We start from the raw sequence: 144,179 nt of genomic DNA, 5'->3' as shown, positions 1-144,179 counted from the left end.
ATGGTATGGGATTCTCGTCTTCCTGGATTATGGGATGCTCATGGGATGCCTGCAACGCCCAATTGTGAGGTCACTTCCTATTTGCTGCGGTTTTGTGGTACAAAATCGCAGCAAATGCACTTCAAATCCGCAAGTATTTTTACATATTTGCGGATTTGAAGCGGTCCAATGCAAGTCAATGGCGGCGAAAACGCCGCACTTCCGCAAAATTAATGGACATGCTGCGGATTTTTCCGCAGTGATAATCCGCAGCGGAAATATCCGCAGCATGTGCACAGCACATGCGGATTATCATTGGGAACCATGGGGCACGTATTACCAAGCGTTTTTTAAGTGTTTTCGCTGCGGAAATTCCGTGGCAAAAACGCTAAAAAAACGTATAGTGGGCACGCAGCCTCAGATGGCGGTTCATACGACTCCTATCTTGCAGGACCCTGGTCTGGCCACTAGACCAGGGTCCTGCGAATTGATTCACTCATCTCTATTGATCAGCTTTTGCAAAGTTCTGAATCTTTGTAACATACTCCATTACATTATTTTGCTTCCTTCTCTTTTAAACACTATGCAGAAAGTGCTGCCTAGCTCGTGCTCGTTTGTAAGCTGCTTTGATCTGCTGCTTTAGTAAAAATTTATATGCCAACAATATTTTCAAAATATTCCCTGTATGAGCTGCTCTTCTCCTCTCACCAATACTCACACTGGCTGAATGTTTGTACATAGTGTTTGAGTTGGATTCCTGATAGAGCAGCGGTTCAAAGCAGTTTCTAAAAGAGCATGAATTAGGCAGTTAAAACAGCACTTTCAGCATGTTGTTTGAGAGAGAAGGAAGCAAAATAATGTATTGGAATATATTGCAAAGATTTTGTCACATGTTTACCGTGACAGCGAGAGGCCAGAAGACCGCAGTGTCTTATTTCACGTACTCCTGCACTGATCAGAAACACTTCTTTATATTAAACAGTGCAGGTTTCTGTTAGCAGTGCATGGGTTAATCTGTTCAGCTTGGAGTCTCTGAGGCTTCCAAGCTTGGATGATCTTGGCTGTTCAGTATTGGCCACTCCCCTCTGCTATATATACTCGTCTCTGGCAATCTGGTTTGCCAGTGTTAAGTCTTGTACTGTCTGGTGAGGAGTGGAGGGGTCAGTTGTTGGTAGAGGTGTTTGGAGTGTTTATCTTTGACTGTTGCTAGGTGTTTTGGCTGTGTGCAAATCCTCATCCTTGCCTATTTAGTTTCCCTTCCCTTTCTCTCTGGTGTTCCTCTCTGCTTCTTTGAGTACATATTTGTATGATTGGTATTTTCAGTTATCCCTGTACGTCCTTCCTTGTTTGTCTGGTTTGTGTATTTACATACACTATTCCTCCCCACTTCCCTGGGTTGGGGAAGGGGAGAGATATAGGGCTGATTCAGGAGTTCAGCAAGGTACGTGGCCCCAGCATCTTCACCATGAGAAGTAATCTGGGGAGCAGAGATAGCTAGGGTGCCCCTAGCATGAGGGACAAGGAAGGAGCCCCTGGCCCTGGGTAATCTGACAACAGAATCGCGACAGTAACACTGGCCCATACCAATTTTTTGATCCATCATGGATCCTATTACTGCTCTGGCTGGGCAACTGCAGCAGCTCACTCTAGAGGTGGCAAATCTTCGCTCTGTTAATTTGCAGCACCCGACACGTCACGTCTGGTTTGGGTACTACGAATCCCAAACAAACCCTGGTGGAGCCCAAGGTCGCTTTGCTGAACAGGTTCTCTGGGGGATGTGACAAGTTTGTTGCTTTCAGGGAGTCCTGTAAACTTTACTTTAAGTTACATCATCACTTCTCTGGAACTGAGGAGCAACAAGTGGGGATCGTAACTTCACTACTTCAGGGTGACCCTCAAGCCTGGGCAATACTGAATTGGGATCTTCCCGAGGAACTGTTGTTCAGTTTTGCCAACTACTACTGAAAGTTCATTAAAAACTTTTCGGTAGCAGCAAACCTCTGACAGATATGACCAGGAAAGACACAGACTTTTCCAAATGGTCCAGTCCGGCCCAGGAGGCTTTTGATATCTTGAAAAGATGTTTTGCAACTGTGCCAATCCTTGTACAGCCTGACGTCACTCAGCCATTTATTGTACAAGTTGATGCGTCTGAAGTAGGGATGTGGGCTGTATTATCGCGGGGTGCATCTCCTATTAAATGGCGTCTGTGCGTATATTTTTCTAAGAAACTATAATATGCTGAGAAAAACTATGACATTGGTAGCAGGGAACTCTTGGCAATTAAATGGACTTGTAAAAAGAGTGGCGTCATTTTCTAGAAGGGGCAGTTCATCCGGTCATGGTATTCACTGATCATAAAAATCTATTGTATTTAGAATCTGCTAAGAATCTGATGCCTATACAGGCAAGGTGGTCTTTATTGTTCTCCAGATTCAACTTTTTCATGACGTATAGGCCTTATCCCGTTGTTTCCCTGTGGGTGGAGATAATTATTAACCGGTTCCTATACTACAGAAACGAGAAGTTATTGCTGGTGTAAGTTCTGACCTTGAGAAAGAGGTTGTAGAGGCTCAGGGGGACTCCCTGGCTGCCTGTTCTTTCTGTAAACTGTTCGTACCTGTGAATCTCCACCTTAAAGTTATAAATGAACATCATGATTCGGTCTTGGCCAGACACCCTTGTAGTAAAGCCACCACAGATCTCCTTACTAGGCATTTTTGGTGGTCTGGGGTGCATCAGGATGTTCGGGAATAAGTCGCTGCCTGTAGAGTGTGTGCACCTTCTAAGTCCATCTGGGTCTCTCCAACCATTGGCGATTCCCAGTAGACCTTAAACTGAATTATCAGTAGATTTTATTACTGATTTACCCGTATTTGCAGGGTATACAGTTATTTTGGTGGGAGTGAACAGATTCAGCAAGATGTCTCATTTCATTGCGCTATCCACCTTACCCAACGGCAAATTTTCATCAAAGAAATGGTGAGATTATATGGGATTCCTACCGATATTGTTTCTGACCGGGGGGTGCAATTTATTTCCAAATTTTGGAAAGCGCTTTGCGCTCAGTTGGGGATCCATCTGTTGTTTTCCTCATCTTTTCATCCACAGTCTAATGGGCAAACTGAACGCGTTAACCAGAATCTTGAGACATATCTTAGGTGTTTTGTGTCGGAAAATCAGGAAGATTAGGTTACTTACTTACCTCTAGCTGAATTTGCGTTGAATAACCATAGTCATGAGTTTACTGGTAAGTCCCCATTCTTCGGGGGCCTACGGGTTTCATCCTCAGTTTAGTTCTTTTAATAGGAATCGTTCCTCAGGAATACCTGAAGAGGAATGGTTTTCATCATCTATTACGTCTGTGTGGCAAAGGGTTCTTAATAATTTGAAGAAGATGGGGTCCAAATATAAGAGTGTGGCTCATCGGAGATGCTTGGTGGGTCCGGACCTGTGTGTGGGTAATTTGGTGTAGTTGTCCTCAAGGAACATTAAGTTAAAGGTCCCTTCTTAGAAACTGGATCCCAGGTTCATCGGTCCTTATAATATTTTGTCTGTCGTCAATCCTGTAGCATTCCGCCTTGCTTTGCCACCTACTTTTAGGATTCATAATGTGCTTCACCGGTCTTTGCTCCAAAAATTTGTTGCGTCCTCGAAACCATCACCACCACCTCCATCTCCGGTCATAGTTGATGGGAATTTAGAGTTTAAGATAGCTAAGATCGTGGATTATCGCTTGCTTCGTCGGTCTCTTCAGTATCTGGTACACTGGAAGGGTTACAGTCCTGAAGAGAGGATGTGGATACAAGCATCTGATGTCTATGCAGTCAGGTTGATCAGGTCATTTCACACGATCCACCCTGATACACCCGGTCCTGAGGTTCCAGAGGTCCCTCTTAGAAGGGGGGGTATTGTCACAGGTTTACTGCGACAGAGATGGGCCAGAAGACCACAGGGTCTGATTTCGCGTACTCCTGCCTTGATCAGAAGCACTTCTCCTTCATATTAAATGGTGCAGGTTTCTGTTAGCAGTGCAGGGGTTAATCTGTTCAGCTTGAAGTCTCTGAGGTTTCCCAGCTTAGGTGATCTCAGCTGTTCAGTATTGGTCACTCCACTCTCCAATATATACTTTCCTCTGGCAATTTGGATTGCCAGTGTTAAGTCTTCTACTGCCTTGTGAGGAGTGGAGGTGTTTGTTTTTTTTAGAGACATTTGGAGTATTGATCTGTGACTGTTGCTAGGTGTTTCAGCTGTGTGCAAATCCTCATCCTCCTCTATTTAGTTGCCTTTCCATTTCTCCCGGGTGTTCCTCTCTGTTGTCTGTGAGTGCATATTTGTATGATTAATATTTTCAATTATCCCTCTACGTTCTTCCATGTTTGTCTGGTTTGTGTATTTACATACACTACTACTCCCCGCTTCCCTGGGTGGGGGAGGGGGACAGATATAGGGCTGTTTCAGGAGTTCAGCAAGGTACGTGGCTCCAGCATCTTCACCATCAGAAGTAATCTGAGGAGCAGGGATAGCTAGAGTGCCCCTAGTGTTAGGGACAGGGAAGGGGCCCCTGACAACAGAATAGCGACAGATTTATAACTTTACAAAGGGTGATCAATAATTACAAAATACATTTAGTTACTCTTTAAGCCTTTGAAGTTATTATAGAAACTGTTCTGGAAGCATTTTCTAGAGCCTAGTTAAAAGAAAATTCCCCCAATGTTTGGCACAAAATTGCTTTTCAATATGACCCTTCCATAACAATGGCTCTATTCTTTAACATAATATCTTTTATCCCCTTGGATTTCATATCATATATACAATTCTAAGTACAATCTTCAGGGTAAAGCAAAGCCAAGTTCGGAGACAACAATGCTCCTTTTGAGATATATTTTTATGAGTGTCATGCCATTGTAAATATGGTATATATCCTGTGAAATTACATTAAAAAAATAGTAAATTAAATCTTGCAAAATCTTAGTTTTCAATTAATCTGCTATGTCACCTGAGTGGAGAATATATCATATATATACAATGTTATGGAATTTTCTTATTTCAGTCGGCTCACTTTTCATCTAATATTTTGCACACAAAAAAAGATGTAATTCGCATCTGATCTGAATGTTATAGTCTGTATTAAAGAGAAACTGTGACATTATTAATGCTGTACAAACCACAATGGTGGAAGGACAAACCCTGGGATCCCCACCAATTGTTAGAAAAGAGGACACTAGACCAGGCAAAGAGGAATTTGAGTATAGAGGTGGGTCTTTGGGAGTGACAGAAATAGCTGCATTGCTGGAGAGGGCTGGGGAGCCCGATCGATACGATAAAGTTAGGGGAGCCAAGTATTTATTGTCAGAGTGCTAAAATCTATGTGGGTGCAAACTTTCATGACCCTACCCTTCTAATCTCACTATGAAATGAGGGAAACTGGCAAGCACCTCTTTTTCATAAAGCGGCACACTGAGTGCTGCCTGATACTGCATATGCAGAGCGCAGCACTCAAGATGAATTTGTCATTGCCTGCTGAGCTCTGTACATGCAGTGACCAAGATGACAAAGATCTCAGTGAAATTAAGTGAGCTTTTTCAGTGCTCTGCCTATGCTGAGTGCAGCAGCAGATAACAAACTCATCTTGACTGCTGCGCTCTGCATAGGCTGCGACCGAGACAATAAAGCTGTACTGCACATAATTCAATACTGTTTTCATTCATTTCTAAGACCTGCTTTATTATTTTCTAATCCTAGCTAACCTTAGCGCTAGGGTTAGGCTTCCTGTTAGAAATAGGGTTACATATAGGGCTAGTGTAATAAACTTCTTAAAGTAAAAAAATTTATTTAAAAAATGTATAACTTTATTTTGAACATTGGATTTCAGCATAAAAACAAACAAAAACAACTTGAGGGTCAAAGGGTAAACTACATTAGTATTTTCTTAAAATACTGTACATGTGCATGTGGGATAAAATATACACTTGTAGACTGTTGAAAGGAACTCAGGGAAGATTAAAGAGGTTGTCCACTACTTTTTTCATTGATGGCCTATCCTTAGGATAGGTCATCAATGTCTGATCGGCCAGGGTTGTTCACTACTTTTATATTGATCAACAATGTCTGATCGGCCAGGGTTGTCCACTACTTTTACATTGATCATCAATGTCTGATCGGCCAGGGTTGTCCACTACTTTTACATTGATCATCAATGTCTGATCGGCCAGGGTTGTCTACTACTTTTACATTGATGGCCTATCCTTAGGATATGTCATCAATGTCTGATCAGCCAGGGTTGTCCTCTACTTTTACATTGATGACCTATCCTTAGGATAGATCATCAATGTCTGATTGGCTGGGGTCCGATACCCAGCACCCCCGCCGATCAACTGTCATCGGTGTCAGCTGCTGCCGGCCGGGAGCACTTACTTGCCGAGCTGCTCCATCTACTTGTAGTGGCCACCGCAGGGTAGTACCCCGCGGCGGCCACTGCAAGTAGACAGCCAGCTCGGCAAGCATATCCGGCCAGCGGCAGCCGCTGTTCAGAGCTGATCAATGGGGGTGCCAGGTGTCGGACCCTGGCCAATCAGACATTGATTACCTAGCCAAAAGATAGGTCATCAATGTAAAAGTAGTGGACAACCCTGGCCGGTCAGACATTGGTGACCTATCCTAAGGATAGGCCATCAATGTAAAAGTAGTGGACAACCCTGGCCGATCAGACATTGATGACTTATCCTAAGGATATGCCATCAATGTAAAAGTAGTGGACAACCTCTTTCATGTGTAAAGGAGTGCGAAACACTTATTTTGCCCAAGGCACTGGCGACCCACGCTTCTTTATTGGACACCATATTGGCATCGATAGTGGTCCAAATGGTTGTTTCAGCACTGATCTAATATCCATGTCATGTGTGGATTTAAAATGTTCCTCCAACTATAGGAACAGGCGTATAGGTAAATCCGGGCCTGACTATGAGCTTTCACGATGGTACAAATGTACAGCACAATCACCCTAATTTATATGACAACCTAAAAGTCCAAAAAAGAATTCCAGTGAAATGTAAGAGTTTTCTCTGATAATCCTTTAGTCTCAGATTTTTATGAAGTCAAATCAGCTTCGTCTATGAAACAAATCCTTCATCCTTTAACAGGAGGACACTGTATGTGAAGAGACGTATTGGTAACACAATAATACCGTCTAATCCCTGGGTGATTGGCATTATGTAGTCTGGTATGTATACAACTAGGTATAAAAAGGATCTGTGGGTGAGGCAGCAGTATTTGGAGACATGAAGTTTTTCTTGGCTCTGGGTGTTTGCTATGGCCTGGTTTTCCATTTTACACATTCAGGTAAGAAGCAAATATACTTATTTGGGGTCTATTTGGGTAGCTTGAGATGTCTTTGAAGTGATGCCGCAGAAGGCAGGACCTCCAGCACATGTCAAACATGCATGCTTTTTTTCTTTTTTTATAAATCAATAACTCCATTTTAAAAAAGTGTTCAAGGAAATGTTCATACATATTTTTAATGCATCTTTAGACCCAAATGTTGCAAAAAAAAAAATACAGAATACTGGGGCACATGATGGGACATTTATTGGGAGATTTCCCCAAGTGTATGTGGCAAACATATAACATCAATATAGAAAAACATGATAGGTTAAGCTATGGATTGACATTTTTTTAATGTTTGAAGGGGTTATTTAATGCTTTTCGTGCAACAAGAGGTGAGAGGGTCTATTGATGTGAAATGCGTTGGCTGTATTTCAGGTCTTGTGCCTGCCAGGCAGGTATCATGCACCTGTCTACGTAAAATACCTGCAAAATAGCCAATGCAGTGGTGAGAAGCTTTAAATAAACCATTTAAATAGTAATTATCAAGCCAATTTATGGATTCATAGTGAGGGTACGAGTTCTAGTTCCAAGCAAGTTTGGGGGGGAAGCAGAGCCACAGTAGGGATTGGAGGTCTACCTTGACTTCATAGTAATAAGGTTAAAAGAAGACACAAGTCCATGGAGTTCAACATATAACCTAACATAATGATCTGGAGGAAGGCAAAAACCCCATGAGGTAGATGCTAATTGCCGCAAATTAGGGGAAAAATTATTTCCTGACTCCACATACAGCAATCAGACCAGTTCACCGGATCAATGTCCCTTCACAGAATCTAGTACACATAACTTGTAATACATTTTTCAAGAAAGGCATCACTTTTTTAGTGAATTAACCACTGCCCCTGCAGTAAAGAATCCATACTTACTGATGGTACAGTAAAGAATCATCATCTTTGATGATGATTAAATCTTCTTTCTTCCAGACCTAAAGGATGCCCACCTTGCCCTCATTGCAGGTCAAGGTGTAAAAAGGTCATTAGAAAGATCTCTGTACTGTCCTCTCATATACATTGTAATAAGATCGTCCCTAAGTTTTCATTTTTCCAAATGGAATAACCCCAAATTTGATAACCTGTCTTCATATTGCTGTTGAAGTCTGATCTGCTCAAGCTAAGTTTCTCCCCGTGTATTTGTCTCCCTTGTTGTCTTTAGTTTATAGTGGGGACTGACCAGTGCTCACCCCCCTTTCCCTATCCAGGGCTTAGCTCTAGGGATATACAGGGCTTAGGTTTCCTGTTCGACAATTTGTGAGGAATTAAGATAGGGACGTAGTGGAGACAGGGTGATATTAGATCAGCCTAGGGTTCTCCACTCCCCCTTTCCCTAGTGTCTGGGCTCCCTTCCCCTCATCCCTTCATGTTGCACTTTGTCTTACCTACACTGTGTGTGACAGGTCTTCTCTACACCTGCTTTAGCTCAGCTATATCTTTCTTATACACCGATGACCAAAATTGCATACAATAGTGTGGCCGCACAAGTGACTTGTGTACAGGCAAAACTTCTGAAACTTCTTGCCCAAGGATCTACTTTTACTTTTCAATAAAAACCATGAATATTATATGTTCTACAGTTGCTCTTCTGTCGATTCTTCTTTTTATACCATTCCGACTCTTTTGGATCCAATTCTTCCAATTGTAACTGATAAATATTTTACTTCTTATCAGTCTTCTTGAAGAAAACTGAAGCATCTGACTTCCTGCCCATAGTTGGAAGGAAACAAGGCGGTAATGGACCTTGCTCAGTCGGGAAGTGTGGTCTTGAGAACAGTGATGCCGTTGATGAGCGCAATTTAAGGGTTGGTAACATTTCAATAGAAATTCCGATATGAATGTTTTATGTTGTTCTACATGTTCTCGACCTTTTGCTGGATACATTACTTAGTTTATAGAGGCGTCATCTGGATTGGGAACCCCCTCTTCTTAGATGAACATCTCCTTAAGAGTAATTTTAATAAGTGATGTCGAAAAACAGTCAACACCTTCACTTTATCCAAAATTAGTTTATTTTTCCTAATAAGTATTTCCACTTAAAGTTGGTAATAAAAACTTCACAATCTTTTTCCATCTTTAGGTGTCATTATCTAATCTCATCAATCTCTTGGCTACAGTCCTCATGTATGTGGCCATCTAAAATGTCTGGCTAGGTCTAGTTTGGCCACACATGTTATGGCCCATTCTACAATCTCATGATGTACAGGCCACAATAGATGGAGTCTTTATTGTATAATTGGGTAGGAAATTAATTGTGATCCCTATTCTCTTCCTTATATTCCCGTTTCAGGTGCGATCAAGTAGAAGAGCGGATTCTTCATCTTCCGAATCTGCTATGGTTCCACAGGTATTTAGAGATATTAGGGAACTTTTATTATTGGGTTTGCAATAAAATTTCACGCAAATTCATTTCATTATTGTAAATCCCAAAACTAAATTGATCAATGTTTTATGCCATTAGTACACCATTTTATTTCCTAAGGCAAAACTTAAAAATGACAAAAAAAATTGTGTCATGGTTAACATTTTGCCGTGAAATATGATATATTTATGATTGCACTTCTACAAACTTGTCATATATTCTAGACAGGTCATAGATATCTTAAAAAAGGTGTAGAACAAATAAATTTATGATGCAACCATTTTAAATATGCGAAAATTGGGCAAAAGTCCACACTGACGTGCATCGTTTGACAGACACATCTCGCGCAAAATTGTCAGGCACGTGCCCCATATGTTTCCCCACTTCCCCGTACACATGAGCATTCGTCTCTGCAGGCTTATCTTCTCTGAAAACAAAAAAAAGCTTTAAAATTCCAACTGCCGGATCCTTCTCTTCTCTGACATCATCTGTAAGTAAAAAGTTGGGAGGCCTCCATACACATCTGATAGCTGTTCAAGCTGAAATAGTGAAGTTCAACTTTCATTTAATGTGTATGATCCCAAGAACAAGGAGGCTCCATCCCTGTTCCTAAATAAGAAGTGTCACTGCACCAAGATGACTTAGGGAGTTGAGTTGGAGTTATGGAAACAGCAAAGAGATCTCCAACCTTCTCCAACATCATCTGTAAGGAAACAGTCGGGAGACCTCCGTACACATCTGATAGCTGTTCCAGACAATATAGAGAAGTTCAGACAACTTTCATTTAAGGTGTATGATCCCAAGAATAAGGAGGTTTCATCCCTGTTCCTGAATAAGAAGTGTCACTGCACCCACGATGACTAAGGGAGTTGAGTTGGAGTTATAGAAACAGCAAAGAGATCTCCAACCTTCTCCGACATCATCTGTAAGGAAACAGTCGGGAGGCCTCCGTACACATCTGAAAGCTGTTCCAGCTGAAATAGAGAGGTTCAGACAACTTTCATTTAAGGTGTATGATCCCAAGAATAAGGAGGTTCCATCCCTGTTCCTGAATAAGAAGTGTCACTGCACCCACGATGACTAAGGGAGTTGAAATTCTAGAAACAGCAAAGAGATCTCCAACCATGTTGCCAATTGATTTTTATAGACAGTTGCCTACACATGCGTGGCTCTTTCTCCATCAGGAACAGGAACCAAATGGGGTGAAAAGTAGTCACCAAGTCAGTGTCACACTAATATGATATTTATGGCTTATCTAGCTTATAATTGGGAATAAATTCTTATGAATTCTGCATGCTAAATCTAATTATTTTCTTCTCTTTATTCATTATAGGATATTTTACTGCCTCCAACCCCTATAGTGGGAGTCACAAAATAACATGATGTCTCTCCTTGGCTGCCAATTTGCTCTGCCTGAAACATTATGACTCCTCTTTTGGTTTTGTTGAATTTTAATCTCATCCGGTTTGAATCAGTTGATGTTATATCTTTTGACAGACTGATGCAAAATAAAGTAATCATACGATTCTTGGTTCATTGGAAATTCATTTAAGAATAGAAAAGATACAGACAGATTTCTTACAATAGCTGAATGGTGATTGAACACATGTGCCTTCATCCCAAGGTATACAACATACTTTACAAGTCTCCCAGTGTTGGGGAGGCTCCCGGAAAAAGGGGAGACTACTAGGACTCCTGGAAAAGTTGGCAAATCAGAAAGCACATCTTTGGGAAGGTTTCTAGCATGTGACGCTTGGATTCTCTGTCTAATTTCGGAACCTTCAGGTCCAAACGCACGTTCAGGGGTCATATGGTGCTATATTCACATGAAGATTTTGGAGGAGTGTTCTGGAGCAGATCTGCTCCAAAATCTTTCTCAAAAACCCCTTCAAAAATCGCTTGGACAACTCTTATTATTTTTTTTATAAGGGTAGAATCTGACCAATTGGAAAACTCTTCCGATTTTTTTCTAAGGGCAGAATCAAAAGAATCGGGCCAATTAGGCAAATCAAAGTTTAATCAGAGAGTCAGTATACTGTGATCCGATTCTCTCTGATGAGGAGAAGATGAAAAAATAAATTCTCCATCTTCTCCATGCTGTGAGGAAATCGGACTGAACTCAGATATTGTCTGTGTGCAGTCCAATGTTTTCCAGACTCATTGGACTTGCATGGTCGAGTGCGACCTGAATATCAGATCAAATTTGGACATGCTGCGATTCCTCTGTCCGAGTAAAAAAATCTGACATGTTCACTGTCCCATAGATTAACATTAGTCCGAGTGCGATCCGATGTTTTATCGGATTACACTCAGAATGCAAATACGCTCGTCTGCACCTGCCCTAATGGATATCCTTTTTCCTGTTCATATGAGGAGTTTTTTCAGTGTTTAATTCCCTAAGGAAGTTTTGAAAAAGACCTGTTTGAAAAAAAAAAAGTGCATGTCACTTCTATGAAGCGGTTCCTGTTGAAACTAGGCAATATCCAATCAAAAAGCTTTGAAAAAATCATTCAAGTAAAAAACTTTTTACAAAACTTTTCAAAATCATTTCAGGAAAAGAAAACCTCCTCCAAAAACTGCTAAACAATGGAGCCTATCCTGAAGTGGGTATCACTGTAAAAATTTGTCATATTTGAACGCTTCAAAAAAAAAACCTCAGCTGCCCACATAGCTATGGTAGGGACTATGAAAGGCTGGGATACGTCAGACTAATCCAACTGTTTTTAAGGCTTTATGAAGTAGCACATATGCTGAAATGATAGCAAAAAGTGACATGATTGCAGTCAGAGGGAAATGTTGTACATTTTTCATCCAGAGAATATGGGGGAATATATCAAACACAGCATGTAAAAGTTGCAGTAAAACTTTTGCATGTAAAAGTGTAAACACTGCATGTAAAAGTTTTGTCACCCCCGGTCAAAATTACTGTTCTTGTAAACTTGTAAATAGTTAAGCAAGTGGAAGACGAAATGATCTCTAAAAGACCTAAAGTTAAAGATGACACATTTCCTTTGTATTTTAGGCAAAAAAATATATATACAGGGTGGTCCAAAAGTAGGTGGACAGAAAGTGTAATAAGGTTATGAAGGGGGAGAGTTACCAAACATGGTGTAAAGTGAAACTGGCTCAGTTGCCCTTAGCAACCAATCAGATTCCACTCTTCATTCCTCACAGACTCTTTGGAAAATGAAAGGTGGAATCTGATTGGTTGCTAAGGGCAACTGAGCCAGTTTCACAGATCTAGTTTTCACAGATAGATCTCCCCCAAATCTGTTTTCTTTTCAGATAATTCAGATAACACATAATGGAAAATAATTTATATACAGATCAAAGAAAATGGATTTTAACAGAGTATTGGAAATCTCAAAATGCTGAAACCGTTAGAGCAAATTGGGTTGAAACATTTGGTACTCAAGCCCCAAAGAGACAATTTAGTGTTGGATAAATCTCCCCCTTCATAACCTTATTACACTTTCTGTCCACCTACTTTTGGACCACCCTGTATTGTCTTTAACATTTTAAAATTACAAAGAGGAAAATGGGCAGATGCAAAAGTTCTGCATGGTTAGTACCTAGTAGTGCCCCTTTTTGAAAGTATCACAGCTTGTAAAAGCTTTTTGTAGCCAGATAAGAGTCTTTCAATTCTTGTTTGAGGGATTTTCATCCATTCTTCCTTGGAAAATTCTTCCAGTTCTGTGAGATTCCTGGATTGTCTTGCATGCACTGTGAGGGCCATTGTAAAACCTTCAGCTTGCGCCTTTTGAGGTCGTCTATTGTGGATCTGAGGTGTGTTTAGGATCATTATCCAGTTGTAGAAGCCATCCTCTTTTCAACTACAGCTTTTTTTACAGATGGTGCTATGTATGCATCAAGGATTTGTTGATATTTCATTGAATCCATTCTTCCCTCTACCTATGAAATGTTCCCCGTGCTATTGACTACAACACAACTCCACAGAATGATTGATCCAGCCCCATGCTTAATGGTCAGCGAGATGTTCTTTTCCTGAAATTCTGTGTCCTTTTTTCTCCACATACAGTACAGACCAAAAGTTTGGACACACCTTCTCATTTAAAGATTTTTCTGTATTTTCATGACTATGAAAGTTGTACATTCACACTGAAGGCATCAAAACTATGAATTAACACATGTGGGATTATATACTTAACAAAAATGTGTGAAACAACTGAAAATATGTCTTATATTCTAGGTTCTTCAAAGTAGCCACCTTTTGCTTTGATGACTGCTTTGCACACTCTTGGCATTCTCTTGATGAGCTTCAAGAGGTAGTCACTAGAAATAGTTTTCACTTCACAGGTGTGCCCTGTCAGGTTTAATAAGTGGGATTTCTTGCCTTATAAATGGGGTTGGGACCATCACTTGTGTTGTGCAGAAGTCTGGTGGATACACAGCTGATAGTCCTACTGAATAGACTGTTAGAATTTGTATTATGGCAAGAAAAAAGCAGCTAAGTAAAGAAAAATGAGTGGCCATCATTACTTTAAGAAATGAAGGTCAGTCAGTCCGAAAAATTGGGAAAACTTTGAAAGTGTCCCCAAGTGCAGTTGCAAAAACCATCAAGCACAACAAAGAAACTGGCTCACATGAGGACCGCCCAAGGAAAGGAAGACCAAGAGTCACCTCTGCTTCTGAGGATGAGTTTATCCGAGACACCAGCCTCAGAAATCGCAGGTTAACAGCAGCTCAGATTAGAGACCAGGTCAATGGCACACAGAGTTCTAGCAGCAGACACATCTGTACAACAACTGTTAAGAGGAGACTTTGTGCATCAGGCCTTCATGGTAAAATAGCTGCTAGGAAACCACTGCTAAGGACAGGCAACAAGCAGAAGAGACTTGTTTGGGCTAAAGAACACAAGGAATGGACATTAGACCAGTGGAAATCTGTGCTTTGGTCTGATGAGTCCAAATTTGAGATCTTTGGTTCCAACCACCGTGTCTTTGTGCGACGCAGAAAAGGTGAACGGATGGACTCTACATGCCTGGTTCCCACCGTGAAGCATGGAGAAGGAGGTGTGATGGTGTGGGGGTGCTTTGCTGGTGACATTGTTGGGGATTTATTCAAAACTGAAGGCATACTGAACCAGCATGGCTACCACAGCATCTTGCAGCAGCATGCTATTCCATCCGGTTTGCGTTTAGTTGGACCATCATTTATTTTTCAACAGGACAATGACCCCAAACACACCTCCAGGTTGTGTAAGGGCTATTTGACCAAGAAGGAGAGTTATGGGGTGCTACGCCAGATGACCTGGCCTCCACAGTCACCAGACCTGAACCCAATCGAGATGGTTTGGGGTGAGCTGGACCGCAGAGTGAAGGCAAAAGGGCCAACAAGTGCTAAGCATCTCTGGGAACTCCTTCAAGATTGTTGGAAGACCATTTCCGGTGACTACCTCTTGAAGCTCATCAAGAGAATGCCAAGAGTGTGCAAAGCAGTCATCAAAGCAAAAGGTGGCTACTTTGAAGAACCTAAAATATAAGACATATTTTCAGTTGTTTCACACTTTTTTGTTAAGTATATAATTCCACATGTGTTAATTCATAGTTTTGAAGCCTTCAGTGTGAATGTACAATTTTCATAGTCATGAAAATACAGAAAAATCTTTAAATGAGAAGGTGTGTCCAAACTTTTAGTCTGTACTGTATACCCTTGATCATTGTGACCAAAGAGTTCTATTTTAACCTCATCGGTCCACAGGACTTGTTTCCAAAATGCATCAGGCTTGTTTATATGTTCTTTTGCATACTTCTGACGCTGAATTTTATAGTGAAGACGCAGGAGAGGTTTTCCTCTGGCTTTTCCATGAAGGCCATATTTGTGCAGGTTTGAACAGTAGAGCAGTGTACCACAATTCCAGAGTCTGCTAAATCTTTCGCAGTCAAGTGGCGGTTCTTATTTGCCTCTCTAGCAATCCCATGAGTAGCTCTCACTGAAATTTTGCTTAGTCTTCCAGACCTTATCTTGACCTACACTGTTCCTGTGCCATTTCTTAATTACATTTCAAACTGAGGAAAGGGCAACTTGAAAATGCTTTGCTATCTTCTTATGACCTTCTCCTGCTTTGTGGGCCTCCACCATTCTTCATTTTCAGATTGCTAGGCAGCGGCTTAGAAGAACCCATGGCTGCTGTTTTTTGGCACTGTTAGAAGAGGCTGAGTTTTTATAATGCTGGGAAATTTGTGTATCACCCGGCCTTTCCTAATGATGATAGTGAACAAGCCATAACCCTAACAAGATAATTAAGGTCCGAAACCTTGGTCAAAGCAGTACTTTTGACCAGAGGTGCCCACACTTTTACATGCCACTGTAAGCACTCCTGTCCTAAGTTCCTGAGTTGTGATGACATGATGCAAAAATAATATGGAGCCCCATTTTGATATTTTGCCCTCTTTCTTCTTCATGTCTCCCCCCCTAATTTGAAAGCATTTGCCCCATTTAGTGCATTAGAGCAATTTCATTATTTAGAGCAAAGTTGAGTTAAGCCTGACATGATTATTAATTTACAGACATAACCTTGTCTGCAGTCAGATATCAGAGGATAAAATACCAGCGAAGAGGTATCTTATCTATGACTCCTCAACTCTATTACATGTGTGTCTAATGAGCAGCATCTGCAACACCACTAAAAGGTCATATAGTAAAGTATCCGCGCTGTCTGTAATTGGAAGCTAGGCTAAAAACCTTTCTTTATTAAATCCATCTGAGAACATTTTTGCAATATTTTTCTGGTTTCGAAAGTCCTATCTAAGTTATTGAGGGGGTTCTTTATGCTTAGGGCTGTAGAAGTGTATATGTCAAAATTCCTTGTGGTCTTTTAAAGAGGTCCTTGGGATGCAACAGCGCAAAAGATGAGGGCACAGCGGGAACTTTACAAAAGATTGTTCATTATTTTAACACAGTACGCCGTACTTTTGCCGGTCACGTTGCGGATCTCACGAATGTCCCTCAACACGATTTACTCGTTTCTCTTGGCTCCAGTCTCGCTCACTCAGTTCTGGCCCCAATCACTTAGCTCTGTGCACTGCACTCTTGAACCTTCACATGGGTCTGGTCACTGGTAATGGTGGCTATAAAATGGCGGCTATAAGCCAACGTTGCTGCACCATACATCCGTTCTGCTACAGGTTCAGGCGCCAACACCTCTCCTTCACGACCCTCCTGGGATTTTCATAGTTATAAACTGCACCACAGCTATCACCTGGCCTGGTGTTTCCTCTAACCTCTTTCCCGAGGGAACATGCACTGCACTCTTCAGTTCCTGCTGATGCAATTCTCTCTGCTTTCCCTTTTCCTATCATCTTTGACCAGCAGATGGCAGTGTTTGCTTGCAGACACTCTGTTAGGCATTAACTATGTGATTTATTCCACTTGTACATCTCCTTACATTTCCCCTCTCTTTAAACTCACCAGTCCTCATGCGACAAAGATTATTTTTTCTCTAGATGGTCCCCGGGGGTGGTCCCAGCATTCCTAGTATTTGTTAGACATTAACTATGTGAGTCTTCTCACTTGTCCATCTCCTTACATTACTCCTCTCTTTAAACTCGCCAGTCCTTGGAAGACAAATATCACTTTATTTCTAGATGTTCCTTGGGGGCGGTCCCAGCATTGCTAGTATGTGTTAAGCATTAACTGTGTGAGTTTTCTCACTTGTCCATCTTCTTACAGTCTATGGCAAACAAGCTAAGCATAAATAAATGAAATGCCAGTAACAAGTAAAGGGCTATACAACTGCAAAATATAAAGAGCCAAACAAGAGAAAACAGCGCACATGGTAAGGGCACAGGTATACACAAAGTACAAAATAAGTCCAAAAGAAATACTTTTCATTCAAAACAGCACATATAAGAACCAAAACAACGTAACTAAAAAGTGCAAAGATGCAAAAAGTGCACACCAGGATAAATTCTAACTAGGGTGATGGAAGGGTGCTCTGTCCCAATCCTAGACAACTGCATCCCTTCCTAACAGAGGGGGTAGGCACCAGGTTTTCGTGGGTCCCGAGCGAAAGAGTCTCAGTGGGCACCTTTAACACATACCACGATTCATGATGCAGAGATATGGCAGAGAAATATAGATATCTATAAAGTGATAGCTATTGTAAATTCTACCAATAGCTCAGAAACCGGCGAATCCTCGTGGTGCAGTGCGTGTCCTAGGGAATTAAAAAGGTTTAATTTTAGACCGGACATTAAAGTCCTCCATACAGTATAATGGGCCCCACATAGTGCTCCATACAGAATAATGGGCCCCACATAGTCCTCCATACAGAATAATGGGCCCCACATAGTCCTCCATATAATGCTCTGTACATAATAATGGGCCCCATATAATGCTCCATATAGAATAATGGGCCTCATATAATGCTTCATATAGAATAATGGACCCCATAAAATGTTCCATACAGAATAATGGGCCTCATATAATGCTCCATACAGAATAATGGGTCCCATATAATGCTCTGTACAGAATAATGGGCCCCATATAATGCTTCATATAGAATAATAAGTCTCATATAATGTTCCATACAGAATAATGGACCCCATATAATGCTCCATATAGAATATTGGGCCCCATATAATGCTCTGAACAGAATAATGGGCCCCATGTAATGCTCCATATAGAATAATGGGCCTCATATAATGCTTCATACAGAATAATGGACCCCATATAATGCTCCATACAGAATAATGGGTCCCATATAATGCTCTGTACAGAATAATGGGCCCCATATAATGCGTCATATAGAATAATAGGTCTCATATAATGCTCCATACAGAATAATGGACCCCATATAATGCTTCATATAGAATAATGGGTCTCATATAATGTTCCATACAGAATACTGAGCCTCATAGAATGCTCCATACAGAATAACAGACCCCATATAATGCTCCATACATAATAATAGACCCCATATAATGCTCCATACAGAATAATGGGCCCCATATAATGCTCCATACAGAATAATGGACCTCATATAATGTTCCATACAGAATAATGGACCCCATATAATGCTCCATACAGAATAATAGACGCCATATAATGCTCCATACAGAATAATGGGTCCCATATAATGCTCCATACAGAATAATGGGCCCCATATAATGTTCCATAAAGAATAATGGACCCCATATAATGCTCTATACAGAATAATGGGCCCCATATAATGCTACATACAGAATAATGAGCCTCATATAATGTTTCATATAGAATAATGGACCCCATGTAATGCTCCATAAAGAATAATGGGCCTCATATAATGCTGCATACAGAATAATGGGCCCCATATAATGCTCCATACAGAATAATGGACCCCATATAATGCTGCATACATAATAATGGACCCCATATAATGCTCCATACAGAATAATGGGTCCCATATAATGCTGCATACAGAATAATGGGCCCCATATAATGCTCCGTTCAAAGCTCATCACTAGCTCTGTACGGACTCTCTGTGTAAAAGACACCCAGCATCAAATGATGCTTCATAGCTGCATAACCATCTGTGGGGCATTAGCCCGCTATCCTTCATATTACAGATCTCCTGATGAACCTGTATCCGGTGGCGAAACGCATCAAGATTTTTTGTGGAGAGGAGCACCTGCACTTAAGATGAGTATTATGGCTGGTTTACTTTTCTTGCAGTTATTTCTTGCTGTATATATCTAAGCACATTGGTCGTTAGATGTTTGGTGTCTTTTTCTTATTACGGCAGATGTTTCATACTATCAGACATTGCAACCTTACTTTGTATCTATGCTCTTTCCCTCCATTGGGGATTAATTATCTATCTATAGTTACAAATCATTGAATGCTCTACATGGCGTCCATAAGTGTCATCCACATTTGTATCGCCTATAACCTAGAAGATGTATGAGAAAAACAAAAAACAAAGGTAGTTTCCGGCACAAGCAACAGGATAAAAAATTTAAATGGTGAAAAAAAAAATCCAAAGTTTTCTAAAAAAAAAATAAAAAAATGGTGCCATTTTCCAAGACCCGTAACGTCTCCATTTTTCGGGATCTGGGGACAGGTGAGGGCTTATTTTTTGTGCGCCGGGCTGACGTTTTTATTAATACCATTTTGGGGTAGATCCAATGTTTTGATCGCCCGTTATTGCATTTTATTGCAATGTGGCGGCGACCAAAAAAACGTAATTCTGGTGTTTGGAATTTTTTTCTTGTTACGCCGTTTACCGATCGTATTAATTCTTTTTTTATATTGATAGATCGGGCGATTCTGAACGCAGCGATACCAAATATGTGTATGTGGGGTTTATTTTTTATTATTTTATTTTGAATGGGGCAAAAGGGGGGTGATTTAAACTTTTATATATTTTTAAAATATTTTTAAAAACATTTTTTTTTACACTTTTTGCTTGCTTCAACAGTCTCCATAGGAGACTAGAAGCAGCAACTGTCTGATTGTCTCTTCTACATAGAGGTGATCAACAGATCACCTCTATGTAGCAGAAATGCTCCTGTGCTATGAACGCCGACCACTAGGTGGCGCTCATAGCAATCTTTTCATGACAACCACTGGGGTCGGCTGCAGATCCAGGGTTGTCATGGCCACCCATCGGTGACCCTCGATCACGTGACGGGGACACCGATGGGCGGGGTAAGTGACGCGCTTCCGGCGCGGAGATGGTAAATGCCGCTGTCAGAGATTGACAGCAGCATTTAACATGCTAACAGCCACGGGTGGATTGCGATTCGACCCACGGCTCTTGCGGGCACATGTCAGCTGTAATAATCAGCTGACATGTGCCCGGTTCAGTGCGGGCTCACCGCCGGAGCCCTCACTGAACCGGAGGTGATGGCCTGGGGTGTACTAAAACGCCCTGGGCCATTAAAGGGTTAACACATACGCCATTCATTATGCACAGATACAGCGGTGAAATTTAGATATACAACACAGGGACCAGCCTGCCCCCTCATCCTTCACATATGCAGATGTGGCGCCCCTGCGGGTTCAGTCGCCACAGGGGTACTGCATCTCACCCAGAGGTGTGGTATCCCACTCTCAGGTAAGGAGGGAGTACTGCCCGGGACCCACCCACCTGCATCCAACACTACACCATTCCAGACCAGCAGGCGGGGCAAGATGCATTGGCTTACGCTGAGCCCTGTCCCTGGTTGGTAGTGGGGGGAACCGAGAGAGGGGGAACCATGTAGTGGGTGTGGGTGGAGGAAGTAGTTCAGGGGAGCACCTTCAGGAGGAGTACAAAAAGGGAACCATCTTGTAAGAGTGAGTCCAGTCTGAGAGGAGAGTGTGTAGCATCGGCGTCTCTGCCTCCTGCCAGGCAGAGACGCCGTCCCTCTCACCTCCCCGCTCCCCGCGCGGCGTCCTCCTGCGCTCATCTTCCTGCAGAGGCCGGCGCGCGTTCTTTCCCGGGCACTGTGCTTAGGGCGCGCGCTCCCTCTTTCTTAAAGGGGCGCCGCGCGCCATCCTAAGGAGTCCCCGTCCTACCTGGAAGCTCTGCCGTTACTGGCTGTGACCACCTGCCTGGTAAACCTAGAGACTACTACTTGCTCTGCTGTCACATACCGTGACCACCTGTCAGCTAACCAGAGACTTCTGCCTGCTTGCTGTGTCCATCCGTCATACCGGTCAGTCCCAGCCATCTGACCCGTGGGAGCCACCTGCTCTCTTACAAGGTCGTCCCCAGAGTAGCACCTGGTCCCTCTGCCCGGATCCTCCCTGGTCACGGAGTCATTAGCCGCAGTCCGACCAGGGTCGGTTCGGGTCGATACTTAGTTACGCCCCTCTGGGTCCCTCCTTGCACCGCGGCACAGAGGTTCCACCAGCCGGACCCGTAACAGAGTGGGAGCAGGAGCTCTGCAGGAGCTCTCCTCAGGAGGAGAGAGAAGAGCGGGCCTAGACTGAGACGCCCAGGAGGACAGGCTGGAAGAGGATGGGAGCAGAGGGAAGGTTCCAGGAACAGAGGGGATCCCAGGGGCACGGCGAGTGCAGAAGCCACCCGAGCGCCCGAATCTACAAGGACGTGGAGGGATCAGGTCACAAAGGGGACCGGCCCCTAACTAGTGGAGAACAACCAGGCTCAGCTAGTAACCGGAGGATACTGTACTTTCAGGGTGCAGCTGCTCACTACCCCAACTATATTGCCAAAAAGGTGGCCGCATAGGATTCAGGGGACTGCACGCTGCCCATCAAAATCCGAGACTACTGGCTTGGGACACTGGTTGTGAGACGCAGGGCAGGAGGGTGAGAGCCAGCACAGGAAGACGACCGAGGAAGGCACACAGAATGGGGTCCCGTTAAGTATTCGTGAGATACCTGGGAGATTGCTGAACCCTTTCCTTGGTGAACACAGAACGAGGTGGGAGGTTACCCTGGCGCTGGTAACTTGGAGTCTGACAACTGTGAGTAAATCTGAAGACTGCACCCCACTGTGTCCTAGAACTATTATCTGCGCCATCACCTGCATTACACTGCACCATTCACAGCTACCTCTTAGTGTTACTACATCCTGCCCTGGAGCTAAGCTCTACCTGTGGAGAGCTGAACCAACTCAGCTGCGTCACCACCAACTCCAGAGGATCTGCACCGCAGCGGTGGCTCCATATAGCCACATACTACAGGTGGCGTCTCCAACATTATGTATATAAGAAATTTTATTCCCCTTTACTTCATTTCCCCTTTAATTGACCGCCCTGGGTCACGGACCGGGTCACTGCCACCGTGACATCCCCAGCATCGACCGACCCGGCTACCGAGTACCCCACGGCCCAGGGGGCACGTGACAGACATAAACACACATATACACTACGCAGACATGCACACACACAGTACGCAGACATGTGCACACATGCAGACACATACACACATGCACATGGTACACAGATACACACACATACAATACGCAGATACACACATACACAGATACGCACACATACAGGCATACGTATATATTTGAACACACTGACATTTACATCTTACACACACACACACACACACATTAGAAATATTTTTAATATGGGTATTGGGGAAGCTGGCAACAAGCCTCACTCACCTATCCCCGGTCTGTGTCCAGTCCAGCTCCTCTGCCATGTGGCTGTGCAGGGCCGTCGGCATGTCACAGACATGGGGCCCTGGACCATCAGGGAGGCCCATTCGCTGTCGGGTCCCTGGCTGCTCCCTCCGCATCTGTGCAGGACCTCTGGTGGTGTTTGATTGCTGGCACTTCAGACATGGTCGCGTGCAGTGCGCTGTGCGGCTGTGTCTGCTAGCAATGACGAGACAGGGCGACACACAAGCAAAATTAAAAGCGCAGTGCCGACCCTGCCGTGTCATTACTAGCAGACACAGCCGCATTGCGCTCGGCCATGTCTGGTGAAGTGCCAGCAATCAAGCAGTGCCAGCAATCAAGCAGGGGGAGCGGCACGAGCCCCAACAGCAAGTGGGCCCCTCTGATGGTCCAGGGCCCAGGCACTTGCCCAGGTACGCCAGGTGCTGACGCCAGCCCTGCTTCTGTCACCCTAGTTAGAATTTATTCCAGATTTATCCCGGAGTGCACCGGTTCACTTTTTGCATCTTTGCCCTTTAGTTACGTTGTTTTGGTTCTGATTGAACCTTTTTAACATTACCACCTACAATCAACCGTTTGGTCATCAGATCGTCGGCGTCCTCACGAATAAATCTACAGAGAAAAGAACATCAGAAAGTTGTCTGAATACAAAAAAACAACTTTCAATTTAGTTACAAATAAAAGCAGAGAATGTGATCTTTCCACATACCTGTACATGCTGTGACAAGTATTGTCTGTTTTCATAGTACAATCTGTATTACGAAAACAGAAAAAAATTAACCCTCAACGTGCAGTCTTTAACTTTTACTCTTCATTTTTATATGATTTTAAAGGATATGGGCATTTTTTTTACTCAAATTCGTGTATTTGGGGCTAAAAATCATTCTTGCAATTAGGTTTTATTAATACAATTTGCATAGCTTGAGGCGATCCGAGAGGTGTTACCTCTTTTAGGAGATTCGTTGACGAGGTGGGTTGGGTTGATCTTTGGAGGGTGAGTCAGCCATGAGATAGGACATTCTTGTGCCTCTCCTCTAATGGCGTATTGAATATGCTCTGGGAACAGCCATGTGCCCATTATGGATATATTTTATGGCCACAGGGGGCATATCAGACCACTCACCATTATGTATAGACAGATCTCTTCCAGAGGCACAAATAAAAGCGAAGAGGGGCATCCTTTTTGGCTAAAGCTGATTGGAGGACAAGACCGTATACCTGATCAGTTATCTTTAGTCCAGGGTCACACCACCATGTTTTCTCCCATATGACAGAATTGGGCCGATTATGCTGATCATAGTTTAATCAAAGTATGAACATAGTGTGATATGATTTTATCGGATGAGGAGAGGATGGAAAAGAAAAATGTCTCCATCTTCTCCATTCCATCAGTCTGTGAAAATCAGACTGCACTCAGATGTCATCAGAGTGCAGTCCGATTTTTTTACACACACTCATTGACTTGCATGGCCACGTGCAATCCAAATATCAGATGAAAATCGAGCATGATGCCATTTTTTCCTCAGAGAGACGAGGAAAAAATCAGACATGTGCACGGCCCCATAGAATGACTTTAGTCCAAGTGTGATCCAGTGATCGAATCACACTCGGACAGAAAATATGGTGGTCAGCACGAGGCCTTATTTTCACAAATGTATGCGATACTCTGAAGTCTTATCTACGTGGGGGCATTAAGTCTATCATTTCCTTTATTAAAAAAAGAGACTGCTAGGTATGAAGATCTCCTGGCCATAGAATATGTTACTAAAGAACAGCAATACATTGTAAACCCTAAAGAAGTGAATAAAGACACATGGATACAAGCAGGAATGGCAAACTTAAATCATCAGCAGGAAAAAGCTGAAAGCAATCACATTTGGACCTGGCAATCAGTCCAGTCAGATTTTAGTACATACAAAACCCAAGATAAAAACATAATATGCAAATACACTATTGCTATTTATTTACTGCAGGGTATGAAAATAACATCGGGTACTTAGTTAAAATAATTTTGATCAAAACAACGTAAAAGCCATCACACCACGTCAAAGTGACCCTATTCGTGACGGTCCTAACCGCTAGTATTAAAACCTTACGATTCGTCAAGTGATGTAAATGTCAATAAAGGCTGAGAAGGACCAAAGGACCGGGTGTCCATTAGCCAGGTCTCAGTTCTTCTAAGCCCTTTTTAACATTTACATCACTTGACAAATGGTAAGTTTTTAATGCTAGAGGTTAGAACCATTCCAAATAGGGTCACCTTGATGTTGTGTGATGGCTTTTACGTTCTTTTGATCAAAACAATGTTAACTAAGTCCGCTATGTTATTTTTATTCACTATCGCTATTTATTTACGTACTGCAGGGTATTTGTTTATTATGTTTTTATCTTGGGTTTTGTCTGTTTAGTGGCCAGTGTGAACATGCGTTTACATGCTACATGCACACAACTTACATTCCAGTTCATCTCTTTAGATCTTAGTGCATGTGCAGTGATGTGAGAAAGTGTTTGCCCCCTTACTGATTTCTTATTCTTTTGCATGTTTATCACACTTAAATGTTTCAGATCACAAAACAAAACAAATTTAAATATTAGACAAAGATAACACAAGTAATCACAAAATGCAGTTTTTAAATGAAGGTCTTTATTATTAAGGGAAAAAAAAATCCAAACCTACAGGGCCCTGTGTGAAAAAGTGATTGCCCCCACCCTTAAAACATAAATTAACTGTGGTTTATCACATCTTTTGGAAGCTGAATTCAATTTCCCTAGCCACACACAGGCCTGATTACTGCCACTCCTGTTCTCAATCAAGACATCACTTAAATAGGACCTGCCTGACAAAGTGAAGTAGACCAAAAGATCCTCAAAAGCTAGACATGCTGCGATCCAAAGAAATTCAGGAACAAATGAGAAACAATGTAATTGAGATCTGTCAGTTTGGAAAATGTTATAAAACCATTTCTAAAGTTTGGGACTCCAGCGAACCACAGTGAGAGACATTATCCACAAATGGAGAAAACATGGAACAGTGGTGAACCTTCCTAGGAGTGGCCGGCCGACCAAAATTACCCCAAGAGCACAGCGATGACTCATCCAAGAGGTCACAAAAGACCCCACGACTTCATCCAAAGAACTACAGGTCTCATTTGCTTGAGTTAAAGTCAGTGTTCAAGACTCCACCATAAAAAAGAGACAGGGCAAAAATGGCATGCATGGCCGAGTTCCAAGACGAAAACCACTGTTGATCAAAAAGAACAAGGGCTCATCTCAGTTTTGCCAGAAAACATCTTGATGATTGCCAAGACTTTTGGGAGAATACTCTGTGGACTGACAAGACAGAAATTGAGCTTTTTGAAAGGTGTATGTCCCATACATCTGGCGTAAAAGTAACACAGCAATTCAGAAAAGGAACATCATACCAACAGTAAAATATGGTGGTGGTAGTGTGATGGTCTGGGGATGTTTTGCTGCTTCAGGACCTGGAAGACTTGCTGTTCGAAAAGGAACCATGAATTCTGCTGTCTACCTCAAAATCCTGAAGGAGAATATCCGGCCAGCTGTTCGTGACCTCAAGCTGAAGTGCAATTGGGTTATGCAGCAGCACAATGATCCAAAACACACCAGCAAGTCAACCTCCGAATGGCTTAAGAAAAACAAAATTAAGACTTTGGAGTGGCCTAGTCAAAGTCCTGACCTTAATCTGATTGAGATGCTGTGGCCTGACGTTAAAAAGGCGGTTCATGCTTGGAAACCCTCCAATGTGGCTGTATTACAACAATTTTCCAAAGATGAGTAGACCAAAATTCCTCCAGAGAGTTATAAAAGACTCATTGCCAGTTATCACAAACGCTTGATTGCAATTGTTGCTCCTAACGGCAGCCCAACCAGTTATTAGGTTTAGGGGGCAATCACTTTTCACACAGGGCCCTGTAGGTTTGGATTTCTTTTTCCCTTAATAATAAAGGCCTTCATTTAAAAACTGCATTTTGTGTTTACTTGTGTTATCTTTGTCTAATATTTAAATTTGTTTTGTGATCTGAAACATTTAAGTGAGAAAAACATGCAAAAGAATAAGAAGTTAGGAAGGGGGCAAACACTTTTTCACACCACTGTAGATCATCAAAATAACTATTCTCCCAGCTGAGGTATAAAAACGGATGCCACATGGATGGAAAATGAGAAAAAAAAACGTCTGCGTTTTCTGGATGAAATTCAGACGATTTTTTTACATTCTCGTATGAACTTAGCCTAATAGTCATATGGGTTTTTTTTATTCTGTTTTGTAAAAACATAAAAAATGTTAAAACTGTTTAATGCTTTTTTATCTTTCCATGTTTTTCTGCATGATTTTTTTATTCATTTTTAATAACATGGAGTGAAGCAATAGGGTGAATTGTTGTTGTGTTTCCTCTGCCAAAACCTCACCCAAAAAAATTCACTCTAAAAAAAAAAAAGAAAAACCAGCGCATTTTACAACAAGTTACACACAAAAAATGCTCAAAAGAATTGACAAGATACTTTTTCTAACACGTATTAAATAACAAGAAGAGAGAAAATAAAGTTTGGAATAAAGTTTGGGTCGGGTGCCAGAACCCAAACTTCCAGGGGTCCGCTCATCCCTAGCCGTAGCTACAGTAGATATTATATTTCTTGAAACTTTGAACTTGAACTTGCACGTCTGGTTAGAAAAGAGTTAAGAACGCCTTCCGTCCTACACTCTGGAGAATGGTGCTGCTTGTATGGGAACGCCTCCTGCCTTCCCACTAACACAGGACGGTTCCTTTTAGCTATTTGTGATCTCTGCCTTTAATTCCCGGCTGATCTGATCCTGCTCCTCCTCACCCCTGCCCTGTTATAAGAGTCCTGCCTGTACAAAGTCACAATCCACAACAGTCACAGCAACCAGTGCAAGGCGCCCCAGCTCCCAGTACACAATGGCCTGGTGGAAAGTGAACTCAGCTGGGAAAGACGTCAACCCTGACCTTGCCAGTGAGAGGGAAAGCCCTTCCTTCAATGTGGAGACCCTCACTAACATTCTGGATGAAGGAGCGGAGGAAACGCGCGTCAGAAGAGCAGTAGGTAAGAGCTTCTTCAGGACACCGGTCCTGGACTTTGCAGTTATCAGCTCGGTTCATATGTTGAATATTCGGTGCAAATTTTGCGCACGTTAAATCCACAGCATTTTACGGTATTGGCAAAGCTTTACTTATTCTTATCCACAAGATGTTTTTTTTGTGCAAAATTTACACGAAAATGCAAATTTTACACCTACATTTCAATGGAGACCCTAAATCTGAAGGTTACGCTGCTTCTCTGGCATTGCCCTTTTTCGTGCATTTCTGAAAAAAAAGCACACACACACAAATTTGGCTGCAATTTGTTAAAAGGGGGATAAAATAACCTAGTGCTTTACTCACCGTGCCCAGGTCTGGCACTGAGTCTCTGCTGCTGCCCCTGGTCTCTGCCACTCGGTGAGCTCCACAGCCATGTTGACAGCACATGCCGCTCAGAGCTGCTGACTGGGACTAAGTGCTGGACCTGGGGAGGGTGACTAATGCCCTTTTTTAATGGCTATATCATCTACAAAGCTGTGTGTTTAGTTAAAGGAGTTGTCCAGGACTTTAACAATGATGACCCATTGATGAAAATCTTAAGTGGCGTCATTTTTATGTGCTTTGTTGTTGTTGTTGTTGTTGTATAGGAATGTTTGAATTCTGCATTTAAAAACACAATATTTTTATTTTTTCTCATGCATTTTTTTTCCAATTTTTTGTAAATATAGTATATCTGATTGTCAGATAAAATGCATGTGCTTGTGCCTTCTAAGGTTTTACATACAGTAGGCTGACGGTTTAACCTGCAGCGTCGCCTCCAGCCGTGTAATAAAGCGAGTCAGTCACCTGAAAGCTAAATGATTATCAGAGGTTTCTGAACTACAGGCTATAAATGTGTTGTAAAGCTGAAGCTCGAAGAGTCAAAGCAAGCGCGACTCCGTGCTGAAGTCCATCAATCTGGAGTAACCTGCACCAAAAATGACCACATGCGTCACTGCTCCGAACACAATGCAACAACACCGCATACAAAGTGTCGGGAGCTCCACAGTTTTTAGCCTAAGATTAGAATATTCCTGAAATTGAGTCAAACCCCTACTAAAATAAATAAAATTATCATTAATAATATTGTTAATAAAACACAGGCCAGAACACATTATGGTAGGTTAAAATAATATTGCGCCCCCTTAGGATGCTGGTGATACAGCTGAAATAGTCGATGGTGCCGGCGGTCCCCTTCCAGCTCCGGCAATATGTCCGCCTCTGCTTTAAAAAGTAACTAAACTTTCACTGTTTTTCAATAATCTTGTCCAGCTTAGAAAGTTATAAAACTTTGTAAATAACTTTAGTAGGGGGCTTTGTCTTCATTCCTGTAAAAAAAAAAAAAACTCAAGTCGCTTCTAACCCCTGCTTCCCCCCATCTCCCTCCTAGGCTACTTCCTTGCCTTTAGCTGCACTGATATCACAATATACTGTACTAATTTGGAGTACAGATTATGTCTCCCCCTGCTTTAAAGAGTAACTAAACGTTCATATTTTTTTTTTAAATAATTTTGCCCAGCTTCAAAAGTTATAAAACGTTGTAAATAACTTTAGTAGGAGGCTCTGTCTTCTTTCCTGTAAAAAAAGACAAACCTCAAGTGGCTTCTAACCCCTGCTTCCCCCCACCTCCCTCCTAGGCGACTTCCTTGCCTTTAGCTGCACTGATATCACAATATGCTAACTTGTAGTACAGATGATGGCAGTGATGGGTCAGCACCTTTCTCCTCCTGTTTTCTGCTGTCAGTGCTGTTCACTGCCATCATCTGTACTCCAAATGAGTACATTTTGATAACTATGCAGTCAATAGGCAAGGAAATACACTGTGGGGGGGAGCAGAGGTTAGAAGCAAAGTTTATGCAATTTTTATTTTAATTCCTTCATTATTTCACATTATAATAGTTACACATATCCATTCTAATTTACTTAGTTAGCATCATTCACAAGGACCCTGTCTTCAGCCGAGAATTCCTGTATTTCAAGACCCGCACAGAGAGATATGAAGGAGCCGTCAAGAACAGTTTCCACATTAAGCGAAAGATGAAGGAAATGGGATGGAACGAAAACGGACGAGAGATTGCCTATATATACAGGTTATTTATCAAGATCCTTATATATGATTGATAAAGGGGCGGCATAATGGGCATCCACCAATGTACTCAAGGGCGGAACTTTCCAGCCAGTGTCTGGAACAAGGTTGGGTCTTTGGCTGCCTACCATGCACCCTAAGGAAAAGACAAAAGCAATTATTAATCGCTTCTGTCCTCTTATTTTGAGGCTATATTGCGCTCAATGTGCTCAGCGATCAAATGATCACTGTGGAAAACATGAACAGGATAAAAAAACACGAACCCAATCGCAAAATTTGCTGCAATCCCTGAGCTCAAACAAAATATTGCATTTCCACTGTTCCTGGGCTAATCTACCAGCCCCAGTTACAGGGGAAATTAGATAAATATATATTTTTAAGTGTTAAAATGCCCCCAAAAGGTATTTTAAGAACATATGGGGGGCAAAATGTATAGAATTAAAACTAATTACATAAAAAGCCAATGTAAATTACTGTTACTAGTCTCACTCCCATTGGGGGGAGGGGGTTAAAAAAATGTTTGATATTATATAAAAATAATTGTCATAGAAAGGGGAACCCATTTTCAAATATATTTTTTGTGGTCATAAAAAAAGGAGAAAAACACTTTTTCCACTGACAAATTAAAAAGACAGTATAATGGTAACATAAAAACGTAGTCCCGTGTATTGCTAAAGGCATTTATTTGAAAATCTGAACGAGAAAAAATAAACCGCATGTACGGGGGAAAAAAGAAATGTGCCTGGTCAGGAACGGGAGATAAAAGGCTTCATTGACCATTCGAGGACTGTGCCAATCTATACAAGAAAGTACAACTTTCCAATAGTGACACCACTATGGATCATTGTTAGTGCGAGTTAACTCTTGATATTCCAGCCTTGTGAGACTTTATTTTTTTTCACGATTACAGAGCGCTGGGAGGAGAAACAGGTCTTAATATTCACAATGTTTTCATAAAAACTATCAATGCCCTGGGCACAGATGAGCAAATTTCCAAGTGGCTGCCTCTTGCAAGTAGTTATAAAATTATTGGAACCTATGCACAGACTGAACTGGGACATGGTAAGTTCATGAATGTCTGTAACTTTTAAATGTATCTGTTCATACATTATTATATTGATAACTTGGACCTGAGGAGGCTGGTGACCTTATTGTGAAAATCCATGTCAAAATGGCTGTATAATCCTCGTATTAAGATTTATTAATTCTGCTGAAGAGTGAGAACGTTCAGGAGTCCAAATGTATTAAGTCTCTTAGCAGCTTCAGCATGTACTGAACAGGGTGATATCTCGGCAGCTGGAGGGAGATTGAGTTTAAGCTTTGGATATGCCATTCTGCCGTGGATTTACAATATAACTACACCAGCCTCATCAGGGCTAACTGATCAATTTATTAATATTTGTAATGTAAAATCTGGTGATATAGCTGCTTTAAAGTGATACATAACGCACACATTAGATATAGAAATCACTGGGCACTAATCCTATTCACTGCTTAGATTTATGTAAATTTAGATTAAAAAGTTTTAAAATGTGTAAAGTGTTCTTCAGGATATAACGAAGTCACGCGCGAGAAAACCAACTCCTACGCAGGTCACTCACCGTAATTATTTTACTTAGTTATGTGAATGACTAAACCAGAAAATAGAAAACATTCAAAACATTATACAGACATTCAGCCAGGAAGCTGCGACTCTTGTGCTGTACAACGCAGCGCCCAAACAATTTGTACCTACTATATTTTCTATAACTCTGTCTACTGGCATGCCTGTTGTCACGGGTGTGTCAGAGGTGACAGACAGTCGCCCTGCAGTTGGTTGCAGGAGATCTCTACGTTTGGCATTACAGACATCTTCTTAGAGGCTGCCTCTAGGACCCAGCGGCTACCTCCCTCTGGCTAATTAGCTCCCTGGTCTGGGTGTATAAATACCTGATGTGTCTGAGAGGGACGTGCCGGCGATATTCATTACTACTTGTGAGGCTTTAGCAAGAGCAGTACTTCATCCTCTCTGGAGCTTGAGGCCGTGTGCGCATTTGTCTGACGTTGTCTAAACCTAAGCAATTCCCCCTGTTTGTCTACCCTTGTTGTCTATAGAGTTTAGTGGAGATCCACTAGTGCTCATCTCTTTCCTTCCCTAACCTTAGCCATACGGCAGGGAAAGTCAGGGCGACGCACTCGTGCCACGATTGGTGAAGAGCCAATATAGGGACGGTAGTTGAGACAGGGTGACACTAGACCAGACTAGTAGGTCTCCACTCCCCCCTTTCCCTAGTGTCTGGGCTCCCTTTCCCTCTTCCCTCTGTGCTACACTAAGTCTTTCCCACACCTTGCGTGACACCTGTCTAAACCGGCCACCTGTTACCTATTAACACCCTGGGAACTGGGACAATTATTTGAGTGTAATGTACACACGCACCTGCGGTACAGCACAGCAGTTTACAATCTTACAATCAATTACCTCTATCCCCCAACCAAATATCTCGCTCCCATCCCAATGTGTCTTCAATGAACTCAGAGGAATAATCCGTCCTCAACTATATTGTAAATACCCTAAAAATTAACCAACTATGTCGGCTATTTAGCCGTGAACAAAGTCTATCGAAGTTGAACAATTGTCCCGTACTATAATGTTCCACAGAAACTCTCTCCTGAAACAAAAAGAAGTTTAAGTGTGGTGTGAAGTCCATTGCGTGCCGCGTCGGCACATACGTGTGGATTAGGATTCCTAATTACAGAACAAACAGGAAACGTGGCAGCAAATCCTGAAGTTCCAGATGCTGATTTTGGAAATAAACGTGGCCTGAAACAGTCAATATGCCTATCTATCTAACTACAGCCTCTATCTCAGCCTTGAGTATTTTGGCACCAGAATGTAATGAGGTGCGTGCAGCGTTCCTGGCAGAAATCTCCTCACATCTGGACAGGTTGTGGTCATGGACACGATCAGCTCCGATCTGCCACTGCTCTGGTCTCGGTGGGATGCTTCCATGAGAGGATGTTGTTAGATTCCCCTCCAGCACATCCTCTCCCTGTTCTCAATAGTTACAGCCCCTTAACATGGCCGCACTTCTTCTTCCTGTATTTCACATCCCTCCGATTGTAGCCCCACCTCTGACATTTTGCATGCATCTCACAGTCTTTCAGCAATGGTTAGGCAACAGCGACATCTTGTGGTCAAATAACATTACTGCGGATGAGCAAGTCTATTTGGAACAGATACAGTATTATACTGATGCGGACACAAGTATACACATTTATACCACCCTGGTGAGACGATACACATCTCAAAAATGCAACAAATTTATCAGTGGCTCATGCTGGACAATGAATTTGGTACATCTTTGGAAACTTTACACTACCTCTTGATGGGTTGTACTGTATTGTGGCCCTTTTTGCACAATAAAAAACCTTATCCCGGTAGAAAAATAATTAACTTTAATAAACATAGAATGTAGAATGTCCTTAGCTCCTCCCACTCTATAGAATCTTCAAAAAGCCAACTGCAATCTCCTTTCTCAGCAATGTGTGACAATTTGTCCTCCCTGAGTACAGACTTTACTGATTAATTCCAGTCCAGGAGGAGAAAGAAGAAGATTTCTCTAATAAGATATATTACAAAGTTTCTTATTCTCATGTGGACTATTGATTTTTTAAATAAAAACAAAGAAGACGGTTTCTCTTTAAAAGTTAATAATTGATCCAGAGAACAACAAAATGTTAATGATAATTGCCAGGGAAGGCAATCACTGGAGGTAAGAAGCCATCAACTCAAAGCAAATTTTAACCATTTATGTTCTGTATTTGCAGGGACATATCTGCGGGGTTTAGAAACCACAGCCACGTATGACCCTAGCACCCAGGAATTCATCATAGACACTCCGCAGATAAGCGCCACAAAATGGTGGCCCGGAGATTGTACGTCATATCTTTAATTAGTAACTTCTCAATTTTTTATTTATTTATTTTTTTTATATTTTCGGGAACAAAAAAAAAAATTCTGTATTTTTCATATGTACAGTAGGAAAAACCAGCACTCATGCCGTGGTCCTCGCCCAACTTTACAGCAATGAGAAGAAGTACGGCATGCATCCGTTCATAGTCCAGGTTAGAAGTCTTAAGGACCATTCTCCACTCCCAGGTAACATCCTGAGTTTAGTAGACCATTTAAAGGGAATCTGTCAGCATGTAATCTGAGAGCAGCATGATGTAGGGGCTGAGTTCTTGATTCCAGCGATGTGTCACTTAGTGGACTGCTTGGTGCAGTTTTGCTAGAATCCTATAATTAGATGTAGCAGTTCTCAGACTGCTGAGCTGTGTATAACTCCGCCCACACTCCTGATTGGCTGCTTCCTGTGTACATTATCAGCAAGCTACCAATCAGTTGTGGGGGCGGGGTTAAACAAGTTAGTTTGACTGTCCTGCACTTGACACATAGTTATGTAGTGATAATCTTCTGCTGATAAAACACTGATTGTATTAAAACTAAAGCACACAGCCTAATAAGTGATACATCCCTGTAATCAGGTTCTCTTGCCCTATATTATGCAGCTCTCAGATTAAACGGGAAAGACATGCTGACGGATTCCATTTACTATGTGGACTCCTAGTGTCGCCTCCTAGGACATTACTGTAATATATGGGGAATGAAACCTAGCAGGAAGCTTTCATTCTCTCTACTACACCCCCACAGGGGAAATAAGGTATTACACAGTGTCTATTCAAATCAATGGGTTGTGTGTGCACAGGACCTCCAAAGTCAGAGATGCTCTTTGTAGACACTCTGGTCAGAAAATGAGGATCCTAGGCAAAAGATCTACACTTTTAACCCAAAATCCACTGGAAGGATATATAAATAAATATATATATTAAAAATGTTTTTATTATTATTTATGACTTAATTCCCACTGCTCCCCTGAGTATTTTATTTTTCTTTAAATTCTCCATACGATTTGGGCCACTTTATTTAGTGTTTAGTTATTTATGATCTATATGAAGGGGGTGTGGCTTGCGGGGTGTTTATAGAGAGCAACCTAAAGATACGCCCCAGATAATCTGGGAGCCACGCCCCCTTGGTAATGACCTTAAAAAGACCCATATCTCTGGAACTGTATGATGTATTTGAAGGGGAAAGGGTGGAATACTCCAAAGGAGCAGTAGAAATAAAGTAAATTGGCCACCTTTGAGCCAACAAACCTTTAAGACCCCTTCAGCGGTAATTACTTTTTTTTTCTTCTTAAATGCATCTGGCTTTCATTTAAAAAAAAATTAACCTTTTATAGTCTCTGGCTGCAGAATGAGTTAACTGAGTCTCAATCAGTGAGTTCATCCTGACCTCCCTTCTTCTGAACACCCTTCAGCTGATTTAATGACCCCAAGGTTCAGCTCAACTTTCATGAGTTTGACAAATCAGCTAAGCGGAGCCAAGACGGAAGAGTTCTATCTTTCCTGTCAGAAATAGCTCTCTAACAAATTCTCAGTTAACTCATTCTGCAGCCAATAATAGACCTAACTGAAATTTTTTTTAAGCTAAATATATATATATTTTTTTTTTTTTACTTAAATGCATGCATCTCTATCCCAATAAGAGTAATAAATCCTTTAAATGTTTTTAAAGTTTTTGTTAGTGGTAATAATAATACTTGCAGAAGAACAATTGATTCAGCACTATCACCAGGACAGGTCTTGTTTCCTTTTTTCCAGGAATAACTGTTGGGGACATTGGGCCTAAGATGTCCTTTGAGCATATTGACAATGGCTACCTGATCATGAGGAATATTCGAGTCCCGAGGGAAAACATGTTGAGCAGATACTCGCAGGTACAGCGGCTAGTCTGTCATGTCTGTAAGTCAAGAAGGCACAATATCATTCACCAGATTCTGTACCACCACAGAGCCCAAATAATATTAAATAGCAGCTACAGTGAAGGCCAGCGTTAGGTGGAAGTGAGAATAAACTGGGAAATTGCCCAGGGCCCACATCACCAAAAGAGCCCCTAGCCATAACAAGTCAGTGCTGCATTATAGGTGCAATTGTGGAGGTTAGAAGGACCTTTGGTGATATCGTAGTCATGTGACCAGAGGTCCTTCACCAGTGGCGTAACTAGAGTCCGATGAGCCCTGGTGAAAAATTTTGACCTGAGGTGCTCCCCTCCATCCCCCTTGCATGTTGGTCAGATATATGAGCCTTTTGTAGCATTCTGAATCCTATAGGAACATACGTGTCGCAACCCAATTATATAGTAATGTTTCCCATCATGGGCCCTTTTTAGGTGTATATGCCCCCATCATGGGTTCTTTCCTGGTCTATATGTCTCCCATCCTGGTCTATATGTCCCCCTTCCATCTTGGGTTCCATCCTGGTATATATTCCCCCCCTTCATCCTGAGTTCTGTCCTGGTATATATGTCCCCCCTCCATCCTGGGTTCCGTCCTGGTATATACAGGTATGTCCTACCAATTACCATCCTGGTATATATGTCCACCCTCCATCCTGGGTACTGTCCTGGTATATATGTCCTCCCTCCATCCTGGGTTCGTCCTGGTATATACAGGTATGTCTTACCAATTACCATCTTGGTATATATTCCCCCCCCCCATCCTGGGTGCCATCCTAGTATATATGTCTTACCAATTACCATCCTGGGTTTTGTCCTGGTATATATGCCTTACTAATTAGCATTGTGGTATATATGTGACTCACCCCTTGGGCCATGGGGTACTCGGTAGCCGGGCCGGTCGTTGGGGCTGGGGATGTCACAGTGGCAGTGACCCGTTCCGTGACCCAGGGCAGTCAATGAAAAGGGGAATGATTTAATAAAGGGGATTTAAACTTCTTTTAATGTTCGTGACGCCACCTGTGGTATGAGACTAAAGGGAGCCGCCGCTGCGGAGCAGGTCCTCTGGAGCTGTTGTTAATGCAGCAGAGTTGGTTCAACTCTCCACAGGTAGAGCTTAGCTCCAGGGCAGTGTGGATGTTGTAAATGTTGAGGTAGCGGTTGTGGTGCAATGTAGTGCAGGGGGTGATGGCGCAGCAGTAATAATTCACAGAGACAGTGGGGTGCAGCCTTCCGGATTTACTCACAGTTCTCACTTTGCTCCTGGTTACAACTGCAGATCATAACTTCCCACGTCGCGCTGCGTTCACCAGGCTGGGGTTCAGTAATCCCTCAGGTATTTCAAGAGTGCCTGACAGGACCCCGTCCTATATGCCCTTCTCAGCCGTCTTCCTGCGCTGGCTCTCACCCTTCTTGCCCTGCGCCTCGCAAACAGTGTCCCAAGCCGGTATCCTCGGATCTTTCTGGGCAACTTGGAGTTCCCTGGATCCTATGTGGTTACCTTTTTGGCGACTTGAGTGCGGATGTGGCAACTGCACCCTGAAAGTACAGAAGCCTCCGGCTTCTAGTTGAACTTTGTAACTCTCACTAGTTAAGGGGCCGGTCCCCTCTGCGGCTCGATCCCTCCACCGCCTGGCAGATTCTGGGCGTACGGGTGGCCTCCAGCACTGCCCGTACCCCTGGGATCCCTTCTTCACTCCTGCAGCCTTCCCTCTGCTCCCATTCCTTCCTCCTCTCCTCCTGGGCCTCCTCACTCAGGCCCGCAGTTCCCTGAGCAGAGCTTCTGCAGAGCTCCTGCTCCCAACTCTTCCTCTGGCTCAATCTCCTCAGACTCAGACTCACCTCCTAGAATGTTCCACCCTCTCTTTTATATCGCTTCTTACTGAGCTCCCCTGAACTACTTCCTCCACCCACACCCACTACATGGTTCCCCTTACTTTGATTCCCCCCCCACTCCAGCCAGGGACAGGGCTCAGCAGAGGAGCAGCGCATCTTGCCCCTCCTGCCGGTCTGGAGTAGTGTAGTGTTGGATGCAGGTGTTAGGGTCCCGGGAAGCACTCTATTCTTACCTGAGAGTGAGATACCACACCTCTGGGTGAGATGCAGTACCTCTGTGGTGACTGAACCCGCAGGGGCGCGACATATGCCTCCCCCCCGTCCTGGGTTCCGTCTTGGTATATAGGTCTTACTAATTACAATCCTGGTATATATGTGTAGCGCCCCGAGGGTTCGGCCGCTACAGGGGTATTGCACCTCTGCCAGAGGTGTGATATTCCCTACGGTAAGGATGGAGTATGGACCAGGGCTCAGGTAGCTGCATGCATCACACACACCCCATTTCCGAGGGACAGCTCAACGGTGCTCCCATTTATACAGTAATGCAAGCACAACAGACCATGTCCCTGGCTGGAGTGGGGAGGGGGGGAGGAAAACCCGGTGATGTAGGAGCAGGAGGGGACGGTTCCTGAGCGTAGGTAGGAGCTCATTGGTTGCTGGTCACCTGGGCACATGTTCTAGAGGGAAGTATAAAAGGTGGGCACCATCTTAGATCTAGGTTCAATCTGTTCGGTGGAGAACGCAAAAGAGAAGACAGGGAGCAGAGGCTCTGTAGGAGCTCTGCTCAGAGGCAGGCCTAGAGAAAAGGCCGGGGCCTGAGAGGAGAAGGAACAGAGGAGAAGAGAAGGAACCGGAAAGGGAAATAAGTGGCCGAGAAACAGAAGGGCTCAGGAACAAGAAGGTAGAAGAGACCCTAAGAGCCCATGAGAATACCGGGTGAAGGGTCAGGCAGATTAAGGGTACCGGATCCCAAGTTGGTGGAGGAGAAACTACCCTCAGCCAAATACAGGAGGTCGTGATCATTTATTGGTGCGACACCTCACCAAACCTGCTAGGAAGGCACCATATAGGACAGAGGGCAAAGGGGCCCACGTTTACCCGCGCAGATCCGCGGTAGCTGGCCAAAAGTTGGTCACTGGTGGGGCAGGCCAGAGAAAGGAATAGAAGGGGGTCCTGTGCCATATTCCTGAACTGCCTGGGGGTTGACCGAGCCCCTCACCTGGTGGACAGAGCACGGCTCGGGCGGTCATTGCTGACAGAAGTGACTGGGAATATACGAACTGTGAGTAAAGACCCTGGACTGCAACACGTTGTCTTTGTGCTCTTTGATTCGCCAGCACTAACGGTACTGGGACACCCTGCACCATCACCCCCACCATCCACTACACTGCCCTGGGGCTGCATGCTTCCCGTGGGGAGTTATACTACCTCAGCTGCATACACCATCAGCCTCAGCGGTCTGCCTTGCAGCGGCGGTTCGTAATAGCCGCAATCCACGGGTGGCGTAGTCGGACATTACCTACAGCACATAGCAGACTACCACTGGTCTGACCACCCTGAGCCACGGGACCGGGTCGCCACTACTACCCCCCAGCGTCTCCCTATTGCCCGGCTCCGAGTGCCCCACGGCCCAGGGGGCGAGTCATATGCCCTCTCCCATCCTGGGTTCCATCCTGGCATATACTGTATGTGTTACTAATTACCATCCTGGTATATATCCCCCCGCCCCCACATCCTAGGTTGTGTCCTGGTATATATGTCTACCATCCTGGTATATATTACCACCCCCTCCATCTTGGGGTCCGTCCTGGTATATATGCCCGCCTCCTTCCTGGTGTATATGTACTCGTTCTACCTCTGTTTTCTAGCGCATAAAAGAAGAAAAAAACGACTTGTCTTTCCCAGCTCCCAGGTCGTGGCCCGGCATCCTCGCCTGTAGCTGACGTCGGCGTGCCAGCTGTGGGAGATCTATGGTGCCATTGCCTTCCAACCGCTTGGGAATCTAGTTTGAATTGACATTGCTGAAGATACAATGTCTGAACATGGTTTAGACTCACAAGACCGTCTACGTGAATCATTATGCTGGCGTTTGCTTCCTAAGATGTCACAAGGAAACTGCCTGTCCGGTTCCCCTCCTTGCTGACAGTTTCTACTAATGTCACACATTTGTTTTAAGCTTCTGCGTGTCACATTATGAGAGCTGGTAAAGATCACAAGTACGTCCTGTGCTTACAGGAGAGATATTGCAACATGTACATGCTCGAGGGGACAGAAAATCCTCCATGTGTGAACAAACTCTAAAAGACCTTAGAGAACAGAAGGTCGGGGTGGCTGCCGGTATATTTGCTATTTACTGTACAGTATTGATATTTCATGTGGATTTCCTCCTTGGTACCAGGTTCTACCCGATGGCTCCTATGTTAAAAGTGGATCTGACAAGATAAACTATTTCACCATGATTGCGGTGCGAGTCAGCATGCTGCAGGACGAGGTGCTGGAGGCGCTGAAGAAGGCCTGTACCATTTCCGTCCGGTACTCGGCTGTCAGACGTCAATCGGAGTTAAAGCCGGGGTATGTCTGCCAACACTGTCCGCCATCTATATGTCTCCAGGACCCTATGTGTTTGGAGTCGTCAACTTTTTTAAAACTTTTATTCAGTCATTAAATGGGTATTCCCATCTCCAATAATATGTAGTAGGTTTAGTAATATTAGCAAATACCTCCAATTAGAAATGTAGTATAGTTCTTCTGATTCACTATGTTGCTTACCACATGTGCAGGGCATTGCAGTAGCTTCGGATACGACCACTAACTGCTAACTGTCACTATATGAGTGATCGTAACCATGGATACTTAAGCTACTACAATGCCCTGCACATGGGGAAAGCTAAATAGCGAATCAGAAGAACTATACTACATTTCTAATTGGAGGTACTTGCTAATATTATTATTGTTACATCTACTACATATTGGGATAGGATAATGGAGATGAGAATACCCCCTTAAATAAGAACTCACATTTTTTAGGGGGGATAACTAATAAAACCGCATAACACCCACCATAACTGTTGTCACCCAAATTTTTTTCCAACATCTGAATTAAAAATGTAATCTACTTAGGAAACAGCATATTATTCCTGGTATATTATTCCCTATGATGTCAAATTCTAGTGACATCATAGGTTCACTTGGTGACATCACTCATCCTTGGTTGTCGTTTATGCTCCATAATGCCAGCATTTGCTTAAAGGGGTTGTCTACTTTCTGATAATGATCTGCTGTAATGTGTGTGTGAAGTGTACAATTTCCCTGCAGCGCCTCCACAGGGGACATAAGTAATAACCTAGTTTTAACTGAAATGAATGGGATGCCTGGGTAATTCATAGGCCATGAGAGGATTTTTAACAATGGGTCATTATCTGATGACACATTTCGTTAAAATTAAAGATGTCAAACTCAAACACACAGAGGGCCAAAATTCAAATGAGAAATAATGGCCCCACATAGTCGTCTGTACAGAATAATTGGCCCCACACAGTCCTCCATACAGAATAATGGGCCCCACACAGTCCTCCATACAGTATAATGGGCCCCACATAGTCCTCCATACAGAATAATGGGCCCCACACAGTCCTCCATACAGAATAATGGCCCCACATAGTCCTCCATACAGAATAATGGCCCCACATAGTCCTCCATACAGAATAATGGGCCCCACATAGTTCTCTATACAGTATAATGGGCCCCACATAGTCCTCCATACAGAATAATGGGCCCCACATAGTCCTCCATACAGAATAATGGGCCCCACATAGTCCTCCATACAGTATAATGGGCCCCACATAGTCCTCCATACAGTATAATGGGACCCACATAGTCCTCCATACAGTATAATGGGCCCCACATAGTCCTCCATACAGAATAATGGGCCCCACATAGTACTCCATACAGAATAATGGCCCCCACATAGGGGTGATGGTTCTGGTATCTCGGGTCAAATAAGACCACCCTGCAGGGCAGATTTAGCCCACGGGCCAGAGTTTGACATGTGTTCTTTAAATGGAGAATAAATAAAGCTTTTCCTGTAATGGAATGGTTTTCTTTTTCGTTTTTTTTTCCTCTAATTTTTCTGATATTTATTTATTTTCCCCTAGGGACAGAGAACCAAAAATCCTTGACTACCAAACTCAGCAACAAAAACTTTTACCCCTGGTGGCAACTTGTTATTCCGTCCATTTTACAGCCAAATATGTGGCTAAATTTTACAACGATGTGTACGGCGAGATCCGGAAGGAGAACTTCAGCTTGCTTCCTGAGGTACTATGATGGTTATTGTCCAAATCTTGTATTTTTGGCAAGAGAATGGGAATAAACATCTGATATATACATGCGCACTGCAAGCCGGAAGTTGCGTGATCATAAATGTCCATGTCTGGAATACTTTGTGGCGGCAGGACCCGGGCGGTCTTCAAACTGTCCTGGTCCAGCTGCCATGAAGGACGCTGTACCAGGGTAGAGCAAATATTTTTGCTCCCCTCTCATTTTGAGTATCGCGACATGCGATGGTGGTCCGTGAACTGGGACATGAATAATAAAATAGGAAGAGCACCTTGGCTTTGGGATCTTTGGGCGTCTGAGCTCCTTTTGCCGGTGCCCCTCTCGGGTCCTGGTCCCCCGGTTCTCCTGACATGACTCTATGAAGATGTCTTCTAGACTGTATAACACACTTATGTTCTTTCCTTACTTTTAGCTCCATGCTCTCGCAGCCGGAATGAAGGCTTTCGCAACCGAGATGTGTTCCAATGGCGTAGAAGTTTGCCGCAAAGCATGTGGCGGCCACGGCTACTCCCTGTACAGCGGTATACCCAGCCTCTACACCAAAGTTACCGCCTCGTGTACTTACGAAGGGGAGAATACCGTCCTGCACTTGCAGGTGGCAAGGTGACTCCATGTAACAAGATCTGATATTAGCAAGTTATTCTTATTTATTTTTTAATTTTTCACTTTGTTTTTCTTCTAGATTTTTGGTTAAATGTTTTGCTGGCGCCCAATCAGGGACACCATTACCAACCAGCACAGCCTATCTCTCCTCTCCACCTGCCGGCGGCTGCCAGGCGAGGACGCCCAATGACTTCCTGAATCCAGAGGTGTACTCGAAGGCGTACGAGTACAGGGCGTACAGGTAAACAAAAGATGTCACAGGAGTTTACTAACTTTTTAAGAAAGTTTTAACTTCCAAGATTCATTTTTTTTTTAGGAAAAAAATCCTTTCCTAGTTTAACTAAAAACAAAATTACAAGAGGGTCTCATTGTGGACTATACAACCACCCTGACATAGGAAGTTTACTTTCCAGCAAGAATTGGAGGTTAAAAGATGGGGAAACCCAAAATATTCAGGATAATCAGGAGGTAATGGTGGTGAGGGGGACCGGCGTACTCTCTCCAAACATAGGGAATTGGAGCAATGCCTACTTAAAGGAGTAATCCGCAAAACATATAGAACGTAAGTGTATGATCACTGGGGGTCTGACTGCTGGTATTTCCACCAGTGGTGTACCACCAATGCTGGAAGGCCATGAGGATGTTATGAAGCCCATGATCTGGGGGGCCCGATGCCATCGCCCAATTAGAATTTCTGCTATGGGGCCTCATGATTTCTATGTACGCCCCTAATTCCCACCAATCACAAAAACGGGGGTCCCAATATTCCCAGCTTCAATGGAGCACATGCTACTATTGCTCCATTTACTGTCTATACAAGGGTCGCACATGCTCAGATTTCATTCTATGCACATAGAGAACTTTGTCCCCCCTGATTCTCGGGGATTCTCCGCAGCCAGACCTGTACACTTATACCGTAAATAGGTGATAATGTTATTTATGAGACAACTGTTCTGAAAGAGAAACAATTGTCCAAAAAGGGAATTTGAAGTCGCCGGGACTGGATAAGGATTTGGCATCACGTCCCGGCGACTTCAAGTTCCGTTTTTGGACGATCGGTTCTCTTTCAAAATAGACAACCATCACTCGCCATTAATATTAGTGCCGCACACTGATGTGGCGGATGTGCTGTTGTGAAATACACTGCTCAAAAAAATAAAGGGAACACTCAAATAACACATCCTAGATCTGAATGAATGAAATATTCTCATTGAATACTTTGTTCTGTATAAAGTTGAATGTGCTGACAACAAAATCACACAAAAATCATCAATGGAAATCAAATTTATTAACCAATGGAGGCCTGGATTTGGAGTCACTCCCAAAATTAAAGTGGAAAAACACACTACAGGCTGATCCAACTTTGATGTAATGTCCTTAAAACAAGTCAAAATGAGGCTCAGTATTGTGTGTGGCCTCCACGTGCCTGTATGACCTCCCTACAACGCCTGGGCATGCTCCTGATGAGGTTGTGGATGGTCTCCTGTGGGATCTCCTCCCAGACCTGAACTAAAGCATCCGCCAACTCCTGGACAGTCTGTGGTGCAGCGTGACGTTGGTGGATGGAGCGAGACATGATGTCCCAGATGTGCTCAATCGGATTCAGGTCTGGGGAACGGGCGGGCCAGTCCATAGCTTCAATGCCTTCATCTAGCAGGAACTGCTGACACACTCCAGCCACATGAGGTCTGGCATTGTCCTGCATTAGGAGGAACCCAGGGCCAATCGCACCAGCATATGGTCTCACAAGGGGTCTGAGGATCTCATCTCGGTACCTAATGGCAGTCAGGCTACCTCTGGCGAGCACATAGAGGGCTGTGCGGCCCTCCAAAGAAATGCCACCCCACACCATTACTGACCCACTGCCAAACCGGTGATGCTGAAGGATGTTGCAGGCAGCAGATCACTCTTCACGGCGTCTCCAGACTCTGTCACGTCTGTCCCATGTGCTCAGTGTGAACCTGCTTTCATCTGTGAAGAGCACAGGGCGCCAGTGGCGACTTTGCCAATCCTGGTGTTCTGCGGCAAATGCAAAGCGTCCTGCACGGTGTTGGGCTGTGAGCACAAACCCCATCTGTGGACATCGGGCCCTCATACCACCCTCATGGAGTCGGTTTCTAACCGTTTGTGCAGACACATGCACATTTGTGGCCTGCTGGAAGTAATTTTGCAGGGCTCTGGCAGTGCTCCTCTTGTTCCTCCTTGCACAAAGGCGGAGGTAGCGGTCCTGCTGCTGGGTTGTTGCCCTCCTACAGCCCCCTCCACGTCTCCTGGTGTACTGGCCTGTCTCCTGGTAGCGCCTCCAGCCTCTGGACACTACGCTGACAGACACAGCAAACCTTCTTGCCACAGCTCGCATTGATGTGCCATCCTGGCTGAGCTGCACTACCTGAGCAACTTCTGTGGGTTGTAGAGTCCGTCTCATGCTACCACAAGTGTGAAAGCACAACCAACATTGAAAAGTGACCAAAACATCAGCCAGAAAGCATTGGTACTGAGATGTGGTCTGTGGTCCACACCTGCAGAACCATTCCTTTATTGAGGGTGTCTTGATAATTGCCAATAATTTCCATCTATTATCTATTCCATTTGCACAACAGCATGTGAAATTGATTGTCAATCAGTGTTGCTTCCTAAGTTTGATTTCACAGAAGTTTGATTTACTTGGAGTTATATTCTGTTGTTTAAGTGTTCCCTTTATTTTTTTGAGTAGTGTATATGTAATTATATTATATTTTATATATATGTTATATTATATTTTTCAGTCTCATCTCATCTGCAGCAAAAAAAATGCAGAGCCTGGTGCAGTTGGGGTCTGAGCAATATGTGGCGTGGAACAACACCTCCGTGGAGCTTGTGAAAACCTCAATAGTAAGTATTTGCTCACATTTATTGCCTGTCTAATCGACGTTGGGAGGCAGGAGAAAAATCCCTACGGGAAAATACATTTCTTGCTTATATCCCTGTTAGGATGGAGCAGCCATGCGCATGGTTGACCACTGCTCCATCTGTTCTCTGACTGCCGAGAGCTTTTTTCCAGGAGTGGTGGTCGAGCTTCTGACCTGCTGCTCCACTTTGGGATAAAATTTCCTCCTCATGTCAACCGATGCAAGTCACAGTCAATAAGTGATCCCCTAAGGAATGCAAAACCTCAGATGCTGTCGTCTGTCTTTTTAGGCGCATTCACATCTGTTGACCGTGAAGATTTTCATCTCGGCTCTGAATTCTGTCTCCGATCATCCTGAGATTAAGGCCGTCCTGACGCGGCTGTGTGACCTGTATGCGTTGCATGGGATAGTCACAAGTGCTGGGGACTTCCTCCAATATGGCTACCTATCGGGGAAACAGCTGGACATGGCCACGACTGCTTACCTGGGGCTGCTGGCTGAGCGGCGGTGAGCAAAGTAGTTGGTGCATAGATTAGTTCTGGGATTTTGAAACTTTGCTTCAATGTAAAACTTTTTTCCTTTTTTTATCTGCAGGAAAGACGCCGTTCTACTTGTCGATGCGTTTGATTTCACAGATGACCAGTTGTTATCGGCTATCGGGACCTATGACGGAAATGTGTACCATAACCTGCTGGAGTGGGTGCAGAAAAACCCAGAGAACAAAAAGGTGATGGCTACTGACATTCCTGGCCTACGTCGGGAAAGGTGACACAGACGCTATCGTCCTCAGCATCGGTAGTCATCCTGTGGCAGCACAGATGACATGTTTATATCATATGCCTTGTGGTAGATCGGCTCACTTGGTTGCACACAGAGGTGCACAGGAGCACTGTCTCTTTAAATCTTCTGTGGTTTATTAAGAGCACTGCATAAACCACAGCAATGTTAGCAAAATAAACACGGCCTTCCTGGCCTAACAGGAGAAACAAAACATAAGGTATGGCACAGTCCTTGTTGCTATGGGTAACCACCTGCTTCAGGAACAAAACAACCCAAGGTTTAGCTTTCCTTAACATGGACACCACAGCTCCAGAGCTTGTGAATCCAGGCCCTTCCCACACCAAATGCTCTGAAAGGCTGTGATTTTATTCTCAGTGTTCTTCCCTTTCTACAGGTGTTTAATGACCCTAGCGCTAAGATGGCTGATTAACTCACTCGTGTGCTGGAACCTTTTTCCGATGTATAACTACTGCAGCTATTAATCTCACTGCTACATATTTCCCCTCCAGTACTTTGCCAGTGACTTTGTCACACCCTTTAAAGAGGACCTGCCAAGTGCCATAAATACGTAATTTTATTATCTGGTGTAAATGCCGCTGTTCTCCTGAATCCGGCGATATCTTTCTTTTGTTCCTGCTCCTCTCTGTTCCTGAGATATAGAGAAAACTCTAGTTGGTTTATTTTTTTTTACCAACTGGGAGTGGTCATAAGGAACACACCCACAGAGGATCAAAAAGCCATGCCCACTTGGATAACTGCCCATATCAAAGGTCTGACTCTGCTTGTGTAGATTTTCAGTTGACTTGGGAAACCTTAGGCTGCGTTCTCATGTTGAGGCTGCGATGTTTTTTTTTTTTCTTCTTGGCACTATTTGCTACAACTTTCAAAACAAAAATTTCAGGAAAAAAGGACAGTGTGTGAATACAGTCTTAGGCCAGACAATGCTTCCTGATGGGAAAAGTATGTGAATCGGTAGGAAAAAAGACGTCTTTGTGCGTCACATGCATCTAGAAGTTAGTGTCTGACCCTTTAATGAGTTTTTCCAACTTACTTATGCCACAAGATATTTATTTAAAAATATATAAAAAGTTACCAGCTGCATTAGAGACACCCTTTAGTGAGCAGAACGGCAGGGGTTACATGTGCTCTCTGCAGGAGACACCAGCAGCCCAAATACAACATGGCAGATTTTGCTGTGGCATCAAAGCTGATTTTAATGCAAATTTGCATCAAAATCCACAGATTTTCTTTTGCTATGTGTGAACCTGGCCTCACACTTTTTTCCCCCCCGTTTTCTCGCAGGTGAATCCAGTGTTTGAGACCTACCTGAAGCCACACCTGCAAAGCAATCCATCCAAGTTATGAAGAGGACGTTCCTACAAGACCCCAGAGGCTGCATAAAAGTGATTTTTTTTTTAAAACATTTTTTTAGGTTTGCAGTTTTTACCAGCCAATAGTACTAGCAGCTTAAATACATCTCAGGGATACCTTTTATATTACAATACATGAGGGTGGAGGAGAAACCTCGTCTCTGCTGGCGTCGGCCAATGTCTGGAAGCCAAAAATGAATTCATCTGGACTTGGGTCTTGGGAAACCCCAAACGGCCCTCTTTGTGCCACATATCACAGTTGTCCCGCAGCGTCGTGTACAGGAAGGAAGGAAAATATAATGTGAAAACTAAACATAATAACCTGTCCTGAATGTCGACTGCGACCTCATGTGCAAATGTATAAAAGGAAATAAAATATTGTACAATGCTAAAAATAAAAAAGATTACAGGTTTATGCCCATCTTCAGAGATAGATCTGGTCAGGCTAGTGCCGCTCTTGCTAGACCATGCTGACTTGTCCTGCAGGGATGACCGCTGCAGCCAATCACTGTTCTCAGCGGTCTTGTACTGTACACTTTAACATCAGTTATTGGCTGCAGAAGTCACAGAAGCTGCAGGACAAGTCAACAAAGACTTGTGGGACCACCAAAGAAGTAGTGGAGGATTTACTAGGTTATTTCTTTACCATCCCCACTTTTTAACCCCTTTAAAGCCCAAGACGTATTAATACGTATCTGCGCCCTGGGCTTTAAGAGCCTGATGCGTATTAGTACGTGTTTGCGATTGCGCCCGCACACAGGCTGTGCAGGTGCAATCGCCGCCGCGTGTCAGCTGATAGCACCGGGCGTCAGCTGTGACAATGTGCAGGGAGCGGTCGAAGTCGATCGCAGCATTGCGGTGGCAAGGGGAGGTGATCATGATACTCACCTCCTCTTCCGGCCTCCAGCGCTGTCTGCTGCGGCTTCCCGGATGTTGCCATGACGACCCGATGTCGTCATGACAACATCCGGGTCACCAGACAGCTGGAAGATATTTTGGTCATGCGCAGTGCATGACCAAACTATCTTCTCCTTGTGCTGCGCTGACAGCCTGCATGGCACAGGGATGGTGCTCCATTCCTGTGCTATGTAGGCGATCAGAATAAGAAAAGTGAAAGTCCCATAGTGGGACAAAGTAAAAAAATGTCAGAAAGTGAAAAAAAAAAATAATAATAATAATAATCCACCAAAAATAAAAATATACTGTACCCATCAATAAATATTATTATGAAAAAAACAAAAACAATAAAAGTACACATATTTGGTATCGCCAAGTCCGGAACGACCTGACCTATAAAACTGTCCCACTAGTTAACCCCTTCAGTGAACACGGTAAAAAAAATAAAAAACGAAGCAAAAAACAATGCTTTATCATCATACCGCCAAACCAAAAATGGAATAACACGCGATCAAAAAGACGACTATAAATAAAAATGGTACCGCTGAAAACGTCATCTTGTCCCGCAAAAAACAAGCTGACATACAGCTCCATCAGCCGAAAAATAAAAGTTATAGCTCTCAGAATAAAGCGATGCAAAAAAATAAATTTTTTCTATAAAATTGCTTTTATTATGTAAAAGCGCAAAACCTAGAAAAACAATATAAATGTGGTACCGCTGTAAACGTACTGACCCGAAGAATAAAGCTGCCTTATCAATTTTACCACACGCAGAATGGCATAAAAAAAAATGTAAAAAAAAAAACAATTCCTGAATTGTTGGTTTTTGTTTATTCTGCCTCCCAAAAATCGGAATAGAAAGCGATCAAAAAATGTCACGTGCCTGAAAATGGCACCAATAACAACGTCAAGTCATCCCGCAAAAAACGAGCCGTCACATGACTGTCGACCAAAATATGGAAAAATTATAGCTCTCAAAATATGGCGATGCAAAAACTAGTCTCACATCAAAGAAAAAACCCGTTAAAAGATGACCTTTAATAGATATCAATAAATTATTGCCTAGAGGCACACAACAATTACTATATGACGCAGAAATAGACCCAAAAATGATGTTGGAAAAATGATCAAATGCTGTCAATGTAAATAGATGCTCAAAACAATAAGCAATAGGCTATAACGTCTAACAAGACAACATGCAGACTAAGGAGAGACCCAAAAGCAGGAGGTCTCTCAAAAGACCTATCCTCATATAACAGTCATGGATCACAATGGCAAGATAAACCACTAGCAGTACACCTAATAGATATTATTAGTCTACTGTAGATCCAAAAGATTCCCGGTAGAGAAGACGTTTGGAAACATATAAAATGGTTCTCAAATCCCCTCATTCATCTCAGCATACCACCTACTACTGTCATGTGGATATGTTTAATCATTTGATGCATTTAGCAAGACAATTACCAGGCGGGAACACAACTCCAAAACATCAAACATGATTGATCCACGCTTACGTCCCTAATCTGGAGGTAAACACCTCCATCGGTACAATCAAGAAAAGTTGTCCTCTCCTAGTGCAGCACGCGTGTCTATTAGGCCTACATCCACCAGAGGTCTGAGGTGCGGACTGCGCAGGCGCGGGCCCCGGTACGGATATCGGAGATCAAGCAGCAGCCGCGTCTTCACTCCAGATAGATATCAGGTGTCCTGCGTTCATCACGAAACCAGCTGACCAAGTCCATTGAATGGACGGTTATCACGTCTGAACGCTAGCTACAACGCGTGCGCTGAGTTCACAACCAGAGTGAGAGCTCTGCGCAGCAGCCACCTATCAATACCAGGGTATGTGCCCATACTTATGGCAATCACTGAGGCCCGCTGTATGAATATATACCACAGGGGTCACAGTCCACAGTTAAAGATTAACCACATAGTGAATGAATGTTAGAGTCAAAGATGCGTGTAGATAATACTTTAAAAAAAAACAGCCTGCACATATAGATAGGATTCAACCCTAAAAGATGGGATGCTTATTATGTCATTATATTTATATATCACGTACCGATACAATAACACAAGGTAAGGAATAGGCGGAGGGAGAGGAGGGGGTTAAGGGGAGTACACATAGACCACTTGAGTGTCAACCATACTTCTGACAGAGATAATGATAAAACAGAAAACCTATATATGATCGTTGCAGAAAATTATTAAATAACCATGCTGGCTGATCATAGATGTCCCTATTAATTAGATGAAACAACAATAATTTTGTTGTTCGTTGAGACCATTCGGAGTCAAAGTACATAATCTAAAAATTTAGTGTGTAACAGCTGTCAATCTTAAAAACCCCATATGATTCTGGTATCTCTGTAGTCGCACTCGAAGAATAAAGTCGTCTAATTACTTATACCACACTAGGAACGGCGTAAAATATAAACTCTCGGGTTAGGGTTGTGTTAGGGTTGGGGGTTAGGATTTTTTTCAAAAGTATAAAAAAAAATAAATAAATAAATAAAATATTACGATATGGCGACTAGTGTTGAACGCAAGTGCTCGCTACTTGAGTTTGCATCGGGTGCTCGGGTATGCACGGAGTATCGCGGGTACTCGAGTCTCCGCCCCATATGCTTCGCGGCCAAAAAAACCTCGCGGGGATTGCCTGCCATGCACGAGCCATCCCCGCATGTTTTTTTTTGGGTGTCTAATAACCGTGAAACATGCGGGCGGGGACTCGAGCATGTCACTCGAGCACACATGATACATGGTGCATACCGGAGTACCCGATGCAAACTCAAGTAGCGAGCACTTGCGCTCAAGACTAATAACATTAGGTCATCATATTGAATAAGTTGTCATCAAATTCTGTGTCGTACCTCTGGGTTCAAAATGTCCACTATACCCCTTGATAAAATCCTTGAGGGGTGTAGTTTCCAAAATGGGGTCACTTGTGGGGGGTTTCCACTGTTAAGGCGCATCAGGGGCTCTCCAAACACGACATGGCGTCCGCTCTCGATTCCAGCCAATTTTGCGTTCAAAAAGTCACACAGTGCTCCTTCCCTTCTGAACTCTGCCGTGCGCCCAAACACTGTATTTTCCTCACATATGGGGTATTGGCGTACTCCGGAGAAATTGCACAAAAGTTTTTGGGGTCCATTTTCTCCTCTTACCCTTGTGAAAATAAAAAAATTGGGGCTAAAACATCATTTTTATGGAAAAAGATTGATTTTTTTATTTTCACGGCTCCATGTTATAAACTTCTGTAAAGGACTTTGGGGTTCAGGGTGTTCACCACACATCTAGATAAGTTCCCTGAGGGGTCTAGTTTCCAAAATGGTGTCACTTGTGGGGGGTTTCCACTGTTTAGGTACATCAGGGGCTCTCCAAACGTGACATGGTGTTTGCTAATTATTCAAGCAAATTTTACATTCAAAAGTCACACAGTGCTCCTTCCCTTCCGAACCCTGCCGTGCGCCCAAGCAGTGGTTTTCCCACACATATGGGGTATCAGCGTGCTCAGGAGAAATTGCACAACAAATTGCATGGTGCAATTTCTCCTGTTACCCTTATGAAAATGAAAAATTGGGGGCTGAAAAACATTTTTGTGGGAAAAATGTAAAAATTTTATTTTTACGGCTCAATGTTATAAACTTCTGTGAAGCACCTGGGGGTTCAAGGTGTTCACTACACATCTAGATAAGTTCGCTGAGGGGTCTAGTTTCCAAAATGGTGTCACTTGTGGGTGGTTTCCACTGTTTAGGCACATCAGGAGCTCTCCAAATGCAATATAGCGTCCGCTAATTATTCAAGCAAATTTTACAATCAAAAAGTCAAATGGCGCTCCTTCCTTTCCGAGCCCTGCCGTGCGCCCAAACAGTGGTTTTCCCCCACATATGGGGTATCTGCGTGCCCAGGGGAAATTGCACAACAAATTTTGGTGTCCATTTTTTCCTGTTACCCCCGTGAAAAAAAAAAAATTGGGTCTAAAGTAACATTTTTGTGAAAAAAGTTAAACGTTCATTTTTTTCTTCCACATTCCAAAAATTCCTGTGAAGCACCTGAAGGGTTAATAAAGTTCTTGAATGTGGTTTTTAGCACCTTGAGGGGTGCAGTTTTTAGAATAGTGTCACTTTTGGGTATTTTCTGTCATATAGACACCTCAAAGTGACTTCAAATGTGATGTGGTTCCTAAAAAAATGGTTTTGTAAATTTTGTTGGAAAAATGAGAAATTGTTGGTCAACTTTTAACCCTTATAGCTCCCTAATAAAAAAAAATTGGGGTTCCAAAATTGTGCTGATGTAAAGTAGACATGTGGGAAATGTTATTTATTAAGTATTTTGTGTGACATATCTCTCTGATTTAAGGGCATAAAAATTCAAATTTTGAAAATTGCTAAATTTTCACCAAATTTCCGTTTTTTTCCACAAATAAACGTAAGTCATATCGAAGAAATTTTACCACAATCATGAAGTACAATATGTCACGAAAAAACTGTCTCAGAATCAGTGAGATCCGTTGAAGCGTTCCAGAGTAATTATCTCATAAAGTGACAGTGGTCAGAATTGTAAAAATTGGCCTGGTCATTAAACATGCAAACCACCCTCGGGAGTAAAGGGGTTAAAGTAAGTCTAATAAATTGTGGACTGTTATGAGATGACAAGCGGAGGCATCCTCATCCCCCTGTCCGCGGATCTAGTACACGCTTTTCTGGTAGATGGCGCTGGCTCCAGAAGCAATGACTGAACCATTCGGATGTCACTGGGCTGCAGAAACCTGATTGGCTGCAGTGGTCAAATGAGTGAAACAGCATATCACCAGACGTGCTGTTCCAGTCACCCCAGCACTGCAGACAATCACTAGATTCAACAGACCTGTGACACCTGGATGGTTCATTTACTGTTTCTGGAGCCAGCGCCAACTACCAGGGGGGTCCGCGCCGAGCCTACGGTCCCGCCAGAATCGGCATCTATTAAGCAGACGATCCAGACTATGACCTTGAACAGGCGTCTCTTTTATTAGAATATCTTAGGCAGGCAATACATTACTATTTCATAATTAACCAGATTTACAAATTATGCCACCATTTGTCAGCAGTCTATCTAGGAAAACAAAGAGGTCTAATAGGAGAATAAAGTGGGGTTTGGTCACTTGCATAGATTCGGCTACGAGACCTGTACACTAATACTGACATATGTGCGGACAGCACCGGACAGAAAACCTTCCCGACTTTCAGGATGAGTATTGGTGATCACCGCCGGGGCGGTGAACGTAACAATTTTGTTCCACATCTCAACCCCTATTTCATGTACTAAGTGCTGAAATAACGGAGATCCACTGCCGGATAAAAGGGGTACCACGCGGTTTCTGGTGGAGTCTGAATGGAGCAGCGGCGGAACGTGCGCCCTACCGATCCACTATGGCACTGACAGATACAGGCGAGCGCTGCACTTGCAGTTTCCGATGCCATCCAGCCTCTTTGCTACCGAGCTTGTAAGTGTCAGGTGGCTAGGAAATCGCCACTTCTGATAGACTGCAGCGGTGGCCGGTAAACTATAAAATTAAAAATCCTTCCTTTCCTGAGAAGAGAGAGGATTTTTAAGAACAAGTAAAAGAGCAAAGTTACTTACTTTTATAAGAACTTTGCAATTTTTATACATTTATGATTTAAAGTATCTCAGCACAAGCGACGCCTCACCTGCCATTACGTTTCCATTTCTCTATCCCGATGTTTTCCCTATTGATCCACGTAACCCGAATATCTCATCACATGAACAGACGGGGAGGGGATGAAGGTCTTAGGTCAGACTTAGCACATTTATAAGACCATAAGCAAAAAGCCAAGACTGCATTTGGTCCTGGACAACCCAGAGAAATCTGTCTTACAGCTTTGGGAAGGATCCTGCTCTGTCCTTACAGGATACAATCCCATTCTTGATCCATTTTGACTCCATGCTATGGCCTTTGTTCACCTCTGCGTTGGAGGAACTTCTAAAACCTCATCGGACCCCAACAAACCTTATTATAAGTCAGTGGGGTCCATTAGGTGTCACCGATGTCCATCACCTGATGGATCTGAACTGGGAAGAGAACCAATTTCATTAATGGCGGCTGCAGATGCAAAGTTTTACCACTAACCATAAACTTTCCAACATTGGAATGTTCTAATACATTACAATTGGTCCCAACCAACCAAAGACGTTGGTGGCCGTGATTGCCCCAAAATTATTGGTTGGATGGGCAAAATTATCCGCCCGCCTATGGCCAACTTGTGCAAACCCATCAGGGAATTCCTTGGCGCCTTTATCTGCCTGGGCGTAATTCCAAAATAACTGATGAAACCAATATGGCGGCACAGGCCAACGATTAGGATCGTGTCGGACGTGATTGGCGGATGATGCGAATGTCACATTAGAAGATTTCTAGCCATGTCTTACAAGATACACCGCCAGTGTCTTCTCCTCAAAGTCTCTCCCGCGATTTGTTCTCAAGGTCAAATTTTTGACCTTCCACGAAAATTTGATCATAAAGGACGAAACTTCAGATTCTCCCTGAAGTTCCAGCACTAATTGTCGGCCTCTTGTACGCGAGTGTCCATATATCAATACTGGGGGGATGGCGGAGGGTAATGTGCATTTCGGGGTGGGAGCAGGGACGTTGCTCCATGTCTAGGCACATGCATACGTGCTGGGGAAGGGGACGATGGAGGAGTCTCGTTAGCGGGGTGATCCAGTTAATAAATAAGGATGTGCGGGTCATCGGGACGCCCGCATCAGTCATCCGTCTTCCTCGCTAGTCTGCAAAAAGTCCAGTTGTGCTCCACGGTGTTCTCATTGGCCCGCTCGCTCATGTGATGCACCCGGGTGTTCCGGATCGTGAAGCCTTGCTTTGTGATATACTCCATCAGGTGGACCCTAAGGGAGACCTCCTGGTGGTAGTCGCACGGCCCGAAAGTAAAAGAGACTTGGCAATCCCGAGTGTCCATCATGTGCTTGTTCCACTTAGTGAAATGGTTGGCGATGCCCTCCAGTAAGGCGTGCACCTTGGTGGTGATCGTCAGCTGGGTGATGATCACGGCCACCGGGTTAGAATACTTGGATAGTTTCCTCGTGCTCGACAGTTCCACCACTTCTTCGAAAGTGTCCGTGGGATACAAAGGTTTGGGGTCGTTGAGGCATTGTATTAAGGGTTCGACCTGGAAGAAATCGGCTTCTTTCCGCAGCAGATCGAACTCTTTGAAGTCTACGGGCAGAGTGAGCTCCGACGTCCGGAGGAAATTCAGGATGTACCGGAAAAGAGATCCGTCGCGGTCGATAAAGTAGTTGCCCTGGGAGTCTCTGGCAGTGGGGAAGTCGCCGCGGAACATCGCGCCCAACATGGAATCCGGATAACGGGTCAGGGTGGAGAGCGAGGTGGTGTACACGTGGCCCCCGACATTCAGCGTCACAGGATCCGTCATCTAAGAGAAAAACTGACGTTATTTAAAGGGACACAGCGATAAAAACTTATTAAAGGGGTTTCCAAGACTGGAGTTGGTGCAAATCGATTCGCGGGACAAGATCCAACGGTGAGAATCGCCTCCTATCTCCTGGCATCCGCGGCTCTTCTATTGACTAGCCAGCCTGGCGCGACGTCACCATTGCGGCGTGATGTTGTGCCAGGACGGCTAATCAAGAGAAGAGCCACAGATGCCGGGAGGAAGGAGGCTGATCTCAGGGGTCCCATCCAGTGACCTCAAAATACTGATGTCTCCGATGGACCTTGCACAAACTTTACTGATCAGATCAGTAGGGATCCGACACTCGGCGCCATCAGATGAACCCACTGTATGGAGCCGGGACCCCACAGCTCCATACACAGTGCAGGGACCCTTTTCTGGTACTGTAGCTCAGCTCCTATTGAAGTGAATGCGAGCTGAGCTACGGTACCCGAATATTACCATTACACAAGGTACAGAGCTGTGGAAGCTGCAAACATTTGCGGCTGCCAAGTGCCAAACCCCCACGAATATGGATGACCCCTCCTAAGCACAGACCAGTAATATCAGAAACCTGGGAAACCCTTTAGTGACAGTATAAGACATCATGACCCCCTCTTTATAAACATGGATGGTCAACCTGGTGCTCTCAGTGAGAAGAATAAAAAAAAGTGTCTGGAGGAGACTTATATCCCGTGAAAAAATAAAATAAAAAAAAGAATTGGGCATATCAAAAACCAACATGCCCAATCTTTTTTTTTTTTTTTTAACCCCCTGGGATTTGCCATTGGGGAAGAATCGGGACACCATCATGCACATTATATGATCAAACTCAACCCATTTGTCTGACTTTCCTCTAATGTGCGTCGCCTGCCCAGAAACCTGCCAAGAAGATCGAGAAAAGTCTTCACTTACTTCGTTCCGCACCATGTACCCCCAGTCTCCATTATCCATTTGATCAAATGACTGATGATTGGAATGAACCCGACGCTTGAATGCTGAGGAATGCATACACCGATCCGGGTCCTGCGCCTTCAAAACACATCAAAAGGATTTCTACATTAGATTAGACTCATTACAGTCTTAAAAGCTGTAGACACCTTTGACACAGGAGGAGATGGTTGTATTTTTGTCAAGAAAAAAAAAACATTTTTTTTTGCAATGTCTACTGCTGATTGCAGAATGAGTTAACTAAGAATCCTTCAGTGAGCTTGTTCTTATAAGAGAGTTTATAACTCTTATCTTCCTTCTTCTGGGCTTCTCTCAGCTGATTCATAACCACAATAGTCCAGCTCAACCTTCCTGTAGACATCAATCAGCAGAAAGGAGCTCAGAAGATGGAAGATAAGAGTTATAAACTCTCTGTAAGGGCTCAGGCAATCTTCCATTCAACACAGTCTATTGCTGGCTGCTGAATGAGTTAATGGAGGATCCTTCAGTGAGCTCATTCTAAGTCTGCGGATCTAAGTCCGGGCACATACGGCAATGCACTTCCTGGCCGTGGGTCTCCTAACCCGAGCAAGACAGCTTCATATATTTCTATGAGGCTGTCTCGCTCGAGTCGGTAGACTCGTGACCAGTCCGGGCCTGGCGGTTCATGCTTGGACCGAGATCCACGCCCGTCAGCATGAGCTCACTGAAAGATTCTCCATTAACTCATTCTGTAACACAGAGGCTATGGAGCAACAGTGCAAAATTTGTAATGAAACCCAATTGCAAACATGATTTTTAGCCAAAAATACATGCATTATAGTAAAAAAAAAAAATTCCAAAAGTGTCCATATCCTTTAAGGAGGAACGTATACCCCACAATACGTCTAGCAATTGTATTTCAATGTTCGTTTATACTTGTAGTCACTGGAGTAATAGAAATCAGTTTTCCATTCACTTGATTTTCTGTGCTGTTATGCAGCAGCGAGTCTGAACAAGCAGACCTGCAGTGTAAAGTATGGAGGAGGAATGGCTCTGGCGCTCCATCGTTGGCAACAACTCAGTTTGCAATATCTGGAGAGTCATTGGAGACATAAAACACCAGAAACACAAAAGATAAAAGAAGAAAGTAAAACAAGCAAAAGATAATAAAAACATAAAGAAAGGATCACGGACCTCAGTGATTATTTGTAGGGTTTTCTCACAACGTCCAGCGCATCAGTCCTCGTCCGAAAGAACGTGTCGATTCAGATATCACAGAGGGATCGAAACCTGGAATAAAAGACGGATGTGATGGAGCGAGAGGTACAGACCACGGACATCTCTGCCGGCAGGAGCACAACCCTTCTAGCTCAGCAGTCATCCATTTCACGCTCTGAAAACCCCATAGGTGCGGTCTCTTCGTATCACTGAGTTAAAGAGGAACCTATCATTTGTCATAAATATGTATTTTTGCTATCTTGTGTAAATGGCGCTGTTCTCCTGAATCCGGCAAGGTTTTTCTTTTGTTCCTGCGCCCCTGCGTTCCTGAGATATGGCCCTTTCTTCATTCTATATCAATTTTGTCTTTTTAATCAAGTGGGCGTGGTCATCAATTCATCACCCCCACTTGGCTAATACTAGATTTACATGTGGGAAAGAAGAGGCCATATCTCAGCAACAGAGAGGCGCAGGAACAAAAGAAAAACATCGCCGGATTCAGGAGAACAGCGGCATTTATACCAGATTAAAAAAAGTTATATCTGAACAGAGGATCTTTTGAGTGGAGAACCCCTTTAAGAAAACATTTTTCAAATTGAAGAAATTCTTGAGATGAGGCCATTTTTCCATTGTAGTCTTGGCCTGATTTTTCACAAATGACTTTTCATTCTTGCCTTGTGGTACTTGTAGCCTTTATTTGCGCCAAATTCGACATGTGGTTCATGAATTTTAGGCAATATCAAAAATGCGCTTTCATTTTGATCTTTAACTTTTTTTTTTGCCGCAAAAAAAATGCCTTTGATGGAAAAAAAAATCCACTGTGCATAAAAAAATAAAAAAAATATATAATAATAATAATAATAATAATAATAATAACTGGGTACTGCTGTACATTTGTGCTAAAATGTTGCGACTTTATAACAAGGCCCACTGGATGAATCAGCTGCCACAGACTGGAAAATAAAAACCATGTGAACAAGAAAAAGAGAAAATATAGATTTCTAAAATCCCTCAAATTGTGCAGCAGGTCGCATGGGCAACCAGATGCTCCAGTCAATTATTCACATGTGGATGTGCAGGAAAATGTAGATTGCTGATGGATCAACTAGGACACAGGAGGATCTACCAACATTAGGAAACAAGTTTGAATGGGGGACTTTTTTGCAACTTGGTTCTCATGATTGCAATGTGACACCTCCCCCCAGCCCTGTTTTTTTGCATTAGGCTGCGATGTAGCAGCACCATGTAGCGATCTGGCCAAAGTTGCTGAACAAAATGGCCAAATCAGAGAGCTCCTGTTAGGACATCAACATGGCGCTTGTATACGGCACAGTACATCACACAGTGAGAATTTCTTCCTGCAGGTGAATGTTTATAGTGGATGAGCTCAGCGACATCATTCATAATTGATGAGAAGACGGCGGCGCCACCCGGGTATGTGTTATGTTCAGTGTTGTGAGATGAAGCCAAATCTGAGCAGATAAAACTACACTATATACCGACCATGAGTGCAGCTCTGGAGTATAATACAGCATGTAATTCAGGATCAGTAACGTATGTACACAGTGACTGCATTAGCAGAATAGTGAGCGCAGCTCTGGAGTATAATACGGGATGTAAGTCAGGATCAGTAACGTAATGTATGTACACAGTGACTGCACCAGCAGAATAGTGAGTGCAGCTCTGGAGTATAATACAGGATCAGTAATGTAATGTATGAATACAGTGACTGCACCAGCAGAATAGTGAGTGCAGCTCTGGAGTATAATACATGATCAGTAATGTAATGTATGTACACAGTGACTGCACCAGCAGAATAGTGAGTGCAGCTCTGGGGTATAATACAGGATCAGTAATGTAATGTATGTACACAGTGACTGCACCAGCAGAATAGTGAGTGCAGCTCTGCAGTATAATACAGGATGTAACTCAGGATCAGTAATGTAATGTATGTACACAGTGACTGCACCAGCAGAATAGGGAGTGCAGCTCTGAAGTATAATACAGTATAATACAGGATCAGTAATGTAATCAGTAATGAGGAGGAGGTGTTGCATTGTATGTTAGAAAAGCGTATATCTGCACAGAGATTGAAGCTTCAGAGACTAGGAGTTCTGTGGAAACTGTTTGGGTAAGAATACAAGGAGAGAACAATGGAAAGGACACCATTGTAGGCATTTACTACAGGCCACCTGGGCAAGCTGAAGATATGGATGAACTCTTTATGCATCAAATGACCAAGTTCTCCAAAAAATATGACGTAGTGGTCATGGGAGATTTCAACTATCCAGACATTTGTTGGGAATCTCTCTCAAGTAAAACTAACAGGTCAAGCAAATTCTTATCCTCTCTTGCTGACAACTTTATCTTCCAAAAGGTAGGGGAGAAAACAAGGGGATCTGCTACTTTGGATCTAATTCTTATAAACAGGGAGGAAATGGTTGAGGAGGTAAAGGTGGCTGGGACCCTAGGAGGCAGCGATCATGCTATTATAGAATTTTGGATAACTAGAGGAGGAAGACATGTGAAGACTCAAACTTCAAGGTTAGATTTTAGAAAGGCAGATTTTAAGAGACTCAGAAAGAGAATAGGAGGGATCCAATGGCTGGATGTCCTTAAGGACAAAAATGTCCAGGAAGGATGGGAAATTTTTAAAAATGAGATTCTCAAAGCACAATCGTTAACAATCCCGAAAAGTAGGAAGAATGGGAAGCATTTAAGGAAACCAGGATGGGTGAACACAGAACTTAAACACATGCTAAAAAGAAAGAAAGAAATGTTTATTAAATGGAAAGAGGGAGGCATATCTAAAGAAGATTATAATGCAGTCTGCAGATCCTGCAGGGCACGTATCAGGTTAGCTAAAGCTGACAATGAATTAAGGCTTGCAAGAGATGTCAAAAGCAATAAAAAAGGATTTTGGGGGTATGTCAAAAGTAAAAGAAAAGTCAAAGATGCTATAGGATTTTTACAGGATGAAAATGGAGAAATGGTAAGAGAGGATGTTGAGAAGGCCGAACTTTTTAATTCCTATTTTGCATCTGTTTTCTCTCAGAAAGAAAATGTAACATCAACTGATCTTCACTGTCCTTTTAAAGGAATAGAGGAATCCAAGTTATCTGTAAACAGAAAGATTGTGAGGGAATATTTAGCTAACATAAATGAGTTCAAGTCTCCAGGTCCAGATGAATTACACCCCAGAGTACTGAAGGAGATCGTAGAAGAAATTTTAGAACCACTCTCCATAATCTTTGAAAATTCTTGGAGAACAGGAGAAGTCCCAGAAGACTGGAGAAGAGCAAATGTTGTTCCTATCTTCAAAAAGGGGAAGAAGGTGGACCCAGGGAACTATAGGCCGGTGAGTCTGACTTCTATACCAGGAAAGATCTTTGAACAAATTATTAAACAACATGTATGTAAGTACATGGATAAGAATGAAGTGATTAACCAGAGTCAGCATGGGTTTGTAACTAACAAGTCATGTCAGACTAACTTAATTTCCTTCTATGACAGAATCACTGACTGGGTGGATCAGGGAAATGCTGTAGATATAGTATATCTTGACTTCAGCAAAGCATTTGACAAAGTATCTCACACCATCCTTATTGAAAAAATGACCAAGTATGCAATGGACCAGGCAACTGTTAGGTGGATTCATAACTGGCTTAGTGATCGGACTCAAAGGGTGGTTGTAAATGGCTTCACATCCAGCTGGATGAATGTCTCAAGTGGGGTACCACAGGGCTCCGTCCTGGGACCTGTATTGTTCAACATCTTTATCAATGATTTAGATGAAGGAATTGAGGGTAAACTGATTAAATTTGCTGATGATACAAAGCTAAGAGGGATAGCTAATACTAGAGAAGAGAGAGAGAGGATTCAAAAAGACCTAAATAAACTGGAGCAGTGGGCAGCAACCAACAGAATGGTTTTTAACAGGGAAAAATGCAAAGTACTACATCTGGGCAATAAAAATGAAAAAAGCATATACAGAATGGGAGGAATAGAGCTAAGCAACAGTACATGTGAAAAAGACTTAGGTATACTAATAGATCATAGACTGAACATGAGTCAACAGTGTGATGCAGCAGCAAAAAAGGCAAATACAATTCTGGGATGTATTAACAGAAGCATACAGTCTAGATCACGTGAAGTCATTATCGGTCTTTACTCCTCTTTGGTCAGACCTCATCTGGAATACTGTGTACAGTTTTGGGCACCACATTTTAAAAAAGACATAGACAAACTGGAGCAAGTTCAGAGAAGAGCGACCAGAATGGTGACTGGTCTGCAAACCATGTCCTATGAGGAACGGTTGCAGGATTTGGGAATGTTTAGCTTGCAAAAAAGAAGACTGAGAGGAGACTTAATAGCTGTCTACAAATATGTCAAGGGCTGTCACATTGTAGAAGGATCATCTTTATTCTCATTTGCACAAGGAAAGACTAGAAGCAATGGGATGAAACTGAATGGGAGGAGACACAGATTAGATATTAGAAAAAACTTTTTGACAGTTAGGGTGATTAATGAGTGGCACAGGCTGCCACGAGAGGTGGTGAGTTCCCCTTCAATGGACGTCTTCAAACAGAGGCTGGACAGACATCTGTCTGAGATGATCTAGTGAATCCTGCTTTGAGCAGGGGGTTGGACCAGATGACCCAGGAGGTCCCTTCCAACTCTACCATTCTATGATTCTATGTATGTACACAGTGACTGCACCAGCAGAATAGTGAGTGCAGCTCTGGAGTATAATACAGGATCAGTAATGTAATGTATGCACACAGTGACTGCACCAGCAGAATAGTGAGTGCAGCTCTGGAGTATAATACAGGATGTAACTCAGGATCAATAATGTAATGTATGTACACAGTGACTGCACCAGCAGAATAGTGAGTGCAGCTCTGGAGTATAATACAGGATGTAACTCAGGATCAATAATGTAATGTATGTACACAGTGACTGCACCAGCAGAATAGTGAGTGCAGCTCTGGAGTATAATACAGGATGTAACTCAGGATCAATAATGTAATGTATGTACACAGCGACTGCACCAGCAGATTAGTGAGTGCCGCTCTGGGGTACAGTGTATTCCAGGAGGACAGATCAGATCGCTGCTCTATGTGCAGCAGATATATATATATATATATAGCCATTGTACAAAAATAATCTTGCAGATCGGTACGATCATAACGATCGGAAGCATCATCTGGATTATGGTGAGATGATGTATAACAGGCAGATGTGTCTCCACTAGGAGGTGACAGTCTGCAGCCACAATGATAGAAAGAGACGATCGGAGCCCATCCCGCCTGCCACCCAGGCCTCACATCCCCGCCCTCACCTGATGCTGTCTGCCGGGGGTGGTGTGATCCCAGCAGGGAGATCCTCAGCTCTGCGATCTCCCCGGTGTGTACAGGAGTAAATCCGAGGCCTGTGTGCCAGACTGCGACTCCTCCTACAGATCCGGGAGAATGATACAAATGCTCCTCTTTGCTTCCCGTACACTTTTTTTTTTTCTATTCCTGCGCTGTGATTGGACGCTGCATGGCAACCATTTCTTTTCTCCACGCCCCCATAACTAAAGCGAAGGCACGATAGAGGCGTTGTACCCTTTCTGACTTCTGATTGGTCTAATGTGGTCACCTGACGAAGAGACGGTCATTACCGTGCTCTGATTGGAGGTCTCAGGCGAAGGGCGACGTCTTGTCAGAGGGCAGAGGAAAGATGGCGGCGCTGAGGAGACTACTCTGTGAGGGGAAGGTGAGGAGGGAGCAGGGATGTGGGGGGCTGGGTGTGACGGGTATTAACGCTCTCCGTGTCTCCACAGAGCCATGTAGCCGTGATCCTAAGGAGAGAATTCCACAGGAGCTCCCCCGCCGCCCTCCAGGTGAGGAGCCCCCTGCCCTGACTGACAGTGACTGGTGCAGGTGTGACTGTGGATCCTGTATGTCCGTGTGCGTGCTGCCCCCCAGTGTAGCCCCTTCAGTATTGCCCCCTCACCCTTAGTATAGATCTATATTGCACAGATGCCTTTAAAATCTGACAGATAAATAAACAGATATATCAATATACAGCAATCCCAAGATACCATGTAAGGTGGTGGGGAATGTATCCCATATAATAGTTAACACTGTATTACGCAAAGCACACAACTGGAACTGCAGTGTCTACAGAAGCAAATCTAGTAATAAATCAAAAAACAATAATACGGTAACACAACTAAGACTGTTGTAGTACAAGGAAATAGACTGTAATTAGGGTATTGCTCTGAGACTTAATATAAATATATCTGTAGATGGTATTGTCACACGCAGCGTCTTTAATTACTTCTAAAGTGGATCAAATGGTGACAATTATTGTAGTAATCCATGATAGCAGCATATAAACCAACTGTCTACTATTCTGTTATTTGTTTATTTTACTCACTTATATAGCGCCATTAATTCCACAGCGCTTTACATACATTATCATCACTGTCCCCATTGGGGCTCACAATCTACATTCCCTATCAGTATGTGTTTGGAGTGTGGGAGGAAACCAGAGAACCCAGAGGTACCCCACGCAAACACGGGGAGAACATACAGACTCCTTGCAGATGTTGTCCTTGGTGGGATTTGAACCCAGGACCCCAGTGCTGCAAGGCTACAGTGCTAACTACTGAGCCACCGAGCTGTTATACCAGCACACAATTAATTAGAATAAATGGCCAAGTTTAATTTCCCAAATGGTCAGTAACAAAAAAGTGCTGAGTTCTTCCCTGACCCAGAGAGAAAGAAAGGCCTGTGTGCTTCATTTATCCAATATAAACTCAGAAAAATGAAAATACCATATAATCGCTGATACAAAAGTCCTTTATACTCCCTTGTCCCAGAGACAAAGTGCTGTGTGCTAAATTCGTCCAGTTGATTCAGGATACATTACCCGCCAGTTGAATGTCTCATCCAGCACCTCGTCATACCTGGGTGTTTTATTATTTCCCCGAGTGCCGTTTCTTATTTCCTGTGCAGCGGTGACCTTGACTGTGAATCCAGATTCTCCAGGTCGGGGTGAGCGTGGCGTTACCAAACTTGTGTAGTTTTTTTTTAAAAAACTTTGAAATTTGTTAATTTTGTGTCGCTATTTTCTGAAACCCGTATTTTTTTTATTTATTTTTTTTTTTTTTTCAGCAACAAAACTGGGTGAGAGCTTGTTGTTTTGCGCTATGAGCTGATGTTTTTATTGATACCCTTTTGGAGCATATATGCGGTTTTAATTTTTTATTTGGAAATGCGGCAAATCAAAAAAATAAAAATTCTGGCGTTCAGACTTGTGTTTTTTGTTTTTTTTCTTCACTTTAACGTACGGACTACATTTTTCATTGGACTCTTGGACATGACTATACTAAAATACTTTATTTATTTTATTTTTTTAATTTTTGAGAAGGTACGGTAATCTTTTTTTATAATTCAGAATGTTTTTCTTCTTGTTTTTTCTTTTCTTATTCCCCTCGGGTACTTGAACTGCGATTTGATTGCTTATATTATCTGCTGCCATTCAACAGCATTGCAGGATATGGTGAAATCACTCCTCCCCTATGGAGGCCTGCCTGTGGCTGTGCTGCCTAGGAGTACCAAGATGTCAGTTATTGGGGCCTTCATCAGGCCCCAGCTGCCTCGATAACCCATCAGGTTTTCACTATCGTGTGGTGGAGGACTGATGGGAGCCAGTGATCACGCGCCCAACGGCAATGACGTTCGTTGTCCTACTGCAGGATAAATTTGCAGCCAATCAGGCGCCTTCCTTATGGTAGCCCATGATGGATAAGTATCTGCCTGTATTTCTCAGCATTGAGGGCACCATTAATCTGAGGACGCACTCTCCGGCTCCCTGCACTGCCATACACGCTGCAGGCCAATTAGAGGCCAGCAGGTGACGTTGGCGTGCCCGTCATAGGCTGCGCATGGCAGTGTGGTAGAAGATACCGCACGTCATTGGAGTAGAGGAAGGTGAGAAGAATCCTTTATTTTTTAAATGTGTTGGAGAAGAGCTGCAAAACAGGTATGGGGTGTTACTGTATGGGGCCCAGAAGGGGTCAGGATCAGGGAGATTATTACATGGGGAGCAAACACCTATGTCTTTATAGGATCTAGGACGCTACAAGGGCCCATACATCTGACCAACTTGCATGTTGGGAGCCTAGGTTCAAATTTTGTGCCAGGGCCCATTGGACTCCAGTTTCACCACTGCATGAAGACCATTTCTGGTCAAACTTCTCCTCTGAAGATTGGTGTAGCCGGGTCCCACTGGTGTTGCTTCCAGTTCTGAGCCGATGGTACTGCTGGACATATAGGATGTAAGCATGATGTGTTTTTCAGTTGCTGCACTAAGTTTCCTTGGCCGACCACTGTGTCTTCAGTCCTCAACGTTGCCCATTTCTTGGTGCCTTTTCAAAAAGGGTCAAAGAATAGTGTTGAGCGAACATGCTCGGATAAGGTGTTATCCTTGCACGTTCGGGTGCTAACAGTGTCTTTTGCGTGCTCGAATACTATGTTCGAGTCTTCAGTTGTTAGACAGCTGCACCACATGCATGGATTGCCTAACAAACAGGTTATCCCTGCATGTGTTGCGGCTGTTTACCAGCTGCGGCAACTCATAGTATTCGAGCACTCCGAAGCTACTCGGCAGCGGAGCGTGCTCTGATAACACCTTATCCGAGCACGTTCGTTGAGCACTCAGTCTGCTTTGAAATCTTTACCTTGATGAAGTATAACTTCCTAGTGTCTTGTTGCTGTGCTCAGTCTGTGACGTGAAACTTTTCCACAACCTCATCAGAGGTTCATCCAGTTTTATGCCTCCATCACAGCTGTTTCTGTTTCCCTTTAATGTTTTGGAGCCTACATATGAAAATGACAATTATCACGTTTTTGGTATAATTGGTTACTCACACACCTGATTAGAATCCTACAAAATTTCTGATTGTGTGCACATGTATCTAAAAGAAGGTGCTTCTATTGACTTTGTGATGGGAGACAAGTCTGGAGAGGCTGCAGACCATGGTAGCATATTTACATTTAGGCCAGACAGGCTGCTCACAGTAGCACGAGGAACATGTAGCCTGGAGTTGTGATGTTGGAAAACAGCTCCTGGGACACTTTGGAGAAATGGCCGTACGACTGGTTCCACCATCAAACTTTATGACCCAAAAGAAAGCCACCAAAGCAAAAAAAATATATATCTTTCATGTAAAATCTGACTACATTGTTTTTTGGGCAAGAAAAAATGCATTAAGATAAAGCTACAAAAAAACGCAGTGTGGAAAATCTGCAGCCGATCTGGGTGTGATGGGTTTCGGTGTAGTTTTGGAGCACAGTTGTGAGTCTCCACCGCTCCTCTTTCCCATGATGTTTTGCCCGCGCTCCACTAGATCATGCAGAATGTCACACGAGGCACAAAGTGGTGCCCGGTGTAAGGCTTGTATCAGTGTTTTGGTGCTCAGTAAATCACCATTCATTTTTTTTTTTAATTTATTTATTTTTTCTTGCTGTTGTAGGTCACCGTGCGAGATGCTATAAACCAGGCGTTAGATGAAGAGCTGGAACGAGATGAGAAGGTGTTTCTGTTGGGGGAGGAAGTCGCTCAGTACGATGGAGCATACAAGGTACATGCACATTTAAGGTGTTTCTTAATTTTTGGTGTGAACCAACTCTGACCCAGTGCAGTGGTCAAGTCCGTAATCTCTGACTGCTGGATGGGAGCCCTGAGAATCGTCTCCTTCCTTCTGACATCGACGGTTCATCGTTGCCTTGTGTCTCATATGTGAGCGGCCACAGATCACCAAGGTGGTGATGTACTGGGTCCTGTGAATCGATGTGTACCATATTGTATGAGGATATGTCTCCTTATAACTAACACACAATGTTATTGAGACATATTGACTTCTACAAGCCAGCAGCAGATTCAGAGTCCAACGCTTTCAGTGTGAACAGGCTGCACTTCTGTGGTGTGATGAAGGCTGACAATCTTTTATTGGAGGATGACGTAGTCTCTAGGTCACGACTACTCCTGACTGATTGTCTTGTAAGTCCTATTCTTGGAGTCCCAACTTTGCAACTTGAACAGGGAGTCTGTCAGCACCAATTGACTGTACGAAATCAAGCACAGGCGTTTGAGGCAGTGATTAGCCAAATTGCAAAGCTCGGTGCATCGTCCCACCTACCTGTTTTCCATCTATGTCCTTCCTCATTGCAAAGCCAGAGCTGTCAGTCAAGGGAGAGGGAGGCAGAGATGGATGGAAAACAAGTAGGTGGGAAGGTGCACTGAACTACTCGGCAGGGCTGTGGAGTCGGAGCTGGAGCCCATTTTGGTGGAGTCGGTATAAAATGGACCGACTCCTAAAATATATAATAAATTGAGTACAGTAGTTCAATGCAGTTTGTGGGGAATATTTTTTCGTAAGAATTTGGGAAAGTTATGAAATGTCCTATTTCTGATCTAAGGGTCTAGAGATTTTAGCTGAGATTAATCTGTGCTACAGTAGATTTATCACTTAAACATGAGCCATGTATGAGGGAGTCGGAGTCATGGAAATTGAGGAGTCGGAGGTTTGGCTTACTGACTCCACAGCCCTGCTGCTCGGCCACACCAAGGGTGCACTGAGTTCCTGTGATTGGTTTGAACAGTCATTTTAAAGAATCTGCTGCTGACATCTCGGTGCCAGATACAACAGGAGACCTATAGAGGTTTTGTGGACTCCTTGCCTCATTTGGTCAGCGCGGAACTGGCTGCTCAAGGAGGACCTACACAATATAAGGCCGGTTTCACACGTCCGCATATTTCTGGTGCCGGAGATATGTGTGTCCCGTATGTCCGAGTGTGTGGCAACCGTGTGCCGCATCAGGATCATACTTAACAGCGCCTGGCAAACAGCGCTATAGGTAGCGCTGTTCCTGAACACTGCCTTCATCATTGATCCCTGCTGGTGCTGACCGCAGCGCCGGCAGGGAACCATGATGAGGGCAGTGTTCAGTACCCGGCACTTGGGAACAACTGTAGCGCTGATTCCCAGGCGCTGGTCCATGTCACACTGAAGACACACGGATGTCATCCGTGTGATATGTTTTGTGGACCGTGTATCCACAAAAAAAATGGACTTGTCTCCGTGTGGAGCACACGGACACACGGTCCGTAGAAACACACTGAGGTGAACACAGAGCCATTCATTTGAATGGGTTTGCGTGTGTCAGTGTCTCCAGTACGTAGGGAAATGGACACCACTTGTATCAGAGATACTGACGTTTGAAAGAGCCCTAAGACCACCACGTGTTCAATTTGTGTCTGTCCGTGTGCAAAATGGATAGCACAAGGAGCCATTTAAGCGAAAACGTTAGTTCACATGTGCATTTTTCTACACATATCAAGCATAATGCAATTTTGGAGTACGATGTTGCATCCTAAGCAGCACTCCTCTCCCGAGAAGTCACATACCCTATTTAATTTTTTTTGAGGTTGAGACTTGTCCACAGAACTCAATGGGTATGTATAAAGAGATTGGCAGGGCAGTGTCAAAGATTACTTGGGAAACTGAGTTGGGCCTTCTTAAAATATATTATTATTGTTACCTTTTTTTTTTTTTTTGTTCTTATTTTATTTGAGTTGCCAATAATAGAAATTCAGATCTGAAAACGGACAATGTTTCATATGTTCCTCTGAATATGTATGTATGTAATTTTACATTACGCACACACACTAAAAGATGACTTGCAGAAAGGTACCTAAAATAAATTTTTTTTTTTTTTACATCTCCAAGACCATGGAGAAATATTATTTTTGCCCGGCCAACACAATTCTTAGTGTCCTCAGTATTTTTGGACACTATGATCAGGAGGTATAACAGAAGAACAGCACACTGCAGAGATCTAAGAAAAAGTAGGGAAGGAAACTATTGAAGATTTGTCTATGTTGGTGTGTGTGGTGGATGGGTCTTTGTGACCATGCGTAAAGATTGAGGCCATTTCACAATGTTGGGGGATGCCCAACAAATCATTGGTTATGGACCGGTGTGACACGACAAACTCTCCTATAGACTAGGAGCCATGAAGCCGGCTCTTGTCTTGTTGTCATGCTGCTTCGTCCGTTTCTGACTGTTTCTCCCATATCTGTTTTTCAGATCAGCAGAGGTCTTTGGAAAAAGTACGGCGATAAAAGGATCATGGACACCCCTATATCGGAGGTATGCGGCTTCTATGACGATGGAAGCAATGTCATCAGACATTGGTTGTCTCTGAACCCCAAAAATATAAGTGCTCGATGAATTATCATTAAGAATGTACCTGCATTTATAGGAAACTTCTGATTTGCGTGGAATTGTCTTAAGTTTCCAGACGCAAGACTGAAATTGCTGCAAACACAAATCTAGTGTGTGTGAGAATATACCCTAATATTGCCTGGAGTAAAGATTTACTTTAATGAACCTCCTATAAGGGTATGTTCACATTCGGCAGGTTAGTTGCAGATATTTTCTGCAAGAATTATCCACATTTACATAAAGTTACGTGTGAGCCAACTGGGCTGTGTGCCCACGATGCGTTTTTTAAGCTTTTCCGCAGCTGCAAAAACGCTGTAGAAACGCTTAAAAAACGCTTGGTAGAAGGCCTGCCATGTCCCCAAATGATGATCCGCATGTGCTGTGCACATGCTGCGGAAATGTCCGCTGAGGATTATCATTGCGGAAAAAAACGCAGCACTACCAAATTATTTTGCGGAAGTGCTGCGTTTTCGCCGCCATTGACTTGCATTAAACCGCATGGATTACGCATCACTGTATATGTAGATGCGCAATCCATGCGTTCCAATGTGCGGATGGTACCCAGGTCTAGAGAAGAGGAGACTCTCCTCCGGACTCGGGTACCATAGAAAACTGTAAAAAAAAATAAATAAATAAATAAATATATACTTACCTTCTGGCGGCCTCCGATGTGCTCCTCCTCGCATGCCGGCAGTTCGCGATGAACTGAAGGACCTGCGCTGACGTCATAGTCATGTGACGGGTCACGCGACGCTGACGTCAGCAGGTCCTTCAGTGTAACGCGATCTGCCGGCAGCCGGGACGGTGAAGCAAGACTGCGGGGGCCATCGGAAGGTAAGTATAGATTTATTTTTTATTTTTTGACATTCTCTCGGTCACACTATATATGCCGTTTGCATGGATTTATATAGTGTGACCAAGTTGTCAAGCACTTTCCAAGTGATGCTAAAATCGCTTGGAAAGCGCTTGTCAACCCGCAAGTGGAAATGCAAGTGAAGAACGCTTCACATCCACATGTCCCTGGCATGAAAAACTCATGTACAATCCACATGTACAATCCACATGCGTTTTTTCTGCCAGGGAGATGCAGAAACGCTCAGGAAAAATCCGGAGCATTTCTGCATCGTGGGCACATAGCCTTACACTTTTAACGTGTGCACTCCGGAGACTTGATGGTGCCTGTCATTTCTATAAACGTACGCCCTTATGATGTGCAAAGACCCAAAGTGATGTTTTCAGTTTAAGCAAATCACATTGTGCTGGTCGATAAGTGTCTCCCTATTGTGTAACCTGCTGTCAAGTGTAATCCGTCTCTAGCAGCAGAGACGCCAGGATTACAGGGAGAGGGAGGGTCGGGGCTTTGTGCCTCTGCTCCTGCTCTCCTGACCTGTTGAACTGCATACTGAGGAGAGGTGGGCTTTGAGTTTAGGGAATGCAAGATATTGGATAATGGCAAGTGCAGTGCATGCTGGGAAGTGAGGGGAAAGGACGTTCCAGCTCCTATAGTGCTGATAGAAGGAACCGGCCAATAGGAATTGAGTGACAATTTTTAGAGAAAATCAGGGCCCGTTCTTGGACATATTTGACCTCTGTGAGGCAATCAAAACCTCTTATCTACCCCAAAATGGTACCAATAAAAAATGTCAGCTCAGGGCACCAAAAATAGGCCTTTACCCATCCACAGATCCCAAAAAAACAAAAACATTACAAATCTTGGAAATTATGAACAAAAATTATTTTTTTTTCATAAATTTCCAATAGGTGTGTTTTTTTTTTTTAACCAATTAATTAAATGGGGGGAAATAAAACACAATGTTTGGTATCTGCGTACTCGTACTGACCTGGAGAACCCTATTGCCAGGTCTGTTTTACCGTATAGTGAACATTGTAAATAAATAAGAAGAAAAGAAACTATTGTGAAATTGCACTTTTTTTTTTTTTTTGCAATTTCAACGCACTTGGAGTTTTTTCCCCGCTCTCCAGTGCATCACATGATAATAAAAATAAATGGTGTCATACAAAAGTACAACTCGTCCCTCAAGAAAACAAGCCCTCAGGTGGGTATATTGACAGAAAAATAAAAAAGTTATGGCTCTTGGAAGAAGGGGAGAAAAAATAAATAAATTGGAATATCCTTTTATGGGTCAATTGGTTGAGGGGGCATAAGAGGAGCAAGACTGTGCTTTTACTCTGGTTTTGGGTGAAAGGACAGGTAAATGCAGATCCTACTCTTCTCTGCCTGATGATTATGACGATAATAATATTTTAATGATTTCTCTTGTTCTAAAAACAATTTTTGTCCTTAATGTGTTGTGTTAAGATTGATTGATTGAAAAGGGCTGATAAAATGTATAATTTTTTTTCACCATGTTTAGATGGGATTTGCTGGGATTGCTGTTGGTGCTGCTATGGTAAGTGGATGACCTTTGTGCCAACATACTGTACATGACCGTGTATGTGTATATATAATTAATATTCTATGTATAACAGGCCGGGTTGAGGCCAATCTGTGAGTTCATGACTTTCAACTTCTCCATGCAAGCCATCGATCAAGTCATTAACTCTGCTGCTAAGACCTATTACATGTCGGCGGGCCTGGTGCCTGTCCCCATCGTGTTCCGGGGGCCCAATGGCGCATCGGCTGGTGTCGCGGCCCAGCACTCCCAATGCTTTGCGGCCTGGTACGGACACTGCCCTGGACTGAAGGTGGTGAGCCCCTGGAACGCTGAGGACGCTAGAGGTCTTATGAAAGCTGCCATCCGAGATAATAACCCAGGCGAGTTTTCTAACAATCTGCCATTATTCTGCTGTTTTGTATTGTTTCCATGCTGACCCGTTCCTATAACTTTCAGTGGTTGTACTGGAGAACGAGCTGATGTACGGCGTCCCCTTTGAACTATCTGATGAAGTTCAGTCTAAAGACTTTGTTATTCCTATTGGAAAGGCAAAGATAGAGCGACAAGGTAAGATCATATTGTGTTTCATGTCTTTACCTTATGTTCATGAAAAACTAAAGCGGTCCATACACATCAGCTGTCTCCCCTGAGACCCCCATACACAGGAATGCCTGGATCGACTGAGCATTTGTGTCATCTATGAGACAGCCGCTGCCAAGTTCCTCTGGCAGCTGCTTATCTCACCGCCGAATAAGAGGATCAAGTGTTGAAACTCAAACAGTTGGATCCTTCTCTGGTCAGATAATCCCACTGAAAACGCCGGGTTTAGTCGACTTATCTAACGTGTATGAGGACCTTAAGGTCACGGCCCCACTATCGGATCAGTATTTTTTTCTCAGGAGTGGGAGCCAAAACCAGGAGTGGGTGATAAATGCAGAATTAGTGACTTGTTTCTATTATACTTTTTCTCTGATTGTTCCTCACCTGGTTTTGGCTCCCACTCCTGAGAAAAAATACTGATAGTGGAGCCGTGGCCTTACAGAGGAGCAGATGGATATGGCTCATGTGGAGCTCCGTTTCGATCTTTTCTGCCTTTAGACTTCAGATACTATTTTGATTGTCCCAACACAAAGTAATATTTCTGACTCTTCCCTCATTTAGACTTTTGCGGTTTAGGTTTTATGAACATGTATAATGAGTAACCTTACTCCTCTTTCCCCATACAGGTAATCAGATTACTCTAGTCTCCCATTCACGATCTGTGGGACATTGTTTAGAGGCTGCCAACGTGCTGTCCAAGGAGGGAATCGATTGCGAGGTAAATGGTTTAATCATGACGATTGGTAATTGTATATATTATAATAATGTGCTCTAAAGTTCTCCAAGGAATATCACTTATGTAGATATGACTTTATCCCACTATTAATTTCACTTTGACTGTTTTAAGAGTACTCCCTGCCGTCCATATGTTGTAACTGCTACCCAGCTGCTTCCAAGTTAACACGCTTAAAATTGTCATGACAATTTTACAAAGCTAGTGGTCTGGCTGTATAGGCCTTAGAACAGGGCTACACAACATTTTTTTTGGTCCAAGGTCCACACTGCACTATTCCCAAGGGCTGCAAATTTTTTTTAAAAGGGGTGGTTGCATGAATACATGACCAGAGCCCCCATCAGTGCATTAATACATCACCAAAACCACATTTTGAGTATGATTTGGAGAGTTCTTCTAAAATAAAAATAAACACTCCAAATTCTCCTCATAATCTCTAAGTTTTGACACTTTAAGTTTTAACGCAGCCATGAAACACGTTATGGATTGCTACATGAATGCAGCGCCAGAAACACTGGCAGTACATGAATGCAGCGCCAGAAACACTGGCAGTACATGAATGCAGCGCCAGAAACACTGGCAGTACATGAATGCAGCGCCAGAAACACTGGCAGTACATGAATGCAGCGCCAGAAACACTGGCAGTACATGAATGCAGCGCCAGAAACACTGGCAGTACATGAATGCAGCGCCAGAAACACTGGCAGTACATGAATGCAGCGCCAGAAACACTGGCAGTACATGAATGCAGCGCCAGAAACACTGGCAGTACATGAATGCAGCGCCAGAAACACTGGCAGTACATGAATGCAGCGCCAGAAACACTGGCAGTACATGAATGCAGCGCCAGAAACACTGGCAGTACATGAATGCAGCGCCAGAAACACTGGCAGTACATGAATGCAGCGCCAGAAACACTGGCAGTACATGAATGCAGCGCCAGAAACACTGGCAGTACATGAATGCAGCGCCAGAAACACTGGCAGTACATGAATGCAGCGCCAGAAACACTGGCAGTACATGAATGCAGCGCCAGAAACACTGGCAGTACATGAATGCAGCGCCAGAAACACTGGCAGTACATGAATGCAGCGCCAGAAACACTGGCAGTACATGAATGCAGCGCCAGAAACACTGGCAGTACATGAATGCAGCGCCAGAAACACTGGCAGTACATGAATGCAGCGCCAGAAACACTGGCAGTACATGAATGCAGCGCCAGAAACACTGGCAGTACATGAATGCAGCGCCAGAAACACTGGCAGTACATGAATGCAGCGCCAGAAACACTGGCAGTACATGAATGCAGCGCCAGAAACACTGGCAGTACATGAATGCAGCGCCAGAAACACTGGCAGTACATGAATGCAGCGCCAGAAACACTGGCAGTACATGAATGCAGCGCCAGAAACACTGGCAGTACATGAATGCAGCGCCAGAAACACTGGCAGTACATGAATGCAGCGCCAGAAACACTGGCAGTACATGAATGCAGCGCCAGAAACACTGGCAGTACATGAATGCAGCGCCAGAAACACTGGCAGTACATGAATGCAGCGCCAGAAACACCGGCAGTACATGAATGCAATGATCAATTGTAATGTCAGGTCAGAGTAAAGGCCCCGTCACACTAAGCGATATCGCTAGCGAGATCGCTGCTGTGTCACGGTTTTGGTGACTCACCAGCGACCTCACCAGCGATGTCGCTATGTGTGACACTTTGCAACGATCAGGCCCCTGCTGTGAGGTCGCTGATCGTTGCAAAGTGTCCTGGACCATTTTTTGGTCGTTGGCCTCCCGCTGGCCAGCACACATCGTTGTGTGTGACCAGCGGGACCAACGATCAGGCTGGTAACCATGGTAAACATCGGGTTACTAGGGGCACGCGCGCACTTAGTAACCCGCTGTTTACCATAGATACCACTCTGCTACTGTGAGCGGAGGCTCCAGCGCACGGTAGCAGAGTGGTATCCATGGTAAACAGCGGGTTACTAGGGGCACACGCGCACTTAGTAACCCGATGTTTACCATAGTTACCAGCCTGCTCCTGCTTGCAGCAGGCTGGTAACGGGAGCAGGACATCGTGGAACGATTCTTTCCACGATGTCGCTGCTCCCCTCATCGCTGGTGAGCCTGCCTGTTTGACAGCTCACCAGCGATGTATTAGCGATGCAGCAACGATCCCTGACAGGTCGTATCGTTGTCGGGATCGCTGCTGCATCGCTTAGTGTGACGGGGCCTTTAGATGTTGGGAGTTATCAGCTATCATCCGACTGTGGACCATACAGGAACCACAGCACACTGAGATGTAGTCAGAATCACAAAAAAAACCATTTTACTACAAGAGGGCTATCTATTTCATTGTTGTTCTATGAGCCTTACAACATGACTATTATTTTCTTTAGTACAATCGTCCTGTCAGGTTCCCTATAACAATCGTGTATTTTCAAATTGTCAACGGATTAAACTCACGTGTTTTTATAAAGGTTATCAATTTGCGCACCATCCGGCCAATGGACACTGAAACCATCGAAGCCAGCGTTGTGAAGACAAACCATCTAGTGACTGTAGAAGGCGGCTGGCCACAATTTGGAGTTGGAGCGGAAATCTGCGCGAAGATCATGGAAGGTAAGGAACCCATGTTGTTAGAGATTTTTATTTGTCTGTGAAGGAAACCGCACCTACAAATCATATCTGTTGCTGACAGGGAGCCGTGTAATGCTTCATTTTGCCTGAGGTGGCGCTCCTGGAAAAATAATCCGATAACTGTTTATTGCTGGGGTCTAAACAGCAGGTTGTTGTAGAGGGAACTTTCTAATACTGAGTAGCTCCCCAAAATGGAGAATTCTTACCCCCTCTTTAGAGAGGATCTGTAACTAGCTAAACATTTTCAGTTAAATACCTTGTAAAAAAAAAAAAAAAAATCCCTGAGCTCCCATAATTCTGATGCTTTTTTCCGTTTTGCGATGCATCGCTCCTTTGCTGGGATATTCACATTTGTTGCTTTTAGAGCGCAGTATGTGAAATCACTGGTTGTGGCTTTTGCTTCAGAGACTTTTCTCAGGGTGTGCTTTTTCACCGCTTTCTCAGACACTGCCAATCACAACTCTGCAACTGATCTAGCAGTCTTGGGAGGGAGGGGTGAAAGCAGACGCCTCCAGAGATGAAGAAATGTCCTGTTGGTCTACAAGCGGAGATTTCACATACTGAGCTCCAAAACCAACAAATGTGAAAATCTCTGCAATGGAGCGATGCAGTGCAAAACAGAAAAAAGTATCTGAATCAGGGACACTCGGGGATTTTTTACAAGACATTGAACTCCATTTTTTTTTTTTTAAGCTTTTTTCATCCTTTAAAAGGACTTTGTCACCAGATAGAGCTGGTTAAGGGAGATGCTCATTATAGTATCCCATGTGCATGATAGGGGTGCTGGTGTCAAGTTGATAGTGTTAAACCCCCTTAGGACAAGTCCTTTAAGAAGGTATCTACAAGATGGTCTCTCTGAAGGGTGTCAGGGATTGTCTTATAGACACATCTATGTACATCTCGGCACCATACATTTAGGAATACATGGATAATTATTTTTTTTTTGTCTCCCACAGGACCTGCGTTCAATTACCTGGATGCTCCCGTATTCCGTGTCACCGGTGCGGATGTTCCCATGCCCTATGCCAAGATATTAGAAGATAACTGCATACCACAAGTGAAGGACATCATATTTGCTGTTAAAAAGACCCTTAATGTTATTTAGGTATCCGGGCATCTTACAGCAAAGAGGTAACATGTCTAATCCATGGGTCTAGCATCAGTACCTCCATATTGTCTTCTGGGTACTTTTTTTTTTTTTTTTAAACGTGCAAATATATTTTATGTTTGGGGGGGAAGTGACTTAAAGGGGTTGGCCAGCGCCACTCACCTCTGCATCAGGTAGTGCCAATGACTTCTGCACTATCAGCAGGTATCGTGCACCTGTCCTGTTCATTAGACTAGGATCCGGGCACGATACCTGGCGATCACACAGACGTCCCACCTAGTAAGTGGGGATGTGACTACTGAGAGGGAAGAGATCGGCGTAGGCCAACCCTTCAAGACACTGGATAATCTGTACTAGATGTCTTAGCATATGCAGTCACTTTAAGACACTCCACCAAGTTCATCATATATGGGAGACATGTTACAGCACAGACAATATTTATTAGAAATAACCCATACGTCTGTATGAACTCAGAGGTCCACACGCTGTGACTATGAGAACATGTACAATGTTGCTTTGTATACAAATAAAATCTGGAATTTATTTAGTTTTGGGGTGGGTTCTGTTTTTTTTTTTTTTTCTCCTCCATTTCTGATTTTGTTAATTTCTATTGAGCCTACCCCACAATGATTAACAAAGAAATTACAAGATTTGGCCAGGATTGGTAAAACATGGCTGCTTTCTTCCAAATATTGTCAACTGTTTTTTAGTATACATGTGGTAGTGCCGCCACTTCAGTACCGCTGAGCTGCAATGCCACACTTAATCTGTAAACTGCTGTGGCACTGGGTTCTGCAGCAGCTGAGGCTCCGGACAGGTTCAGGGCACGTTTTCATGCCGTATTATTACCATGTTTACCTTCTCCATCTCAGTATACACAGCTGTGAACCAGCTTTTGTGTATACAGGTTATTAAGCACTGACAGTGCTTCCTCTTCTGGACTCGGTGATTGTTGGGTGTAAAGGGGGAGCAGGAGATGCTGGTTCTTGAGAGATCCTCTCACCTCTGTAGCAAGGAAACAAAAATTTCCTGTAACTGGGGATAATATACCAGCCCCAGTTACAGGTGAAATAATAAAAAATTAAAAAAATACCCTTCAAAAGGTCTTTTAAGACCTTATGGGGAACATAGTGTGTAAATAAAAATAGGAAAACAAATCCTAAGTAAATTTAAACAAAATTAGAAGGAAAAAAAAACCTCATGAATTGGTTAACAAATTGGTTTGTTCTCTATTCTGATTCTTTGGTGAGGAGGCTAAAATGTACAGATAATGATGGCGATAAGTCAACGGGGTAATTCCAATTAAGATCAAGGAAACTCACACGAGACCAAAGTTTGGGTTTATTATTTTTAATAAAAATATGACTGAATATACATTGTATTACTGAGCCCGATAATCATACACTAGATCCCTCTTAAAACAGATTTATTAAAGTGCAAAAAAAAAAACAAGATGATTCTTCGCCGGTTGTACCTTCCATCTTCTCCCCTGCCCAGATCATGTAACGGATTTTGGTAATATAATGAACACTGTAAACACATGTGACCGTCCTAATGGAAATATTAACTGCTAAATTGATAAATCACGCCGCCAGGTGGAATGTGTTATGTTCTAGATCTACAGATCCTCCTTATCGTATAAGATAAGTTGCCCCCCCAACACATTTCCCAGGGCTGGGGGTAAATGGGTCACTCACAGAAGGAGAGTGATGCCCATATAACAAGCGGGTGTGGAAAAGGCGGCCCTACAGATAGGAGGCTGTGCACTAGGTGCAAAAAAAAGTCATCAGAAAATGACCAACTGTTAAAAACAGATTTAAATCGATTTTTATTTAAAATTTTTCAAATCACAGCTCATTTTTAATGTAAAAAAACCCCAAAACTTGGCATTGGACACTAGTAGCAATAGACTGTACTGACTGTCCAAAGTAATTATGAAGGGAGGGGGAAGAGGTGAGCTGTGACGTCGCCTATTGTGAATGGTGGCTAATGTATCTGAAGGTAATGTTTTATAATTCTGTCTGTGATAATGAGACTGTTGTTCCTTGAAGGAACTAAGGCCCCGATTCATCAATCACTGAGAAGTCGCAAAAAATGTGCGACTGTCGCCATGTACGCGCCAGTTTTGGTGAGGAGTCAGTACGTGGCTGTGCTCACCAGTCAAATTAATGAATCGCAGTGACGTTGCTTATGCTAGAAATGTTACTCCGGTCCCTGGTTGGAGCAACCTTTCTGGCATGGCACACGCTACTGATGAGACGCACCGAATTTATTAAGGGGAATGCACGTCTTAATGAATTTGATGCTTCTTATTCGTGTGCTACGCCAGTGAATCAGGGGCCTAGGAGTCTAATAGGTCAGGGAGAATATTGTACTTTGTGATGAAATATTCCTTTTAAAGGAGTATTCCCATCATAGACATTTCTGGAGTATCCGCAGACTATGCCAGAAGCGCTGGATAGGTGCTGGACCCCATCTTGCCTGGTGCATCTGGGTCAGGGGAGGAAAATGAAACTCTAATTTTAAGTCTTGCCCAAATCCACCTTTTTTAAAAAGTGCAGGAAAAAGTCCCCAAATGTTCTTCTGCTTTCATTACTGGTATAAAGGTATGGCTGAAGCTGCCGCTGAGGGTCCCTGCGCTGGGTCCATTTCTTGCAGGATGGTGAGGACTCCCTATGTGAAGAGCTGGACGGCAGCACAACCCACAACCAGTCCTCAATTTACAGGTATATATTTTTATCTATGGTGTCTCGTCTGCAAGGCATGTTTACTAGGAGAGTCAGGGCCTCTACTTTCCTACCATTAACCTTCCTTTAAAACGTAAGGTGTTCTTTTTACCGAAAACTTGCTATTCAGCGATAAGTGGTGACATTCACACTCAGCTGATCCGGGGGGCGCTGTGGTCAGCCGTCACCGCTTTCTTCAGCCCTCCTTTCTTGAAGCTCTGGATGGAGTGGAGTAGGGCACCACGATCTGTACCGTTCACAGAGGGCACGGCCAAGTCACTTGGCACATCTTTACTTGGAGGAGGAACAGGCGCGAATAGTGGAGGAGGCGGTGGGGGGGCCGGTATCGCAAATGTAGATGTTCCTTAATGAAATAGAAAAAAAAAAATTAGCATTGAAGCATATCAGTGGCATTTTCTCTAATGTTGTAGATCTTTGACCGGTCTTAGTGCCGGAGGCTTGGTAATAACGTGATCTTGGATGGAGATGAGAGGTGGAGTTGATCTTTTTTTACCCCTAATTATAAATTATATAGCAGAAATCTGCTCCTTTCTCTTCTAGTAATGATTTTTCATTCCCAATTCACAGGTAAAACCTGTCTTCAGTAAATACAGATATTTTTTCCCCATTACTAAGATAGATGACAGTTAGTACTCATAAAATTCTATGGAGAACTGGTCTGCCTCTGGCTCCGCCTCCTCCATAGAATTTTAAAAACACCAACTGTCATCACCAATCTCAGTCATTGGAAAAATCTATCTTCACTGAGTACTGTTTTTTACACCTGAATGTATTATTGAATGATGGGAAAGAAGCAGATTTCTCTGATATGATAAATAAGTTTATTTTCATGTGAACTATTGATTTATGAAAAATTAAAACAAACGGTTACTCTTTAAGAATCCAAGATCACACGCCTTGTCTTAAATGAGAATTTCAGCTTCTTTACTTGGCTCTAAGGGGTACGTTTTCTCCTTATGCAGAGCGACATGCCATGTCTGACACGCCAGTATTGCATGCTCCTCTGGGAAATTAAATATGCAAATTGTCTCTTCAGAGAGGAAGAGGATTGGAATTCTGGTGCCACCTATTGGAAGCAGCAATCCTACAAGTCAATGTCGACCCTTGTAATATGACTTCGGAAAAAAGCCAAACTAGAATCTCAATTTGCAGACACTGTGTTTCAGGGTGTCGCCCCTCGTCAGTGCAATGTATGAGATCTGGGTGAGAGGCTAAGACTGGGATCTAAGGGGTAAGCCAAACCAGATCTCACACTTTGCACTGACGAGGGGCAATACCCCAAAACATCATGTCTGCAAATTGAGATTCTGGTCTGACTTTTTTTTTCCCCCAAGTCCTATAACAAGGCTCATTAAAAGGTCAATCTTGACTTGTAGGATCGCTGCTTCCAATCGATGGCGCTAGAGCTCAAATCCTCTTCCTCTCTGAAGAGACAATTTGCATATTTTAGCTTCTTAACTTAAGATCTAATGGCCTGATACGAACCTTCTAGAAATTCAGTATGAGGTGAGAGGGATGGTTAATAGAAAAAACATTCAGAAATTAATTTTGAAAAACCGCACCAGGCCTGGCTGTGTCTGGTAGTGCAGCTTAGCCATGCTTACATGAATGTGCCACAGCTGTAATACCAGACACAACTCATAGACAAGAGTGGCGCTGTTTCTGGTAAAAAAAAAAAAAAAACATGATAGTAGTGGAGCGCTAACTGCAATCTATAGCGGAGTTCTTCAAAATATACAACAGAGGCGGATGGTCGTATCTATTAGAACCTGGGTGCAATATCACATTACAACCAATGGTGGTTTTTTTATGAAATCGCATCCACTCTTAACTACACATTTTTTTTCAGTCTAGAGAGAGGAAAAAAAAAACAATTGCATTTTTTAGTTCTGAACTCCCATCAATGTTGGGCTTTACCAAGTCCCCTGCTCCCCAGGCTGCAGCAGTGACGGCACCACTAAAGCTTGTGACCACTGCAGCCAATCATGCATATGCCGCGTGGTCGCTGTAAGGGCTATTTCATATATCCGATCTCAATTACAATGCACAGACCGGCCGTGCGTCTCCCAACCCTGAGCGTGACGGCCTCATTGAAATCTATGAAGCAGTCACACTCTGGCTCGGGAGATGCACGGCCGGTCCATGCATTGTAATCTGATCAGATCAATGATCATGGATGTAGGAAAGAGCCCTACGCAAACAAAAGACGCAGATGCAAAATACCCCCAGTATGTGATTCCCAATAACCTAGAGGCACTGGACAGTAGCACATCCCCCTGTATCCGCATCCTCAGAACATAAGGCAAGAATCATCAAAGGGGGATGGCATGGACAACACCTGCATGGAGCGTCTATGTCCTCTCCCTATGCAATAGTTTTCTCCCACACTACCAAAGACAGATTTACCTGGACTGTAATCACTTTATTATGGTCTGTAGAACAAGTATCTACCACCGTTTGAAGCTGGGACTGGTGTAAGAACACCAAAAACCCCAAAAATGTTTTGTGCAGAAAAAAGTGTGATTTCAACCAGTTTTAAACCTGAAAACTCCTAAATGTACAACTTGTGAAATAGGAGCAGATTCAGAGGTCAAGTCTCTACTAGCATGGAGGCAGGAGGAGGATGTGACGGACAGCGTCTGAATGGTCTGGTGAGACACAGGACTGTACTCTGTCAAAAAGTGAGTTGGAGGAGACGATATCTGCTCCTTGTATACTGGCATTATGGTATCTATAGTAACTGGATTATGCACAAACTAGAAATTGGAGTAACCATAAACCACCAGAATTAAAAACTATATTAGAAACATTCATTTTTTTAAATAATTACCATACACTGCAACAATGTCAGGATAGTCACCAAATAAATCCAAGGTATGAAGCAGTGTATAGTACATACTAGACCTATGCAGCCAGTTTCTAATCACCGTGTGCAGTGGCCATAAACACAAAGTGAAACAGGAGACTAGCTTACAAGTGGTGATGCATACCCATGATGAGGGGAGGCGTCGGCACTGCCCCGATAAGCGTTTCGCATGTAGCTTTCTCAAGGGGAGGTGTCGGCTGATTATGTCCTATTTGGTATTTATGATGTGTCCACAGATGCCAAATTAGGAGCAGCGCATCGCAATGGCGGGAGCAACAGCGCTCATGCGCGCTCCTAATTTGGCATCTGTGGACACATCATAAATACCAGATAGGACACAATCAGCTCCCCTTGAGAAAGCTACATGCGAAACGCACGTCGGGGCAGTGCTCCACTTAATCCATGGTAAGCATCACCACTTGTAAGCTAAAGTGGAACACTGCCCCGACATGCATTTTTTTCCTGTTTTGTGCATGCTGTTAGGAGTACTGCATTGCTTGATTTTGCGGTTTCTTATGTGGGGATGCTAGACTCTAGTCCCTTGACCAATGATGATTGTGCGTTTGGGATATTTTCTCATAGTATAGTCTACATAATCCAGTTACTATCATACATAGATCAGTGCTTTTGAAGAGGCAAATTAGTTGTGCCGATTTTTTTTTTTTTTTTTTTCATATTGTAATCTACTCAAAAAGAAAAAAAACAAACTTACATTTTGTCATTTTCATACTGGAAACAAAGATTTATGTTCGACTTCCATTTCCTATACTTTCTGGAAAGCCACATGTAAATTGGCAGCAACAAATACTACAGCTAAGAAAAGTCTGAGCCAAAGTATGTAATGATTATCTTCTAATCTGGGCAGAGGTCATTGTACAGGAGGAGGTGAGCTGTGACATCACCTATTGTGAATAGTGGATCCTGTGTTATCTACTGTATATAGAGGTGTTATCAGTCATTGTACAGGAGGAGGTGAGCTGTGATATCACCTATTGTGAATAGTGGATCCTGTGTTATCTACTGTATATAGAGGTGTTATCAGTCATTGTACAGGAGGAGGTGAGCTGTGATATCACCTATTGTGAATGGTGGATCTTGTATTATCTAATGTATATAGGGGAGTTACCTGTTAGGAGCACACAGTCTCTGATGATAATGAGACTGCTGAAAAGTCCTCTGTAGAGAAAAAGTAGTACAAGTCTGGTACTAGACGTAATGGTTGATTTGACCATTTCCAGAAGTGTTTTTTTTTGTTTGTTTGTTTTTGTGGAGGGTGAGGGGTCCTGCAAGTAAAGGCCCCGTCACACATAACGAGATCGCTAGCGAGATCGCTGATGAGTCACGTTTTGGTGACGCAATAGCAATCTCGTTATGTCTGACAGGTAGCAACGATCAGGCCCCTGCTGTGAGATCGCTGATCGTTACAAAGCTTCCTGGACCATTCCTGGGTCGTTGCGCTCCCGCTGGGCAGGGTGCATCGCTGTATTTGACACCTTGTCAACGACCTCGCTAGCGATTCAGAACTGAGACACGTAGAGGTGCATAAATTGGACTTTTCTGCGTTCATCGTCCCCGATTGGTGGTCGCTACTGCGTCCTTGTTTTTTCAGATCCCACCAGCGTTCTCCGGCTGTGACTCCACTTTGAACAAATTACACATCTTTAGCGAAGTAGGTATTGTTTGGGGTCTTAAATGAGTTTCCATTTTTAATTCATTTATAGGACATCTACCAATTATCTGCTATCATTGCTCTTCAGGGAGGGAGGGCTTGGCTTCTATCTGTATATATATATGCTTTTGCATGGGCAGATATTTTAGGGGTCTCGTGCACACACACCCACACAGCACGTTTTCTGACACGCTGTCGTGGCCAACCGCTTCAGAGTTTTTCATACGCCAATTAACATGAAGCTGAAATCAATAGACTCTGTTCTTTTGGCCTGTTGCACGCTTCAAAACTTTCTTCGTCGACGTGATGCAATTACGTACTGTCCGCCTGGCTTTGTGGACTCTGGACCGAGCCAATGGGGAAGTGGAGCTCTGTGAATAGCGTGCAAACGATCCTGCAATTGCAGGCCTTCAACCAGTGGGACATGGCAGAAACACCCACGATGCGAAGACCTGCCGCGACAACTGCTGCCAGTATTTTAACGGTCCTGGTGCCCCGTCACACATAACGAGATCGCTATTGAAGCCAAGCCCTCACTCCCTGAAGAGCAATGATAGCAGATAATTGGTAGATGTCCTATAAATGAATTAAAAATGGAAACTCATTTGAGACCCCAAACAATACCTACTTCGCTAAAGATGTCTGATTTGTTCAAAGTGGAGTCACAGCCGGAGAACGCTGGTGGGATCTGAAAAAACAAGGACGCAGTAGCGACCACCAATCGGGGACGATGAACGCAGAAAAGTCCAATTTATGCACCTCTACGTGTCTCCGTTCTGAATCGCTAGCGAGGTCGTTGACAAGGTGTCAAATACAGCGATGCACCCTGCCCAGCGGGAGCGCAACGACCCAGGAATGGTCCAGGAAGCTTTGTAACAATCAGCGATCTCACAGCAGGGGCCTGATCGTTGCTACCTGTCACACATAACGAGATCGCTAGAGAGATCGCTATTGCGTCACCAAAACGTGACTCATCAGCGATCTCGTTATGTGTGACGGGGCCTTTAATCTAACACAAAGATTTTTCTAAATCTCTGTTTGCTGTATTACCATTAATGGCCACATTGTAATAGGCAAAACCAGAACATTAGCCTGTGACTGCCCGCAACCAAGGAACACCCACTTTTGGGTGGTGTTTGTGCTCCTTTGTCCGCAACTGCCCCGGTAAAATCCAGACTGTTGGCAGCTATGCATTGCCTCTGTATATAATACTACACTCCAGCTGATGGGGGAGGAAATGTCTGGCAGTTACTTAAATGGTCCTAGAGTCTTTTTGCCCCCATCATTCTACCCCAAGCAGGAGAGCTCCAACCTGGTTCATAGGTGAAATGCAAATGGCAAAAGAATTTTATTAAAGAAAAATTTAATTCTGCAAAAATGTAAAATAATAAAGGGACACAGAGCAGTGTGGTTATGGGGCAATACTCCACACTGCCCTCGTATGGTAACAACTGGCATTTTTTTTAGCGACAAAAGAAGCATTTTGCTTACTTTACCGATATTTCACGTTCAAAATGATGCATGCTCTACATAGAAGACAGCAGAGGAAGAAAAAAAAGGGACACCGATCAATAACATCTTAGACAAAACACATAAAAACAATATTACTCATCGGTCGGTCATCAGGAATAACAAAAAAAAGTGCTTACAGTAATGGGGGCTTTTTTTCTTCTTTAACATTTCCACCCAGGAATTTTGTTCACCCACTTTATTAATACTCGTAAGCTTCCTTAGTTTTTTCTTAAAGGGATATTCCAATCTACAAAAATTAACAACTATCCAATGGATAGATGATTACTGTTCGGTCATCATCCTCACTCCCATAGAAAATGAATGTGGCAGCAGGGCACATAGAATGTAGTGGCTAATCATGTATTACTCAGGGCCACATTTTTGAAGCCAGGGAAGATCTGGATACATAAGTCCCTAATTCTGGCGATCGCTAGGAGTCCCTGAGGTGGGACTTGCCTCTTTATGATGACCATAGGAACAGGAGTTTTAATGCTCTTAAGGAAAGCTATCAAGGCAAGAAATTAAAAGTCCTTCTGTAACTGAACTTTATTTCTACTGTTCTGAATAAAATCAACTATGTAAATAATAATGGGTTCTATGGCCACACTAAATACATTGAGGCAGATTTATCATAACTTGCAACCAATCACAGAGCAGCCTTAGCAAGCAAGCACATAGATCTTTTTATGAAGAAAAAAAAAATCTATGAAGCTATGAAAATCAGTCACAAACCATCCTCTGTATACACTGCGGTGATGTAGCACTTGTACCAGTCTTTAATACATAACATACAGCTGTAGACTTTTTTATACAGAGGTGGAAAAAAGGTTCTTTATTTTGGCTTACGTCAGCTTCAAAGGGAAGATACATCCTAATACTGTGCCAAAAATAGAGAGTCTAGAAGTAATACATGGAGGAATCAGAAACTCTCATCACAGTTAGTGATTATCATTGGACAGCTCCTGCTACACAGTTGTAATGAAGGAAAACACAGTTCAGGCTTCTGACTGTATACTTGTATGTTATTTTAATTAATAGAGGGGCAGATCTTTATGCTGCCCTCCCAGCAGGTAGAGGTTTATAGCAAAGCACAGAAAGATAAGGTGATCACTGTATGATCGGTGAGATTCAACCACTGGGCCCCCCACTGAGTACAAGAATGTGGCCCCTTGTGTAAATAGCGCAGTAATGCAATCGCTCAACTCTCTTCGATGGAGGAATAGTCCACATGTGTAACCAATACTCCCTGCAGCGGTCTACCACACCATTTGCTCAGGGGATACAGTACCCTTATTCTCAACATCGGTGAGGCTCCCAGTCATTGGACCATCACCAACTGAACACTTATCCATCTATCCAGGGGATAAGTGTTTTAGCAGGATGACTCCTTTAAAAAGTAACGTAATACCAGCTTTATTCTTCCTGCTCTGAGGGCAGGATAAAATAGTGACTGATCCACCTTTAATATTTGGTCATTTTCATAGAGTCTCCAACTATCTTGATGACCCCTGTCTCCTGCTGTTACATTAAAAGCATCCTCTCTACACCAGTATATAATTAGTTTGGTCCGGAGCATCCCCTTTAAAAGTATCAAACTTTTTATGACGAAGAGCTGACATATATGTAGTTATATAGACAGTAATGATGAGGATGTGTTTAGGCCAAGGCGACACTTCTGACAAGCAGGGAGGACGACATGATGGGTGGGGGTCAGGGAAAGCTGCTGACAATACACAAAGGCGTAGCAATGTCTTAGCATGCTAGCATGATGGAAACAATCAGCATGGGGTATACACCAGCAGCGACAGCAATGCTAGAAAACATTATTGTGGAGCCTTGACACACAGCATTTAAGCCACATTGCTTCTATTTTGGAGACTGGTGTTGCATAAACCTCAACAGCATCTATGTCCATACGATAGACCTATGATGCATTACTGATTGAGGTTTTTTATGATGCCACCGTTAGAGGGAGCGACCCTCGAATTCCACTTTGGAACCTAACATTTGGGTAAGGGAGGATCGGTTCGCTCCGGACGTTGCATGGGTGCCCAGGAGGTCTGGGGGGAGACTGTGATTGGAAGGGGCAATAGGTGCCCTCTATAGAGAAGATATAACAACTTCATTTAGATAGTTGGAGGAAGTCTTAAAATCTCCACCAACATCGATCACTGAATATGTACATTATCAGGAAAACTTTCTAGTGGGCTCCAAACGACTACACTGCTCATCTAACATCTATCTATCAATAGACTATTATACACCATCAGGCCAGATGAAGAAAATGCCTCAATTATTCAAAGAAAAAAAACACACAGGAGTGTATGCTAACAATGCGTCTTATCAAATTACAAAAACATGGCTGCTTTCATCCCAAAACAATGTCACCCCTGATGATTGGTGAACTCTAGTATTGTAGCACATCTTGATCTAAGTAAATTGAAAACCAAAATAATCACCTGCAAATAATACTAAAGTGTGTGTGTGTGTGTGTGTGTGTGTGTGTGTGTGTGTGTGTGTGTGTGTGTGTGTGTGTGTGTGTGTCTCGTTGAAACTGCACATCTTATAAAATGATGATTTTGACCTTTGAGAATAATCCGATAAATAAAGGAGTGCTGGAACATGTAATGATGTGTCCCCTTTATGTTTTTCCCTACATTTTGTCCCAAGGTAATCTTTATCTGGCTAAAGTAGCGCTCCTCCAGTTTTTGCAGAAACACTCATCACAGTTACTGATGATGATTAGACAGCTCCTGCCACACAATTATAATGAAAGAAATTACAGTTTAACCTCCATGCCTTTACAGCTTTTTTTTTTTTTTTTTTTTTTTTGGGAAAAAAAATAATGACCCTGTCTTCCCAGCTGGCATAAATGCTGTACTCGTGCATCAGGGGATTGATAGCAGAGCATAGAGGGGAGTAAAGCAGATGATATCTCAAATTCAAGATGGTATCTGAAGAGAAGGCTGAACTGTAAGGAAAGGAGATCAGGAAACCTAAAACAAGTCCAGAGTCTGATGGACCGTAGATGGGTGCGGTGATGGACAAAATAAAATGAATGCTAATATAACTATTCCACCCGCCAAAGAGAACAGTGAGGTATCCGCCACCCCCCCCCCCCCCCACCACCATGGAGAGACTGGAAATGGGAAGCAGAAACTGATTTACATTTCCTTTTTTTTTTATTAATTAAAAGGTAGAAATATTATAAATTCTGTATCTCAGCGCATCCTAGAGAACAAATCAAAGTGAATGTTTTAATTAAAAGCCAAACCAGTAACAGCAACGTCCCTTTAATCCATTACACTACAATCCGTTCACGTGAAAAAGGGTGGAAATATCTCAGCGCAGGATATTTCAGGTAAAGGCGATGACGTGAGTGATCAGGAGGTGCGATGTGTGACCACAAAGCGTGCATGAGAGCAGCCAGTGCGGAGAGAAGCGTGCGGCGGAGGCAGCTCTGGGCGGAGCGCACATCGTACCACAACTTACCTTGGAGCTGTTCTTGAAAAGGAAATTGGGTTAGTAACAAGTAATGCTATTTTACGAGCAAATACACAAGAGAGGAAGTGACCTAAAAACCCATAAGGAGCCAAGGCTTACAGCATCGGGCTCGTCACTCTTCAGACGTCAACAGCCAAAATTGACTAATGTTGCGCAAAACCCCGTCCCATTTCATCTGAAATGTCTGACCGGGTGAGTAAGGGTCTCCCATGATATTTGGGGGGGGGGGGGGATAAGGATCGAGAATGTTGAATTTCACAACCCATAGCACAGGAGATATGAGAGGTGCCTGGCAAGCAACTTCCCAATGGGAATACATGCACGCTCGACCAAACAGAGCATGCATGTGTATGGGGGCTGGAGAGAGCCAAGTGGGCTGATGTGTATAGTCCAACTTAAAGTTATTGATACTGGGGTTACACATAACCTCGATCCAAACAGGCATGAAGAACCATCGATACCGACCTGCTGTTGAAGGTGGTGTCGGAGATGAGGGAGATGTCAAAGGAGAACTTGTTCCAGAGCCTGAGAACCAGAAATGAAGGAGATATTTAATAGATGGGAGATTGTAAAAGGAAGAAAAAGATCGCACATCAAGATCTGAAAGCTGTAGTCCCTGTGCAACTATAACTAAGAGGTATGATGAGAGTTGGAGGTGCTAGAAAACAGTGTGCGGAGCCGTAACAACACAGTTCCATATCGAAGTGACTGTGACACTATACGGATCAGTGGCGTTCGGCTGGATATAATCTCATTTCAATAGCCAAGCCAGCCCCCTTCTCCGTCTATGTATATACTGAGAGGGGGCTGGATTAGCCTACACACACAGCACCGGTCACTGGCTAACACAGGAAATACTCGCCTATGTACAGAGACAAAGCGGAGCTGCAGGACCCTGGATTGCAAAATACATTAATATCGGCATATATTTATGTAGATTGCATTTTTTTTTTTAAACACATCTAAAAGAGCATTTTTTTTTAAGTGGATAAAACATCTATATACTAAAAAAGTAATATATATATAACTAAAAGTTATTACCTGAATTATTGGAGTTGTTGCATTTTGCTGACTGCTCCTCTCCAGATTCGCAGTTTGTGCGCTTTGACTTCTAGGGAATGTAAGAATAAGGGATATGGGATGAAAACTTAATTAAGATGGAAAATTTGCAATAATCAGGGGTTGATGGTTTTATAGAATAAAGCTTAACCGGATAAAAAGCCTTGAAGATTTCCAATAGACTGTGTCTCATTTCTCAACACCAAGATATTTGCTTGCTGTCAGTGAATATGGACATTCTGGTTTTCATTTAGAGGCAGCAAATCCTAAGGTTGAAAAGTGGATACAATCGTACCCAGTGTAGACAAGGCTCTAGGAGCTAAATAGACCAGTGAGATTTGCACGGACGCCGATTTCGGAGGATTTATATACACACAATAGTGACGCACAAGTGTAATTGGTATACAGACGTCAGCACATATTTCTAGTTTACCTTTCGTGCCAGAATTTTCCTCTTTTTCTTCTCCTCCTCTGACCCGTGATGTGACTGTGCTCGTGTCAGCCGTCTGTGCTGGTAGATCTACACGATAATAAGTGCGGGGCAGGGTTAGTGCCAGTGTGAATACGGACAGGTCTATTACTATTACGTCACATACATAAGAAACTTCTCTTTAGAGATTCTTACACTTTAATATAAAAGAAACTTGTAGTCTACATCGCCCCCTACTGTTACATGAAATTACCAATAATATTACATGAATATATTACTCTTCCATATAGGGGGGCTTCCCCTGATACCGTAAGTTGAACAGGAACTTCATTGCTTTATTTTATCACCTTATCAGAATAAAGTCACAATTTCTAGTGTAAACCTTTTCATACTTTACTAGTACCCCTGATTTTTAATAATATTGTTTTTAGTTTTATACGAGATGAGTAAAACAAATCCCAGCAGTCGGACCCCTCACTTGTTGATCGGTGGAGGGCCGACTGCTGGGACATGCACTGATCAGCTGAAAGGGACACTTTTATCCCCATTAGCGCACACGTTCAACCAGCACGCCATTCATTCCCTCTGTCGACTTTTTCCGGCAGCACCATAGAGAATGAATCGAGTAGTGGTCGGGCACCCAGTCTGCCCACCATCTTGTAATAAGGATATAAGTTCCCCGTTCTCCTGATTGGTGCGGATCCCAGCGGTCGGACCTCCACCAATCAGCAAGTTCTCCTGCGAATAGGTGATAATTTGTTTTAACCAGAGAGCCCCTTTAATGTCATCTCGGCACGATTTAATAATGCCGGGGACATTACCAGTTTCTGCTCCTCTGCGAGCCTCTTCTCCATACATTCTTTGGCTGTTTTCAGAGCTTCTTTTAACTTTGTAGGAATCTGGAAAATTTAAAAAAAAAAAATCAAATTAGATCTGGATTCGGAATGGTTGGACAGCTCTTCGCCTTATCCCATGCGCAAGTTTTTCAATGGTTTCTCTAGTTGATATGTCCCGTCCTTTCCTCTTATTCAGTGTCAACAAATTGAATCCCCCCCCACGCCAGTGTTGGAGACCAACTAAATTAATCTCTCTACCACTGTGGTATTGGGGATCAACTACATGAATCCCCCCCTCTCTAGCATTGGAACCCAACTAAGTAAATTTCCCCCACTCCAGTATTGGGGCCCAACTAAATGAATCCCCACCTCACTAAATGAATCCCCCCATCCACCACTCCAGTATTGGGGCCCAAATGAAATGAATCCCCCCCACTCCAGTTTTGCTACGAGTAGTATAGAAGGTGATCATGCACATCTGGAGCAAAAGAGATTTCATAGTCCAGTATGAAAATTAGTAAATCTATCATACAGATTACCCCGCATCTATGATTTTTTGGTCACCACAACACAATCCCAAAATTGATGTTTACAAAGAGAACCCACAGCGCGCTTCCATAACTCTGCCTGCATTCTTCAGACATGGACTTATAGGGTAGCTATGGCCAATAGGTGGCACTAGAGAGGCAGCCATCTTCTGGAGGGCGGGGTCATTTGCATACTTTTTTTTACCTATGGGGCATTGTGTGGTCTACAAGACAAGACAATACCCCTCCGAGATCTACTTGTGGGTGTAATTCTCATCACGCCATGCTATAGCTCTTCTAGCAATGTCCTCTGCTGTTAGGACACGGACGTCAGCATATTGTGTCCCCATCGTGTAGCACATGTTAGATCTGCGGATTTCCGCCACGTTTACAAGCGTTAATCGAAGACACGACTGCAGCTCAATCTGCTATTGAGGCTATGTACCTTCCATAGTTCCCATTAATAGCTATTGTATCCATCTGTGTAGTAACCTTCCTCCAGAATATGGCTGTATTTATACTTCTGTTATGGATTGCATATTATTTTTTGATACAGAATTAAATTCATTGTTTAGTTTTTGTAACGAGATAACAGAAAGGGCCCAAAGACCAAGAGAAAGACCCGACCATAAACAAGTCTCTTACACTTGATCTCATTTAATAGATAATGTGATAGACAATCTGAAAATCAGTGTGTTACCCCTGAAAAATCCCATTACAGTGCCGGCTGCTCGGTGTCTCCCTTCTGTCTAACTCGCTGCCCACTGCCTGCTGTTAGGTGTAATCGGTCTCTAGCAGCAGAGAAGCCGGGCCGGATTACAGGAAGCAGTGGAGAATTGATGCTGCTCCCCGCGGAAGGAAGCGGGGGAGGCAGGTCTGTCACCCCACAGGAAGGGGGGGGGGGTCTTTGTCTCTACTTCTACTGCTATGAAACTGCTTACAGAAATAACAGATGAATATTCAGTTCAGGACTAACAAGCCATTGGGCAATGACAGGAGCAATGCATACTAGGAAGTGAGGAAAAGGAGGTTCTGGCACCTATAGTGATGGCAAGTTAGAGAGCATGAAAGTGTGGACCGTTCCCGTACATATTGCTTTGTGCATCAGGCAGCTTTCCCTTATTGTGGCGGATGAGGGCTGCAGGCGTTATTTATGGACTGTGTAATGGTAGTAACAGAGTTGAATCACTCTCCATCCTGCTTCTGAGCTCCGCTATACTCATATATAGTAAAAGTTTCCCAATCTGGTCTGATCTCACTTACTCTTTCCTTTCCTGTGTGCACACACCATATATATATGTGTGTTTGGTCGTCGCACCACAATTCTGTAGACACTGGAAATATATATAATGAATGACCACCCACCTGGTACTATGCAAGCTAAACAGCGACTGCAGTCAGTGAAATGCAACCACACAATTTACCTTAAACTGAGGTTTTTCTGTATTCATCAGCGCCACATCACTAAATAACCTAAATGGGGGAGGAAAAAAAATAAATAAAAAAAGACATCCAAAGTAAACTTTTGAAATTTTGGGTATTTTCTACATCTTTGGCCCTTATGAACTGCTAACAACATCTGCAATACTGCTGACCAACCTGCAGGTGGCAATATTGACAGTTTCATAACTTTTTCCTAACTTTCCAATATTCTTCTTTCTATCTAGTCGCTAGCACTGTACAAAGACATATTTTAGCTGTAATTTCTCATTAAGCTTCTCTGGTACTGATGTAACCTACACACAAAGCCCATGAATATTTATCAGTAGTGTAGTGCCACACGACTACAAACCCCATCATCTGATGACATAAACGATGAGAAGACTCACGGCATCTGAAGGAGCTGGGATACGGAAGGCATGCCCGATTTACAGGCTTCGCACGACAGGATGGACTCCAGGACAGACACTGAAACAGAAGTCAGGCATTTTAGGCTTCCATCACCACTTTACTATACAAACTAAACACTCAAAATTGTCTTTCTGGCCTGATGAACATGGACGGTTCATGCAACCTCCATGTTTAAAGCCTGATGTTAAACAAGAAAATATTAAACTTTGCATGAAGCGTCAATTTATATAGACTCCTATAGCAAGGAGGGCAAATAAACATTCATGCAGATTTCGGTAAGACCGGATGACTATCTTATGTGTATGGCGCTCGCCCAACCCTTCCCCTAACTGCAGATCTCGGGGGAATGAAGCAGTGGACATGTTGAATTTCTACATCCTCATTTCTTTTCTTCCGAGAGCCAGATTACCCCTTTAATAGCAAGTTGGGTGCATTTTACAGATCAGAATTTCACCAGATAAGAGGGGAAAAAAAGTCCTAAGTTAAAGTGATTGTCTGGTGAAAAGTTATCACCTATCTGATGGATAGAAGACAACTTGTTGCTTGGTGAGGATTGTACCACTGGGACGCGCACCGATTGGCTGAAGGGGAAACTTTTTTCCCAGTTAGAAGGGAGCGGCGGGGGCTCTTCGAAGGGAGCGGCGGGGGCTCTTCGAAGGGAGCGGCGGGGGCTCTTCGAAGGGAGCGGCGGGGGCTCTTCGAAGGGAGCGGCGGGGGCTCTTCGAAGGGAGCGGCGGGGGCTCTTCGAAGGGAGCGGCGGGGGCTCTTCGAAGGGAGCGGCGGGGGCTCTTCGAAGGGAGCGGCGGGGGCTCTTCGAAGGGAGCGGCGGGGGCTCTTCGAAGGGAGCGGCGGGGGCTCTTCGAAGGGAGCGGCGGGGGCTCTTCGAAGGGAGCGGCGGGGGCTCTTCGAAGGGAGCGGCGGGGGCTCTTCGAAGGGAGCGGCGGGGGCTCTTCGAAGGGAGCGGCGGGGGCTCTTCGAAGGGAGCGGCGGGGGCTCTTCGAAGGGAGCGGCGGGGGCTCTTCGAAGGGAGCGGCGGGGGCTCTTCGAAGGGAGCGGCGGGGGCTCTTCGAAGGGAGCGGCGGGGGCTCTTCGAAGGGAGCGGCGGGGGCTCTTCGAAGGGAGCGGCGGGGGCTCTTCGAAGGGCGCGGCGGGGGCTCTTCGAAGGGAGCGGCGGGGGAACCTCAAACGCTATTCCATTCTTTCCTTATTGGGCTTAATGAAACAGACCCATAGAGAATAAATGGAGCGGTGGTGGGGCATCCCATCTTGTAATAGGAATGAAACTTCCTGTGTGTGTCAAATTGCAGGTCCAAGTGGTTGGACCCCCACCAATCAATTTGTTTGAGTTGTACAAAGCGCCTTTAAGTTTTTAGGGATTTTTCATTACGTATTTTAGTGAATATCTCTTTAAGAGTACCATGTCCCATAGTGCGGCTGGGAAAGTGCACATCGTTGTGCTGCAAATTGCCACATTTCTGCGCGATGATTGTTTTTGCTCGGATGGCTTTAATACAGCATGTTCTTTTCCTGTCCGTGCCGTGCAGCCGGAATCTGCATTGCAAAACTGCTGCGATTCGGAGTAAATGAGGCAACTGGAGACAAATCAGCCGCATGATACACCAAATGCGGGAAATGAATCCGGATGAACAGTGGATGTAATCGGGGCAGTAATCGGAGCCAAAAGATGATGAGGCCGTTCTATAATTACAGTGAATGTTCCCGGCTGGAGCTGCTGTGAAATTAGATTTGCTCGGCTGTCAGCTGTAGGAGATTTGCAGACTCCACAAAAGTGTCAGTAAGTAAAAGTCGGAATATAAGGCAATTAATTCCACATCTTATCGCTTAATGTATTTAGCGCCATGTGTCCGGACGATGCCGGAAGATCTGAGAGCGCTTTATTAATGACGGATAGATAAATTGTCTTGCCATCAGACACAGGTCACATGCATGGCTCTCAGGAAGTTTCATTTCCTCGCCAGAGAACAAGAGGAGGTTCAGATCCGAACACCAACATTTATTCTTTTTAATTATTGACATTTCTTTTCTGATAAGTTTTCCTGTAAGTGATTACCTCCTACACTGCCGCACAGAGATCTTCTAAGTTCGGCCTTGTGCGCGATGAATAGCTTTTTTTTTACATTTTCATTTCATGTACAATTATATTCCTCTTCTGACGTACGCTGAGCCGAGACCACTAGATGCATCAAGCAGGGTCTAAAAGTTGGACAATCCGCTGAGGTCGATAAGTTGACGTTCACAATTGTCTGTTCCATTTTCAGTAACAAACAAGTTAATGTCAACAACTGTTCCATTTTATCACTGTTGCAAACGAGAGACCCCTTTGGATTATGGGGTCTCGCTGGGTTCCATTATATGTCAGGTACTTAAATAGGGGGAGAAGGGGGGGTTCTACATGCTGCTTTTTCTTCCTTTCTAAAAACGGACACAATAGAGCCCAGATGGGTTCCATTTATTAAAATGGGAGAATCAATTCACCTATTTTTCGCATAAATTAGCCTTAACAAGGCAAATTATTTTACCAATGTATCCTAATAGCCAGTGAATCTGTAAAACAAAAAATGTTTTACCCCACCTTCTGCCAGGAGCCTGAACTTTAGTTCATGCAGAATATTGTTATGTATAAGCAATGCAATAAAATTCCCTGCGTATTCTACAGAATGAGAACATAACGGCTTCTAAACGTTTAATCTGCTGGAGGAGAAAGTAGCGGTTTCTAAAGGGTTTATATGCTGGAGAAGAACATAGCTGTTTCTAAAGGGTTTATATGCTAGAGAAGAACATAGCTGTTTCTAAAGGATTTATACGCTGGAGAAGAACATAGCTATTTCTAAAGGATTTATACGCTGGAGAAGAACATAGCTGTTTCTAAAGGGTTCATATGCTGGAGAAGAACATAGCTGTTTCTAAAGGGTTTATATGCTGGAGAAGAACATAGCTGTTTCTAAAGGGTTTATATGCTGGAGAAGAACATAGCTGTTTCTAAAGGATTTATACACTCGAGAAGAACATAGTTGTTTCTAAAGGTATTATATGCTGGAGAAGAACATAGCTGTTCCTAAAGGGTTTATATACTGGAGAACATAGCTGTTTCTACAAGGTTTATACGCGGGAGAGGAACATAGCTGGTTTTAAAGGGTTTATATGTTGGAGTGGAACATAGCCGTTTCTAAAGGGTTTATATGCTGGAGAGAGAGGAACATAGCTGTTTTTACCGGATTAATCTGCTGGAGAGAAACACTGGTATTTTTAAAGAGTAAATCTGCTAGAGGGGAACATAGCTGTTTATAAATGGTTAATCTGCTATAGATGAACATGGCTGTGTCTAAAGGAGTAAATTGCTAAAAGGAGGACATAGCTGCTTGTAAATGGTTAATTTGAGTCTGTTACTGCATACAGTGCAAAACCAGCAGCAGGCAAATCACACAGAAGGGAAGGCTTTAGAATTTACCACTACTGCTGCTTCCTTCCATCTTTTCCTGCTGCTCCATAATATACAGGAATCCATCTTACACTGCTCCTTATATGACCCGTTACAGTGGCATTATTCAGCTCAGAAGCAAAAAGTCTTACACTTCTATCAAAATAGTGACAGAGCAGAGGGCACGCCTTTAGCCGCTCCCAGCTACCTTTCTTAAAGGGTTTGGACCTTAATATCTCCAGATCAGAGAGGACATTTGTTCATTTTCCTAATTATATATATTTGAAAATGTTTTCTACTCCGTGGCCTGTAAAGCAGGACAGGTGTGCACTGTGGCAAACAAATGACGATCCTGAGTACAGGACCCACAGAACAGGGTGTATTAAACATTAATAAATTTAGAAAAACAATTAATTTATGATAATTTTTGGAAACACTTTTTATCATTATTATTCAGAACTCATTAGTTCTGCCCACTAGTCAGGGTCCACACTTCCACTGGTGAATGGGCTGAATTTGGTACTGCAGCTCGGCAAAGTTGAGATTAAGCTGCAGTACCAGGCACGGCCTTTTGACAATGGTGGTGCTGTTCCAGGATGAAAACCAATATTTTTGTCTAATGTCAATTAGGTTTCAGACACGACTCGGCTGTAAAACTGTGGAGATTTATCTAGAGAAGACCGTACTCACCTACTGAGATGGACGGAGCGGGGGGAAACTGGTCTACAGGTACATAGTCGGGAGGCCGGCCATACGTCATCTCATATAGTAAGTGGCCGAAGCAGTGCACGTCAATACTCTCCAAAGTCTGCAAAATGAGGAGCACATCAACCAAGGTCAGAGGCACATAGAGTCTCCTAATAAAGATCTTCTGCAAGCAGAACTGTAAGGGTATGTGCACACGATGCAGAAATGAAGCAGAAAATTTCTGCATCATTTCTGCATCTCCCTGGCAGAAAAAACGCATGCAGATTGTGCATGCGTTTTTCCTGCAGAATACATGCGGATCCACATGCAGATTCACATGCGTTTCCGCATGCAGATTGACAAGCGCTTTCCAGGCGATGTTAGCATCACCTGGAAAGTGCTTGATAACTAGGTCACACTATATAAATCCATGCAAACAGCATGGATTTATACAGTGTGAACCGAGAGAGTGTATATACTTACCTCCGATGGCCCCCGGTGTCCCGCTCAATCTGTTCTCCCTCGCCGGCAACTTTGAATTGAAAGACCTGCCGACGTCAGCGTCACGTGACCCGTCACATGACTCTGACGTCACCGCAGGTCCTACAACTCACTGCAAGTGCCGGGAACCAAGCAGGAGCGCTGTGCGGGCCGACAGAAGGTAAGAATACATTTATTTTTTATTTTATTCTTCTACAGCTTTTTAATGGTACCTGGGTGTGGATGAGACTCTCCTCTCCTCCACACCCGGGTACCATCCGCACATTAGAACGCACCAATTACGCAAGTACAGATGCTGTCTTGCGGAATTGGCGCGTTCTAATGCAAGTCAATGGCGGCGAAAACGACGCGTTTCCGCAAAATTAATTGACATGTTGCGGATTTTTGACCGCAGCGTTAACGCTGCGGAAAAATCCGCATCATGGGCACAGCACATGCGGATTTCCATTGGGGAACATTGCTTCCCTTCTACCATGCGTTTTTCATGCGTTTCCGCGGCGTTTACGCAACTGCAAAAACGCCGCGGAAACGCATGAAATACGCATCGTGTGAACACAGCCTAACTCTTCCCTGCGTGAGAAAACAACCACAGCCTGGTGCTGCAGAGTCCGGCCCTACATGACACAGCAGAGTCAGTGTGCTGAGCCCCAGCACAGGATGGTACGAGCTCTAGGAAGAAGCCTCGACTCTGGGGTACGGCTTCTAGGCTTGTCTGCGGGACCTGACCCCACTGCACAGCACAGCAACATATCATGTTGCATGGGACTGCAGGTAACATCTACTACAATATGTGTGCTAAGAGTTATCACGGTGTGATCTGTTGTGTTGCATAGGACTACAGGTAACATCTACCACATCATATATACCCAGAGAGCTATCACTGTGTATCTGTGGTGTTACATGGGACTGCAGGTAACATCTACTACATTATATGTATTTCAGGGGGTTATCACTGTGTATCTGTGGTGTTACATGGGACTGCAGGTGACATCTATATTATATGTACTCAGAGGGTTATCACCATTTTCTCCATCGTGTTACATAGGACTGCAGGCAACATCTACATTATATGTATTTCAGGGGGTTATCACTGTGTTATTGGGGGAGGGGGTGGCATAAGACTGCAGAAAACATTAACTACATTATATGTACTCAGAGGGTTATCAGTGCGTTATCTGTGGTGTTACATAGGACTGCAGGTAACATCTACTACATTCCATGTATTTCAGGGAGACATCACTGTTATTTGGTGTGTTACATAGGACTGCAGAATACATGTAACACATCATATACACCCAGAGAGTTATCACTATGTGATACGGGACTGCAGATGACATCTACTACATTATATGTATAAAGGGGGTTATCACTGTGTTATTTGGGGTATTGCATAGGGCTGCAGGTAACATCTACCACATGATATACATCCAGAGAGTTATCACTGTGGTGTTACTTGTGACTGCAGGTGACATCTACTGCATTACTTGTACTCAAGAGTTATCACTGCCTTGTCTGTGGTATTACATAGGACTGCAGGTAACATCTACATTATATGTATTTCAAGGGGTTATCACTGTTATTTAGGGTGTTACATAGGACTGCAGGAAACATTTACTATATTTGCAGAAAGGGAAATGCACCTTTAATTTTGGTTACCGTTACTTTCTTTTAGTGGGTGGAGAAAGGGCGTGTAAATGGACAAGGTCTATATAAAAAACAGGGTGTGACTTCTCCTGCCCACCAGGACCGGCCTGCAGCCCCTGCGCACCGTGCGGCCGCCCGTCTACAGCAGGAACTTACATTGATTTTTCGGAACTGTGTGAAATAGGATCTGTAAAAGGACGGCAGGCCGAGCAGGGAGTTCTCCAGGTCCATGAGCCGACACGTCTCTCCTTCAAGCATAACGTTCGAAGCATGGAGGTGACCGTAGGGGAAGCCCCGATCATGGAGAAACTTTAGTACCTGGAGGATCGGGGGGAAAAAGTGACACTTATAGAAGCTTTCGTGAAGTCAGCTATGCCTCTAAATTCATTCTAAGAGTTTTTCCTACAAAATATATTTATCTCCTATGGACACGAGAAACGTATGGCTGGGACCACGACCAATCATGGGAATGGGGGTCCTGGATCTCCCTGTGTGAATGGAGCAGCTATGATTGTCTATGGGCCTGATGGAGACGTCTCCTTCAGGTCCATAGACAGTAACTGCAGCAGTGGTCGCACATGCTCAGTACCGCTCCAATCCCACAGGGGACTAAGGGACCCCCTGTTCCCCAAAGATCATCCATTTATAATCTATCCACAGATAATGAATGGAGCTGCAATGTCACCTCCATTCTACTTCTCCCAGGCCACGATCTTATGGACCGGGGGAGAACGCAGTACCGACCCAACAATCAACGTTTATCCCGTTACAGGGGATCATTTTTGAAGATCCTTTTAAAAGGTCAAAGATGCTTCCAAATCCACCTTCTGTCTCATGACAGGCTCAGGCGTATATCCAATTTCTCACCATGCTTTACACCGCAGCTCTGCTCATTTAAAGCCAAGCTACCAGTGGTAAAAAAAATTAAGATAGTCAGGCAACTACTAAATATTGAGGCAAATCAGCCTCCGTTTCCAGAAAAGAACCTCTATATACAGCACATGAGCCTCTTCAGTGATCACAATGCAAAACCCATAAAACTGAAGAAAGTGTTTATTATAAAAGGGGTTTTCCAATAAGTGGGGGACCAACCTGCAAAATTCCTGCAAACAAGAGAATAAAGGGGCAGAGGTGCGTGCTCCTGTTCATCATTTACACACACATAGCGCCACATAGACAGTTGTGGCCATGTGTGGTACTGCAGCTTGTCCAGAGTCACTCTGCCCTGCAGACCACGCATTGTTTTTTTGCTCATTAATCTTTATTCATTCTGTATCATATTTTTTAATCCTTTCACATAACCACAGCCTTACTGCAAAACAGTGTGATGCAGCAGCAAAAAAGGCAAATACAATTCTGGGATGTATTAACAGAAGCATACAGTCTAGATCACGTGAAGTCATTATCGGTCTTTACTCCTCTTTGGTCAGACCTCATCTGGAATACTGTGTACAGTTTTGGGCACCACATTTTAAAAAAGACATAGACAAACTGGAGCAAGTTCAGAGAAGAGCGACCAGAATGGTGACTGGTCTGCAAACCATGTCCTATGAGGAACGGTTGCAGGATTTGGGAATGTTTAGCTTGCAAAAAAGAAGACTGAGAGGAGACTTAATAGCTGTCTACAAATATGTCAAGGGCTGTCACATTGTAGAAGGATCATCTTTATTCTCATTTGCACAAGGAAAGACTAGAAGCAATGGGATGAAACTAAATGGGAGGAGACACAGATTAGATATTAGAAAAAACTTTTTGACAGTGAGAGTGATTAATGAGTGGAACAGGCTGCCACGAGAGGTGGTGAGTTCCCCTTCAATGGACGTCTTCAAACAGAGGCTGGACAGACATCTGTCTGAGATGATCTAGTGAATCCTGCTTTGAGCAGGGGGTTGGACCAGATGACCCAGGAGGTCCCTTCCAACTCTACCATTCTATGATTCTATGACAAATACCTCTAAAATCTGTCTCCCAAGTGTTTTGATTTGCTGCAGGTCCAGCCCTTGGATTTTTCTGGGATTACAGTATTTCTTTAAAAATGGATCTTTAGGTTTGGCCTAAAAGAGAAAGACAAATCAAATGAACGGAGAGCAGCTAAAAATACACCAGGAAATGCAGGTACAAAAAAAACCCACAAACTGAGGACAGAGGCTCGCTGCAGCCTGGGCGGATTTCCACAATAATGCAAGACAGAGGCTCGCTGCAGCCTGGGTAGATTCCCACATTACTGCAAAACAGAGGCTCGCTGCAGCCTGGTCGAATTCTTACATTAATGCAAAACAGAGGCTCGCTGCAGCCTGGTCGGATTCTTACATTAATGCAAAACAGAGGCTCGCTGCAGCCTGGTCGGATTCTTACATTAATGCAAACCAGAGGCTCGCTGCAGCCTGGTCGAATTCTTACATTAATGCAAAACAGAGGCTCGCTGCAGCCTGGGCGGATTCCCACAATAATGCAAGACAGAGGCTCGCTGCAGCCTGGGCGGATTTCCACAATAATGCAAGACAGAGGCTCGCTGCAGCCTGGTCGGATTCTTAGATTAATGCAAAACAGAGGCTCGCTGCAGCCTGGGCGAATTCCCACAATAATACAAGACAGAGGCTCGCTGCAGCCTGGGCGAATTCCCACAATAATACAAGACAGAGGCTCGCTGCAGCCTGGGCGGATTTCCACAATAATACAAAACAGAGGCTCGCTGCAGCCTGGGCAGATTTCCACAATAATGCAAGACAGAGGCTCGCTGCAGCCTGGGCGGATTTCCACAATAATGCAAGACAGAGGCTCGCTGCAGCCTGGGCGGATTTCCACAATAATGCAAGACAGAGGCTCGCTGCAGCCTGGGCGGATTTCCACAATAATACAAAACAGAGGCTCGCTGCAGCCTGGGCAGATTTCCACAATAATGCAAGACAGAGGCTCGCTGCAGCCTGGTCGGATTCTTAGATTAATGCAAAACAGAGGCTCGCTGCAGCTTAGGCGGATTCTCACATTAATGCAAAACAGAGGCTCGCTGCAGCCTGGGTGGAATCCCACATTAATGCAAAACAGAGGCTCGCTGCAGCTTGGGCAGATTCTCACATTAATGCAAAACAGAGGCTCACTGCAGCCTGGGTGGATTCTCACATTAATGCAAAACAGAGGCTCGCTGCAGTCTGGGTAGATTCCCACATTAATGCAAAACAGAGGGTGACGGCAGCCGAAGGAAGAACATGATTACCATCCACCAACTACACAAACAGAAATGTACAACAAGGGCTAAGCTACAACTTTGGGTAATACTCTGCCCAGAACAAGCACATAACAGTAGAAAAATCCACGATGAATCCACAGGGAATGATCTGCATGTGCCCCAGAATCATGCAGTAATATGCTGCAGCTGCAGAATCCCCCGACACATCCTCTACTTGAGGTGCGGATTTTACGCGCAAATTTCAAAATTGAAATCTGCAGCGTTTCTGCATTTAAAAAAGCAGATTTCAGATATCAGGAACTTCTTATAATCAGGATTTTCCTTCTTTCCACACTTGTCTATGACGATGCACGCTTTCCAAAATTGTTCCTTTGGGTTAATCGGAAATAGAAAAGGAGCCGTCAGTCCAGTGTCACAGACGTTACCTTGTAGATTAGATCCTTTAACGTTCCCTTTTCATTAAACGGCCTGATGACGAGGGCGGAGGACTCGCTGGCCGTGGCAAACGTGACACGGTGGATGTACGGATGCTGCCAAAATAGGAGAAAATCTATCAATTTATGGAAAAAGGGACAAGACAGCAAAATAATAACAGACAGTAAGAATATAGAGACCGACACTAAATATGTGACCAGCCAGAGACATTATTCTCCGGATCTTTTGACAATATGTGACGGAGTTACACGTATCAGGAGGCGCCTTATAAACCCTCATAGATGACAGCGAGAGCCCGGCGCCAAAAAACTGGCAAATCTTTCCGGAGAATTATGTCATCAGAAGGTACAAGGTCATTTATTGATGAAGGCCGACACTTGCTATTTATGGCTCATAATAAACGAATGATGTAAAACTTTTCCATTCTGTAAATCAACACGAGGCATAAAGTCTTCAATCACAGCTTTTAGGATCCTCAGACGTCAGACTGGCGGAGGGTTCAACAGTCGTGATAGTAAATCTTTCATATTCATCATAAAATTGGCCTGTTTTTTTATGAAAGTCCCAGTAGTGCTGACAGGTCTACATGGGACTGCGCCTGTGTACAGGGTACGTGCACGCTGCAACAAGGTGCACAAACCCTACATTTAATTATACGGCAACTTCCTTTCAGCGTGGTGAAGGACGACGGTAGTGGCAGAAGCGATGGGAAGCACTCAGATGGCCAAATACCCCCAGCTGCTCATTGTCCCCTGTATGGTCCTCAGCGCCTCTTAATGCCATCGCACGCTGATGACCCTGCATAACATAAAGTCACGACACACACTCTAGATCAGGATTTCTGGCCACGACCATCGTAAGGTCGCAACGTCACGACGCATGCCACAGACTTATGACGCACATGTGCAGGGACATCCCAGGCCTGGTCATGGCAGGAAGTCCCAGCTTACAGCATGTTGTAAAGTCATGGCGCACCTCATGACGTCACTACCTTACAACGTGCATGCACAGTGACGTCCAGGGGCCTAGCCTACCGTGAAGAGCCCCAGGATTTCAGCGCGCGTCGGGGCAACAGAGAAACACAGAGGACAGCAACTAACGGCGGTGGCCAGAGAGGTGTTATTAGTTGTTTATTTACTACATCTTACATTTATTATCCTCTGGAGTCCATCCAGATCCCCAAAGCAAAACAAGGGACCTTCAATTGATTGTGAATAAATTGCTGCAAATCAAATTTCCTGGAAAAATCGGTGCGATTTGGCAAATCTCATAAAATCGGCTCATCTCTGGAAGCAACGTACACTCACCGTCCATGATGGCAGCAGTTTTATCGCACACTGAAAGTCTTTATCCTGCAGATATTTATCAGGACCCAAATCAGCCTAAAACGCAAAAAAAAAAAAATAAATCACTTTTTCAACTGCCAGTCCGGATCGCTCTCGGTCGCGAGATGACGGCGATCACAAACTGTGCAGAATTAAATCTAGCACTTCTAAAAAAAAAAAAAAAAAGTATCAAGTCAAACAAAACTACTGAAGAAGCGTTTCCGGTGTTCTGCACGTTTTGCTTCTGTATCCTGTGAACTTTTTGTTCACACTTTTTTTATGCCGTTTTTTTACGCAGTATTTTTTGATCTGATGGCATTTGTTAATATTTTTTGCACCATTTTTTTCTATATGGTGCACGTGGTTCATGAATTTTGCGCTAAACTAAAAACGCGCTTTACTTTTGTCGTTAAGCTTGCATCGCTGTTCTGCTAAACTTTCAAAAAAGGCGCAAATGAAAAGAAGAATGAGATATAAATAAAAACACCAAAAGCCAGAAAAAAAAAGGCACACATGCAATAATGAATCTGGCCCATGGTACAACAACAATCACAGTTTTGCATATAAGTGGTGCTAAGACTTATTTATTTATTAAGAAACGACAGATATCAATTTGTAGAATGTGGTGGTCCAGCTTTGTGATGCACCAAATGGGAACACTGCCTGATGCACCATGAAAACTAGGACCCAACCAGGGTCAGAAACAGATTGGACATGTTGGATTTCAACATGCCCAATCCTTTGTTCTCAGATATATAGGTAGCCAACAGTGGCGCTTTTAGGAGCGGCTTCTTCCTCCATTGAGAAGACACAAATGCTTGGCAGAGCCCATGTGTATGTTCAGGTTGAGATGAATAGCTAATTAAAGGGGTTGTCCGGGGCATACATATTGATGACCAGTCTAAAGGACTCACTTGAATGGGAAAAATACTGCAGAATTTGGTAGAAACCACTAAATGCACAGAGCTGTACATCAGAGCAGGCATCGGCTGATCCCAGGAGGTGACATTGATGACATGTCCCTAGGAAAGGTCATCAATATCTAAGTCCTGGACAACCCCTTTAATTACATACAGATAGTAAATATATATCCCCGTCACCAGTGATAACTGCAAAGTACATGGTGCCCATTACTGATGCACGTACCCAGCTTAAGACGAGCGGCTCCTTTGGTTGACTCTTACACTTCATTAGGAAATATCTTTTCCGTAATCTCCAACCTACAGCAAAAGACAGAAGACGAAGCAGTCACCAAAGACCGAAGCTCCGGGGTCACTGTTCATGTCCCCCGATCACCTAAATGAACTCACCGATGTCCTTCAGGGGCTCAACCACCTCGAATTTGGGCTCTGATCGGAAGAACATTGAAACTTGCTGCAAGGCAATTTCTGCAGGGGAAAGAAATAGAAAACGTGAGGGACATCAGAGGTGCCGGACTCCAAGGGGCTCAGCTTTAATGTAGGGAAGAAATTAAAGGGCTTGTCCAACGTCGCTCACTTTTGCAGCGGTGCCACATTTTGGAGAGCACCTATCAAGCTCCGGTGCTATGGGGCTGCTCCCACCACCATGCCCTCTTATGGAAAGTGAAGGCCAAGCCCCACTGGCCACCAACTGGGATAACAGCTTACAAATAGGGGCTCCTATGGATTGAATGCGGCCCCCTTGTTCATTCAGCTTGAAGTACGCTGGTGGCATGTGCACATGGAGTCTCTTTTTGCCAAATTTGCGAAGCAGAAACTTCAAGGTTTTGAGGAACTTCGGAATTTGGAGATTCCGCTTAGTTTCTACTCCAAAAACTCCTCGATATTGTTGCTATCCAGCAGCCCTTACTAATGCAATTTGTTTGCATTAAAACTTGGCTTATCAAATTCTCAAAAAATAAATATTTAAATAAATAAAAATAAAGCGAAAGACTAGTAAAAGGCGGGGTGTATATTGTGGGTGAAGCCCTTGACACAACTCGCTATCTGGCTTTGTAAATACTTTGGCAAATGACAATTAAATGTTGATGATGAAAACAAGATTTCAGCTCCTGGAAGGGATGGTGTGCGGAGCGGCATCATCTGGTGTCGTTCTGTTGTATTCCCATAGCGCTATGTGGTGAGGACAGAACAGACAAGGCCTCATACGGAGAGCAGCTGTAGCCCAGGTGTGTGCAGGCACCGAATGCAAACAATTCTGCTTTATTGCAAACTTCCATATTCCTCTCCTCTTCCTCCTCAGTCAGTGAGTTCCTTCTACTCCTAAAACTGACCTGAGCATCTCCTTATAACATGGTATTCCCCTCAAAAGGATATGCTGACATTTAGTGATCGCTTTTACCCTAAGTGGGGTGCTCATGACCCCTTGGCAGTGCCTCTGACCTAATGGCAGTGCCCCTGACCCCATGGCGATGCCTTGTCCAGAGGATGCAGTACTGAAGAAGTGATTCTGCTTCTTCAATCTGTGGGGGGGGGGGGGTCACAGGACTCGGCTTTCAAGCAATCATTAAAGTGATGGCATATTGAAGTCAAGAATACGCCTAGAAAAGAAGTGAGAATATCCCTAGAAAAGGTTATTCTCCAAATCACTAGTTATCCCCTATCCATTAGATATGGGTTAGCTTGTTGATCGCTTGGGATCTGATCACTGGAAACCTCAACTATTCTGAGATTGAAAAATAAGAATCTGCAGTCCTGTCTTGAATGAAGCAGAGATGTGCATGCTGTACCTCTGCTCCATTCATTGTCTATAGGACTGACGGAAATAGCAGAGCCTTGTAATCTGCTGGCAGTACCATAGACAATGAATGGAGCGAGTACTGAGCATGCGCAGCTCTACTCCATTCAAGACAGGGCTGCAGAGCCCAAATCTAAAGATCGCTGGGAAAACCAGTGGTCAGACCCCCAGCGATCAGCAAGTTATCCCCTGTCTAGAAGATAGGCGATATCTTGTGATTTTGGGAACTACCCTTTAAAGATACTCTGCAATAATAAAGTGCAATGGTCACATGAATATCACTGGCTACCAAGTCCTCTCCTTAAAGAGCTTCTGCAGCAGCTGGTGTGTTATAAGGTTTATTACCCGCAGCAGCTACCACATCTTTTTTTACCACTGCAAACGTATACCAACCAACCTTCACTAAAAAGATGTTCTGCAGCAGCTGGGTTGTTTTTTACATAATATGTTACCTCCAGGTTCCATGATTTGTATAAACCATGTGGCATTCTGCCATTATTTGATCAGAGGAGTCTTCAGTGATCCCAAATCTCATCCTCATTGATTGGGGATGAGCTTTGGGCCCCTGCTGATCCAGAGGCAACGGTACGGAGATTCTTTCTTTGCACACAAGATCGGAATTTCTTTCACGGTATCAGTGCACTACAGAAGTGAATGGTAAGGTGGTCACACACACATGCACCCCTGCTCTCCATTCCCATGGGGAGCACAGGACCCCTATTCTACAACACAGAGATACAGACAAAGACAGGACAAGGGGACACTATAATTACTGCCAATCACGTACCAGTGTAATTCGCAGAGTAATTACTGGGGTCAAGGAATTTCTTCACTGGTTCGCAGCCGCTGAGGATATGATTGGATGTGATGTGGCTCAGATAGTTCTGAAGTCCTTTCTGTCTCTCGGCTATGAATTCCCGATCCATGTTACCTATTAATTTTTTAGGAGGGAGAGGTAGACTTAATCCTGAGATCTGAAAAAAATAATGAAAGGAAATAAAGTTGAAAGGTTACAAAAACCGAACCTAGAAGAGCAATGGACGGGAGCGTTGGGACGGGAGCGTTGGGACGGGCTCCGGGCTCCCAGATGGACGGATGGGTTTGGAATGGGCTCCTGGCTCCCAGATGGACGGGTGGGTTTGGAATGGGCTCCCAGATGGACGGGAGCGTTGGGACGGGCTCCGGGCTCCCAGATGGACGGGAGCGTTGGGACGGGCTCCGGGCTCCCAGATGGACGGGAGCGTTGGGACGGGCTCCGGGCTCCCAGATGGACGGGAGCGTTGGGACGGGCTCCGGGCTCCCAGATGGACGGGAGCGTTGGGACGGGCTCCGGGCTCCCAGATGGACGGGAGCGTTGGGACGGGCTCCGGGCTCCCAGATGGACGGGAGCGTTGAGACGGGCTCCGGGCTCCCAGATGGACGGGAGCGTTGAGACGGGCTCCGGGCTCCCAGATGGACGGGAGCGTTGGGACGGGCTCCGGGCTCCCAGATGGACGGGAGCGTTGGGACGGGCTCCGGGCTCCCAGATGGACGGGAGCGTTGGGACGGGCTCCGGGCTCCCAGATGGACGGGAGCGTTGGGACGGGCTCCGGGCTCCCAGATGGACAGGCTCCGGGTTCCCAGATGGACGGGAGGGTTGGGACGGGCTGCTAGATGGACAAAGTATGACCCACAGAGGCTAGGTGGGGAATGACTACTGTATATTCTGTCCCGATTCCGCCTCTCCGAGTTTACCTATAAGAATAATCCTTAGACATCTTATCCCAATAGTGACCTCCTGATTACAATAAGGGGCTTACAAACGATATGATATTTCTTATATTTGACAATTAATGTAGGTATAAAAATGGAAGCATATTCCTATTTCATAACAAAAGTGACCAGCTTTGGGGGGCGGATGGTCAGATAGTGGAAGAAAAGCGGGTGGTCATCTGTTATAACCCTGAGAAGCTTAATTCAATAAGAGACCTGATCTTCCATTCTTGTGGCTGGTTCTCTTGGGAGGACACTTCAGTCTCGATAGACGGGAGTCTAAAGCTGGAGATTGCTGCTTACAATATCCAAATATACTACTAGGGCGTACAAGTAAATGATGTCCTGAGTGGACAAGACAACCCCTTTATAGAAAACCTGTCACCATTCCTGTCCTGCTCGTTTTAGTAAATATTATTCTCCATTAAATAACAATTCTGGAGCCTGTTTTCTTAGATCTCTGTGTTGTGTCATTCCTCTGTTATTCCTCCTAGAAATAACGAAGTTGACAGCCTGGTGTCACCATTCCCCTTGTGATCGTCGTGTATCCCTGTAATCTGGCACTATCACCACTGCTTGGACAGTGCGAGGGTTGTAGGGACATGCCCCCGCTTGGTAACACTCAGCTGTCAATATTTTTCTTTTCCCAATCACTAGCCTCAGCTCTGGAAGAAAAGGAGGCCCGGCCCTGCCGGAAGGGTCGGCGGCTGCAGGAGGCCCGGCCCTGCCGGAAGGGTCGGCGGCTGCAGGAGGCCCGGCCCTGCCGGAAGGGTCGGCGGCTGCAGGAGGCCCGGCCCTGCCGGAAGGGTCGGCGGCTGCAGGAGGCCCGGCCCTGCCGGAAGGGTCGGCGGCTGCAGGAGGCCCGGCCCTGCCGGAAGGGTCGGCGGCTGCAGGAGGCCCGGCCCTGCCGGAAGGGTCGGCGGCTGCAGGAGGCCCGGCCCTGCCGGAAGGGTCGGCGGCTGCAGGAGGCCCGGCCCTGCCGGAAGGGTCGGCGGCTGCAGGAGGCCCGGCCCTGCCGGAAGAGTCGGCGGCTGCAGGAGGCCCGGCCCTGCCGGAAGGGTCGGCGGCTGCAGGAGGCCCGGCCCTGCCGGAAGGGTCGGCAGCTGCAGGAGGCCCGCCCTGCCGGAGGGTCGGCAGCTGCGGTGTCATAAGACAGGCAAGAGCCTAGGACAGGCAAATATAATGCATTTTATTATTTTAACACTTTCAATAGTTTAGTGACACGTAGTATTGACAAAGGAAACTGCGGCGCCTAATTGTCATTGAAATCTTAGATTTCCAGGAGGAACAAAAGAGGAATAGTGAAATAGAAAAATCTGTAGAAAAAAAAAAGGAAAAAAAATGTATATGTATTTCCTTTCCTTCCTCTCTCTCAGAAGAGCTGAATGCAATCGCATCTTAACCTTCCAGCGAAGCTTAGTTTTAATTAGGAAGACAAATCAAATGATCCAATGGATAAAATAAAAGTGCCACAAAGCGTTAATCATTTGTACACATCTGATTTCATAGTCACATTTCAATCAGGAAACTAGAGCGCCGGAATAAAGAGGCTTTTGATCAGCGAGGGGATAAAGCGCGGAGAGCAAATTTCTTTCACACCCGTAGCAAATGAATGATTTTATCAGCAGTCCAGCTGACGCCCGCACCGGGGACTGATACAGAACAGCTGGTTTCAGGCTTAATTTTAAATAAAAATAAATGATTAAATATCAATGCACGCATCAAATGAAAGTGCGCTTCCTCTTTAATGAGCGTCAGCGAGAACGGCTTCTGAGAGGAGCTGCAGGGACGCGCGTCGGCAGGCTGCCGGATAATGTTGCAGGGACAGACCTTGAAATAAGCCGTTGTGTTCCGCACCCGCCGGGTTCTGTAACCTGAACTGGTATGGCGCTCGCACGTGCCGCTTCTACGCCTCGGTGCGCCATCTGTCCCAAAAATACAATTTGTGCACATTAAAAGGGGAGGAAAGCCCCGGCCAGCCGCCATAACGAAGAGATGAAGCGAGGACTCTGAGCGATGGAAATGATCACTTCTGACAAGCGATTGAAAATCCAATTACATCTGGAACGAGGCGCATTATAGAGCGAAGATGGCGAGAAATGAGAAAGCGAGCAGAACCGGGGACACGGGTAGTGATCCGGATCTCAGCCGTGTCACCTTCATGCAACGCAGGGCAGTCAAATCGGGGTCATTTTGAAAAAAGGATCCAAATTAGGCAGCATTTTCTCTTAAAGGGATTGTCCATCATTGATGAAAAAACAAAAAAGTGCTTTAAAATAAAAAAAAATAAAAAAAAGCAACACTTGGGAGTCTCTGCCACAGCAGTGCAAGCCACTGGGGTTCAGAAAACAGGACGTTGAGGTTCTCCTGTGACTGGCTGCAGCGGTCAGGTGATTGGCTGCAGTGCTCAGGTGCACCAGTCCTATCACAGGCCTCAGTGGTCTGCAGACTAAAGAACAGTTACTTCAAGTCCTGGCGCATGTGCTGGTCCGTGTGTTAATTTTAACCCCATCCATGCTGCCTTGAAAGTTTTAATTTAATCAGACAACCCCTTTAAGAGTTGTAGGAGCCATGATGATATGTTTAAGGTTGTGTCGCCCATGTCCATGCGCTTTGTAATATGCATATTAATGTGACGTAACACTCCCAATATCCACTGATGTACACTTGTGTCAGTCTACACTGTTATTTTAGCATTCTATGCACGAGCCAGGAAAATTATTGTAAGGGGGCGCCAGAAAGTTTTTAGGGTTTCCGAATTAGGATGAATTTGCATTGTGCTTTTAGAGTCTATTTTGCAAATGTATCATTAGACCCCCACCCATTCCCCTGCCTGCCGGGCAGGGATATGTGGCCCCCGGATCCAGCATGGAGAGTACGGTACCTGCAGGCTGTTGTTCAGCATGTCGAAGTCACTGTATCTTCTGATTATCTGCAAGACACAAATCACACATGAATCCGCCATAAAGCCTCATGTGCCCTTATACATTTTTAATGTTGGATGGGGGAGACAGCGCGGCGGTCCTGACACGGAGACAGATTTATGGGACCATAGTGCCTGGCGGGAGCCGATGAGCCCTTTACAATCTGCCGCTCCTTTGCAGCTAGAGGTAGAGTTACTAAGAGCAGCGCCTCCAATGAAAAATAACAACATTTCACGTGCAATTACAATGACTGAGAATTTTTCTTTAAAGAGTCACTGTCCCTTTAATTTTTATTTCAGAAATCAATAGTGCGCAAGAAAATAAGAAACTTTCTAATATATCTTATCAGAGAAATCCGCTTCTTTCTCCTCCCGGTGTGATCTCAATTCTTGGGTAAAATCTGCATTCCCATTACCGAGATAGGAGATGACAGTTGGTGCTCATAAAGTTCTATGGAGGAGGGAGGAACTAGAGACGACACTTGCAGTTCTCCATAGAACTTTATGAGCACCAACCGTCATCTCCTATCTCAGTAATTAACTGAAGACGGATTTTACCGGTGAATTGAGAATGAATTTGTTATGGGCGTGCTGGAGGGCATAGACACGCCCCCAGTGCACTTTTAGGCTAATTTGCATGTGGCTTCAAAGCTCGATTTCTCAGTGATGGAACATCGGATTACTATAAGACAGGCATCGTTTTTCTTGCTGTACTAGGACCTGTGCAGCCAAACCGCTACTTTTAGTAGTAAAACTTCCCTTTAAGGTCCATATTTGAGTCCCGAGAGAGGAAGAAGTGGAAATTAAACAGTACCAAATGTGTATTCCTTCCTGATGAAGGGGCAGAATTTGTATGTAGCAGGAAATAAACTATAGGTCCCAATAAATTCTGTTCCGCGTGGACACGATGGCGTCACATCGATTTCTCGCCATCCACTCTGTGAGTCCATATTAAAAATGCAAGGACGGCGCATTTTTTTCTCCGTCGTCTGGATACACAATGTTCTAACGGGCGGCTATATTAACGGCCCGGTGTCTCGTAGCCGCTGTGACTACGGGACGTGTTTGCAATGTAGAAGAGAACGGCGAAAGGAAAATAAATGAATTACCTGCCAGCTGTTCTCCATGGATATGCCTCGCTGGACACGTATGATGTATTCCTGGCAAACAAAAGAGCAGAATTGAGTAATTCACCCTCATTTCCTCCAAACATCGTCCCCGGTAGAGTCATATACCGCGGAGCAAGCGAATAATGGAAAAGAGAAGACGGCGGCACGGCAGAGAGGAGCGGGATATCCGCTTTTCTTTTCTCAGATTGCCTTTAATGTTTGTAAAAATTAATAAAAATTTCTGCCAAAAAACAGCGCCACATCTGTGCACTGGCTGTATGTGGTATTGCAACTGAGTCCCATTTATATCAAAGGATGGTGCCATTTCTGAAGGAAAGCAGTTTTGATTTTTTTTTTCTAATTGTGGTCGACCCCTTTAAAGCAGATCTGTCACCAGATTATTAAATAGATCTCTTAGACCTAATGAGGCCGGCATACTTACCTTGAAATCTATGCCAGGATGGCTGTATGATTCTTTTTTAAAATCTTTCCTGTCCGATATTTTCTGAATGAGACTCAGAAAATGCTCATCTTAGTATTGGGATTATATAGTCATTCTAAAAATTGATTTTCACAGTAAATGCACTAGCCTCATCAGGTCCAAGACCTGTTTAATAGCGTATGGATTGTTGTATTGGCTACCAAAATCGGCTTTACATGGTGTTTAAGAACAATTTAAGTTAAATGCATGGATTTCGGGCTACAATTTATTTTTTTTGCAATAGGGTTTCATTTAAAATGTTGCACCTTTTGGCTTTTGCAGTCACCATTTCCTTGCAGATTGCTGGCTACAAAATGAGTTAACTTAAAAGCTGTTTGTAACTTTGTAATGTTTTTTTTTCCTGAAATTCTCTGGGCTGATTTATGAACAGTGGCCATAGCAGAGAGGAGTTAGAGAGTTACAAACTCTCCTGTCCAAACTAGCTTACTGAGAGATTCTCAGTTAACTCATTCTGCAGCCCCAGTCTATTAAAAAGAGCTAAACTGCAAAACCAAACACAGCCCATTGTACAATCGTTCACACATGTACATTAGCCACAATGACCTATCGCTTATATTGAAGCATCCAATGAGCGTGAGCAATGGTAGTTGTGCAGGGAAGAGGAGGAGGGGAGCTGCGACATCACCTATTATGATTGGTGGATCCTGTGTTATCACCTGGGAATAAAGGTGTTATCATCAGAGGCAGGAATTACACTAACTGCTAACACTTCTATACCCAGATGAGAACACAAGATCTACCAGTCACAATAGGCGATATCGCAGCTCCCTTCCTCCTGTTACCTGGTCCTTTTTAGAAATAGTTTTCAGCAGTTTCCGGAATTACACTAACTGCTAAGGAAACTGCTGAAAATGCTTTCTAAAAAGGGCCAGGGAATAGGAGGAGGTGAGCTGTGACATCACTTATTGTGATTGATGGATCCTGTGTTATCATCTGGGTATGGAGGTGTTATCAGTTAGTGCAATTCCTGCCTCTGATGATAAGGTAACTGCTGAAAACGCTTTCTAAAATGCTCCAGGGAAGAGGAGGAGGTGAGCTGCCACATCACATATTGTGAATGGTGGATCCTGTGTTATCCTCTGTGTATGGAGGTGTTATCAGTCATTGAACAGGAGGAGGAGGTGAGCTGTGATATCACCTATTGTGAATGGTGGATCCTGTGTTATCTACTGTATATAGAGGTGTTATCAGTCATTGTACAGGAGGAGGAGGAGGTGAGCTGTGACATCACCTATTGTGAATGGTGGATCCTGTGTTCTCATCAGAAGCAGGAATTACACTAACTGATAAGGAAACTGCTTAAAACTCTTTTTAAAATGGACCAGAAATTAGTCAAAATAAAAAAAAAAAAGCAAAAATAATTAAAAAAAAAAAAATACATGTGAGACAAAAACCTGATTTAAAACAATAAGACGTTTTCTTATGACAGCTTCCCTTTAAGCTGAAAAAAAACAAGCTTAGCTGAATTCCAACATGTAAACCTTGTAAGAATGCAAACACCCTCCGCAGTGTTTTACTCCTGCACCGAGGACGTCCAAAAACCCCACGATCACTGCTGTAATCACAACAGATCACAGCAATCACTGGATCCAAAAAGCTCAGCTCTCCAGATCTGCTGGATGGGGGAATACAGGAAGGGAAGGAGGAAAGATGATAAGAGTTGTTACATCTATTGCTCAATGATGCTCTCACCGATCCTCAGAGTTACTATTCTGGCATTTAACCAGCAGAAAATGCCCCGTCAGTCCGTCGCTGGCTCTGACAGGTCACTGCGATGGCCAGTGATCAAATAAGAAGGCATTATCGGTCATTTCTGGTGTCAGGACTGACGGGGCATAATCTCTATTATTTATACCAGCGTCCGCCCTCTTAGCAATACATTTATTGGGGCTTTAAAGGAAACATGTCATCAGAAAATGATCTATTGTTTAAATCAGGTTGTGTTAAATGTATTTGTTTTATTCTTACACTTTCACATCACAATTTTTACTAAATAAAAAAAAAAGAATCAAAATCTTGCAATTTTCACTCTGGCCACTAGGCCTACTTTAAGACTCCTATTTCCTGTTTGGGCACATGGACATTAGCAGCAGCAGACTGACTCCGATCACATCTGTAAAATACAAATCTGAGAATGCTCCTATACAGGTCATTGTGCAGGGAGGAGGAGGAGGTGAGCTGTGTCATCACCTATATTGAATGGTGGAACCTGTGGTATCTACTGTATATAGAGGTGTTATCAGTAATTGTACAGGAGGAGGTGAGCTGTGACATCACCTATTGTGAATGATGGATCCTATGTTATGTACTATATATGCAGGTGTCATCAGTGATTGTCCAGGAGGAGAACTATGATATCACCTATTGTGAATGGTGGATCCTGAGTTATCTACAGTATACAGAGGTAATATCAGTCATTGTACAGGAGTGGGGAGAAGGTGAGCTGTGACATCACCTTTTGTGAATGGTGGATCCTGTGTTATGAGTCACTTTAAAGGAGGAGGAGGTGAGCTGTGATATCACTTATTGTGAATGGTGGATCCTGTGTTATCTACTGTATATAGAGGTGATATCAGTCATTGTGCAGGGAGGAGGGGGAGGTGAGCTGTGATATCACCTAATGTAAATGGTGGATCCTATGTTATCTACTGTATATAGAGGTGTTATCAGTTATTGTACCAGAGGAGGTGGTGAGCTGTGACATCACCTATTGTGAATGGTGTATCCTGTGTTATCTACTATATACACACACACACGTTACTTGTCATTGTAATCATGTCTGTAATAATAATGAGACTGCTGAAAAATCTTCTGTACAAGATCTTAGGATTTGCGGGGGGGGGTCCCAGCTGTCCCCCAGTGATTCATGTATAGGTGATACTGGTATAGGACGCTGCTCTGTTCCAGCAGGGGGCCCCAAATCTCCAACACTGTCCCTCTTCAGTCCCAGGCTGGGGGGCAGCCATACAATATATAGTTTGCTACTTTATAAACTTTTTCTAACTTTCCTAAAACCGTTTCCTCAGTATTGGGTGTTGGGAAGCTGATGTGGAGCAATCTGTTCAGCGTCCTCCTCCCGGGGCGACCACAGATTGTGAAATCCTGGCGCAGGGAATAAGCAGGAAACGCTGGATTATACATGGCCACTTCTGCTGAATCAGGTAGTTACAGAGAAGTGTAGAAACATCGGAAGAGAATGACCGGCTACAAAAACAGAAGAGAATCTTACAAAATAGGAAAGGTGCAGGAAACTTGTAATCACTTATTGAGAAGAATGGCACCGACGACTCAGAGCGTTTCCTATGCAGGTTCAACAACTGGACTGTTTGCTGGGAAAATAAAATGCAACGTTTGTAAGACTTTCTCACTCGTGCAAAAAAGTAATAAAGCAGTGTAAAGCATAGCGGAAATATCAGAAGTAAACAGGACGATTGCACAAGTACAATCTAATATAGATAGGGGGTCACTATGACTGAACAGCAAAAATCTCAAGGGGTGGACGGACACTTCTGATTAAGGGGTATTCCCACCTGCAAGTCTTTACATGATCAGAGCTGGATTCACAAGATTAGCTTATCCTATATCAGAAGCGGAGATTTCAGCTCTGAAGCATACTGGATCGTGAATGCAGTACAGAATGTCAGGCTCTGTTCACATATCCAGTTGCCATCAGTTTCTCAAAGGTGTAGGATTGGGCTGAGGTCGGGGCTCTGTGCGGCCGATCATGTTATGCCACCCTGAACTCCCCCAACCATGTCTGTATGGACCTCGTGCACTGGGCACAGTCATGGGGAACAGAAAAGGGAATTCTCCAAACAGTTCCCGCAAACCTGGAAGCTATAATTGTCCACAATCTCTTGTGCTGAAACATTAAGATTTCCCTTTAATAGAACCAAGGGCCCAATGCCGACCCCTGATAACAAGTCCATAGAATTATCCCTCTTCCACCAAGCTATACAGCGGGCACAATGCAGTCAGGCGGGTAACATCCTCCTGGCATTCACCAAACCCAGACTCCTCCATCAGACGCCAGATAGAGAAGTGTGATCCGTCACTGCACAGAACACGTTTCCTCCAGAGTCCAGTGGTGGCGACTTTACACCACTCCATCCGACGCTCGGCATTTTACTTGGTGATGTAAGGCTGCATGCAGATGCTCAGCCATGAAGCTCCCAGAGGGGGCGCAGTGTTTGTGCTGATATTAATACCAGAGGAGATCTGGACTGCGAAGTTATGGGGTCAGCAGAGTGTTGGTGACTTTCCTGCCATCGGTGACCCTGCTCTGTGATGTTACATGATCTGTGGATGTGGCATCAGGAAAGGTATAGTATATAAAGCACCGACTGAAATCATTAATGTTTGTGCGATCTACCAATGCTGGGAGTGGTTCTTAGCTTATAGGGGTCGTCCAGACGCCTGTCGACAATGAGGTCTGGGACTTCAAGTTACATCTCTGCTAAAAATCCAGACCAGGCGGAGTGTGTCCACCTTCCTTTCGGACACTGGGCCTGGTGGTGACGATGGCGTTTTAATACAGATACATTTTTACAGTATTGCCACCAAATAGTTGAAAAGCTTAAACATCTGGGTCATTGCTTTCAAAAACTTCCCCGATAGAGGTCACTGGCTCGGAGCGGTCGCTGTGCGGCTGGAGCGCCCTCTCCTCTAGGCACTGGATGCCCTTTAATAAATGTGGCCGTGCAGGAAAGGTTTCTTGTCACAAACGGCTCCGAAAGATTTTTATCTTTACCTGGTGATAAAAATAACTCCAGGAAACGCACAAGTAGAAAAAAAGAAATCACAAGCCGTGACCGCGTGATCGGCATTTTACAATCTTAGGTGTGATAGTGCAGCAACACGTCTCCTATAAAATGACCAGCGGAAGAAAATCTCTGCCCTAAACGTGAAGTCAATTCGGAGCTAGAAGATCCAATAACTGCTGGCCTGCTTGCTGACAGTTTCTAATATACAATTGAAAAATGTAGGCAACAAACATGGTCAGATGCTTTGCAGCAGTCAGATTTTACAACTGCTGACTGTTTCACTAATGTTGGGCAAAGACAGGTTTTACTTATATATAGTCCATCTGAAAAATGCAAATATGATAAGTGATGACTTGTGGGTAGGTGACCTATCACTGATGGAGTTTGTCCTCTGCAAACCCTGCTGAGAAATCCTAAGCAGCACAAACTTATGTCTATTGGTCCCCACTTTGGTTGGCGTATGCTCAGAATGAAAATGATTCTGATGCACATGCGCCAATTCACTGCTAAACTGCATACGCGTGATATCTGACACATACACCAGGGTAAAACCTAGTGACAGGTTCCCTTTAAAGGAGCGCTCTCAGCTTCTTTCTTCAAGATAGCTCCCAGGTTGGTGAACTCCTGAAATTTGACAGTTCGGACAAGGGCAAGGGTGGTTCAAATTGAACACACTCAGAGGGTCGCTTGCAGAGGCAGCGTTACCTCTGCAGCATAGGAGAAGCGCAGGGACATTGAAGCTGGCCGGAGCAGCGCTTGCAGGCTTTAAAGCATTGAGCCTGCAAGCGGTGTGTACTCCTTGCCTAGGAAACCGGTCACTCAGACTGCAGAGGTGACTGGTAACTAGGCATCAAGCAGTGCATTAGAAAATTAAAAATCCCTCTGTTTTTGAGAACAGAAATGATTTTTAGTAAGACGTAAAGTTACAAAACTTGCAATGTTGGACATTAAAAAAAAAAAAGACCCGACAGCCCGTTTTAGTTGCTCACAGAGGAATAGACGTCCATCAGCGCCCATTAGCTGGACTTAAAGGGGTTTTCCGACTAACAAAAGTTCATTTTAACCAATAGATCTTGGAATAATAACTTCTACAATTGGATGTGTTTAAATAAAATGTTCCTGTGCTGAGATAATCTTATAAATGTGCCCCTGCTGTGTACTGTGTAATGGCTGTGTCTGACTGTACAGGGACATGGTCTGATCATACCACATCTCCTGGGCAGGGGAGGGGGGAGAAAAAGAGTATACAGACAGGACAGCAGGGGATCACAGCTGATTCATTCTTTGAAGGAAAACATTGTTTAAAAACAGGAACGGAAATGTTTTATCTCACAAAAAGAATAATTTGCGATCCCATGCTGTCCTGTCTGTATCCTCTTTTTTTCTTCCCCTGCCCAGGAGCTGTGGTATGATCAGACCATGTTCCTATACAGTTAGACACAGCCATTACACAGTACGCAGCAGGGGCACATTTATAAGATTATCTCAGCACAGGAACATTTTTTTAAACACATCCAATTGTAAAAATTATTATTATTCCAAAATCTATTAAAATGAACTTTTGTTTGTGGGAAAACCCATTTAAAACAAAAAAGCAATAAAAAGGGCAATACAAATAAAAGGATTTTACATGAATTCCTTGCAACCAGAAAAAATGTAAAACCTGTCCGTTTATAACGACCACAGACAAGATAAAGATTCCCAATTCACATCAGGACTATAAGATCCCAGGTACGTTCAGCTGTATCACATCTAATGTAGTGTACTTAATTATTATATGTACCAAATGTCCAGCTGGGGGTCTTTATGTAGGGGAGACAGGGCAAAAACTTAGAACAAGGATGAATCATCATCGCTACACAATAAAAGGAAAAAGAATAGATCTACCTGTAGCCAAGCATTTTTGTTCCCCTGATCACAGCATAAAAGATATGAAATTACTAGTATTAAAAGGTAACTTCAAATCTCAGAGAGAAAGGAGAGTCTCAGAATATAAACTGATGATGACCTTTAACACTTTCAGAGCAGGAATGAATGTGTCGCATGGATTTATGTCATTCTACATCAACTAAGGAATGTGCTCCTCAGACCTGTGAGGCCATCACAACACTGGACCTAGTCACAGGATCATAAAACCTTCACACTCCTTATCTATTAACTGCTAAAATATTTATAGCCAGAACTGTTTATCTCTTCCACAATAACTCTGCTTTTCATCACCTGTCTTACCTATTGCATTTTTTTTCCTTGTGTCTTATTGTGTATAAATATGTGACTCTTCAGATTTTGTGTTATACTGTGCCTGATGAAGAGACCTGCGTAGTCTCGAAAGCTTGCAATTTGTTACCATCTTTTCAGTTAGCCATTAAAAGGTATCAACCACTGGGGACTCTCAAATCTAAATATTTTACATGAATGTGAAGTCTTTTCACTGTGATCCCAATAATGACCCGGCGATCGTGTTCTCGTGAATAATGGCCATTACTGCAGTCTGTTTACAGCTGTGATAAATCCGCCAAACTGTGCTCAGCATTCACACAACAGATGTTCCCAATATCAGTGTTTTTTCTCCTCCAACATTAAAGGGTATTTCTAGAAGACGGTCCATTCAGAGCACATGTGCCGCTTTCCGGGAACTTCATAGGAAGCTGCACCCCCCTATTGAGAAGTAACACGCTATGGAGTGGGCAGCCGACCCCACATGGTAAACCCACAGCACTGCCAGGGTCAGATCCATTTCACCCACCTTCACGTCACAAGCAATAGAAACAACTCTGGCGACACCACAACTTCTGCTACTCTCAGCTAAAAGCGAAGTTACATTTAGATATCCTGGAAGAATTAGTACAAACCTTCTCTCTGGGAGAAGTAAAACTGCATAAAGAGATATGACTGCAGCCATTCAGGACACCTGCTGATGCTCGGACGGTATTCACACTGCTTTTCACTGTGCATCAGTGGTATGAGGCCTGCCAATGCCACTGTACTGCGCTCCCATGTTAAAAAAAAAAATACTTGTATTTGTATTGGATGTCTCAGTTTAGAATAGTGTAGTGAACTACACTATCTATATATTATGGGCTCAGGAGCAAGTCAGGGTCAGCAGCACAGACCGGAGGTGATGATGCAGCAGATCAAGACTGCAGAACAGAGAGGAGCAGTAGAGAAGGATATGCAGGCAGAAGGTGGATCAGCAGAGCCAAATGTGCAGACAGCAGTGTGGACAGCATACATGAACAGCAGAGTTGAGTAGGCAATCAGCTATATTGTTGCTTGAGAAGAAGGGCACCTTGGAATAGCAGAGACAAGTAGGCTGGCAGGTATTTTAATGCAGCAGAGTAGAGAGTGTGGACAGCACCAGGAATAGCTGAGACAAACAGACTGGCAGCTGTCTTGATACAGTAGCATTGATAGTGCGAACAGCACCAGGTAGTAGAAGCTGCTTGCTGGACAGCACTCAGGCACCTTAGCACGCCGGGGCAAAGCAGGGAACGCGCGCCGGGACAAAGCAGGGAACGCGCGCCGGGGCAAAGCAGGGAACGCGCGCCGGGGCAAAGCAGGGAACGCGCGCCGGGGCAAAGCAAGAAGTGCAACTTGACTACCTGACTACTCAGGCAGAGCACAGCTTCCTAAGTGAGTTTTAAAGGCCTTGGATGAGGACATCACAGGTCAATAGCACAGAGAGAGCCGGCTGTACGGGAACGAAGACACAAAGCCCAGCGCTGGAGCAAGGACAGGTGAGTAACACTATTCTATGCACCAAAATAAAATAAAAGGAAGAAACCTGAAAACGGCTATTACTCCGTGTACTCAGGCATCCAGGCTCCCTACACTGAACTTCAGACAACCCCTTTCATTTCACTAGTTGTTCCTCAGCTTCAATAACTGCAGTGCGTTCCCCAGTTTTTGCACAAGTCTCTTCCGCCGTCATCAGGCCGTGAAAGCGCCAATCCACAAGTAAAGTCCTGTTATAACAGGAGAACAATCGAGACAAAGGAGAGCTGTGCGCTTAGCCGAAAAGCCGGATCACAAACACGAATATGGACGGGGACACAAAGAGCTGCTGTCATCAGAAGGGGAGAGAACGAGCTAGAAAATGTGGAAAACGTTGCATGGAGCATCACGGCCGGTCTGGGGGAGAACTCGCTGCTCACAGAGATAAATCAAGTTGTATCAAGGTCAGGTATCATAACCGCAGAAGAGCGAAGGTCAATACACAGCAGACACGTTGCAGCTCGCCAATATTGACTTTCCACAGCTCATTGCATTTCTCCTCCAGAAAGTCTGGAAAACACAGCCCCACGCGTTTCACCCAGTCGTCAGTCTTCGCAGTATATTGCTGTAATATCAGTGCCGCACTGCAGGACGAGATGCTACTAGTATCATAAAAGTGTCAGGCGAGACCCCAGCTGAAATGTGACTCCTGCCCTCCTTTTTACTGATACTGTCCCATTACTGCACGCTTCCTCAACCTGTAATTACCAAAGGGGTTAAGTGCTGGCGAGCATTGAAAAAGTGCATGGAGACTGAAGCTAAGGGCTCTTTCACAAGTCCTGATATTTCCGGTAACGGAAAAAACAGTACCGGAGATATCTGTGTCTGTGTGCACCTATGTGGCATACGTGTGAAAACCAGAGCTGAGCTCAGCGAGTGACAGGAAAACGCTCACTGAGCGCAGCTCCGGGACCCGCTCGCTGCAGGAGTCATTCTCCCCGGCTCCTTGGTGTGAGCGGTCGCATAGATTACAGCGGGGGACACTTAGGACAGGTGAGTATATGGATTTTTTTTATTTTAGTCTTATTTTTGCAGGTGGACGCTGCGGGAGCAGACTACTACTCATCATTATCCCCTGCTGGCGCTGATCGCAGGAACTGGCAGGGGACAATGATGAGGGCAGCGTTCAGCACCCGGAAATTGGGAACAGCGCTAACTGTACAGTGATTCCCAAGCGCCGGTACGTGTCACACGGATGGCATCTGTGTGCGGTATATGTTTACACTGTCCCATTGACTTGAATGTGTCTGTGTGATCCGTGCTGCCGGCCAAAAACAGACATGTCAGCGTGTGGAGCACACGGTCCCTGGAGACACACTGACATGTGTGCAGACTCATTCATGTGTCTACGTGTTTCAGTGTCTCCGATACGTGTGGAAACTGTCACCCCACGTACTGGAGACATGGACGTGTGAAAGAGCCCTAAGAGCCTGCAAGTGCTGCGCTCCTCGCCTAGGAGACCGGCCACTTCTGCCAGACTGCAACCAAGTCAATGAGCTGTGCACTATAGAATTAAAAATCCCTCCATTTTTAAGAACATTTTAGATTTTTATCTTAAAAGGGAAATTGCAAAGTTGCTTTTTTTATTATTATTTATTTACAAGTACTTTGTAATTTTACCCATCTAAATGGAACCAGTTGTTAGATTCCTGCTGCCTGAAGCACAAGCAGCATGGATCAGAGCCCGGCAGCGCGGCTGCAGCCAGGTATGCTTCACTCTGAAAAGCTGCAGTGCTGAATACACTTTCCAAAGCCGACCAGGGACTATGATTAAGGCCTCATTCACATGTCCATGTTTCCAGTACATGGGGTATCCATTTTATTTCACGGATGCCACACAAACCCATTATAATCTATGGTGCTATTCACATGTCTGTTTTTTTCTAGCAGGACAATGGCCAATACAAGTCTATGGGTCTGTGATAAACACGTACAGCTCAAGGATGGCATCGGTGTGCTCTACGTGTTTAACTTTGCAAAGTATAGAATATAATGACACGATCCCTTTAACAAGATGAAACGACCCCATTTAGCATGTCGGCATTAAGATGGTGATCAATGGTGAAGGTATCCTTTAAGAAGGGGGGGTGTGACTGTAAGGTATTAGAGGGATATAATTGTGGCAGTGAGGCTCAGACTTCCGGCCGTTACATAACGTTTCCAGAGCACTCGTTACACACTGACTGGCGCTATCTATTGTGCTGGAGATGCCGTGTGTCAGCGATGGCGGTATTATTCACTACATAGGAGGATATGTTGCAATCTCCATACAGTAACGTCTGCTCCGGTCACGGGTTCAGACACGCCGTGATCTCAGATTCTGACTTCCTTCTGCTGTATCACATCAGGACAATCAAACGTAACGGGAAACGTCACCTGATTCAATCTCAGTGCAGATAAAAGCATCATCAGTACCAGGGTCCTGATCAAGGCCCTCAGTCAGAGAGGAGGGGGCTATAAAAAGGGTCTCTCTTTGGAGGATAAAGAACATTCATATATTACAGAACAAGCTTATTTCAACAGGAATTGTGTAATGCCATTTTTTCACCAGTGGTGGCGCTGCAGGGAAAATGAACACTTGTTACAGTGACCACCCACAGATCAGAGCTGATCGCTGGGATCAGGACCTCTTCTAAAACAAAGCTCAAATTTCATTTTATGGCACAGACATGATTCAGCCAAATTTATTAAAGAGCATGAGCTTAAAGGGGACCTGTCACTTTCTATAAAATATGTAATTTTTTTACCTGGTGTAAATGCCGCTGTTCTCCTGAATCCGGCGATTTTTTCCTTTTGTTCCTGCTCCTCTCTGTTCCCGAGATATGGCCTCTTATTCCTTGTATATAAATGTAATCTTGTTAGGCAAATGGGTGACACCCACAGAGAAGATTCTAAGGCCACACCCACTTGTATAACAAGACTAGATTTATGTGCAGGGAAGAAGGGGCCATATCTCGGGAATGCAGAGGCGCAGGAACAAAAGGTAAACATCGCCGGATTCAGGAGAACAGCGGCATTTACACCAAGATAAAATAAATTATGGCACGTGACGGCTCCTTACTCCAAGGCACTGAGGCCCGATTCTTTAAATATTGCATTCAATGTCTTAAGGGGACCTCTCACATTTTATGCCCCTAAATCCGCCGCAACCACCAGTGCGCTCGTTTCTAAAAATTCCCCCCCTAGTGGCTGCTGAAGGCGACCAGAATCTTATTTCATTATATGACTTTATTTAAAGATTTGTTTGATGAGCTCTAAAAAAAGACAAATCCCCAAAATAATCTTCACAGAATTTTGGATCAGCTTTGATTAAAAACAAACAATATAAAGTTTACGTTTCGAAGAAGAAAAAAAACTTTTTCGAAAATCCTGACGTGAATTTTTTTTTTTTACGGGAATATTTCTACCACCAGTCGGCAAAACTCACTAAGGTTTAATCAATGAGAATTCTTCCCGTTATCACAAATGGAGATTTATGGGTTAATGTTAGGACTGAACCAAGTCACAGAGTTCAGCTCTGGAGGAAAATAATGCACAGGAAGCAAACGGAAGCCCCCCACAGCGTCCATCCACACAGAGATTCCACAGGACCCCCAACGCTCCGGCCTAAGTCACCAGTCTGCAGTGAGAGTAACCCTTTCACTTCTGTGTCCTGACAGTTCATCATACAAAATCTAACACCAATGACTTGTAATATGTAGGGCATGTTATATCTGTGCAGAATAAATCCAATAATCCGGTACTTGGAATATGTAATAATCCAGAATCACGGCTCTGATCGCAGCAGTTTAACCCCTTATACACCACTGTCAACTGTGACAGCAGCATTTAAACTGTTGGAAATGATGTGCAGCTGGTGGCCATGGCAGCCTGGGGGATGAATGAAGGGCCCCAGTGCCCCCTCGCCGAGGCTTTACTATATTCTGCAATATTACAGTGCGTTATACAAGAGCTCATAGGTTCAAGTCTACAAGAGAGACAAGCAAAAAGAAAAAAAAACTTGTAAAAAGAACTCTATAGAAATTGTAAAAAAAAATTCTAAAAGTAAAATTAGCTAAAAATGTAAAAAAAAACAAAAAAAAACTAAAAAGTGTAAAAACTATAAAGTCTGAAAAACTCTTAACACATGAAAAAAAGAAAAACTATAGGACATAAACTAAAGTGTAAAATATATATATATATATGAAACAAATGTAAACAAAGTAAAAAAAAAGTAATGTAAAAGGAAACTAAAAATTAAAAAATATGCAAAAAAAAAACTATAAAGTGAAAAAAAAATTATATAAAAATGTAAATCCTCCTTTTCCAAAACATAAAAAAATGTAAGCTAACTTGGCGATTGAATCTACCAAAATAATGGAAGAAAAAGATCAGAAAGTCGTACGGACCCAAAAATAGTGACGATAAAAACGGGGGCTCGTACCGCAAAAAAAAAAAAAAAAATTGACCAAAAAATAATAAAAAAAATTGAGATGGGGTCATGGGGACCCCCAGGGGCCAAAGGCAGGAGGGGAGGGGGACATTAGCCCATTAGTTTTGTGCTGATCTCTGCTGGTAGTTCATGTGTTTTCCCCCAGTTCCAATAGTCTGGCACCCCGGATAATCAGGCACAGAGGTAATTGCCGCACACACAGTGTGCACAGGTACATATCAACGCCTCACACATTATACAGCCGCATATAATGCTCGCACTGTGACGTCACAGGGCTCTGACACTTCCTATATCCAGGTCACATGTCAGCGCTATTACACACGAGCGGTATACACACAGTATATAGACCGGAGGAGGGGGAGGACACACATGGGGTATACAGCACGGACAGGGGTCTGCACGCCGCGTACACCCACCGTGTGTGACTGCAGGCTCTGGCTGGCCTCTATGGCGGCGGTGAGCGGCACCGTGTCATCCAGGAGCAGCTTGGTGGCCGCTGGTTTCTCCATGAACGCCATCCCGGCGGCGGCAGGCGGACTACTGAGCGCAGGCCCGGCAGTGCCGCGGGGCGGGGCCAGGAGCGCTGGGCGGAGCGGCGGTGACAAAGTGGGCGGGGAAAGGTGGAGCTGCCTCCATGATGGGCGTGGTTTATACGGAGGGGCGGGGTAAGAAGGGATAAGTGACAGTGAGGGGCAGAGCGAGTGTCAGTGCGGCGGAGACGTGCCGGCTTATCACACCGCAGCGGGGGAGACATGGAGGAAAGGAGCCATCCTTCATCGCAATCTACAAATCATATATATTATATATACATACTTATTTTTTTTATACCATTTTGAGGTCCTTACAATTATTTTTTTTTAATTACTTTTTATTTCTAGGAAGATTGGCCTTTTACCGATGCAGTAACACTGACAGCTTTATTATTTCCTTTTTTATTTGTTTTGAGTGATATAATAGGTCTTGAACTTCTATATATATATATAGTAAATTACAGCTATTGGACACCTCTGGCAGCATAATGCCTTAAAGGATCGGGCATGCTGACATTTTAATATGCCCAATCTAGGGATGAACGGACCCGGGGAAGTTCAGGTTCTGCTACACGACCCAAACTTTATTTCAAAGTTCAGGTACCAGAACTGTACAGAACCTCATTGAAAACCACACACATTGGTTAGTTATAAATTGCCAGTAAGATTCGCATGTCTAGTAGCGGTTAGTGGGCATCTGCAGCGCCTCTTTTGATCAGCGTGACATTGTACCAGGCCGGCTAATCAGATGAACCAGGACTGTCGGCAGGTAGGAGGCAGTTCACACAGTACTTACCTGCGCGCAGGACAAGGGTCCTCGTTTATTTGTTCATCTCTAATACTCACTGTACTGATTTCCCACTGTTGTGTCTGGTACTTTCTGTTTAGTCCAGATGGGCATGTGACCGCTGCAGGCAATCGCTGGTCGCAAAAATAAGCAACAATGCATCACAACTGCAGCGGTCATGTGCCAATCTAGACAGAAGAGGAAGAACTAAGACCATGGGGGAGGGGGATCCTGGCCGTGTTGGATCAGAAGTGACAGAACAAGTTTGAAAATGGGCAAAATAATAACGGAAGGTTCCTCTGATCTCAGTCACTTATCCCCAAAAAAAAAAAAAAAAAAAAACAGAAGTTGTACAATACAATTTACATAACCCAAAAAGTTGCCATGAAAAATAAAACTTTTCTTCTTTAAAAAAATATTTTTTTAATATGGCTGTTTCGGGCAGTGTTGCAGATATTAGGGTGATCCAGGAAACCTGAGTCACATGTTCTTTTCATTGCTGACATTTTCATGCATATGATGTTACGTACCTGTCTCCGCTCTCCGGGAAAGGGCTCTGCTCCTTTGCCCTATGGCTGCTGCCGTTGGGTTTAACAAGATGTTGGCTTTTTAAAGCCGATTTGGACACACACACGTGTCTGGGTATTATGTGTTTGTTACATCATCTCATCAAACTCCTGTTTTCTTTTACAATCTATATTTGCTTCCTGGCTCGGACCTGCAGCTAACGCTTCGTCTGCTGTAAGCATAACAAGCTCCTCTCTAGAGACTGTTCACACTATTATCACTCCTGCATCAAAGTGCATCGTCCCCATAAAATAAAGAGTTTGCCTCTTCATCTCTGCTGCCTGTGGCTTCCATTGTTTGCTTATTAACCCTTCGTCTGCTGAAAACATTCCAAACTTTCCTCTGGACTAGTTCACATTACAAATGCTGCGGCTATCCCTGGACTGACTATACATCTTCAATTCTTGCGCTTGTCTACCTTCCAAGCTCTGTCTTCTGGAGGTGTCCTGGTCCTGTCACATATGGTTGAATGCACTTCAGCAGGTGGCCAATGGCTGTTGGATGTTGGTGTGAACTCTGCCACATGTGGCAGCTGCAAACTAACAACTCATGCTAAGGGAAGCATTGCAGCCGTATTTTTTCCCTCTGTATTACAGCCACGATTGCAAGTCTCATGATCCAAACTAATGGCAACATATAGACTTCTAATTCTGTCCAAGTCAGAAGATCCTCGTTCACACCAGGAATTGTGACAGTAACTCAGTCATGAATGAATGTTTACTACACATTTAAAAATAACCCAAATTATTTTTTATATATTAGACCAACATATTCTGTTCCAAAGACATCAAGCAAAAGACTAAAATAATCTTAAACTTAAAGAATATCACACAAAGTCTTATACTCCTGGGAAACCTGATCAGTCGCCAGGAATCAGCACTTTCACGGTCCCTTCCATGACGGTCCGGCCACCATCAGCGGCTACACACGATACGCTGATGAACGCCAATGCTCTCTTTACCGCCTTCACTTGTGCTCTTGCTACGACTTCTTCCCCAGCGTGGAGAGGTGCCGGGAAGCGAATGTCCTGGGAGAGGAGCACGCAACCGTCCCCTGGCAGCTTCGTGCCCAACACTGCGGACACCAGGCCATTGAGGAGCACCCCATGTACCACGGGTTTTCCAAATCTTGTGTTCTTTGCAAAAGTCTCATCAAGGTGTAGGGGGTTAGTATCACCTGTCAGCTCCGAGAAGAGTCTAACGTCCTTCTGAGTGAAGTTCCTGGAGATCTCGGCGGTGTCTCCCACCTGCAGGTGCGACAGCCTTCGTATGAGATGACCGAAGCAACCCAACATGGAAAGGTTGGAGGAACCGGTGAAATATCTTCCACTGGTGACCACGTGATGGAGCATCCTGAGGAACGTCTAGTCTAGGACCAGTTCTCTGCTGTTACCAGCCAAAGCCAGCAGGAAAGGGGACGTCTGACGGAGAAGGGACATAAGAGGTTAGTCTATTGCCCAGGGCTTATTTCATGTGTGCAGTAGGGGCTCGCACATTATATAGCATCATCTGTAGATTGGGTTTGTGCTCCGGATTAACAATTACTAGAGATGAGCGGACCCGAGAGAGAGTTTTCTAACTCCGAAGTTTAGGTTCCCATACGTCTCAATGGAGTTCGGGGTCATGTTCAAGTAGGACATAAAGTTTGGTTGGGTAACAGAACCTGAACTTCCACGGGTCTGCTCATCCCTAGCCATTACCTATTTGTGTTCACACTCAGGCCCCATTCACCCATCAGAGTTTCACCTTCACCTTTTTTTTGGGGTGGAAAGAACAAGAGCCCATTTTAGTCAATAAGCCTTTTCAAACTTCAGTAATTGTGTGCAAAAAAATGGAGATATATCCATGGTTGGTTCGATTTACAGATCAAACGTGCTATATCAAGTGAATGTGTCCGCAAAAAAAATAGCGTGCGGTCTGTTTTTACTGACGAGGGGCTCATTCACACAAGCGAATATTTGGTCACTGTAACGTCCATATGCTCGGCAGGCAGCACGCCGACCCAACAGTGCACAAGGGCAACTTTCCATACTTTCCCCAGACTCGTGCATGTCCATAGCAGGCTGCTCCTGCACCCGGCAGCGAGGTAGACGAGCACATGGAGCTGCGCACCTAGCGCCGGCCCCTTTGGCAATTTGAAGACGTGACTGGCCCAAGACTTAATATGGTTGGGTGAACCCAGTATACTGCTATGAGGAGCCTGGGAAAAATGGATGGCATATGATAGGCGACGTGGCCTTAATGTCCACTTACACTGCAGGATTATCATGATTGAGTGTTCCCAAGAACGCTTATTTATTTTTTCCAGGATAATCGTGCAGCGTAAACAGGCAACCGATCACCTGATGAAGCCGCGAAACGCTCAATTGTCAGATGAAATCATCTTTTTGTGCTGCACAAAAGTAAATCGTTCTCGGCAGCGCATCGTCCTGTGTAAACAGGACTCGTGCTATCGACTATGTGCACTGAGCGATTTATTACTGTTCTGTGTACACTAGCTATAAAATGCCCTGACAACCAGCAAACATGTTGCCGGCGGCGGTCATTTAACACTGCACATCGTGTAGTGTGAATTGACCCCTTAGGGCTCGTTCAGACAAGTGTATGTCGTATGTGTGCCAAATGATGCCATCGCTCCTGCCTGCACTGCCATCTATATAGACCAGAGGAAGCTCCTCTATACGTACTCACAGCAGGGATATGGGGGGCATTGTACAGTCACAAAAAGAGGAAATAAAACTCAATGCAAATATGGCATAGCAGAGCCGGCCCAGTAATACGGGTGAAAAAAATAAAAACATACAGTAAAAACTTCCTAAATGACTACTTATGTATAAAGTGGATGTATCCGGGGCCAGGTGCCCAATGCCATAGAGCCTTACTATCAGCTATGCAGCAGGACTGCAAAAACAAGTCACCCCAGTATCTGTTTGTCACGGTCATGCATCGCTGCTACAGACACAGTCACCGGATCCGTGATGGATGAGGATTTACCTCTAACACACGAATGCTGCACTGCAGGCCCTGGTATTGTCCCAGCAGGGTCAGAGACGTCCACAGCTTCACGAGGCCGCTGTAAGAAAAGATCAAATGCAACAAATACAGATCAAATACACAAGGACATACTGGTAAAAAATACAAATAAATGCAAAGACAAAACTACCCCTGTGTGAACAGCTGCACTGAAGACTATTAAAGGCTAGAGAAACCTTTGACACGGAAAATTTTATTTCACATGAAATAATATTATTGTACTAAGTTTAAGCCTGACAGCTTCATTCCTTTATTCATTTTCTGACCCCATAATATACAGTTTCCAGCCTGATCCAAGAATCAGATGTTTTTCTTGTGGGAGTGTCTCTCTCAGTAATATAGGCTGGATGTGAGCTCTGTGTGTATCCAATGAGAGGATGTCTTCGCTGCTCGTATATCAGCACAGCTTCTATCCTGCACTAATTTGCTCTGCATGTGCTTTCCTCATTTATAGCCTGCTTTCTCTACCCTCCCTGAGATACTTTCTCCCCTCTCCGTGCTTAAGTTTACATTTTCGAAGGAAATAAGCAGATAAAATTTTGTTCTATGACGTCTAAGTACATAATTAGCATCTTCAATATGCAGACAGGAAATATACTAATTATGGCTTGACTTACACAGAGTAAATTTTACCTGTTGATCACCGCTCCTTACCTGCTCTTGATCCTCAGTATGGCACACAGGGTCTTTTCATCAAATTTTAACAGGTCCAACGGGAAGGAAACTCCGACCTGAGAACATGGACACAATGCGCAATTTTGAATCTTTTTCTCTGTGTACAACAATTATATCTAGGGTTTTTAATGGTACCAGTCAAACTAGGTCTCCTTTTGTACCTTTGCACCCCAACCTGTAGAAACTGTGTGTGGTCACCTCCTTCCATTTCTTGCTTGGGATCCATTTTTATTTTTTGGGGGAGGAGTTCAACCCTTCTCACTGCCCATTGGAGCTACTGGATGTCCTATATATAATGGTCACAATCGGCCATACAGTGTGAAAATAAGGGTATGTTCACACAAAGTTTATTTTTTTTTTTTAATTAGATCTGTTCCAAAATCCTCCTTAAAAAAAAAAAAAAAAAAACTTTTCAAGAAAAAAAAGGGGATTTTCTTGAAGCGCTTTCCGCTAGAAAAATTCAAGTTTTGAACACCTCAAAATTCAGTGTGAGCATAGCCTGAATGGACAGAGAGGAATAAGCCGCTGCCAGATACATCTGAGAACTTAGGATGAGGCATGTAGAAATTCAACATGCCCAATCCTTTTCTTTTCCCTCCCAATATAGACCGATGTTAGTTCGTAGGAAATAACAGTTTATTATATATTACCTCTCCATGCAAATCCTTTAATGCTGAGACAATCAATGCCTTGAACTGAGCTGCAGAAATCTTGGGGGTCTTGTCTTGAAAGACTCTGTAGATAAGACACAGTCGGTTATATGTGGCGGTACAATTCATGTAGCAGATTTTATAGATCCTTACAGCTGAGTCTTCAGGTAATGATACTCGGAGAAGTTCTTCTGCACAATCCTCTGGTACGTGGTGGCTTCTGCAGGGTTGGGTCTCTCTTCCATGCTTATATAATCAGCTTATAGAAGAGAAGAAAAATGTCGCTATTTTCTGGATCTGACCACTAATGACTGTTCCATCTGACCTGATTAGTTATACACTGTGCAAGGAATATTAAAAAAAAAAAATTAAAAAGTTTATAAAATACGCAAATAAAACAGTAAAAAATGAATAATCTGTATGTACTGCAGATGAAAGGACATGGGTGACATCTACTGGTCAATTATGAGTATTACACGTACACTAAAAGGTAATAGTAAAGGTTAGAGCACGTAGTGTATCTACGCAGCTTTAAAGAGGTATTCTTCCAGATTCGGAAAACCCGTGCCCCAGCTGCAAATTGTATTAAAAAAAAGAAAACTGTTCTTTACACCCCTCCCCGGGTCCAGCGCCAAGTCTCCACGACTGCTCCTTGTGTCTGCCATTGCCTGCAGTGTTGATGTCTCGTAGACAGCGCTGCAGCTAATCAGTGAGCTGAATTGACATAATGAGCTGCTCAGCTAAGTGACTGGCTGCAAGGCTGTCGAAATGACAACAGACACCGGGGCAGCGATGTAGACTAAGCACTGGACCTGGGCATGGTGAGTAAAGCCAAGTATTTTGGTTTTTTTTCCCCAAACAAACTGCGCATGGGAACAGGAGGTTTCCAAAACCGGAAATCCACCTGGCCAACGTCTGTACATTTTTTTAAACAAAATTAGGTAGCCATTGGCCACGGAGGGGAGACGGCGTTTCATCCACATGCAGCCGGCCGGTCCAGTTGAAATCAGTCTTCATACTTAAATGAAATGTGCAGGACCTGGTAGCTTTTCCTGGATAAGCAGCCAAATACTCCCTACGAGGGGTTACCCTCTTAGGGCTCGCACTCATCAGCGTAAAAAAAAAAAAAATCGCTCCGATGTTGTTCCTGAGAAGTAGGACGAGAGTCATGCGAGTACAATGTGATTTTTATCAAGTAGAATCCGTATGCAATGTGTTTTTAACATACTGTCATTCTCTATCATTTAACACTAGTTTACAAACTAATAAAACAATCATAGACAGACAGAATAAATAGGATAGCTGTCCTGTAGATATTTAATGTCACAAGCCCACTACATATGATAAACTAGCACCCTTTATTGCCTTTCATGTGCACTAAAGTGTGTTTAGCCATTTTAAACCTAATAACTAATTTATTTTTAAAAAGTGGCTTGGGGTCCCCCTTATTTTTACTAACCAACAGAAAGAAAGCAGACAGCTGGGGGTTGGTGTTATTATTCTGGGAAGGGGCCAATATCCATAAAGGTTCCCAGCCTATTAATAACAGCTCACAGCTGTCTCTGTAGCCTTTACTAGTTATTGGGGGACCCCACGTTTTTGGTTCCCTCCTTATTTTTAACAACCAGCAAAGGCTAAACAGACCGCTGCAGACTGATAATAATAGGCTGGGAGGGGGCCATGGATATTGGCCCCCTCCCAGACTAATAACACCAGCCCTCAGCTGCCCCAGAAATGGTGCATCCATTAGATGCGTCAATTCTGGCGCTTAGCCTCGGCTGCGTTGGCAGATGGGGTAATGGTTTTGGGGTTGATGTCAGCTGTTAAATGTCCGCTGATATCACACCCAGGGGTTTGTGATGGAGAGGCATCTATTAGACACACCCAATATTAACCCTGTAGTCAAAATTAATAAAGACACATACAGAGAAAACTCCTTTAATTGAAATAAAACACTCCCCGACAATTATCCTCATTTACCCATTTATTTCCATAGAAATCAAAGTTATCCTCACCTGTCCGCCGTAAATCCATAATAAGGAGGTCCCACGACGATCGCCAACTCTGCTACATCCAGAAGGTGTCTGGCTTACTGGAGCAGCTGCTACTGGGAGAAAATGAAGTTATATTCTCCCAGCAGCTGCTCGCTTTCAGTCATCGGACGGCTACAATCACTCCCCTGCACCTTGACTGACTACCTGGCCTGCTATATAGCGAGCAAGGACGGTTAAAGCCCCCTGTCTCCGCATCCAATAAGTTAAAGCCAGCAGCTGCAGGGAGAAAAAAAAAATTCTCCCTGTACCCAGATGAATGTTTTAAGCGCAGTTTACCATTAGGCATACAAGTAAATAGGGTTGGGGGTATTTTTAGCTGTCACGCTCCCTTTAAACTCCTATAGAGCCCCCTCCCCCAATCGCTCACATTTCATCAGTAGCAGAAAATAGGATCTGCGGTACCATGGAAGGCAACTGCGCAGTGTGGGGTCCCTGCTGGTGCTCTCTGGGCCCTGATCCATCATTGCATTTTCTCCTTTACTTTTTCATTTGCGCCTTCTTTAAAGTAATTTTATTTGTTATAATAATTCTAAACAATTTTATTTTTTTATTCCATTTTATTTATTTTTAGGTGTTCACCCGGTTTCTTTTTTAATTTTCAGTGTTATGGGCGAGATCTTTATTTTCTACACATTTTCAGACAATTCATCAATTGCGACTTTTTAAAAAGTTTCAGACTTTTTGCGCAAATCTATTCTAAGTATTCCCCCTCCGGAATGATTTTACCTACGTCTGAAACTTTAAAGTTAGGTTAAAGACAAAAATAAAAAGCATTTTTTTGGATTCTGCGAGTAACTCATGAACGGCCGGCGCCTTTTGTAAAAAATTCGGACTACAAAAAGTAAAAAAAAAGCACAAAGTGACTTTAAATTAAGCACAAATAATTAATAGGGCCCTTATATCAATCATATATTAAAGGGGTTGTTCATAGGATAGGTCTTATATAGCAGATGGGTGGAGATCCGACACCCGGCAAGAACTTTTCTAGGCATTTGCGTTTTATGGTTGTAAAAAGAGGATGACATGGCACTACTTCACATGACGCAACATATCTCTCTGCTGGACACATAGTGGGGGGCACGGAGCAGAAGACCCCACCTCTATAACATTGATACGCCAGACAGAGGTCCTTGAACGACCCTTTTAATTAGGAGGACCTCAGACAGCAGCAGTAATGGAGCAAAAGCACCTGAGTGACCACTTACATTAATAAGTCATTGACTTTCCATTTAAAGCCACCAGTAATACAACACTCACCGGCATATTCCCAGAGCAATGAACCCCACAAGATTCTGCAACCTCGTGTTTCCCTATAAGACGATATAGCAATATTTTAGGTAGGCGGCCATATTTAAGAAGACCAAAACGCATAGACGAGTAATGATTTGGCTCAGCCAAAATGGCGCCTAATGTGGAGACATCACAAGTAACAGCTGAGCCTCTTTCTTCTATAGTCTCCTGTGCGCTCTGTAACTCTTCCCCCGGGAACTGTAACATTATTCTTACCGTTCCTAAACACAGTTGCCAAAGACTGTAGTATGCTGCCCTCTAGTGGACAAATAGAGTAAGTAGCGGAAGTCATAACGAGAGAGAACAAATTGCGGAATATTCGGGCTGCGCAGCGCATATTTCTTTCTTCCTCTCAGCGTCTAATATGTGGATTTATCATGTATCAATAACTATATGTATTGTAGGTTGATAGAGAAACGGATGTATATCACTTTAGGACAGCGGACAAGGTTTCCTAGCTTTGCCAATTTATGCAAATTTTACATTATTATTTACAAATTGGTAAATATTGGCCTCCTGAAATTACTCCAAAGCAAAAAGCCCAAAATGCAGTAAAAATTCCCCCCTTCTAGTTGAGCTTCCTCATAGCTAATACACAGTACAGCCCTCCAAAGTATGGAAGACAAGAAAGATAATGTGGCGCACATACTGTGCCACAGCAGTTTTTATTTTACGGTAAGCCACTTCCTTAACCGTGCTGGGTCCTTTATATATGACCACACCAAAATATAGATCCTAGTAAAGCCCATTATGTTCCCACACAGTACAGGTGCCCTTTCATGGTCCGAACAGTGGCCCTCACAAAGGTGGCATCATAGTACATCCCCCACACACAGTATGATGTCCCCACAGCACATCCCCCACACACAGTATGAGGTCCCCACAGCACATCCCCCACACACAGTATGAGGTCCCCACAGCACATCCCCCACACACAGTATGAGGTCCCCACAGCACATCTCCCCACACACAGTAAGATGTCCCCACAGCACATCCCCCACACACAGTATGATGTCCCCACAGCACATCCCCCACACACAGTATGATGTCCCCACAGCACATCCCCCACACACAGTATGATGTCCCCACAGCACATCCCCCACACACAGTATGATGTCCCCACAGCACATCCCCCACACACAGTATGATGTCCCCACAGCACATCCCCCACACACAGTATGATGTCCCCACAGCACATCCCCCACACACAGTATGATGTCCCCACAGCACATCCCCCACACACAGTATGATGTCCCCACACACAGTATGAGGTCCCCACAGCACATCTCCCCACACACAGTAAGATGTCCCCACAGCACATCCCCCACACACAGTATGATGTCCCCACAGCACATCCCCCACACACAGTATGAGGTCCCCACAGCACATCTCCCCACACACAGTAAGATGTCCCCACAGCACATCCCCCACACACAGTATGATGTCCCCACAGCACATCCCCCACACACAGTATGATGTCCCCACAGCACATCACCCACACACAGTATGATGTCCCCACAGCACATCCCCCACACACAGTATGATGTCCCCACAGCACATCCCCCACACACAGTATGATGTCCCCACAGCACATCCCCCACACACAGTATGATGTCCCCACAGCACATCCCCCACACACAGTATGATGTCCCCACACACAGTATGAGGTCCCCACAGCACATCTCCCCACACACAGTAAGATGTCCCCACAGCACATCCCCCACACACAGTATGATGTCCCCACAGCACATCCCCCACACACAGTATGATGTCCCCACAGCACATCCCCCACACACAGTATGATGTCCCCACAGCACATCCCCCACACACAGTATGATGTCCCCACAGCACATCCCCCACACACAGTATGATGTCCCCACAGCACATCCCCCACACACAGTATGATGTCCCCACAGCACATCCCCCACACACAGTATGATGTCCCCACAGCACATCCCCCACACACAGTATGATGTCCCCACAGCACATCCCCCACACACAGTATGATGTCCCCACACACAGTATGAGGTCCCCACAGTACATCTCCCCACACACAGTAAGATGTCCCCACAGCACATCCCCCACATACAGTAAGATGTCCCCACAGCACATCCCCCACACACAGTAAGATATCCCCACAGCACATCCCCCACACACAGTATGAGGTCCCCACAGCACATCCCCTACACACAGTAAGATGTCCCCACAGCACATCCCACACACACACAGTATGATGTCCCCACAACACATCCCCCACACACAGTAAGATGTCCCCACAGCTCACCCCCCACACACAGTAAGATGTCCTCACAGCACATCCCCCACACACAGTAAGATGTCCCCACAGCACATCCCCCACATACAGTAAGATGTCCCCATAACACATCCCCCACACACAGTAAGATGTCCTCACAGCACATCCACCACACGCAGTTAGATGTCCTCACAGCACATCCCCCACACACAGTAAGATGTCCCCACAGCACATACCCCACACACACAGTATGATGTCCCCACAGCACATCCCCCACACACAGTAAGATGTCCCCACAGCACATCCCCTACACACATACAGTATGATGTCCCCACAGCACATCCCCCACACACAGTATGATGTCCCCACAGCACATCCCCTACACACACACAGTATGATGTCCCCACAGCACATCCCCTACACACATACAGTATGATGTCCCCACAGCACATCCCCCACACACAGTATGATGTCCCCACAGCACATCCCCTACACACATACAGTATGATGTCCCCACAGCACATCCCCCTACACACACACAGTATGATGTCCCCACAGCACATCCCCTACACACACACAGTATGATGTCCCCACAGCACATCCCCTACACACACACAGTATGCTGACCCCGCAGCAGATACCCCACACACAGGGGTGGATTAAGAGTAGCAAGGGCCCCGGGCAGTTTAGAAGGCGCGGGCCCCCCCCGCACACACACACCTGATTTATCACGTGACATGTCACATGATCCCCTGTGATAGTTCACGTGAAATTAATTTGGCACAATATTAATTATAATAATTTTTTTTAGGCTGTGTGCCCACTATGCGGTTTTTAAGCGTTTCCGCAGCGGCAATTCCGCTGCAGAAACGCTTAAAAAACGCTTGGTAGAAGGCCTGCCATGTTCCCCAATGATAATCCGCATGTGCTGTGCACATGCTGCGGAAATTTCCGCTGCGGATTATCATTGCGGAAAAATCCGCAGCACTACCAATTATTTTGCAGAAGCTCTGCGTTTTCGCCGCCATTGACTTGCATTGGAACGCTTGGAATCCGCATCACTGCATCTGTACATGCAGAATCCATGCGTTTCAAGGTACGGATGGTACCTCTGGAGAAGAGGAGACTCTCCTCAGGACCCGGGTACCATAGAACCAGTAAAAAAAGAATAAAATAAAAAATAAATATTATACCTACTGTACCTTCTGATGGCCCCCGGTGTCTTTATCCGATGCGTCCTGGCTTGCCGGCAGCTCGTGATGGTCTGAAAAGGACCTGCCGTGACGTCATTTAGTCATGTGACGGGTCACGCGATCGCTGACGTCGGCAGGCCATCAGAAGGTAATTATATATTTATTTTTTACCATTCTTTTACGGTCACACTATATAAATCCATGCCGTTTGCATGGATTTACATAGTGTGACCAAGTTGTCAAGCACTTTCTAAGTGATGCTAAAATCGCTTGGAAAGCGCTTGTCAACCCACATGCAGAAATGCATGTGAAGAACGCTTCACATCCGCATGTCCCTGGCAGGAAAAACGCATGTACAATACGCATGTACAATCCGCATGTACAATCCGCATGTGTTTTTTCTGCCAGGGAGATGCAGAAACGCTCAAAAAAAATCCGGAGCATTTCTGCATCGTGGGCACATAGCCTTACATTAATTGTATGACTCAATATGGAGCACACGTAGCCATCTATACACGGCGGGAGGCCACACGGCGCCATCTATACACAGCGGGAGGCCACACGGCGCCATCTATACCCAGCAGGAGGCCGCACGTAGCCATCTATACCCAGCAGGAGGCCACACGTAGCCATCTATACACAGCAGGAGGCCACACGTAGCCATCTATACACAGCAGGAGGCCGCAAGTAGCCATCTATACACAGCAGGAGGCCGCACGTTAGCATCTATACACAGCAGGAGGCCGCACGTAGCCATCTATACACAGCAGGAGGCCGCACGTAGCCATCTATACACAGCAGGAGGCCGCACGTACCCATCAATACACAGCAAGAGGCCGCACATACCCATCAATACACAGCAAGAGGCCACACGTAGCCATCTATCCACAGCAGGAGGCCGCACGCGCCATCTATCCACAGCAGGAGGCCGCACGGCGCCATCTATCCACAGCAGGAGGCCGCATGTAGCCATCTATCCACAGCAGGAGGCCGCACGTAGCCATCTATCCACAGCAGGAGGCCGCACGTAGCCATCTATCCACAGCAGGAGGCCGCACGGCGCCATCTATACACAGCAGGAGGCCGCACGTAGCCATCTATACACAGCAGGAGGCCGCACGTAGCCATCTATACACAGCAGGAGGCCGCACGGCACCATCTATACACAGCAGGAGGCCGCACGGCGCCATCTATACACAGCAGGAGGCCGCACGGCGCCATCTATACACAGCAGGAGGCCGCACGTATCCATCTATACACAGCAGGAGGCTGCACGTAGCCATCAATACACAGCAGGAGGCCGCACGTAGCTAACTATACACAGCAGGAGGCCGCACGTAGCCATCTATCCACAGCAGGAGGCCGCACGTAGCCATCTATCCACAGCAGGAGGCCGCACGTAGCCATCTATCCACAGCAGGAGGCCGCACGTAGCCATCTATCCACAGCAGGAGGCCGCACGTAGCCATCTATCCACAGCAGGAGGCCGCACGTAGCCATCTATCCACAGCAGGAGGCCACACAGCGCCATCTATCCACAGCAGGAGGCCGCACGGCGCCATCTATACACAGCAGGAGGCCGCACGTAGCCATCTATACACAGCAGGAGGCCGCACGTAGCCATCTATACACAGCAGGAGGCCGCACGTAGCCATCTATACACAGCAGGAGGCCGCATGGCACCATCTATACACAGCGGGAGGCCGTACGGCGCCCCCCCCTGAGACAGCAGGAGGCTGCATGGCACCATCTATACTCAGCAGGAGGCCGCACGCAGTCACGCACACACACAAACATATACAGACATTATGTAGCGTCATCGTCCCTGCCCTCTGCTAGGCAGGGACGCTGTTCCCCTCACCTCTCCGCTCCGAGCCCGGCGTCCTCCTCCCGCTCTGCTGGCAGTGCGCGCTCCTTCCCGGCCACGGTGCTTAGGGCGCGGGCGCCGTCCTAAGGAGTCCCCGGCCAATGGCCGGAGGACTTCACCATATATAAGGCACCTCCTCCAAAATGGAGGTGCCCAAGCAATGTTGTTGCACTGTTCACTACTCTGCTTCAGCCCTCAGGTCCCGTTTCCAGCTACCTGCCAGTTACCTGCCAGTTTGCTGTCTGATTCCTGCCTGTTATCCGCTTACCTGCTTGCTAGCCTGAGGTCCGATGGTCTGCCTTCCGACATCTGTCAGTCTGTCTATGGACCAGCTTGCCTGCTCACCTGGGAGCGCTCATCTGCTACCTGCCTGTTAGCCTACCTGGAGGCTCCGCCGTCACGTGCTGTGACCACCTGCCAGTCCAGAGACTCTTGCCCGCTCACCTGGGAGCGCTCATCTGCTACCTGCCTGTTAGCCTACCTGGAGGCTCCGCCGTCACATGCTGTGACCACCTGCCAGTCCAGAGACTCTTGCCCGCTCACCTGGGAGCGCTCATCTGCTACCTGCCTGTTAGCCTACCTGGAGGCTCCGCCGTCACATGCTGTGACCACCTGCTTATCCAGAGACTCTCGCCTGCTCACCTGGGAGCACACATCTGCCATCTGCCTGCTAGCCTACCTGGAGGCTCAGCCGTCACAGGTCGTACCTATCCTTTACCCAGAGACTGTCCCGGTCACTTGCCGTGACCTCCTGCCCGTTCACCCAGAGACTGCCCCTGTCACTTGCTGTGACCTCCTGCCCGTTTACCCAGAGACTGTCCCGGTCACTTGCCGTGACCTCCTGCCCGTTTACCCAGAGACTGTCCCGGTCACCTGCTGTGACTACCTGCCTGTCTTCCCTGGTCGCCACCCGCTTCCTTACAAGGACCGCCCCCTTGTATAAGTTGCTCAGAGGTTCCGCCTCCCAGACCCGTTACAGTTTGCTCGGGCCATGGAACCCGGTGGCACCCAAGCTCCCTCGCTCTCGGACCTTTGTCTTGAACTGTTCCGTCAGAGGTCCCAACAGGAGTCCATCCTGAGTCACCTGCGGAATGTCAATTCTCGCCTGGACACTCTGACTGCTCCACCAGCAACCACCGCTAGTGTCTTGACTCGCAACCCAGCAGCTCCGCTGCCCACCAATACCATGGTATCC

At 44.3% G+C, this 144,179-nt stretch overlaps 6 protein-coding genes across 9 annotated transcripts; 2 read left to right on the top strand and 4 right to left on the bottom strand.

The window, feature by feature from the left end:
* Positions 1 to 27,572: 27,572 nt before the first annotated feature.
* Positions 27,573 to 51,728, top strand: ACOX2 (acyl-CoA oxidase 2). Its single transcript, XM_073644639.1, has 14 exons — positions 27,573 to 27,880; positions 29,822 to 29,984; positions 30,891 to 31,042; positions 33,788 to 33,895; positions 33,999 to 34,118; positions 35,681 to 35,796; positions 40,048 to 40,220; positions 41,804 to 41,966; positions 42,400 to 42,590; positions 42,670 to 42,831; positions 45,356 to 45,461; positions 45,768 to 45,985; positions 46,073 to 46,205; positions 47,561 to 51,728. The coding sequence occupies exons 1-14, from the start codon at positions 27,736 to 27,738 to the stop codon at positions 47,621 to 47,623; spliced, it is 2,013 nt and encodes a 670-aa protein (XP_073500740.1). The 5' UTR covers positions 27,573 to 27,735; the 3' UTR covers positions 47,624 to 51,728.
* A 1,787-nt stretch (positions 51,729 to 53,515) lies between these two features.
* KCTD6 (potassium channel tetramerization domain containing 6) lies at positions 53,516 to 63,655 on the bottom strand. Its single transcript, XM_073644638.1, has 4 exons — positions 63,469 to 63,655; positions 58,104 to 58,199; positions 56,913 to 57,029; positions 53,516 to 55,979 (listed from the first exon to the last, which is right to left on the bottom strand). Exons 3-4 carry the CDS (start codon positions 57,006 to 57,008, stop codon positions 55,293 to 55,295), a joined length of 783 nt encoding a protein of 260 aa, XP_073500739.1. The 5' UTR covers positions 57,009 to 57,029; positions 58,104 to 58,199; positions 63,469 to 63,655; the 3' UTR covers positions 53,516 to 55,292.
* An 86-nt stretch (positions 63,656 to 63,741) lies between these two features.
* Positions 63,742 to 78,440, top strand: PDHB (pyruvate dehydrogenase E1 subunit beta). The gene is made up of 10 exons (XM_073644637.1): positions 63,742 to 63,887; positions 63,955 to 64,014; positions 67,657 to 67,764; positions 70,273 to 70,335; positions 72,786 to 72,821; positions 72,901 to 73,186; positions 73,263 to 73,373; positions 74,033 to 74,124; positions 76,626 to 76,767; positions 77,742 to 78,440. Exons 1-10 carry the CDS (start codon positions 63,852 to 63,854, stop codon positions 77,888 to 77,890), a joined length of 1,083 nt encoding a protein of 360 aa, XP_073500738.1. The 5' UTR covers positions 63,742 to 63,851; the 3' UTR covers positions 77,891 to 78,440.
* Positions 78,441 to 79,227: 787 nt separating this feature from the next.
* PXK (PX domain containing serine/threonine kinase like) lies at positions 79,228 to 128,698 on the bottom strand. 3 transcript variants are annotated; one of them, XM_073644635.1, is made up of 19 exons: positions 128,502 to 128,698; positions 114,615 to 114,665; positions 113,467 to 113,514; positions 109,618 to 109,804; positions 107,423 to 107,500; positions 107,259 to 107,332; positions 106,095 to 106,169; positions 104,778 to 104,882; positions 103,118 to 103,219; positions 101,322 to 101,483; positions 99,024 to 99,141; positions 94,873 to 94,951; positions 94,468 to 94,516; positions 92,502 to 92,579; positions 91,684 to 91,770; positions 91,233 to 91,302; positions 90,657 to 90,716; positions 86,667 to 86,701; positions 80,849 to 80,983 (listed from the first exon to the last, which is right to left on the bottom strand). In XM_073644635.1, the coding sequence occupies exons 1-18, from the start codon at positions 128,601 to 128,603 to the stop codon at positions 86,685 to 86,687; spliced, it is 1,542 nt and encodes a 513-aa protein (XP_073500736.1). In that variant the 5' UTR covers positions 128,604 to 128,698; the 3' UTR covers positions 80,849 to 80,983; positions 86,667 to 86,684. The 3 variants fall into 3 exon arrangements, with proteins under 3 accessions (XP_073500735.1, XP_073500736.1, XP_073500737.1); XM_073644636.1 differs by having other exon boundaries at positions 80,862 to 80,983; positions 86,672 to 86,701; XM_073644634.1 differs by lacking the exon at positions 86,667 to 86,701 and having other exon boundaries at positions 79,228 to 80,983; positions 128,502 to 128,696.
* A 1,998-nt stretch (positions 128,699 to 130,696) lies between these two features.
* On the bottom strand, positions 130,697 to 131,320 carry HTD2 (hydroxyacyl-thioester dehydratase type 2). The gene has a single exon (XM_073642752.1). The coding sequence runs from the start codon at positions 131,318 to 131,320 to the stop codon at positions 130,829 to 130,831; it is 492 nt and encodes a 163-aa protein (XP_073498853.1). The 3' UTR covers positions 130,697 to 130,828.
* RPP14 (ribonuclease P/MRP subunit p14) lies at positions 131,252 to 137,755 on the bottom strand. 2 transcript variants are annotated; one of them, XM_073642753.1, is made up of 6 exons: positions 137,638 to 137,755; positions 134,480 to 134,666; positions 134,327 to 134,411; positions 133,656 to 133,732; positions 132,963 to 133,041; positions 131,252 to 131,389 (listed from the first exon to the last, which is right to left on the bottom strand). In XM_073642753.1, the coding sequence occupies exons 2-6, from the start codon at positions 134,569 to 134,571 to the stop codon at positions 131,333 to 131,335; spliced, it is 390 nt and encodes a 129-aa protein (XP_073498854.1). In that variant the 5' UTR covers positions 134,572 to 134,666; positions 137,638 to 137,755; the 3' UTR covers positions 131,252 to 131,332. The 2 variants fall into 2 exon arrangements, with proteins under 2 accessions (XP_073498854.1, XP_073498855.1); XM_073642754.1 differs by having other exon boundaries at positions 134,480 to 134,585.
* Positions 137,756 to 144,179: the final 6,424 nt, after the last annotated feature.

This window comes from Phyllobates terribilis, unplaced genomic scaffold (genome assembly GCF_046119375.1).
Source record: "Phyllobates terribilis strain yellow unplaced genomic scaffold, ASM4611937v1 Scaffold_8__6_contigs__length_399053987, whole genome shotgun sequence".
NCBI lineage: Eukaryota > Metazoa > Chordata > Amphibia > Anura > Dendrobatidae > Phyllobates > Phyllobates terribilis.
Note: the sequence above shows the minus strand (reverse complement) of the source record. Positions and strands in the feature narration are given on the sequence as shown.

Coding starts and splice junctions, on each gene's coding strand:
- KCTD6 (XM_073644638.1), bottom strand. CDS start 57,008: ATGCATTCCTCAGCATTCAAGCGTCGGGTTCATTCCAATCATCAGTCA. Junction 55,980..56,912: donor GGTACATGGTGCGGAACGAA/GTAAGTGAAGAC, acceptor TTTTTCTCTTAG/ATGACGGATCCTGTGACGCT.
- PDHB (XM_073644637.1), top strand. CDS start 63,852: ATGGCGGCGCTGAGGAGACTACTCTGTGAGGGGAAG. Junction 64,015..67,656: donor GCTCCCCCGCCGCCCTCCAG/GTGAGGAGCCCC, acceptor TTGCTGTTGTAG/GTCACCGTGCGAGATGCTAT. Junction 76,768..77,741: donor CTGCGCGAAGATCATGGAAG/GTAAGGAACCCA, acceptor TGTCTCCCACAG/GACCTGCGTTCAATTACCTG.
- HTD2 (XM_073642752.1), bottom strand. CDS start 131,320: ATGCTCCATCACGTGGTCACCAGTGGAAGATATTTCACCGGTTCCTCC.
- PXK (XM_073644634.1), bottom strand. CDS start 128,603: ATGGCGTTCATGGAGAAACCAGCGGCCACCAAGCTGCTCCTGGATGAC. Junction 109,805..113,466: donor TGCTGAACAACAGCCTGCAG/GTACCGTACTCT, acceptor TATTTTTTTCAG/ATCTCAGGATTAAGTCTACC. Junction 107,501..109,617: donor TTACTCTGCGAATTACACTG/GTACGTGATTGG, acceptor TTTCCCCTGCAG/AAATTGCCTTGCAGCAAGTT.
- ACOX2 (XM_073644639.1), top strand. CDS start 27,736: ATGGCCTGGTGGAAAGTGAACTCAGCTGGGAAAGACGTCAACCCTGAC. Junction 33,896..33,998: donor AAAATGGTGGCCCGGAGATT/GTACGTCATATC, acceptor TCATATGTACAG/TAGGAAAAACCAGCACTCAT. Junction 46,206..47,560: donor AAAACCCAGAGAACAAAAAG/GTGATGGCTACT, acceptor GTTTTCTCGCAG/GTGAATCCAGTGTTTGAGAC.
- RPP14 (XM_073642753.1), bottom strand. CDS start 134,571: ATGGAAGAGAGACCCAACCCTGCAGAAGCCACCACGTACCAGAGGATT. Junction 133,042..133,655: donor ATACTGAGGATCAAGAGCAG/GTAAGGAGCGGT, acceptor CTTTTCTTACAG/CGGCCTCGTGAAGCTGTGGA. Junction 131,390..132,962: donor GCAGCATTCGTGTGTTAGAG/GTAAATCCTCAT, acceptor CTTCTCCGTCAG/ACGTCCCCTTTCCTGCTGGC.